At 36.5% G+C, this 144,179-nt stretch overlaps 1 protein-coding gene across 1 annotated transcript; it reads left to right on the forward strand.

Moving 5' to 3' along the window:
- Nucleotides 1-786: 786 nt before the first annotated feature.
- DTWD2 (DTW domain containing 2) lies at nt 787-94,656 on the forward strand. The gene is made up of 6 exons (XM_082621214.1): nt 787-1,015; nt 21,047-21,137; nt 25,150-25,244; nt 27,740-27,932; nt 87,495-87,623; nt 93,938-94,656. Exons 1-6 carry the CDS (start codon nt 798-800, stop codon nt 94,106-94,108), a joined length of 897 nt encoding a protein of 298 aa, XP_082477340.1. The 5' UTR covers nt 787-797; the 3' UTR covers nt 94,109-94,656.
- Nucleotides 94,657-144,179: the final 49,523 nt, after the last annotated feature.

The following is a 144,179-nucleotide window of genomic DNA, read 5'->3' on the forward strand; positions in this document are numbered from 1 at the left end:
GAAAACAAAAAACAAAAACAAAAACAAAAAACAACACCCCCCCCCGTATTTAAACAAATGTTTAGTGTCTAGCGTAAAATAGTATGCTTCATGACGAGTAGAAATACCAAGTACAAGACACAGGACACAGGTCCCTGCCCTTCTAGAGCAAGAAAGCCGCTGAAGTAGACCAGCCGTGAATTCAACTTTCAATCGGTACAACCTCTCCTTTATAGGCCTGAAACAAGTACACAAGCTGATCAAGTACATCAGATGCTGAGACTGTTGTGCGTGCGCAGCTAATTCTTTTTTAATTTTAAATTTTTTTATTTTAAAAATGTTTACATTAATTAATTAACTAATTAATTAATTTTTGGCTGCATTTGGTCTTTGTTGCTGCGTGCGGTCACCCAGCTAATTCTTAAACTGCCATCCTAAGGCAGAAAACGCAGAATTCCATTATATTTTCACTTTTAAAGGGGTGAAAACAAGGGAAGTACATTCAAGTTTGCCACCTGAGGTGTTTTCAGAGGAGATTCCTTTACTTCTCCCCGAGAAGCTTTCCTAACCTCACCTGCTGCCCAGGACAATCCACACTTCCCTTCCGGGTTCTAGGTGAACTGGCCCACAGGGCACAGACCAATGGGTTCATTCCTTGTCCGCTGCGGGGCGGGCTCTCCAGCCTGGGCTTCGGAGACCCGCCCCCCGTACGTGGCGTGCGTGCGTGGCGCCGGGCGGCGGAGGCTGGTTTCTTCAGCTTGTGGCGCCGCCTGGCGGCAGCGGGGTTTCAATGTGACGGTCGGACCTGAGCGCCTGTCATGGAGCTGCAGAAAGAGGCGCGAACACCCAGGGACCCCGTCGCGCGGCTACCCCGGGCCTCTAGGTCTTGGAAGCCGGACGAGGAGGAGCGGCGGGAGGGCGGCTCAGCGCCGGCGGCGACTGCCTTGGACGCGGAGGCGGACGGGGCTAGTGCGGACGGGCTGTGGGAACTGCCAGTGGAGCCGGCTGAGCGGAGGCCCGAGTGCAGCCGCTGCAGGTGACCGCCGGGCGGGGGCGGGGACTGAGGCCGGCGGCCGACTTGGAGGGGGATGTGTGTCGCGGTGGCTGCCGCGCCCTCTGCCGGGCAGGCGGCTGCTGCGGCTCCAGTCCGGGGGGAGCGCTGGTTCTGGCATCTCCGCGCTTGGGGCGGCAGGGTCCACTGGTTGACCTTGGAATCACTGTGAAATACCTGTCACAGCTCTTTCGTAAGAAGCCATTTCTCCAGGTTCAGGATTATTTAGCCTTACTTCTTCCTGCAAGACACTGAGCGGGTCATGGGATGAGCAGACAGAAGTTCCGCTGTCAAGAAGCTTGAGCGTCTGGTAGGGGAAGTAAGGCGTAATGACAGTAATACTTGTAAAAACACGTTTATGCTTATGTGACATAGTCATCTCACAGTGAAAAAAAAAGGATCAGAGGAGAGAGACAATCAAGGTGGCTATTACAGTAGTTGACATTGTATTCAGAATTATGAATTCACTTAGAAATATTTATTGAGCACCTACTGTGTGGCAGGCACTGTTCTAGGTTCCTAGAAACCTAGGCATGGATAAAACATACGTTATCTCTGTGCTCACTGGGTCACTTAAAGTCTAATGGGGAGACAATTTATTAAACTAGCAACACCAACAATTAACATTATTTGACCGATTGAATTATGCTGGTGTACTTTCAGGGTCGTGAGGATTGCTTTCCCTGCTTATTTGAATCTCATGCTATACAGATATACTATTATATTTACCTCCTGGATGTTCAGGATCATTTCTCTTGGTTACTACCTCTCTGTTGTCCTTCACACTTTTAACAATTAGATAGTGTCTCTACTTCCTCACCTGGGAATCACTCTGTAATTTGTCCTCAGATCCTACGTGCTCTGAAGTGGTTCTCACTAAAGTCACCATTAACTTGAATGAGGTGAAATCTAATGGATCCTTTTCTGTTCACTTTTTACTGGACCTCTTGGCAGAATTCTGCATTTGAAATACTCACTCCTTGAAACATTCTCTCTTTGGTTTCGCTTTGATTTATCTGACTTCTGTATCCTAGTCTTCTTTGCCTGTTCTATTAAAACTCTAAATGTTGGGCTACCTCAAGGTCTTGGTTCTAGGTTCTCTTCTTACTCCATACACTTCTCACAGGTGATCTTACCAGTTTTCATGGCTAAGTTATCACCTCTACTCCAGTCTCTCTAGCTCAGACCTTTCTCCTGAGCACCAGATGTACGCATTCATTTAAACATTGAGTACTGAGTGCTTCGCTAATTACTGGTAATACCGTGGAGTCTTTGTCCACATAGAGTGTTCAGTTTGTTATTGGATACAGATGATAAACCAGTAAACAAGCAACTAAATATGTAATTACAGATGGGAAAAAAAAAAGAACAATGAAAGAAAGAAGTGGGATGCTGCCATAGAAAATAGCAGGATGGTGTCAGGAAAGATTTGTGAAGAGATAGCCTTTATATTGAGACTTGAAAGATAAGGATTCAACCAAGAGAGAAGTGTTCCAAGAAGGGGAACAGAAGGACAGGCTGGTTGATTGTCTTTAGCATTTGCATACTTGGAGTCTCTTACCAGGGCCATTTTGACCTTTTCCCAGAGCTGAATTGTAAGACCTCAGAGGAAGGATCTTGAGTGTAAGGATCTTTTTATATTTTCTGAATGTACTATATGCAGTAGATACTCAGTAGACCTTTGACGAGGGTGAATAATTTGTGTCTAAAAGAGACTGTGTATTGGAACAGAAGGTGTGTGTGAATACAATTAATTTAAATAAGTTGTCTAAAGTTGTTAGAAGATAGCACTTAAGAATACTTCGGGGCTTCCCTGGTGGCGCAGTGGTTGAGAATCTGCCTGCCAATGCAGGGGACACGGGTTCGAGCCCCGGTCCAGGAAGATCCCACATGCTGCGGAGCAACTAAGGCCATGCCCCACAACTACTGAGCCTGCGCTCTAGTGCCTGCGAGCCACATCTACTGAAGCCCACGCGCCTAGAGCCCATGCTCCGCAACAAGAGAAGCCACCGCAATGAGAAGCCTGTGCACTGCAACGAAGAGTAGCCCCCGCTCGCCACAACTAGAGAAAGCCTGCGCACAGCAACGAAGACTCAACACAGCCAAAAAAAAAAAAAAAAAAAATGCTTCGAAGGGGTCTCACTAGGAGGTGGAAAGAAAAGTGTTTCAAATACAAATCCAGAGCTAAATTATGCTAGCTTTATCATGTAGTTTTTAGTCTACTCAGAACTGCTAGTTATAATAGTTTAAAAATTAGTCTTCTATGGCTAGCAAAGATTTATACTTTTTCTGATCTCCTCCTCTCTGCCCCATTAATAGACTTTATTTTTTAGAGCACTTTTATTTTATTTATTAAAAAATTTTTATTTATTTTATTTATTTATTTTTGGCTGCATTGGGTCTTTGTTGCTATGCCCTACTTTCTCTAGTTGTGGTGTGCAGGCTTCTCATTGCGGTGGCTTCTCTTGTTGCGGAGCATGGGCTCTAGGCACACGGGTTTCAGTAGTTGTGGCTCGCGGGCTCTAGAGCGCAGGCTCAGTAGTTGTGGGGCACGGCCTTAGTTGCTCCGCGGCATGTGGGATCTTCCTGGACCGGGGCTCGAACCCGTGTCCCCTGCATTGGCAGGCAGATTCTGAACCACTGCGCCACTAGGGAATCCCTAGAGCACTTTTAGATTGACAGCAAAATTGAGAGGAAGGTACAGAGATTTCCCATATACTCTCTGCCCCTACACATACATAGCTTCCTGGTTATCAACATCCCCTACCAGAGTGGTACATTTGTTACAATTGATGGACTCCATTGATACATTATTATCACTTAAAGTCCATGGTTTACATTAGGGTTCACCCTTGGTGTTGTACATATTTTGAGTTTGGACAAATTTGTAATAACATATATCTACTATTATAGTATTGATAGCATACAGAGTGTTTTCACTGCCCTAAAAATCCTCTTGGCTCTGCCTTTTCATCCCTCTCTACCCTCTAACCTGATCTACTGTTTAAAAAATAAAAATGGGGCTTCCCTGGTGGCGCAGTGGTTGAGAGTCCGCCTGCCGATGCAGGGGACACGGGTTCGTGCCCCAGTCCAGGAAGATCCCACATGCCCTGGAGCGGCTAGGCCCGTGAGCCATGGCCACTGAGCCTGTGCCTCCGGAGCCTGTGCTCCGCAACAGGAGAGGCCACAACAGTGAGAGGCCCGCGTACAGCAAAAAAAAAAAAAAAAAAAAAAAAACAAACAAAAAAAAAATAAAAATGACTTGGTGGGTTTTAGCTTGTTTTCAGTTTCATTTAGTTAATCCTTTAGAATTATAATTCATTCTGACATTTCTGCACTTTGTTTTTTCTAGTGAAATTTTCTACCTTTTAAAGACTCTTTCCCTTGGCATGCTATGCATTTTGTTTGTTTTAATTGGTTAGAGTACAGTTCTAGAATTATGGAGAATATTTAGGTGTTATCAATATAATATTTATAGCTCTTTATATTTTATTTTATTAGGCGGTTAGGGTTTTAACTAGTTCCCTGAGTGAACTTCTTTACATTTATGCTTATAATAGTTTTTAAAATTAAAATGCATTCTTAGATTTGAGTGATCAGTAAGCCACAATTATTTGGCCATTTATTTAAAACGCTATTCATTTCTCTAAACACATTACTATAATTGTCACAGCCTAAGGAGTTCTAGAGATTGGTTTTGTTCAGGAAGTGCAAGCTCAATTTAACTTCTCAGCAGAATCTTGCTCGTTAGAAATACAACATATCTTAAACATTAATTAAATATTCTTTACAAGATCCCAAACTAATTTGTTATTGCACGATACAGAATTTATAAAAAGTGTGTCCCTGTTAGAAGGAACAGCATGTACAGGAGTACATTGTATAGAGTACAGTGTATTTGGAGAGCGTGGCAGAAAGGAAGGAGAGACGAGGCTGCAGAGATTAATGGTGATTGCACTGGGAAGGGCCAAATAAACTGTTAGGGATTTTGAGCCTAAAGCACTAGAACCCAACAAAACAGCCACTGAAATTTTTTTTTTTTTTTTTTCTTTTTGCGGTATGCGGGCCTCTCACTATTGTGGCCTCTCCCGTTGCGGAGCACAGGCTCCGGATGCGCAGGCTCCGGATGCGCAGGCCCAGCGGCCATGGCTCACGGGCCCAGCCGCTCCGCGGCATATGGGATCCTCCCAGACCGGGGCACGAACCCGTATCCCCTGCATCGGCAGGCGGACTCTCAACCACTGCGCCACCAGGGAGGCCCTGAAATTTTTTTTTTTTTTTGCGGTACGCGGGCCTCTCACTGTTGTGGCCTCTCCCGTTGTGGAGCACAGGCTCTGGATGCGCAGGCTCAGCGGCCATGGCTCTCGGGCCCAGCCACTCCACGGCATGTGGGATCCTCCCGGACCGGGGTATGAACCCATGTCCCCTGCATCGGCAGGCGGACTCTCAGCCACTGCGCCACCAGGGAAGCCCTTAATTATTTTTTTATATCTTCTGTTTATATTCCTGCCTGAGGACAAGAGTTAGAAACCAGAAACCACTTGAAATTCATTGATCATAAGAATAATGGAATAATGTCTAAATACAGAGTATTTTTAAATTTGTCTGAGGGAGGAAGTCAGCAGGGAGAACATGTACGCAAACTGACACAGATAGGCCCTGAGACAGAAATTTTTCTCTCTCCAGTGCTTTCTTCTTACAAAAGTACAAAGTTGTAAGGATTATAATAAGCCACATCAATATATTTAGCACCCGTTTATTAAGCACTGGTCATCTGCAGGTTATTCACCAAGCCTAGGTGCTTTATGTATAATATTTTATTTATTTCTCATAACAGCATTCTAGAAATGATGATATCATTAGCTTTTAAATGATAAGAAGGTAGAGGTAACAATCAAGTAGCAGAGTTGGTTCTCCAGCTCCAGTCCACTTGGCTTCCAAGCTCTTGCAAATGCTTGGCTTTGCTCTGTGCTCCACGCTTGCTGAAGAAGCCTTATGATTTTGTTTGCTGAGTGGATGTAGTCACTAGTTGAAGTGCAGCCACTAAGGCTGCAGGAGTAGCTCTGATTTTCATACTTTCTAAGCTGAAGTATGTTTACTTCAAGCTTAGTAACAAGATTCCTGAGCTTTGGTATTCTTTAGCTCCTTTTTTTAAAAAATAAAAATTAAGATATATTTGTTGTATAATTTTATATAAGTTTAAGGTGTACATCCTATTGATTTGATACATCTATATATTGCAGTATGGTTATCACTGGTAGTGGTTAGCTGTTGTCACCTAATTATCATTTCTTTTTTTGTGCTGAGAAGATTTAAGATGTAGCCTCTTAGCAACTTTGAAGTATATTAGACAGTATTGTTGACTATATCACAATGCTGTGCATTAGATCTCCAGCATTTGTTCCCCTTGTAGTTCCAACTTTGTACCCTTTAACAACGTCTAGCTTCTTTATTCCATATCTTAACCTTTTCCGTATTCTTTAGGCTTGGTTATTCTGGAGAAGAAGGTGATGGGGATAAAATAATGAGAAAGCGAAGCAGGGAAGGTTGCAGGTGTTTAAGAAGAATACAGGAGCCACAAACTGGCAGCCCCACAGATGTTTTGTTTAAAACTATATTTTTACCAGTTTTAAATTACCAGTTGCTAATAGTTAAAAATGAAGATGTTTTGTATCAAAATCCAGATTTCTGTTTTCTGTGAGAATGGGAAGATCTAGCAGCTTGGGGGCCAACTTCCTGAGCAAAATAGTTGGCTGAGTGGAGTACTGGTTGTGCCTTTAGATCAGGTGTGATCTGTCCAGGTCGTCATTGCTCCCAGTCATTCCTGCTTAATTCAACTATGATTAACTGCCTGCCTCTCATAGGCCTTTGCTTTTTGATCTGGGTCTCATGTACGTCATTTTGGGCTGGTCAGCCTGAGCAGGAGGGTAAATCAGTCTGCAGGTTTTGTAGGTAGAAGTGAAAAATGGTAATTCCCAAAGCAATTAGTTTACAATAATTAAGATTGTTGAATTGGTATCAACACTTAGGATTAGAAAACCAACTATTTTGGTAAATTTAAAATAAACTGGATTATTGACGGTAATTTTTAGGGTAAAAATTTTGATAGTCTGCAAATTTAATTCTTTGTGCATTAACTAAGTTAATTTGTTCTTTCTTGTTAATATAGAAAATATGTTCATTCTTTGAACTAGTTCGTTCCTAAGATATGTGGGAAGCTAACTGAGTTACAAATTACTGTGCAAGCTAATCATATGTTCAAAGTTGAGCAAAGATGATATATCTCAAGAGGGAATTTTTTTCTTAATTAAGTCTCCAAAGAGGAGTGACCAATTTTAAGAAACCACTTTAGAGCTTTCTAAATGTTTGATTTATTTTCCCCAAGAAAAATAAGAACATTATTATTACCCTCTGATAGATAGAAGTTTTCTTCAAAGAATATCAAATCACATTAATTTTTAAGTATGTTTACATTTGCCCCAAATTAATAATTCATAGCTCTGTTAGTGCTTATGTAGTGAGAGAATATATTCCTTAATAGTCTAGTCTAAAATTTGTCTTTTTCATTTATTTTTAAAAATATGTAATGTATTTTATTTTTTTCTTCCAGTTTTATTGAGATATAATTGACATACAGCACTGTATAAGATGTACAATATAATGATGTGACTTACATGCACCATGAAATGATTAAGTTTGTTGAACATCTATCATCTTATGTAGATAAAAAATAAAAGAAAAAGAAAAAAATTTTTCCTTGTGATGAGAACTCTTAGGATTTACTTTATTTATTTATTTATTTAGGCCACTCTGCGTGGCTTGTGGGATCTCAGTTCCCCGACCGGGGATTGAACCTGGGCCGCGGCAGTGAAAGTGCTGGATCCTAACCACTAGACTACCAGGGAAGTCCCAAGATTTACTTGATTAACAACTTTCATTTATAATGTATAGCAGTGTTAATTATATTATGTTGTACATTATATCCCTGATACTTATTTATCTTACAACTAGAAGTTTGTACCTTTTGACCACCTTCATCCAGTTCTCCCGCTCTCACCACTCCTCGCCTCTGGTAACTACAAATCATCTTTTTCTTGAAGTTTGTTTGTTTCTTGAAGTATAATTGCGCTTCAGCACTATGTTAGTTCTTGGTGTACAACATAATGATTCGATACTTCTCTACATTAGAAAATGATCACCACGGTAAGTCTAGTTACCATTGTCATTATACAAAGGTATTATATAATTATCGACTGTATTCCTCACACTGTACATTTCATACAGGTAACATTTATTTTGTATCTGGCAGTATGTACATCTTGTATTTCCCTCACCTTTTTCACTTATCCTCTCACCCACCTCCCCTCTGGCAACAACCTGTTTGTTCTCTGTATCTAAATAAATTTGGCATTATTTTAAAAGATTTCACAGGTTACAAAGTGCTTTCTTACATGTGTGTTTTTATTTACTATATAAGACAACTTTAAATAGTTATTCTCTTTTATGTATTCTTAGGGTCAGGTGAGTAGTAGAGGCAGAGCTGCTTTACCTTTCATATTTTCATTACTGCATCACGTAATAATGAATTATACTGAAATAAACAGTATGACTTTCTTTGTTTTCCTATTGCATATAATACATACTTCCAGTGAGGTGTTCCTTTGCCTTCTTCTAATCCATAGATTCTTTTATTTTTCCTTTGTCCATGGCTATTTTTAATTATTTTGGGATGGGCAATTTTAATTATTGTCTTTTTTAAGGTCCACCTTTTACCTCCTGAATCCTTTACCTGCCTATGGTCAGCTTCTCATTTCTCTTGGTGGCTCTTCACATTTCAGTTAGAAAGGCAAATTTGAAGGTATTATTGATTTTTAAGATTTTTTTTTTTTCTCTGCTGAGTTTTTAGTTTGCTTGTTTCTTGTTTTTTGTCTACTGGAAGCCTAGTGGAAAAGTTGTGGGGAAAAAGGGAGCAGTGAAGTGAAGTAAGTAGAAGTGTTCCAGGATTAATCAAGGAAAAAAATGGAAAAGTATGGAATGATTCTCCTGACCTTGCAAAGAGTTAGAGAGATTGACCTGATAGAAATGTGTCTGATCTCACAGGTGTGACCCCTAGGAATAAATAAAAATAAGAATTAAAAAAAGAAAAAAAAACTGAACAGACATACCAGTGACTGCACACTACAAGAGGAGGGAGTCTGCAGGTTAAGTCCAGGCAAGTTTCCAAAGAACAGCATCCAGAAAAATTAAATAGAATCCAGAGTTTCTACACTATATTGTCTAAAACGTCTAATTTTTGACCAAAGTTTACTAGACACAACATCTAGTTTTTGACCAAAGCTTACTAGACATGCAAAGAAACAGGAAAGTGTGACTCACATACAGGGAAAACAACAGCAAATAGGAACTGTGTTTGAGTGGATCCAGATTTTGGATATAGTAGAAAAATACTTCAAAGCAACTCTTATAATAGGTTCAGAGAATTAAAGGAAAAAAATTTAATGACCGTGACTCAACAGAGACTCAATAGAGAGTTAAAAATTATTTTTAAAAGTCTATGCAGACTGTCAGTGTAGGTTCATCATTTGTAACAAATGTACCACTCTGATGGGAGATATTGATAATGGGGGGGCTATGCATGTGTTTGGGCAGGGGGTATATAGAAAATCTCTGTAGCTTCCCGTCAATTTTGCTGTGAATCTAAAACAGCTGTAAAAAAAAAAGTCTTAAAAAAAAAGAGATGTGTATGATCTACTTGTTTATGTAAATCTGTTACTTGGCAGGTCAATTAAAAAAAATCAGGTTAATATGTATATAACATTTATCATTTGAACCATTTATAAGTGTACAATTCAGTGACATTAAATACATTCATAATGTTGTGTAACTATCACTACTATCTATACCCAGAAAATTTTCATCATCCCCAGTATAAACTCTGTACCCATTAAATAATATCTTCTCATCCCCTCCTCCCCCCAACCCCTGGTAATCTCTATTCTCCTTTCTGTTTCTATGAATTTACCTATTCTAGATACTTTGTATAATCATACAATATTTGTTCTCTGTCTGACATTTCACTAAGAATAATGCTTTCAAGGTCCATCCATGTTATAGCATATATCAAAATTTCATTTTTATGGCTGAATTGTATGTATATGCCATCTTAATTTATCTGTTATCCATTCTTTTGTTGATGGACACTTGGTTTGTTTCCACTTTTTGGGTATTGTGAATAGTGTTGCCATGAACATTGGTATACAAATATTTATTCTAGTTCCTGCTTTTAATTCTTTTGGATATATACCTAGGAGTGGAATTGCTGGGTCATATGGTAGTTCTGTGTTTAACTTTTTGAGGAATTGCCAAACAGTTTTCCATAGCAGCTGCAACCATTTTACATTCCCATCAGCAATGCACAGGAGTTCCAATTTCCACAAAATTGAAGGTACACAGTTATCTGAGTAGTTAACAGAGCATATATATCACCCTTAATGTACTTGAAATTGAATCTTTAATGCAAACCCTCAAAGAAAGAAATCACTGAAAAAATGTAGCAATTACCATTGCTCCAGCAAAACATGGATTCTTTTTTATATTTTTATTGAGGTATACTACCTTTTATTGAGGTAGTTTTTCTAGATTCAGAGATTAAGGGCAAGTAAATAACTTTGCATGTGTTAATGTTGCAGGTCACCATAATTAAATTGCCTCATGATGGAGATTTTATAATTCTAGGGCTTTTAAAATACTCACTTTCCAGCTACAAATAAATATTCCATTGATGAAAAATACTTTTTTTAGGGACACCAAAATCGGTGGCTTATTCATAGCATTCTTGTGTTCTCTTATGTAGTAAAGTAACCCTATCTTAAACCTTATATACTTTGCTCCCTTATATCAAAGAAAATTCTCAATTCTCTTTTGCTCTTTTGAAGAAATGGACCTTTATATAAATTTAGGAGGAATATTTCCTTAATAAATCAGGTATTCCAAATCTGCATTTTAAAATATAGACAGCTTTTAGGCAAGGGAAAGGAGAAGAAAGAATAAAGAAAATGAAAATGTTTTCTAGTAACATGGTCCCTTCATTCTATGCTATTCTTTGTAAAATATCTCTACTGAGGTATAGCTGGTCCTTGGGACAATTTAACCTCTGACTCCTTGCTTTTCAGGATGGCCATTCATGCTGTTCCCTTAGTTGGCCAATGGCTAAGGAGCATAGAGTTCTGCTGCACATCGACCTGGAGGCTTAATTTGATGAATCATATGGATAGTCTTTGTTCATTCAATCATTATTAATTCATTATCCAGTAAAGGCACAGCTTGGGTCATAGAAAAATAATTAAGAAATTGTTTCCTCTAGAATTCATAGTGAATTGAATGTGAGGGAAAATATGTCTGTGTAATAAATATTTAAGACAAATTATGAAAGTATAAAATAAGAGTTTATAGAGCAAAGAGTGATTTACTTAACTTGCTATTAAGAAAGATGTTTATTTTTTATATTTGTTTTATTTCTATATAAGAAGACAAAGTAAATAATAGGATAACTGACTATAGATGATTACTTTATGACAAGATTCTCAGTTGATCTGTCACTTTGTCATTGCAGCTCTAGTAGGGGCTTTATATAGATGCTGTATATAGTCATCTCTCTGGACACAAGGCTTTTGTTTTCCAAGCATCTGGCTCCTCTGAAGGCTTCTTTAATATAATAACACTTATTAAAATTTTTCTTAGTTAAAGATCTTGTAGTAGGAACAAGCTTATCTCTAGGCCAGTGATCTCTAAATTATTTTGAATACATACCACAGTTGGTTAAAATATTTAGGATGTAATTCTAATAGGTATACATATTTATCTATGATAATATACATTCATCATATACTAATGTATGACTTGCCTCTTAAACCATAAAAAAATAGAAGGGAAGAGATAATGGTGAAATAAACTATTTAAAAATGTTTTGCTAATTGTGATGGAGTCCTAGTCTTATTATTTAGTATTTTTGAGTCATAATATATACTTACGGTAAGGTTTATGATAGTAACTTACTGATAGTAAGATGTGATTTCACAGTTCAAATAATCTTTATAATTTCTACTTTTTAAAGTTATTGTCATCTGATTAGATTTATTAACTCTAATGAAGAGTTTGAAGTAGCAGTAAGAAAGGAACAGCTCTGCCATATACTTGTTGTTTATTTGTGATTATGTAATTAGAATTTCTTCAGTATGGACTCTTTGTGGGTATATATAGTTTCTTTGTGGGTGCTGTTGTTAACACTTCATGTTATGAAACTCCTCAGCGAGAGAGAGGCATGGACATATATACACTACCAAACGTAAGGTAGATAGATAGTGGGAAGCAGCCGCAGAGCACAGGGAGATCAGCTCGGTGCTTTGTGACCGCCTGGAGGGGTGGGATGGGGAGGGTGGGAGGGAGGGAGATGCATGAGGGAAGGGATGTGGGAACAGATGTATATGTATGACTGATTCACTTTGTTATAAAGCAGAAACCAATAAAAAAAAAAAAAGGAAAAAAAAATTGAAGTTATAAGGAAAAAGCTATGTGTTTTATATGCTAACATAACCTACAGTAGTTTTTAAGTCTTTTATAAGAAATGAAATAGATTAAGTATGTATTTAATAAGTGCTTAATAAATGGTGGCTTCTATTAAAAAAAAAAAAAAGAAACTCCTCCTTTTCTATTAGGATACTGCATATCCTGACACATTACCATGTGATATACCATCCCACAGAGGGACTGTTATTCTGTGTACTAAATATTAGTTGTTTAATTATAAATAGAAGTGATAATATTGATACTATCTTTTTGCACCCCACTGGGATATTTTACTTAACTCACTTTGGACACCACTCTTCTAAGCATGCCTAGGTCAATACGTCTCATCTAAAGATATTTATTGTCTTTAGAGAGTTACTTCCTCTCCTATAACAGTGATTTTTTTTTCTAAGTCTATTGTTCCTCTACTCCTGAAGGCATTTATAAAATAAAATAATGTAGTGATTAAAAACAGATTTAAGGGTTTATGAGAATATCATTTCTTTTACACTTGAAGCAATCAGACATGGTTGAGATTGCTTCTCTTTATGAGATGAAATTTTATTATTATATTAATAACGAAAAGCTGTTTCTTCTTTCATTGATTATATTGGATATAGTTTCAAAAATGTAAAACCTAGAGTTTATTTTACAGATTATTTAAGTTTCTTTAAAGTGACAGTAGAGGGCACTGTGGCATTTCGTTTTTCAAAGTCTTAAAATTAGAAAGTTGTTGCCATTTTTATGTGTAATGCAGTGTATCTATTCAACTGATCTATTGAAAAGTAATGAAACTCTTTGTTCTTTGCTTTTTCACTCTATGGGACTAAAAATTTTTTGTTGAGTGTTGGAAAACTTGAGGTGCGTTATCTTTCTGGGTTCTACATTTGCTTTTGTTTAGTGGGTAAAAGAAATTCTTTTTAAGATAGTGCTTCTTGTAAATCTATTCACTGATCTTTTTTTTTTTTAAGATTTAATTTTATTTATTTTTGGCTATGTTGGGTCTTCATTGCTGCGCGCAGGCTTTCTCTAGTTGTGGCAAGCGGGGGCTACTCTTTGTTGCATTGTGTGGGCTCATCTTTGCAGTGGCTTCTTTTATTGTGGAGCACGGGCTCTAGACGCGTGGGCTTCAGCAGTTGCAGCACGTGGGCTCAGTAGTTGTGGCATGTGGGCTCTAGAGCACAGACTCAGTAGTTGTGGCGCATGGGCTTAGTTGCTCCACGGCATGTGGGATCTTCCCCGACCAGGGATCAAACCCATGTCTCCTGCATTGGCAGGCGGATTCTTATCTACTGCGCCACCAGGGAAGTCCCGTATTCACTAATCTTTAAAGTATGCCTTATTAATACTATGAAAAAAATAGCTTTCAGTGAATATTATGTTAGAAATAAATTAAACTTTCAAATATTAATTAAACTTTTGGAAGATGTTTTTGTAGGTTTTAGCATCTCTAGTCATATGTCAGATATAATTTTATTTCCCTGCAGGCTGTCAAAGATAGCATACCCAGAGTGACAGATTACCCCTGTTCTACAGCATTCACTTCAGAAGACAGTCAGTCCTAGTCTGACAGGAAGCCTACGTATTTATTTCTACAACCTTATTGAGAAAAGAAGAAAAAGCTTATTTCATAAAATTTGTTCAGGGAAATTATTTGAAAATTCCATTTATATGTTAAGAATATAATTAACATTAATTGGTTGTATAGATTTTAAAGGAGATAAACCCCAGTGATAGAAAACAGTATTTATAATACATTTTCAATGTGTTGTTAAGTGTAGAAGAGGGAAAAATCTCAGCTCTTACTTTGGTCATTCTGTTATAAGTTAGTTGAAAAATGGTCATAAATGATTACATTTTTATTACATTTGCCTGTGATTCAGTAGTTATTCACCAGAACTTTCTTGATATCTTATTACTAGTTCTATGAAGAAGGAAATTGAAAACCTCTGACACAGTCAGGATCATATAGCAAGACAATGATATTGTCAGTGACATATCTTAATAGTTATTCCCTAAACCTATACCCAATTTACCTGTTGATATTTATTCAGATATTAATTTTTCTTCCTTAGATCTATATAAATTCTAGAAGTAGTTTGATTTTTAAGATGAATGTTCATTATTTATAAATAATGATAAATAATAAATAATAAGGTACGCTGTGTAGTTATCTGATCTGTTTTTTTCCTATCACCCATAATAGTTCATAGGGAGCAAGGAACTTTAAAAAAATTTTTTCTGGCACAGTGAAAACATACACATTCAATGAGGGCAGTAATCTTTCTCTCTTTTATTGTCCCAAGTGCCTAATGTCTGGTACATAGTTAGATGTACAGTAAATATTTGAATAAAATTTTGTTGAATTTACAAATTATTTAATCCATTATTGACTTGAAATATTTAAACCTTCAAGGATTAAGTTTGAATGTAGGGAGATTTTTTGTTCTTTGGAAAAAGATTTTATTTTTATTTAAAAATTTTACTTACTTTTTTGTTCAATTTTTTTAAACTAAAAAATACAAAAACAGTTCATCCATTTCTCCCCCTTCCATCTCCTGCCTCTGGCAGCCACCAATCTTTTCTCTGTATCTATGAGCTTAGGTTTTTTTGTTTTGTTATGTTTTTTTAAAGATTCCATATATAAGAGAGATCATATGGTATTAATCTTTCCCTGTCTGACTTATTTCACTTAGCATAATGCCCTGGAGGTCCATGTATGTTGTCACAAATGGCAAGATTTCATTCTTTTTTTATGGCTGAATAATAGTCCATTGCATATATATCACAATTTCTTTATCCATTCACCTACTGATGGACACTTTGTCTGTTTCCATATCTTGGCTATTATAAATAATTCTGCACTGAACATGGTAATGCAGATATCTTTTTGATTTAGTGTTTTCATTTTCTTTAGATAAATATCCAGAAGGGGAATTGCTGGATCATATAGTGGTTCTATTTTTAATTTTTTAAGGAATCTCCATACTGTTTTCCATAGTGGCTGCACCAATTTATATTTGCACCAACAGTGTAGGAGGGTTCCCTTATCTCCACACCTTCTCCAGCATTTATTGCTATTCTCCTTGACAGTAGCCATTCTAACAGATGTGAGGTGATATCTCATTGTGGTTTTGGTTTGCATTTCCTTGATGATTAATGATGTAGAGCATCTTTTCATGTACCTGTTGGCCATCTGTATATCTTCTTTAGAAAAATGTCTGTTCAGATTTTATGCCCATTTTTCAATTGGATTGTTTGTTTTTTTTTACTCTTGAGTTGTATGAGTTCTTTATATCCCCTTATGAGATATATGATTTTCAAATATTTTCTCTCAGTCTGTTGGTTGTCATTTCATTTTGTTGATAGTTTCTGTTTCTGTGCAGAAGCTTTTTAGTTTGATGTAGTCCCACTTGTTTATTTCTGCTTTTGCTTTTGCTTTTGGTATTAGATTTAAAAAATCATTACCAAGACCTAAGTCAAGGAGCTTACTGCCTATATTTTCTTCTAGGAGTTTTATCGTTTCCAGCCTTACACTCAAGTCTTTAAACCATTTTGAATTGATTTTTTGTGTATGGTATAAGGTAGTCGTCCATTTTCATTCATCTGTATGTCCAAGTTTCCTAACACCATTTAGAAGAGACTGTCCTTTCCCCATTGTATATTCTTGGCTCCTTCGTTGTTAATTAATTGACCATACATGCATGGGTATATTTCTAGGCTCTGTGTTCTGTCCTGTTGATCTATGTTTGTTTTTATGTCAGTATAATACTGTTTAAATACGAGGGCTTTGTTAGTATAGTTTGAAATCAAGGTTCACGATGCCTCTAGCTTTATTTGTCTTTCTCAAGATTGCTTTGGCTGTTTGGTTTAATGGTTCTGTACAAATTTAAGGAATTTTTGTCGTATTCCTGTGAAAAATGTCATTGGAATTTTGATAGGGTTTGCATTGAATCTGTAGATTGCTTGGGGTAGTATGGACATTTAAAAAATGTTAATTTTTCCAATCCACGAGTACAGAATATCTTTCCATTTATTTGTGTGTTCTGCATTTCCTTTCATTAATGTCTTGTAGTTTTCAATATACAGATCTTTCACCTCCTTAGTTAAGTTTATTCCTAGGTATTTTATTCTTTTGGAAAAAGATTTTAAATTGAGGAGAGCAATTTCTCTGCACTTATTCACTAGTTTGGTAAGAGACGGTTTAACATTTGGATAGCTAGTCACCAGCATAGTACATGCAGACAATTGTGGAGTAGGAAAGTATGAGAAAAATTACTGTTAATAACAAATAAGCAGAATTCTTAATTAATTAATAAGGGGGTTAATAAAGGGGACATGCTTTAAAATACATGGGTAATGATATTTTATGAGCATGTTAAAGCATAAACCAAAACAATTAGGTTTAGCTTAAATGACAGTTAACAGTGTTTGTACGTAAGGTGCTTAGCTGTTTTTTTTTTTAAGTAAATATTTTCTTCAGTAAATATTTTCCCCCTATATGGTATTGCTTACCAGAAAGATCACAAATGATAACAAAGGAAGATCTGAGGGAATTCCCTAGTGGTCCAGTGGTTAGGACTTGGAGCTTTCACTGCCAGGGCCCAGGTTTGATCCCTGGTTGGGGGACTAAGATCCTGCAAGCTGGACGTTGGGGCCAAAAGGAAACAAAACAACAAAAATGTCAAAGGAAGATCTGAGACTCTGAATTTCATTTATACTTTTTTTTTTTTTTTTTTTTTCTTTTTGCGGTATGCGGGCCTCTCACTGTTGTGGCCTCTCCCGTTGCGGAGCACAGGCTCCGGACGCGCAGGCCCAGCGGCCATGGCTCACGGGCCCAGCCGCTCCGCGGCATATGGGATCCTCCCAGACCGGGGCACGAACCCGTATCCCCTGCATCGGCAGGCGGACTCTCAACCACTGCGCCACCAGGGAGGCCCTGAATTTCATTTATAATACAAAGTAATTGCTTCAGTACTAGAGAGGAAGTGAAGGAGAGATCAGTATTTGATATGTAAGAAAATGAAAGGATAGGATAAGAAATTGTGTAGGAGGAGAAAGGAATTTCAAGGTCGAGGTAAGAGGGAATGCAAAGGTATTCCCTCATGTATTCAACAGTATTTATTGATAGCTTGCTATGCAAGGTGCTGGGATATAAAAGTGAAAAAAGTAGGTCAAGTCCTTGCTCTTAGGTAGCTTACATTGTAGAGAAGGAAACCCACCTTAACATAACATGATGTCAAATAGTGGTAAAACGCCTCTTTCTTACTAATTAGGTTGAACATTCTTTTTTCATTGCATTTTTATATTTTTAAAAAACCAGCTTTATTAAGATACGATTCACAGACCATGGCATTTATCCTACTAAAGTGTATAATTTAGAGGTTTTCTGTTATATTAGCAAAGTTGTGCAAACACCACCAGTATTACAATGATTTTAGCAGATTATCTTTGGGTATCTCTTTACAACATCTTTCTTTTAAGCTGCCTTCTTCTTTTGGTATTGCATCCTGTCCATTAGGCTCCACTAATTATCAGTTGATCATTTTATCATTTCGATACAGTGCCCTGGAGAATAAATTGCTCAGCAGTCTGATCCAGTTAAATTTGGAGAGGGGTAGTTTTTGAGGCCACTCTGAGTTTTTTTCTGACTGCATATGTGTTCTTCCTAGCTGCCTCTTTCCATGGTTCTTTCTGATGAACTAGCTGGCCTATGATTTAGCTGTTGCTCTTAATTAAGAAGAGTTATTGTTTCTGAGAGCACCCTTAGGCTTGAACTTCTCACACTCCATTTCAAATAAAGTCAGTTACTTTGGGGAGAGCTTCAGAGCTCTCTTTTCTTATAGTCTGCCTCTCCTCCAAGGTGGATTCTCTGAGTCACTGTTCTGGGCACAGGGCTAGTCAGTAGCCTCTGACTTGCTGCTTCTGGTGTAGAACTGTCCTACAAGTGAACTGGGGTGAGAACACTTGGGGTCCCAGCATTTTCAGCCTACTGCACTGTGGTAAAGCTTCTGTTTTTAAAGTGGAGGCTGGGTGGAGGAAGGGAGACTGCTCTGTTGGCCACACTCACCGGGAATTTATTTTCTTCAATTTGGAGTTGGAAGGATGAGAAATGTTGATGGTCTACCTTTCTCTGTGACATATGGTAAGTCTTGATTGAAAGCTGAGAGGAAGCTCTGTTCTCTTGGCCACACTTACCTGGAGTGGAGTTTCTGTCAACCTAAACTGGGGCAAGGTAGTAAATGGGTTGTGGCTCAAATGCCACAAACTATCCCAATACCAAGTTTTCATAGATTTTCTTGAATAATGTTTCTTCATTCGAATATGCCCTTAGGACAATTTCCAGAGACTTTATTTTTTAAGTTTAAAAAAAAAGATTTATTTATTATTTATTTGTTTATTTTATTTAGTTTTGGCTGTGCTGGGTCTTAGTTGCAGCATGTGGGAACTTCGTTGAGGCACGTGGAATCTTTTGTTTGTGGCGTGCGGGCTCTTTGTTGTGGCGTGCAGGTTTCTCTCGTTGTGGTGCATGGGCTTCTCTTGTTGTGGCGTGTGGGTTTTCTCTTCTCTAGTTGTGGCACGTGGGTTCCAGAGTGCTTGGACTCTGTGGTTTTTGGCACACAGGCCCTCTAGTTGAGGCGCACAAGCTCAGTAGTTGTGGCGTGCGGGCTTAGTTGCCCCGTGGCATGTGGGATCTTAGTTCCCTGACCAGGTATTGAACCCACGTCCCCTGCATTGGAAGGCGGCTTCTTTACCACTTGTCCACCAGGGAAGTCCCTCCAGAGACTTTAAATTGTTGTTTTATAAAACAGTATTTGTCAGTTTTGCTTGTTTCACTGGAGAGTGGGTCTCTGAAGCAACTTTCCCTGTTATCCTGGAAGCAGGACTCTCCAAACTATTTAATTCTAAATCTTCCTAAAAATCAAACATGTCCTTCCAGTAAAGAAATTACTATCCCAGGTAACTTTTTTTCCCCCATGAACAGAGGTTTTGGTCAGACATGAAACCCAGAGCTATCAATAGCTAAAGCAGTTCTTTGCACTATCCTAACTGTCATACTAAGGACTTTTATAATTACTATATATGTCATGAGCTAACCACTGAAAGACTCTCCATTCCTATAAATCTGCTCACATTCCTGAGAAGGAACCCATTGTAGGACTGAGTAGTCACACGGAATCATTTCAGACATCACTGGAAAGCAAGTATATTGATTTTCCTTTGGTTAATCATCCATTCTGGATTCAGTGGTGGAGAGGGCAAGTGGGGTCATGTTGTACAATACATTTCTACCTCTCCGTAAGATATTATCTAGAGGATTTCTTCAGCAGGAGCAAAGGTTTGACAGTTTCTTGCAGAATGAGGTGGTAGATATAATTGAACCAATTTACTCACACTGTGTTTTATTAATATAAATATTTCTTACCTTAGGCTATAACTCAACATAAGTAAAATTGAGGAAACAGTTGATAGCGATCAGTTTTCTGGTAGTAAGTATGCTGTTGGGAATTGCCTTTAATATAACATTCACTTGCATACTATTGTAATGGCATGTAACATCTGCCTATAATAGTGATCCATTGTGAAAATTTACTACCATCATATACTGTATCTGGCCATTTGTTGAATTTCATATTATAAACATACATGTTAAATATAGGATATAATGGTAAACTATCCATGTATATTCCTTCAGTACCTTTGGAAGGACACAAGAAACTAATCACTGGTTGTCCTTAGGGAAGAGAATGCACCAGGCTGGAGGACTGAGATGGGAAGTATACCCTTTTATTCCATCTGAATTTTATAATAAGTATTTTTGAAACAATAGTAAAGCACTAAAAAGTAAGTAAAACAAAAACAACAAAGTAAACAGTAACAAAACGGAAAACAAATGGATAGACTGGCATTCTGTGGATATAATTCTAGCTAAAAATACTTTGGTGGCCCGTTTGGGTTTCTTCTCACAATTGGTAAGCTCTCCATGTTGACTGATGGCTAAGTTTGATTAGAACTCTCTTCTAGGTGGTAATTATATTCTAATATTTTATCATCATTTTGTTCCCTCCAACTTCAGATGATTTAGATCAATTGCCAGGTTTCTCTTTGACATGAGATCTGTTCTTGATTTGGAATGCAAATTATTAGAAGTGTTTCTTCATGAATAAAAAGACCATGGTGGTGACTTATGAGTATTCTTCCATTGAAGGTAATTAAGGCAAGATTTTTTGAGGTACTTTGATCTATATGGATGGTAAAAAATTTACTTGAGTCTTTTTTCAAATTCTCATATTGAAAATATGATAGATTAAATTCATTCTTGGTATCATTTTAAAAGAATGCAGCTTTAGCAAATCTATATAATGAAGTGAGATTATGTTTGAATTTTAGGTTATTGGTATATAATTTTATTTTAAACATACAGGTTTTCATTTTTTTTCTGCCCTTTAGCCGACCTCAGAAAGTGTGTTTGTGTCCGTTTCTACCAGTGCATCCTCTACACATCTCTACCCACTTGTATATAATTCAGCATCCAGCAGAGGTAAGATGTTATAAAATACACAATTTCAGATAGAATATTAGGATACAAGAGGAAGCATACAGATGAACATACTCATCCCTTTCAGCTCTTCAGCATTTTTGAAAATAAATTGATGATAAATGCTATCTCTTTGGGAAAAAATAGTTTCTTTTATATATTATATGATAGTATAGTATCATATGCTTTATAGACAGACAAAAATGTGTTATTTCCTAAAATGGTGTTATTTCATAATAAGTACATTACTGAATTGTATAATGAATATTGAATACATAGAAATTTAAAACTCCAACAATTTTGTATAGAGGAAAAAAATAAATTTTGTGAGTAGAGAGCTAAGAAATTATTGCTTTTTAAATTTTGGTCATAGCTTGTATCCTTTGATGTCTTTTCTTGTTAGGGCAGAGGTAATGCTCAGCATTTTAGTGTTATAAAATCAATGCGTAAAATAAATTTTTTACTTCTTTAAGTGAATAGAACAAATATGTATATTTTACATGTATATATAAAAATAAATATATAAAAATATGTGTACGTGTTGTATAGAAAGACTTTTTAGTTAATAATTTCATATGTTGGTGAGAATTATGCATGTGCTAGTGTGTATGTATGTTAGTAACTCTTGATTAACTGCAGTAGTGAAGAGAGGAGGGAAGGAGATCATAGAAAACCAGAAATTATCAATACCAAACTAGTTGATGCATGGTACAAAAATGGTTTTAGTGTAAACTGAAGTTAAAACTCTTCCAGGCTTTTGAAGGAGGAATGATTTTTTCTTAAATTTCTGAGGTGTATACCACTTGAAGACTTTAACAGACATTAAAGGATATTAATCTGTCACTTTCCTTTTCTAAATGATGAAACAATTATTCTTTTATTGCAAATTATTAAATATTTCATTTGTTGGGCAACCTTTTTTTTTTTCAGTGTTAACAACATGCTTTTGTCAGGATTGTGACACTTTAATCACTAGCATTATTTTACTGCATTTAAACTTACAACACGGTGCAGCTCAAATTTACATAAAATGATAGCTTACTGGCCCTAACAGTTGTGGCTAAAACTTGACTTTTGATGATGAGTGCTGTTTTCATTTTGCCATATACATGGTGTGGGGCCTTTTCATTGTTGTATGGTTCCAGACATAAGATGGCTTTTAAAATGTAGGTGTTTTCATAGATTTGTGGCAGTTTTAACGTTTTCATATCTCTTATTTGTTCATTTTTTTCTTCATTCCTCTCTTGTCCTCCACACCCCCTCCCCCACTTTCTCCTCCTTCTCTCCCTCCTTCCCTTCCTTCCTTCCTTCATAGTTAATTCACAGTTTAGATGATTCATCCATAATTGTGTGCGCTATAAATGTATTTTATGTACGTAAAGTACATCCATATTGTTTTTCCTTAAAGTTCCAAGGAACTTTACAATCTTAATCTAAGTCAGTCATACTTGGCTGCCTTGTGCTTAATCTTAGCATACTGTTTTCAATAAAAGAATAGGCCAATTTGATGACTTCCCCTAAAAAATGATTGAAAACCATTTGGATAGGCTCTAGGAGAGGGCTTTGAGAAAAGAAGACTTGACAGAGTGGATGAAATGGAGGTGATATGATGGAGCATTTCAAAGAGTAGGTATATGCATATAGAAAATTACTTAAGGATAAAAACAAAACAGTTATCTCAAGAATAACAAAAAACTTTACAAGAAAGAAACGTTGTGTTAAATTGCTTGGCCTTTTGTGAACAACGTATATGTAGGCATTAATGATGTAAATACTGTTTATTGATTTAACTAAAAATATTAGAAGATGTAAGGGTGAGGAGTGTTGTAAGAAAGCTAAATTTTCATTTATTACGAGAGGCTGTAGTTATAGAATGCTGTAGTTAAGAGTAAGGCTCAGGAGTTTAAATCCTTAACAGCTCTGTAAACTCTGTAACCCTGGGCAAGATAATTAACCTCTCTGTGCTGCAGTTTTGTCATTAGTGAAATGGACATAATAAAAAATATACTTCATTACTTGTTTGTGGTGCATAGTAAATGAATAATATATAAAATGCACTTAGAATTATATACGTTAAAGTTAGCTATTATGATAATAAATCGTAGTTTGTAGATAATATCTGAAATTGATGAGAAATAGCAAGACATATATAGAAATATGGACATAACTACTGGAAGAAATAGCTAGAAGAGCTAAAGTGATTGCCTCTAGGAAGTAGTATTGGGGAGTGTATTTGGGAACATTACAAATCTTTAGGCAGCATTTAATTTGACTATTATACATGTGTTACATTGACAAAAGTTTGGAAAGTGATTAAATTATGTGTCGAAGTCTCAATAGTGATGGTAAGGAGGGAAGAAAACAGTATGAGACACTGGAAAATGTCCTGAAACTTCCCTCTCACCTATCTCCTGCTAGTTCCATGCATATAGGAGCTGCTCCAAATTGTTGTTTTCAGGCTTCCTCAGAGTGCCAGCCTGCTACATGTTCTTTTTAGTTAAAATCCCAGCAAATTCTGACTCTTCTGTTTCCTTTTTGAACTTTTTATTAGGTAGATCAGTTTAACTACTCTCAGCATCTGTAAATTTACCTTTTACATGCTATTTTAATCAATACTTCCAAGACCCAGGGGTGACAGAGGTGAACACAAAAATGTCCCTGAGGGTATATCTATGTGTGTGTTTGTGGTTGTTGAATACTGTTACTACAATACTTTTGGATTCTATTTAAACGTAAATAATGTAATTATAAATTTATTTTAAATTACTTTTATAAATTCATATATAACTTTATTATTTTGTATATTAATTTACTAAATAACTCTGATATTCCTAAAGGAAAGTAAGTAATATTTGATATTCCTTTAGTACATTGTGTTTTTTACAGACACAAGTTATTCACTGTGAGGATATGTATATGCAGGATTATATAAACTGGTAAAGATAACATTGGGCTCTATGTAAGTAAACTGATTAGAGAGGGCCTCTGTCACTTATTTGATCAAGCATGACATTCCCAGATGGGCCAGTGGAGAAGAGCCAGGCAGTGACTGAGCGCTATAGACCAAAATAACCAAGAAAAGTATGAGGCTAAAGCAGAATAGCTAAGCACCTGACTTTACTAAGGATTAAGAATGGAATTCTTGTGGCAACCAGAAAGGTGGTTTTTAGTGTTGGAAGTTAGGACGTTGAAAAAAACCCACTGATTTATGGTGAACGTTAACTATGATGATAGTTAATGCAATTTACAGAAATGGTCACCAGCTTTTTTCACACTAAAGTTATAATTTTTTTCTCTTTCCATACTTTATTCCTTAGAAGGAAGGCCATAAATCCAGCCCACACTCAAGTAGGAGGGAGAGATTAAACTCCACCTCCTGGAGAGGGGAGAGTTTATGTTTATTACTTGGAATTCTTCTATGAGGAAGATTTGTCACTTCTCTCCCATTTATTTATTCAATCATTTATTTATATCAGTCTAGACTCTGTATTTATTTTATACTTTGGGTTATAATCCAAATACTGTTATTTTATTGCTCAAGTTGTTCCATTGGGTGCTCTTTAAGATTGGCTTCTGTGTCCCTTTGATATGCTGTATTGTTTTGTTTTTTTTTGAGCACTTCCTTGCTTTTGGGGCATAAATATCTAGGCAGTTATCTTCAAGTTGACATACTAAAAAATGTAATTACTGGTGAAATAAAAAGTTTGTCAGAATAAATGAATTCAATTTAGTTAAACACAAATTTACATTTTCATAATCTTTATTATTTAAATTAATCTTATCCTTTTTGATCAGTAAACATGTAAACACACCCAAATAGAATAAAAATATACACTTGTATTATATTTAATACTGATAAGTCAGAGAAACTGTAGCTCTTTTTATTAAACTGTGGTCTGTAGTAAAAGACTTGTGAAAATTATACATAATGCTGTGAATCAGATGTTCATCAAAAAGTTTTAAAAGCGTGTTTATCTAATTAGAATCTACATTTTAATTAATTTTTTAATTACAGGAAAACAAGGTGTTGCGGACAGTTCCTCTGCTAGCAGCATGTCTCCCCCAAGATAAGTGTAAAGTCAAGGTTGGTCGTCGCTTCAATGAGGAAAGGTAAATTAACTTTTAGGGCAATTTAAATGAATTTTTTTTTACTTTAAAAATGGTTTCCTTCAAGTTATCTATTAGACCTAGAACATGGTACATTGGAAATGGTTAAAAATTTTAATTTCTGCCTTCTCTCTCAAAATAATACAAGATAAGCAAAACATAAACAAAACAGACCAAAATGGAATGAACAAATTATAGCATTATCTAAATTCCATGGTATATACGTTGAGCCTAAAAGGCATGTATATTTCCTGTTTATTTCATTTTTGTTAAGATATTTTATTTCAGGATGTTAGGGTACTTGTATTAGATTTAGTTAATGTTTTTCTTTCTTTTTCTTTTACAATTATATATGATATACACTTATATAAACATATATTCATTTCTAGCCCATGAAGGCTTTCCTAAGGTACAATGACTAGAACTATATTTAGTGTTCCAGTTATAGGCACATCCATATTTTAAAAAAATGATAGAATGCCTTCTCTTGTCATGTTTAAAATATTTTTTTTTTGATGAGGCCCAGTATATGCAGCAGTTTGTTAGTTGATATCTTCACAGACAGTTCTGTAATATTCTTGGATCTTATTTTACACTGTATTACAGAACCCATTATTATAAATATATATAATATACTGTATGTATATTGAAATTTTTCTACAAGTTGTTTCTTACCTTTGAAGCATATTTGTTGCTTTTCTACCTATTCAGAGCCTTCACAAATTACTTTGATCCTATCTACACAGTTAAATATATTTTTAGATTTCTTTTTCAGTTCACTTATGAAAATGCTAAGTAACACTAGTGGCAGCACCAAGCCCAAGGGATTGACCAAACTTTTTCCTTCCTTTATTATTTTAGCTTTATATTATGAAAACATCATGTTAGAACTTTATAAAATTTTTTTCCTTTCTCTGAAACTATTGGTTAGGCATTCTTTTCTCATATAGATTTTTCTTTTGCTCAGTTTGCATTGCCTTGTCCCCCAGAGGTGAGCTTTGCTCTGGGCTTGGTGCTGCTGTTGCAGATTCTGCCGTTTTGTTGGGAGTGGAAGCACCATCCAGAGCTCTTCACATGGGGAGCAACCACATAATTTACACTGACACTTCTTTCACACAGAGGCTCTTTATAATGATAGTTTCTCTATAATTCTTGGATAGATGTGGATATATATTCTGCCAGCTTGGATCTCGGTTATTTTATTGCAAAAATGGTGAGCATCTATGGTGGTAGAAGTGGAAACTATCTGGGTCATCCCTGACATTTGGCTATCTAACCCTTCCACAGATGTGCGTGGGGATGAGAAACTTGATATTTTTCTAAATAGCCTATCCCATTTTGAGCCTATGATATTAAGTTCAGTATTTTTGGTGGTACCAAATATAGTGCTTACTCAGTAAATTATTATTCACGTATGGATTTTAAACTAAAGCTGATTAAGATTATTGATTTAATATTAATCTGGTAATTGAATGATTTATTTATTTATTTTTATAAATTTATTTATTTATTTTTGGCTGCATTGGGTCTTTGTTGCTGTGTGCAGGCTTTCTCTAGTTGTGGCGAGTGGGGGCTACTCTTTGTTGAGGTGCGCAGGCTTCTCACTGCAGCGGCTTCTCTTGTTGTGGAGCATAGGCTCTAGGCGTGAGGGCTTCAGTAGTTGTGGCACGTGGGCTCAGTAGTTGTGGCTCACGGGCTCTAGAGCACAGGCTCAGTAGTTGTGGCGCACGGGCTTAGTTCTCCACAGCATGTGGGATCTTCCCTGACCAGGGCTCAAACCCATGTCCCCTGCAGTGGCAGGCGGATTCTTAACCACTGCACCACCAGGGAAGTCTTGAATGATTGATTTAGTTTTTTGTTAGAGTATGTGATGTAACCATGGGGGAATGATTAAGAGACATTACTTTTAGTATCCTTTGTAAATGGAATTTAAAAATACTTATTTTCAGTTTTTTGCCACTAGTATATAAGAAAACAGTTGGGCTTTGTATACTAACCCTGTATACTATGACTTTCTAAATGTATTTGTTAGTTGTAGAAATTGTTTTGTAGATTCCCTAGAACTTTCTATGTAAGTAGGATTATCTGCAGATAGGGTCATTTATATTTCTTCCTTTCTGATGTTTATGCCTTTTATTTCTTTTTCTTGCCTTATTGTAGTAACTGAGACCTTCAGTACAATGTGTATTATGAGTGGCAAAAGCCCCTATCTTTACCTTGATACCAATCTAAAAGGATGTTGTTAGAGCTGGTATTGGCTGTATATTTTTGTAGATGCTACTTATTATTATAGTTTGAAGATTATACCATTTATTGTCTTTAATTTTATTTTAACTTGTCTCCTTCCCCCTCAAGTTTGTTTTGTTGCTTGCAGACATTCTTTATTATATCTCTAGTGCCAAAATGCTTTGACATGTATTTTTGAATGAAGTTCAATAAGAATAATAAAACTCCACCCCCCTGCCAGGCTAATAAAGACTTTTATTTTAAACTTTTAGAGATCCTGAACTTTCAACTGTTTGTCGGAAGTCTGATACATTAATATTATATCCAGGGGCTGAAGCTGCTAATTTGGAAGAATTTATATTAGATTCTCCTATATATCCTTCCACAATCATCATCATCGATGGTACATGGAGCCAGGCTAAGGACATTTTCTACAAGAATTCCTTGTTCCGACTGCCTAAACAGGTAAACTAGTATTTTAACATAGAGTAAATCCAAATGTATAGTTATACCTGTATATATTTTCTGTGAGAGGACACACATATGCGTTTATATATGAATTTGATGGTGTTTAGATATGCGAATGTATGTACAGAGGTATGTATATGCTTGTGTGTATGTTTTATATGTAAGTAGAAAATTTCAAATTTGTCCTTCTTTGTCAATTCCTACCATCAAATTTCACCATAGTTTAGGCATTTAGCTGTATTAAAAGCTTCTCAGACATTTAATCAGAGCAGTGTAAGGATTATTTATTTCTCTGCATATTAATGTTTTTGTTAAGAAGTGTTATATTTAAATATTTTTAGGATACTAAATTACTTTGTTCTTATTAGGCATGACTGAGTTTTTATGAAATACTTTTTTTGTCATTCATGATTATAATCATGTGGTTTATCCTTCAATTTGTTTATGTAATTGATGATGATACATTTCCTAATGTGGGACTGTTCTTGTGTTATTAGAATGAACTCTACTGGGTCATATTATACTACCCTTTTGATATATTACAGAAGCTTATATTTTATTTAATGGCTTTAAATTATAATTTATATATTTTATGTACTTTTATTATAATATTTGGGTACTAAGATAATGGTAACTTCACCAAATAAATAGGAGAGATTTTAATATTTTTCTGTGGCTTGGAATAGTTTAAATAATAGTTAACCTAACTTCATTTAGGTGAACTGGAGATGCTGCCATTTTGTTGTATATGCACGGGATGGTGGGCTGGGAAGCCTTTGTCATGAACCTATAGTACCTATTTCAACTTCCCCCTAAATGACTCCGTCCCTGAATTTGTTTTCCTTCGGGGAGGGGGGATGGATTGTACCATGAATAAGAAGTATTAATTTTTTTGAAGACAAATTGACTTTGAAGATATAAAAAGTTCACTGCAAGAAATAAAAATTGTGAATGAAGAAAAAAAAATAATAGTTTTTCTCCTTAAAAATTACATGGAGCTCTATGGTGAAGCCACCTGATACTGGTCTCTTTAAAACAGTCACTTTAAAACCCTTCTTTCAAACTCTTTTATGAAAATTATTCAAGCTTTCTACTTCTATTTGCTTCAGTTTTTAATAGTTTATCTTTTCTAGGGAATTATTCCTTTCCCTTGGGTTAACAAATTGTTTGCCATATACCTATATATTCTTAAGTACTTATTTTAATTTCTTCTGGATGTTTTCCTTTTTTTTTTCTAATCACACACACACACACACACACACACACACTTTTCTCCCCCATGAACAGACTCAAGAGGGGTTTCCCTGTTTATTGAGCTTTTAGAAGTATTAGCCTTTAGATTGTTTTAATGGCTATTAAACTTTATTCTTACTTCATCAATTTGAACTTTTACCTTGATCAATTTATTTTACCTTTTTCAGCTAAATTATTTTTTCTGATTTTGTAAGATTTGTGCTATAAGTACTATATTTATTAAGATTATTGAGTTTCTTCTTTAATAATAAAGGGAAAGAAGACTGTAATGTTTCTTAGTATAATTGTCATTGTATCCTATAGTTTTGGATTGATGTGTTTTAGTATCTATAGCATTGATATAATTTGTAATTTGTTTTGATTCCTTTCTACCCATGGATTATCAGAGTTCTTAATTCTCAAGTGTTATAATATTTTTGTAGCTATTTTTATTTATTTTGTTGGATCATGATAAAATAACATTGCCAACAATATTGTGAATAATTTTATGATTTTTATCAGGGTAAGTACATGGCAAATTTTTGTGCATGTTCTATGAATATAAAAAATTTACCTTCTCTATTTAGCAATGAAAGTGTTTACATTTTTTTAGAGTTTGTTATTTGTGATTTTACTTTATGCTTTTATTTTTAGCATGCCCGAGCTATTTTATATTGAAAAAGTATATGGAAAGCTTCTATTTGTGTGTTTTTAATGAAGTTATTCCTACATTTTCTTCTTTTTAAATTTATTTTATTTATTTACGTTTGGCTGTGTTGGGTCTTCGTTGCTGCACGCGGGCTTTCTCTAGTTGCGGTGAGCGGGGGGTACTCTTTGTTGCAGTGTGCAGGCTTCTCATTGCAGTGGCTTCTCTTGTTGCAGAGTGCAGGCTCTAGGCATAAGGGCTTCAGTAGTTATGGCACGCAGGCTCAGTAGTTATGGCTTGTGGGCTGTAGAACACAGACTCAGTAGTTGTGGTCCCCGGACTTAGTTGCTCCATGGCGTGTGGGATCTTCCCGGACCAGGGCTCGAACCCATGTCCCCTGCATTGGCAAGTGGATTCTTAACTACTGCACCAACAGGGAAGCCCTTTTTTTTTTGTCCTACATTTTCAATAGTTTTTGTGTTTTGTATTTTTTTTTTAACATTTTATTGGAGTATAATTGCTTTACAATGCTGTAATAGTTTCTGCTTTATAGCAAAGTGAACCAGCTATACATATACATATTTTCCCATATCTCCTACCTCTTATGTCTCCCTCCCACCCTCCCTATCCCACCCTTCTAGGTGGTCACAAAGCACCGAGCTGATCTCCCTGTACTATGCGGCTGCTTCCCACTAGCTATCTATTTTACATTTGGTAGTGTATATATGTCCATGCCACACTCTCACTTTGTTCCAGCTTACCCTTCCCACTCCCTGTGTTCTCAAGTCTATTCGCTACATCTGCATCCTTATTCCTGTCCTGCCTCTACGTTCTTCAGAACCTTTTTTTTTTTTTTTTTTAGATTCCATATATATGTGTTAGCATATGGTATTTATTTCTCTTTCTGACTTACTTCACTCTGTATGACAGTCTCTAGGTCCATCCACCTCACTACAAATAAGTCAATTTCATTTCTTTTTATGGTGGAGTAATATTCTATTGTATATATATGCCACATCTTCTTTATCGATTCATCTGTCGATGGACACTTAGGCTGATTCCATGTCCTGGCTATTGAAAATAGAGTTGCAATGAACATTGTGGTACATGACTCTTTTTGAATTATGGTTTTCTCAGAGTATATGCCCAGTAGTGGGATTGCTGGGTCATATGGTAGTTCTATTTTTAGTTTTTTAAGGAACCTCCATACTGTTCTCTATAGTGGCTGTATTGCTTTACATTCCCACCAACAGTGCAAGAGGGTTCCCTTTTCTCCACACCCTCTCCAGTATTTATTGTTTGTAGAATTTTTGATGATGGCCATTCTGGCTGGTGTGAGGTAATACCTCATTGTAGTTTTGATTTGCATTTCTCTAATGATTAGTGATGTTGGGCATCCTTTCATGTGTTTGTTGGCAATCTGTATATCTTCTTTGGAGAAATGTCTGTTTAGGTCTTCTGCCCATGTTTGGATTGGGTTGTTTGTTTTTTTGATGTTGAGCTGCATGAACTGCTTGTAAATTTTTGAGATTAATCCTTTGTCAGTTGCTTCATTTGAAAATGTTTTCTCCCATTCTGAGGGTTGTCTTTTCATCTTGTTTATGTTTTCCTTTGCTGTGCAAAAGGTTTTAAGTTTCATTAGGTCCCATTTGTTTGTTTTTGTTTTTATTTCCATTTTTCTAGGAAGTGTTTGAAAAAGGATCTTGCTGTGATAAATGTCATAGAGTGTTCTGCCTGTGTTTTCCTCTAAGAGTTTTATAGTGTCTGGCCTTACATTTAGGTCTTTAATCCATTTGGAGTTGAGTTTTGTGTATGGTGTTAGGGAGTGTTCTAATTTCATTCTTTTACATGTAGCTGTCCAGTTTTGCCAGCACCATTTATGAAGAGGCTGTATATTCTCCATTGTATATTCTTGCCTCCTTTATCAAGGATAAGGTAACCATATGTATGTGGGTTTATCTCTGGGCTTTCTATCCTGTTCCATTGATCTGTGTTTCTGTTTTTGTGCCAGTACCATACTGTCTTGATTACTGTAGCTTTGTAGTATAGTCTGAAGTCAGGGAGCCTCATTCCTCCAGCTCCTTTTTTCTTTCTCAAGATTGCTTTGGCTATTCGGAGTCTTTTGTGTTTCCATACAAATTGTGAAATTTTTTGTTCTAGTTCTGTAAAAAATACCATTGGTAGTTTGTTAGGCATTGCATTGAATCTGTATATTGCTTTGGGTAGTAGAGTCATTTTCATAATGTTGGTTCTTCCAATCCAAGAACATGGTATATCTCTCCATCTGTTTGTATCATCTTTAATTTCTTTCATCACTGTCTTATAGTTTTCTGCATACAGGTCTTTTGTCTCCTTAATATAGGTTTATTCCTAGGTATTTTATTCTTTTTGTTGCTGTGGTAAATGGGAGTGTTTCCTTAATTTTTCTTTCAGATTTTTCATCATTAGTGTATAGGAATGCAAGAGATTTCTGTGCATTAATTTTGTATCCTGAAACTTTACCAAATTCATTGATTAGCTCTAGTAGTTTTCTGGTGGCATCTTTACGATTCTCTATGTATAGTATCATGCCATCTGCAAACAGTGACAGTTTTACTTCTTCTTTTCCGATTTGTATTCCTTTTATTTCTTTTTCTTCTCTGATTGCCGTGGCTAAAACTTCCAAAACTATGTTGAATGCTAGTGGTGAGAGTGGACATCCTTGTCTTGTTCCTGATCCTAGAGGAAATGCTTTCAGTTTTTCACCATTGAGAATGATGTTGGCTGTGGGTTTGTCATATATGGCCTTTATTATTTTGAGGTAGGTTCCCTCTATGCCCACTTTCTGGTGAGTTTTTATCATAAGTGGGTGTTGAATTTTGTCAAAAGATTTTTCTGCATCTGTTGAGATGATCATATGGTTTTCCTCCTTAAATTTGTTAATATGGTATATCACATTGATTTGCATATATTGAAGAATCCTTGCATCCCTGAGATAAATCACACTTTATCTTGGTGTATCATCCTTTTACTGTGCTGTTGGATTCTGTTTGCTAGTATTTTGTTGAGGATTTTTGCATCTATATTCATGAATGATATTGGTCTGTAATTTCCTTTTTTGGTGATATCTTTGTCTGGTTTTGGTATCAGGGTGATGGTGGCCTAATAGAATGAGTTTGGGAGTGTTCCTCCCTCTGCTATATTTTGGAGGAGTTTGAGAAGGATGGGTGTTAGCTTTTCTCTAAATGTTTCATAGGATTCACCTGTGAAGCCATCTGGTCCTGTGCTTTTGTTTGTTGGAAGATTTTTAATCACAGTTTCAATTTCATTTCTTGTGAATGGGCTGTTCATATTTTCTATTTCTTCCTGGTTCAGTCTTTGGGAGATTGTACCTTTCTAAGAATTTGTCCATTTCTTCCAGGTTGTCCATTTTATTGGCATAGAGTTGCTTGTAGTAGTCTCTTATGATGCTTTGTATTTCTGTGGTGTCCATTGTAACTTCTCCATTTTCATTTCTGATTTTATTGATTTGTGTCATCTCCCTCTTTCTTGATGAGTCTGGCTAAAGGTTTATCAATTTTGTTTATCTTCTGAAATAACCAGGTTTTAGTTTTACAGATCTTTTCTATTGATTTCTTTGTTTATATTTCATTTATTACTGCTCTGATCTTTATGATACTCTCTACTAATTTTGGGTTTTGTTTGTTCTTCTTTCTCTAGTTCCTTTGGGTGTAAGGTTAGATTGTTTATTTGAGATTTTTTTTGTTTCTGGAGGTAGGATTGTATTGCTATAAACTTCCCTCTTAGAACTGCTTTTGCTGCATCCCATAGGTTTTGGATCATTGTGTTTTCATTGTCATTTGTCTGTAGTTAGTTTTTGGTTTCATCTTTGATTTCTGCAGTGATCTCTTGGTTATTTAGTAACGTATTGTTTAACCTCTATGTGTTTGTGTTTTTTACATTTTTTTCCCTGTAATTGATTTCTAATCTTATAGCGCTGTGGTTGGAAAAGGTGCTTGATATGGTTTCAGTTTTCTTCAATTTACTGAGTCTTGATTTGTTACCCAAGATGTGATTTATCATGGAGAATGTTCCATGTGCACTTGAGAATAAAGTGTAGTCTGTCGTTTTTGGATGGAATGTCCTATAAATATCAATTAAATCTATCTGGTCTATTGTGTCATTTTTAAAGCTTGTGTTTCCTTATTAATTGTCTGTCTGGATGATCTGTCCATTGGTGTAAGTGAGGTGTTAAAGTCCCCCAATATTATTGTGTTAATGTTGATTTCCTCTTTTATAGCTGTTATCTATTTGCCTTATGTATTGAGGTTCTCCTGTGTTGGGTGCATTTATGTTTAGAATTGTTATATCTTCTTGGATTGATCCCTTGATCATTATGTAGTGTCCTTCCATGTCTCTAGTAACATTCTTTAAGGTCTTACTCCAGCTTTCTTTTGGTTTCCATTTGCATGTAATATCTTTTTCCATCCGTTCATTTTCAGTCTGTATGTGTCCCTAGGTCTGAAGTGGGTCTCTTGTAGACAGCATATATACGGGTCTTGTTTTTGTATCCATTTAGCGAGCCTGTGTCTTTTGGTTTCAGCATTTAATCCATTCACATTTAAGGTAATTTTCGATATGTATGTTCATATTACCATTTTCTAAATTGTTTTGTTTTTGTTTTTGTAGGTCCTTTTCTTCTCTTGTGTTTCCCACTTAGAGAAGTTCCTTTAGCATTTGTTGTAGAACTGGTTTGGTGGTGGTGAATTCTCTTAGCTTTTGCTTGTCTGTGAAGCTTTTGATTTATCTTTTGAATCTGAATGAGATCCTTGCCAGGTAGAGTAATCTTGTTGCAGTTTCTTTCCTTTCATCACTTTAAACATATCATGCCACTCCTTTTTGGCTTGTAGAGTTTCTGCTGAGAAATCGGCTGTTAACCTTATGTGAGTTCCCATGTATGTTGTCATTTTTCCCTTGTTGCTTTTAATAATTTTTCTTTGTGTTTAATTGTTTTCAGTTTGATTACTGTGTGTCTCAGCGTGTGTCTCCTTGGGTTTATCCTACCTGAGACTCTGCACTTCCTGGACTTGGGTGGCTATTTCCTTTCCATGTTAGTGAAATTTTCAGCTATTATCTCTTCAAATATTTTCTTGGGTCCTTTCTCTCTCTCTTCTCCTTCTGGGACCCCTATAATGTGAATGTTAGTGCATTTAATGTTGTTCCAGAGGTCTCTTAGGCTGTCTTCATTTCTTTTCATTCTTTTTTCTTTATTCTGTTCTGCAGCAGTGAATTCCACTCTTCCATCTTCCTGGACATTTATCCGTTTTTCTGCCTCAGTTATTGTGCTATTGATTCCTTCTAGTGTATTTTTCATTTCGGTTTTTGAATTGTTCATCTCTGTTTGTTTGTTCTTTACTTCTTCTAAGTGTTTGTTAAACATTTCTTGCATCTTCTCCATCTTTGCCTCCATTCTTTTTCTGAGGTACTGGATCATTTTCACTATCATTCTGAATTCTTTTTCTGGAACGTTTCCTATCTCCACTTTATTTAATTCTTTTTCTGGGGTTTTATCTCATTCCTTTGTCTGGTACATAGTCCTCTGCCTTTTCTTTTTGTCTAGCTTTCTGTGAATGTGGTTTTTGTTCCACAAGCTGCAGGATTGTAGGTCTTCTTGCTTCTGCTTTGTGCCCTCTCTTTCAAGATTTAAAATGTACATACCTTTCAACCCCAAATTCACTTTTAGGAATCTAAAAATCTTTACAAGTTCAATATAGGAATGACACCCTAAATATTCAGTACAAGGAATGGTTAAATGGATTATCATACTTATGTACTGTACTGATATAGAAAAGCATCCACAATATTACGTCAAGTACAAAAAAATGTAAGGTTCAGAGTATAAATGTGGCACCATTTTTTAGACACATTTGTGTAGGAATAAAACATTTTTGTTTGTTTTTTCATTGGCCTACATTAAGGTTTTTGTCTGTGTTTAGGAAAATTCCTTAGACGTAATGAGATATATAAAGAGACAGTGAATCAAAGACATACCTAAATCGCTTCTGAATTTGGAAGGCATGGCAAGTTGAGGGGCAAAAGAGAAGAAAACAGGGGAGAACAGAAGAAGTGGACTTGCAGCAAAAGTGAGAGAGAGAGAGAGGGAGGAAGGGAGGGAAGGGGTGGTTGTGGGGGAGAGAGTGAGAGCGAGAGCAAGAGCGAGAGCGAGAGCGAGAGAGAGAGAGAGAGAGAGAGGGAGAGAGGGAGGGAGGGAGGGAGAAAGAGAGAGAGAATATGGCAAAAGAGAAAACCTGGGAGTGTGTTGAGAAAGAGCAGGGTTTTCAAAATTCAATTTTAAATAGTTCACCTTGTTACAACCCTCCCCCTGCCCCACAACTTCATGTACCCAGACATTCTTTAGAGTCTCTTTTATACACAGAAGAATACTTTGTGTGAGTGAAGTGTGTATGTGAATGCTTTGTGTGTGTGAATGCTTTGTGTGAACTACCCCAGATAAATTTTAGGAGAGGGGTAACATTCCACGTCTGAATAGACAGGAAGCTGAGAAAAGAGAACCTCTATGGGAGATAAGAGTATAGCAGAATAGGGAGGTACAAACTTTCAGCTGCAGAATAAATGAGTCACAGGTATGAAATATACAGTGTGGGGAATACAGTTAATAACTGTGTAATATCTTTGCATGGTGACATATTGTAACTAGACTTATGGTGATCATTTTGAAATGTATAGAAAAAAATCACTATGTTGTGTAACAAGAACTAACATAGTGTTGTAGGTCAATTATACTTCAAAACCAAACAGACATGCAAACTCAGAAAAAGAGATCAGACTGTGGTTACCAGACGTGAAGGGGTGGGAGAAGGGGGAATTGGAGGAAGGTGGTCAAAAGGTACAAACTTTCAGTTATAAGATAAATAAGTACTAGGAAGATAATGTATAACATGATGAGTATAGCTAAGACTGCTGTATAATATACAGGAAAGTTAAGAGAGTACGTAAGTCCTAAGAGTTCTTATCACAAGGGGAAAATTCTTTTACTTTTTTCTTTTCTCCTTTCTTTTCTTTTTATTGTATTTATAAAAGAAGATGGATGCTAGCTGAACCTATTGTGGTAATTGTTTCACAATATATGTAGATCAGATCATCATATTGTGCATGTTAAACTTATACAGTGATGTATGTCAATTATTTCTCAATAAAGCTGAAAATTTATCTTCTGATTCTTTACTGATCAGGAATTCATTGTTTTTACCCAGTATTAACTGACCTTTACATTATTACTTTTCAAATGATGTAATGTGTATCCTTCAGAATAAATTTTTATCAAGATCAACTTTTAGGAGACTTCAAATGTACCAGTATAAAACACTAAGATTAAGAATCAGTTTTCAAATAGTAATTTTACTTTGAGTTTATTTGCCATAATGCATATTTTAAAAGAATATCATTTAGTGCATTTTGTTTTACACAGATTCCTTTTAACTACTTTTAATTTAGTGTTTTCACAGGAACAGGAGATACGCCATTTTAGGCCAGTGTGGCCAGTGGTTTGTACAGCCTAATATATTGTTTTTGACAGTAAAGTGTGGCTGTTGTTCCAGTTGTCTATTGTTACATGTGCAGAAAGCAATTAACACAGAAGGTTTGAGACTGCTATCTTTAGAAACATTCTTGCAAGAACGGCCTTTGGCATCTGAGAATGTGAATGGTAAACAGTTTCCTGCACAGATATAAACTTTCCCTAAAGGATGAGTGGCTCACTGTTGTACAAACAATGTGGTGTATAATGAATACTTGCTTTTCTGTAGGAGTCTGAAATTTTGGTGCGTGCCAGGCAGAGGGTGTCTATGTAACTAATCTCCAGTAAAGACCTTGGGCACTGTGTCTCTAATGAGCTTCTCTGGTAGGCAGCACTTAACACAGGTTGTCACAGTTTAATGCTGGAGGATTTAAGTGCATCCTCTTCGACTTCACTGGGAGAGGACTCTTGGAAACTTGAGCCTGATTTCATTTGGATGTGTGTCTTTTCCCTTTGGTAATTTTGCTTTGTGTTCTTTTGCTGTAATAAGTCTTAGTCATACGTTGACCTAGATGCTGAGTTCTGTGAGTCCTAGTGAATCACTAGACCTGTGAGTAGTCTTGGGAACCCGTGACAAACTGCATAACAAAATTCTGCAAAACTTAGTATCTTAAAACAGCCATATTATTGTATCTCACGATTTTGTTGGTCAAGAATTCAGTTTGACTTGTTGACAGAGGTCACTTGGTGATTTTCATCTAATAGTTGGTTTGGTCTGGTGGGTCCAAGAACTTTCTCCATGAATCTGGCACCTTGGCAGCAATGGATGGAAGGCTGTGCTCAGCTGGGACTGTTGACTGGAATACCTACATATGGCCTCTCCTGTATTACAGCCCTAAAGTGCCAATTAAGAATCAGACTATCCTGAATAGACAGATCATTTATTTATTTTATACTGCTGAAGTAGCTTATATTACTATTTTTAGCTGGAATAATTGCAGTTCTGAATTCCCTATATTATCACATATTTTGTAATGTGTGGTTATTAATTCCTTTTGTTTTCCCCAAACTACCTTCCCTTTGAGTGTTAAGGGATATCTTTTAGTTCTGCTGAATAATTCTGTGTTCATGTTATCTATACTCTATGTGATTTTATTAACATGTAGCATCTTCTTTTGGCTTTCATATTTCTAAGAAGAGAATGTTTTTATTATGTCCTCTTTAGAGAGTGACTATTCTAGTTATTTTTATCTTAACCATTTCCAGGTTCATTTTTTCATTTGAAAATGAAAAGTATGACCTGTATGCAATATGATAGGCTGAGATGCACCATATATATATTTTTTTCCTCCAGAAGAAGCATGGAGGCATGAATTCCCTTTGCAGAAAATATTATTACTTTTTATGGCTAGAAATTATTCTTACTTAAGTGGAAAATTTTCAAACCTGTGATTAGAAATATTTCTTTTTTACTCACTGGTTTGTAGTTCCTTGAGAGCCCTTGGAGCCTTTTTTAAAATGAATAACATTTTAAAAAATGTTGAAATCTTTCAGCGGCTTTTACAAATTTTAGCTCATAGTTTGATAGCTTCACATTTGAGTTCCTTCAGGACTCCTGAGTGAATGTTATTCAATCCTAATTTATTTGTATTCAACAATCATGTTTATTTTTTGGTATTAACAATAAATGACATCTCTGTTGGATAATATTGCATGTTAGAAAATAATTTTAGCATGCATTATATAATTTCATTCTTTAAGCAAATTGTTAGATGGTTTGAATAAATATTTTTTAAAAATTGAATCATAATGTTTTATAGTAGCAGTTAATTTGGCATTCTGTATATGCTATGGATTGTAATATTTCATATTTGTGAATATTATGTGGCTCTCATTTTAAGAAGTTGTCTCTTTTCATAGCTTACTCCAATTATTTACAATAATTTTTTTTTCTGTTTTTGAGATTCAAATAAAAATAATCTGCTCTAAATTAGAATGATAGACTTAGAAGGAAGCTCAAAACTCTGGGTACTAGGGACACAAGAGGTTTTTTCATTATCCTCCTTGTACTTATTTTGAAAATTTTCTACATTGACAGGAAATTTCAAAGAGGAAAATAAAAATTGCTTGAAATCCTACTATCCATAAATAATCATAGTTAGCATTTTGGTCATTTCCTTTCTTCTCCATCTTCCTGTGGATTTGAATAGTATTGTTAATTATCCCACCTCATAGATGAGAAACCTGAGGCTTAGAGTGATTTTTTAGTTTGAAAATAGAAGAACTAGAGTGAGAATGGAGATCTTATGACTCCAAATCCCACTGCTCATGGGCATCTGTTCAGTTTTAGGGGCACCACACTACCATCCTGAGTCCTGGTGTTTAGGTGGTTGTTGTTGTTGTTAATGTTGATCAAGGCAGGCAGGATATTATGCAGTCCACTTGCATCAGGAATGTTCTGAGATTGATATTTGGATACCTGAGGTGAACCCTGGACGGTCATGATCACAGTGAGTCTCCCCTCTGCTTTAGTGCACTTAGAGTGCTCAGTTAGGTGATTGAATTTCAGCCTTGATTTCTGACTTATCATTCCATTTCCCCCAGTGGAACTGAACTCTGCCTTAAATCCCCACCTCCCTAGTTCTTGCTCTTAGAAACTGGACCACAAAAGCCCCACCCACTGACTGGAATCTTGTTCCAAAGATAGGATCATAGTGGTACCATCCACCTGACTCTTCTGACCTTGTCTCACTCACTAGAGTGCTTTTGGCTATTTGACCACCATTTCAGTTTCACTAAAGATACGGATGTTTGCACTGTTGGTCACTGTCTTTGGGGGGGCAGCCCTACAGTATGGACTCACTCATATCCACTTTTTTCCTTTTTCTCACCAGCATATATATATTGAAGTTGAAATAGTAGGGACTTTCAAGTTTTTTCCATCAGGGTATACTACTTCCTTAGGATAATCCTAAACTATTAATTAGGTATTGAATCTCTGCACTTACCATGTTTTCATATATATATATATATATATATATATATATATATATATATGTCTTCTGAACTATTCCCAGTAAAATGAACTTGAGAATTTAGAATCCCTTTAAAGTAATAATTTTCAATCTAAAGTTTACAGGAGTGGTTAAAGCCTGAGGTATATACATTTGTGAGTCATTTCCACTTAGGTGGCAAGTGAAACCAGGTTATGGATGATATTATCTAGAATGAGAATATGGAGTTAAAAACAAGTATTTAAGATTGGACCTTGAGGAACTTGAGTATTTAATAACCAGGAGAGAAGGTTGAAACCACAAAGGAGACAAAGAATATGTAGCCAGATGGGTAGAAAGAAAACTAAAGGAGTGTGGTGTCTTGAGAATAAAGGAAGAAGAGTGTTAGCAAAGTTGAATGCTCCTGAGAGATCAGTTAAAATGAGCACTGAGAAGTATCCATTAGTTTTAGTGACATGATGGTCATTGTTTATTTTAGTCAGAGTGTTACAGTGGAGTGATAGGATGGAAACCAGGCAGTCAGGCTTAAGTGGCAAGTAGAGGTGAAGAAATGGATCCAGTTGGTATAGAAAACTATCTTAAGTAGTTTGGTAAGAAGAGAAGTGAGGTAGAAACAAGGGAATTGTGAAGTTGGTGGAAGGTGTTTTCATTTATTATTATATATTTCAAGTAGGGGAGACTTAAGTATAATTAAAAACCAGTGGGAAGGATTTAGTTGAGAGGGAGAGGTCAAGTGTATCACAGAAAGAAAGGATGTTTCATAGTATATTATGTTTCTGAGGAAGCAAAAAGGCTGCATAAAGCTGCTTTGAATGATCTTTTACAAGTCTTTTTGCATTGCATGCTTTCATTTCTCTTCAGTAAATACCTAGGAGTGGAATTCCTGTGTCTTTTGTTTAACTTTATAAGGAATGGCCAGTTATCCAAAGTGGTTATACCATTTTACTTCCTCATCAGCATTGTATGAGAGTTTCAATTGTTCCACATTCTTGCCAACACTTGTTAGTGTTTTCAATTTTAGCTAATCTAAGGGTAGAGTAGTGGTATCTCATTGTGGTTTTGATTTACATTTTCCTGGTGATTAATGATGTTGAGCATCTTTGCATGTTTTTAGTTGATCATCATATTTTTTATTTAGTGAAGTGTCCTTTCCTATTTTGGGGGGATTGATTGTTTTATTATTGAGTTACAGGAGTTTTAAATATATTCTGCAGAATAGTTCTTTCTCAGACATATGTATAGCAGATATTTTGTTCTGATCTATGTTTTGCCTTTGCATTTCTTAATGTTGATTTTGAAGAGCAGAAGCTTTTAATTTCAATAAAGTCCAGTTTATCAGTTTTTTTTTAAATGGTTTGTGTATTTTATGTCGTAAGAAATCTTTGTCTACCCACAGGTAACAAAGATTTTCTCCTACTTTTTCTCTTAGAAGTTGTATATTTTTATTTGAGTGATACATTTTGAGCTAATATTTTTGATTTAAGTTAATTTTTGTGTGTGGTGTGAAGAAAGTAAAATTTCATTAAAAAGATATGGCTATGTAGTTGTTCCAGTACCTTTTGTGGGTAAGTTTTGGCATTCCTCTAATGAATTACTGTGGTTCACTTGTTGAAAATACCTTGACCATCTATGGGTCTGTTTCTGTTCCACTTATGTATGTGTTTATCTTTAATGTCAATACCATTCTGCCTTGATTATTGTAGCTTTGTGTTAAGTCTTAAAATCACGTAGTGTAAGCCAACCAACTCTATTCTTTTCCTTTTTTTAAATTTTTTTTTGGGAAAATTGTTTTGGATTTCCTTTGCATTTCTGTATACCTTTTAGCATCTGTTTTTTATTTTCTAATATAAAATAAGTGGGAGTGGGATTGTATTGAATCCCAAGTGAGGATGGGTAGAAAAAGTGAAATGACCTTTTCCAATCAGATTTACATTTTAGAAAGCTCACTCTTCTGACAGAGTGCAGGAGTGCATTAAAAGAGAGTAGGATTGGAGACAGAACAACTTATAGTCCAGGTGATAGATGGTGAAGACTAGAAGAAAGACATTGGTGCAAGTAGATACTTTTGAAACCTCTATCAGTTTTCTATTGCTGTCCTAACAAATTACTATGAATTTAGTGTCTTACAACAACACAAATTTATTATTTTATAGTTCTGAAGGTCAGAAGCCTGGTACAGTTCCTGGACTAAAATCAAGGTGTTGATCTACTATGTTTTTTTCTCCTGTGTTGCTTTCTGGAGGACCTTGGGGAAAATCTGTTTCCTGCTCCTTTGGGTTGTTGGAAGGATTCCATTCCTGTGCTTTTATGTCTGAGATCCCTGATTTTTTGATGGCTGTTGGCCAAACGCTGTTCCTAGCTTCTGGAGGCTGTCCACCTTCCTTGGTTAGTGGTACTCATCATCCATTTTCAAAGGCAGCAATAGCAGGTTGAGATCCTCTCACGCATCCTTTTTTTTCTTCTTCTCCTTTTTTTCCCTTCAGTCCTATCTCTCTGACCAGCTGGGAAAGGTTCTCTGATTTTAGAGGCTCATGTGATTAGATTGGACCCACTCATATAATTCAGGATAGTCTTCCTATATCAAGATCTGTAACTTAGTTACATCTACAAAAATGAAAACTGTATAAAAACTATACTCAGAGAAGTCTCACTCTTTTTCATATCCCTTTTTCCTCATTTCCACATATTCTCCATGGGTAATAACTTTTACTAGCTTCTTGTTTATTCTTATACTATAGCATTTTTCAAGAAGCAAGCAGATACATACATATATTCATAGTCTCATTTCTATGTTTTTTACACAAAACTCTCTTACTATACATATTCTTTTGCATGTTTTTTAACTTAACACCATTATCGTTGAAATCACTCCATATCAGTTTATAGAGATCTTCCTTATTCTTTTGCTTATAGTACCTGTACTCCTTATATCCTTAAAATAGATGAACTATATTTTATTCAACCAGTTTCCCTAGAAAGGCATTTAGATTATTTCCAGTGTTTGCTCTGACAAATAATGCTGCATTAAATAATGTCGTATATATGTTGTTTCATGATTGTGTAGGTGCTTCTTTGGGGTAAATTCCTTGACATGGGATTGGTAGATCAGAGGGTAAATACTTATATAGTTTTATAAATATTATCAAATTCCTTTCCATCTATTTTCTCTCATTTTACATACCTATCAGTAATGTATGAGAGTGCCTGCTTCCGAACAGCCTTTTCAACAAATTTGTTGTCAGGCTTTTGAATTTTGTCAATTGGATAGGTGAGAAATGGTATCTCATTATAGTTTTAAAAAACTAACTTTACTGAGGTATAATTTATAGGAAGTAAAATGAATTTATTTAAAATATACAGTTGATGATTTTTGACAAATGCATAATCATGTAACCATCACAACAATCAAGATGTAGAATGTTTCCATCATCCCTTAGAGGTTCCTTGTCCTTTTTGTGCTCAATTTCTCCATCCTTCATCCCAGCCCCAGACAATTACTGATATGATTTCTGTCTCAATAGATTCCCTGCCCCCTGCCTTTTGGAATTTTAAATAAATGTAATCATATAGTATGTACTGTTTTATGTCTGATGTCTTTTGATTAGTAAAATGCTCTTGAGAGTCATCCATGTAAGCATGTGTATAATTTATTCATTTTTTTTACTCAATGGTATTTCATTGTATGGGTAATTGTTTATCTGTTTACCTATAGATAGATATTTGGGTCCTTTCCAGTCTTTACTATTATTAATAAAACTGCTGTGAAAATTCTTATACAGGTTTTTGTGTGGACATATATTTTCATTTCTCTTGGGTAGATACCTGGGAGTGAAATTGCTGGTAAGTGTACGTTTTACATTATAGGAAACTATCAAACTGTTTTCTAAATATCATTTTATATTCCCACCAATAGTGTTTGAGAGCCAATTGCTTCACATCCTCTATAACATTTGGTATAGCCTGTGTTTTTAGTTTTAGCCCCTCTAATGGATGACTAGTGGTATGTAACTATGGTTTTAGTTTGACTGTTGACCATTTATGTATCTTCTTCTTATTAAGTTATCTTTTTATGAATGAGTTGTAAATATTCTGGATATCAGTATATTGTCAGATATATGCAGTGGATTTTCTTCCACTTTGTGGTTTATGTCTTCATTTTCTAAATAATGCCTTGCACAGAGCAGAAGTTTATAATTTTGATGAAGTCCAACTTATAATTTTTTTCTTTTATGTTTCATGTTTTTCATATCCTAAGAAATTATCTCCCTCCAAATCACAACTATTTCTTTTATGCTTTCTTCTAGAACATTTGTAGCTTTAAAAAATTTTTTATTTATTTTATTTTTTATTTTATTTTTGGCTGCATTGGATCTTTGTTGCTGTGTGTGGGTTTTCTCTAGTTGCAGTGAGCGAGGGCTACACTTTGTTGTGGTGTGCGGGCTTCTTACTGCGGTGGCTTCTCTTGTTGCGGAGCACGGGCTCTAGGCACACGGGCTTCAGTAGTTGTGGCTCGTGAGCTCTAGAGCGCAGGCTCAGGAGTTGTGGCGCACGGTCTTTGTTGCTCTGCGGCATGTGGGATCTTCCCGGACCAGGGCTTGAACCTGTGTGCCCTGCATTGGCAGGCAGATTCTTAACCACTGAGCCACTAGGGAAGCCCCATTTGTAGTTTTGCTTTTATGGTGGTGGTCAATTTTGAGTTAATTTTGGGTAAGTGTGACATAAGGGTTGAGGTTTATTTTTTACCCAATGACTATCCACCATTTATTGAAAAAATTATCTTTTTTTCATTGAATTACTTTAACATCTTTAAAAAAATCAATTGAATATGTATGGGTAGATCAATTTCTGGATGCTATATTCGGTTCCATTGATCTGTGCCTTTCCTTATAGTGATAATACTCTGTCCTGAATACTATAGCTTTCTTTATAGACCACCTTGAAGTCTGGTATTGTAAAGTCATTCAATTTTGTTCTTTTTAAAAATTGATTTGGCTAATTCTCAGTCATTTGCATTTTCATGTAAATTTTAGAATCCTCTTGTCAGTTTCTGCCAAAATGCCTGCTGTAATTTTGATTTGGATTACCTTAATTTTTTAGATCAGTTTTGAGAAAATTGACATCTTAACACAATTGAGTCTGCCAGTCCATAAACGTGAACATGGTGTATCTTTCTATTAATTTTTCTTCCTTAATTTGTTTTAACAAATTTGTGGCTTTCAGCATTTAGGTCTAGCACATATTTTGTTAAATCTATCTCTAAGTGTTTCATGTTTTTTGATACTATTATATTGATGTTGTATTTTATTGATTTAATTTTCTAATTGTTTGTTGTAATATATTGGAATACAATTCAGTTTTGTATATTGACCTTGTTTTCCAGAGACCTTTTAAAATTTACTTATTATTTGCAGTAGGTTTTTAATAGATTTCTTAGGTTTTTAAAAACTTACGTGATCACATGTAAGTCATTTTTAGATGGTGAGGTGATAAAAAAGATGATTATGTTGTGGAAATTTTGTTAAAAACTTAGGAGAATACAAAAAATATAAGATTTTCACTTAAGTCACTGTACAGTAGCTCATAGGACGTAAGATGTTTCCCACAATATCAAAGATCAGTTGACTCAAAATTTGAAAACTTGCATGTACTTTTATTTAGTTTATATGAGTCATGTGATAAAAGAGACACAGTCCAATTGATACTTTGGGTAAAAAATAATTTGGTAAGCTCAAATGTAGGAAGAAGGTGGCTTTGGGTAAGCCACTGCCAGGGTCCCATGATCCAGGGACAACCTCCCCGGGAGAACACACGGCATGCCTCAGGCTGTTGCAACATCACACCGGTCTGGACTCACCCCGCAATCCAATTATAACTACCTGTACTCCTCCCTCCCCCTGGCATAGGTGAGCCAGAGCCGCCTAATCAGCTGCTGCTTTAACCCCATCCTGTCTGGGTGGGAATAGATGCCTGAGGGTGACCTACACCCAGCGGTGGGGCCAAAACCAAAGCTGAAGCCCAGGAGCTGTGCAAACAAAGAAGACAATGGGAAATTTCTCCATGCAGCCTCAGGAACAGTGGATTAAATTCCCACAATCAACTTGATGTAGCCTGCATCTGTGGAATACCTGAATAGACAACGGATCATCCCAAAATTGAGTCAGTGGACTTTCGGAGCAACTGTAGACTTGGGGTTTGTTGTCTGTGACTGATTTGTTTCTTATTTTGATGTTTATCTTATTATACTTTTTAGGGCCTGTTATCATTGGTGGATTTGTTTATTGGTTTGGTTGCTCTCCTCTTTTATTATTAATTTTTAAAATTTTTAATAATTATTTTATTTATTTATTATTATTTTTATTTTATTTTATTTATTTTGTTCCTTTTTTTCTCCCTTTTCATCTGAGCCATGTGGATGACAGGCTCTTGGTGCTCAGGCCTGGTGTCAGGCTTGAGCCTCTGAGATGGGAGAGGCGAGTTCAGGACACTGGACCACCAGCGACCTCCTGGCCCCATGTAATATCAATTGGCGAGAGCTCTCCCAGAGATCTCTGTCTCAACGCTAAGACCCAGATCCACCCAATGACCAGCAGACTCCAGTGCTGGATGCCCCTTGCCAAACAACTAGCAAGGCAGGAACACAACCCCCACCCATTAGCAGAGAGGCTGCCTAAAATCATAATAAGTCCACAGACACCCCAAAACACACCACCGGACACGGCCCTGCCCACCAAAAAGACAAGATTCAGCCCCAGCCACCAGAACACAGGCACCAGTCCCCGCCACCAGGAAGCCTACACAACCCACTGAACCAACCTTAGCCACTCGGGGCAGACACCAAAAACAATGGGAACTACGAACCTGCAACCTGCAAAAAGGAGACCCCAAACACAGTAAGTTAAGCAAAATGAGAAGACAGAGAAACACACAGCAGATGAAGGAGCAAGGCAAAAACCCACCAGACCTAACAAATGAAGAGGAAATAGGCAATCTACCTGAAAAATAATTCAGAATAATGATAGTAAAGATGATCCAAAATCTTGGAAATAGAATGGAGAAAATACAAGAAATGTTTAAAAGGACCTAGAAGAACTAAAGAGCAAACAAACTGATGAACAACACAATAAATGAAATGAAAAATTCTCTAGAAGGGATCAATAGCAGAATAACTGAGGCGGAAGAATGGATAAGTGAACGGGAAGATAAAATAGTGGAAATAACTACTACAGAGCAGAACAAAGAAAAAAGAATGGAAAGAACTGAGGACAGTCTCAAGACCTCTGGGACAATATTAAATGCACCAACATTCGAACTATAGGGGTCCCAGAAGAAGAGAAAAGGAAAGGGACTGAGAAAATATTTGAAGAGATTATAGTTGAAAACTTCCCTAATATGGGAAAAAATAATCAATTCTAGGAAGTGCAGAGAGTCCCATGTAGGATAAATCCAAGGAGAAACATGCCAAGACACATATTAATCAAACTATCAAAAATTAAATACAAAGAAAAAATATTAAAAGCAGCAAGGGAAAAGCAACAAATAACATACAAGGGAATCCCCATAAGGTTAACAGCTGATCTTTCAGCAGAAACTCTGCAAGCCAGAAGGGAGTGGCAGGACATATTTAAAGTTATGAAAGGGAAAAACCTACAACCAAGATTACTCTACCCAGCAAGGATCTCATTCAGATTTGACAAAGAAATTAAAACCTTTACAGACAAGCAAAAGCTAAGAGAATTCAGCACCAGCAAACCACCTTTGCAACAAATGCTAAAGGAACTTCTCTAGGCAAGAAACACAAAGGAAGGAGAGACCTACAATAACAAGCCCCAAACAATTAAGAAAATGGTAATAGGAACATACATATCAATGATTACCTTAAATGTAAATGGATTAAATGCTCCAACCAAAAAACACGGACTGGCTGATTGAATACAAAAACAAGATATGTATATATGCTGTCTACAAGAGACCCACTTCAGACCTAGGGACACATACAGACTGAAAGTGAGAGGATGGAAAAAGATATTCCATGCAAATGGAAATCAAAAGAAAGCTGGAGTAGCAGCCAACATTGTTCTCAGTGGTGAAATACTGAAACACTTCCACTAAGATCAGGAACAAGACAAGGTTGCCCTCTCTCACCACTATTATTCAAAATAATTTTGGAAGTTTTAGCCACAGCAATCCGAAATGAAAAAGAAATAAAAGGAATCCAAATCGAAAAAGAAGAAGTGAAGCTGTCACTGTTTGCAGGTGACATGATTATACATAGAGAATCCTAAAGATGCTACCAGAAAACTACCAAAGCTAATCAATGAATTTGGTAAAGTAGCAGGATACAAAATTAATGCACAGAAATCCCTTGCATTTGTAGATGCTAATGATGAAAAATCAGAAAGAGAAATTAAGGACACACTCCTATTTACCACTGTAACAATAAGAATAAAATACCTAGGAATAAACCTAAGGAGACAAAGACCCATATGCAGAAATCTATAAGACACTGATGAAAGAAATTAAAGATGATACAAACAGATGGAGAGAGATACCATGTTCTTGAATTGGAAGAATCAACATTGTGAAAATGACTGTACTACCCAAAGCAATCTACAGATTCAGTGCAATCCCTATCAAACTACCACTGGCATTTTTCACAGAACTAGAACAAAAAATTTCACAATTTTTATGGAAACCAAAAGACCCCGAATAGCCAAAACAATCTTGAGAAAGAAAAATGGAGCTGGAGGAATGAGGCTCCCTGACTTCAGACTATACTACAAAGCTACAGTAATCAAGACAGTATGGTACTGGCACAAAAATAGAAATATAGATCAGTGGAACAGGATAGAAAGCCCAGAGATAAACCCACACACATATGGTCACCTTATCTTTGATAAAGGAGGCAAGAATATACAATGGAGAAGAGACAGCCTCTTCAATAAGTGGTACTGGGAAAACTGGACAGCTACATATAAAAGAATGAAATTAGAACACTCCCTAACACCATACACAAAAATCAACTCCAAATGGATTAAAGACCTAAATGTAAGGCCAGACACTATAAAACCCTTAGAGGAAAACATAGGCACAACACTGTATGACGTACATCACAGCAAGATCCTTTTTGACCCACCTCCTAGAAAAATGGAAATAAAAACAAAAATAAACAAATGGGACCTAATGAAACTTAAAAGCTTTTGCACAGCAAGGGAAACCATAAACAAGATGAAAAGCAGCCCTCAGAATGGAAGAAAATATTTGCAAACGATGCAACTGACACAGGATTAATCTCCAAAATATACAAGCAGCTCATGCAGCTCAGTATTAAAAAAACAAACAACCCAATCCAAAAATGGGCAGAAGACCTAAATAGACACTTCTCCAAAAAAGACATACAGATGGCCAAGAAGCACATGAAAAGCTGCTCAACATCACTAATCATTAGAGAAATGCAATTCAAAACTACAGTGAGGTATTACCTCACACCAGTCAGAATGGCCATCATCAAAAATTCTACAAACAATAAATGCTCGAGAGGGTGTGGAGAAAAGGGAACCCTCTTGCACAGTTGGTGGGAATTTAAATTAATACAGCCACTATGGAGAACAATATGGAGGTTCCTTAAAAAAACTAAAATTAGAACTACCCTATGACCCAGGAATCTCACTACCGGCCATATACCCTGAGAAAACCATAATTCAAAAAGAGATATTTACCACAACGTTCATTGAAGCACTCTTTACAATAGCCAGGACATGGAAGCAACCTAAATGTCCATCGACAGATGAATGAATAAAGAAGATGCGGCACATATATACAATGGAATATTTCTCAGGCATACAAAGGAACAAAACTGAGTTATTTGTAAGGAGGTAGATGGACCCAGAGTCTGTCATACAGAGTGAAGTAAGTCAGAAAGAGAAACAGAAACAGAAATACATTAGAAACAGTATTCTAACGTACATATATGGAATCTAAAAAAGCAGTACTGATGAACCTAGTGGCAGGAGCAGAATAAAGACGTAGACATAGAAAACGGACTTGAGGACATGGCGGGGTGAAGTGGAAGCTGAGGCGAAGTGAGAGAGTAGCACTGACATACATACACACTACCAAATGTAAAATACATGGGTAGTGGGAAGCTGCTGCATAGCACAGGGAGATCAGCTAGGTGCTTTGTGGTGACCTAGAGGGGTGGGATAGGGAGGGTAGTAGGGAGGCTCAAGAGGGAGGGGATATGGGGATATATGTATACATATAGCTGATTCACTTTGTTGTACAGCAGAAACTAACACAACATTGTAACACAATTATACTCCAATAAAGATATAAAAAATTTTAAAAAGATGAACCAATTTTGTCAATGTGTATGAAAATATTGAAGGCATGTGTTTATGTGGTACATGAATGTGTTATTGGAAAACTTTGAAGTATATTTGGAAAAACTTAGACACATGAACTACTTTTTAAACTGATGAAATCTAAATACAGATTAAAAATTTATGTTTGATATTTAGCCCCTTAATTAAGATGTTATGTATATATAAAATATACAATGGATTTCAAGGACTTAGTTTTAAGAAATGAATATAAAATCTCTTAATAACTTTTATAGTGATTACATGTTAAAATATTTTATTTTTGATCTTTTTGGTTAAATAAAATATATTATTAGAATTAATTTAACCTTTTACCTTTCATTCTAAAAATGCAGCTATTAGAAAATTTAAAATTACATACGTATGTTGCAATATATTTTTATTAGACAACATTGAGCTAGATTATTTTATTGTCTTGCTTGCATAACAGTTTGTGAGTGTCTTCTGGATGCTTGAGGTTAAGAGAAGTTTAAGATAAGGACTGTTTGGTCTCAGTTCAATCAGTAGTAATTCCTTGGTTATCCTGGTCACTTCAATGACTGTTATAAGGTTTGTAATGCATTTTATTTATTAAATAGTAATGGTTTGATCCAATGGATCTTACTGGGTTGTGATATGTGAAAGCAGTAATGTGAAATGAATTTGTGTTTGTATATATTAATTACTGTAACTTCTTGTGAGCCATATTATGATACTGATGGCGTTTAAGCCTCTAATTGACTGCATTCTTTCAGAGGAGTACATTATTCAGAGATGTTTTGCACCCAGTTTAGGGTGGGATGTGAGTGGCAGTGGATGCACTGTAGACTTTCTTGCAACAGCTGTCACAGTTGGCAAAGGTAATGCTGGAGAAGCACTGCATTAAATTGGCCCAGTGTACACAATTATTTCAGAGAAGGAAGAGCTGTTTGCATAGCAGGCATGCTTGGACTAGTTGGGCAGCTGGTATGATTATGTGCCTCACTTACAGGGCATGGTCGATAAAACTGCCTCTGTTTATGAAGTGATGTGGATGGTGTAGTTGGAACAGATGGCTAAAAAATACTTGACCTTCTAATACTTTGATATACTAATAATGAAAATAATTTTTTAAAAAAGAATCAGGAGAATTCTTTATAGATTTGGGAAACAACCTGAATACAAATGGAAAAATGTAGCCAAATTTAGTCAGAAGAAAGAAGACATACTAAAATACCTCTTTTATTGCATCTAGAGATTACTAATGAAATCTCATTTTTGATAAAATTGTTATATAAATATGTAAGAATGTCACCCTGCAAAATTTCACACTTAGCCCTCAATGTATTTTTGTTCTGTTCTTTTACCTGATTAATAATAATGCACTATACATTTTAAAAAACACTTTCTGCCTGTGCCTTCATTGGACATCTGAATTAAAGAAGGTAATTCATGTAATTAAAGCACAAAACTTGTGAAACTAGGATTTTGCCTTTTGGTGACTTGCTGTAATTTATATCCTAAGGATTGCATTCTATCTAAAAAGTAAGGTCCACCAGTTTTCAAAGATACATATAGATCCTAGAGAAATGGAAATAAAAACAAAAATAAACAAATGGGACCTAATGAAACTTAAAAGCTTTTGCACAGCAAAGGAAACCTAAACAAGACCAAAAGACAACCCTCAAAATGGGAGAAAATATTTACAAATGAAGCAACTGACAAAGGATTAATCTCCAAAATTGACAAGCAGCTCATGCAGCTCAATATCAAAAAAACAAAAAACCCAATCAGAAAATGGGCAGAAGACCTAGAGATTTCTCCAGAGAAGATATACAGGTTGCCAACAAACACATGAAAGGATGCTCAACATCATTAATCATTAGAGAAATGCAAATCAAAACTACAATGAGATATCATCTCACATCGGTCAGAATGGCCATCATCAAAAAATCTAGAAACAATAAATGCTGGAGAGGGTGTGGAGAAAAGGGAACCCTCTTGCACTGTTGGTGGGAATGTAAATTGATACAGCCACTATGGAGAACAGTATGGAGGTTCCTTAAAAAACTACAAATAGAACTACCATACGACCCAGCGATCCCACTACTGGGCATATACCCTGAGAAAACCATAATTCAAACAGAGTCATGTACCACAATGTTCATTGCAGCTCTATTTACAATAGCCAGGACATGGAAGCAACCTAGGTGTCCATCGACAGTTGAATGGATAAAGAAGATGTGGCACATATATACAATGGAATATTACTCAGCCATAAAAAGAAATGAAATTGAGTTATTTGTAGTGAGGTGGATGGACCTAGAGTCTGTCATACAGAGTGAAGTAAGTCAGAAAGAGAAAAACAAATACCATATGCTAACACATATATATGGAGTCTAAGAAAAAAAAAAAAGAAAAGGTCATGAAGAACCTAGGAGTAAGATGGGAATAAAGACACAGACCTACTAGAGCATGGACTTGAGGATATGGGGAGGGCTAAGGGTAAGCTGGGACAAAGTGAGAGAGTGGCATGGACATATATACACTACCAAACGTAAAATACATAGCTAGTCGGAAGCAGCCGCATAGCACAGGGAGATCAGCTCGGTGCTTTGTGACCACTTAGAGGGGTGGGATAGGGAGGGTGGGAGGAAGGGAGACACGAGAGGGAAGAGATATGGGAACATATGTATATGTATAACTGATTCACTTTATTATGAAGCAGAAACTAACACACCATTGTAAAGCAATTATACTCCAGTAAAGATGTTTAAAAAAAGATACATAGAAAATTTTAATTAATTAATTAATTAATTAATTAATTTTTGGCTTCGGTGGGTCTTTGCTGTGCATGAGCTTTCTCTAGTTGAGGCGAGTGGGGGCTGCTCTTCGTTGTGTCGTGCAGGCTTCTCATTGCGGTGGCTTTTCTTGTTGTGGAGCCTGGGCTCTAGGCATGTGGGGTCAGCAGTTATGATGCACGGGCTTAGTTGCTCCGCAGCATCTTCCCGGACCAGGGCTCGAACCCGTGTCCCCTACATTGGCAGGCAGATTCTTAACCACTGCACCACCAGTGAAGTCCGATACATAGAAATTTAAATGAATTAATTCAAAATCTAAGAACTTCAGAGTTTATAAAATATGAGTTACTGAAAAGTATATACAAGATTATCTGCCTAGAACTTTATTGTACCTTATTTAATGGAATGTGTAGGACAGACCTCATGGCCTAATGAGTATCAGCCCAGGCCCTGATGTCAGACTGCCTCGCTTTATACCTGGCTCCACAACTTACTTGCTGTTTGACATGGCAAGTTACCTCTGCTCTTAGATTCTTCATTTGGAAAATAGAAATAATGATAGCATTTACTTAATAGATTATTGTGACATTCAAATGAGCTAATACAGGCAAAGTATTTAGCATAGCTCCTGGCTCATAGTGTGTACCTACTACGTGTTATTTACTTCTAATGTATATAATGTCGTTGGCTAACTGAGGCTGGCCTAATTCATTTACTTTTTTTCTTAGTTAATAAATTGTACTTTGCTTCATATTACCAAATAATAACAGAATGTAGTATATATTTCTGAAGCTAGAGGGTCTTGAGTTTCAATAGAAAACTGAGTAAAGTTCTTCATTCTTTCCTGAAAAACTGTATTTTTTAAGGGATACATTTTAGTCTCAGAAAGCAATGACTTAATCTTTTTCTTGCATCACAGTAATTAAATAATTGTTGAAAAGACCATAAGTATCATTCAGTTTTTTTGAATTTAATTTTTAATAAAAGTGAGATATTCACATGGCTGAAAATTTAAAAGATATGAAAGAGTATAGAGTGAAAAGTCTTCTTCCCGCCTCTATACCCCATGTACTCATTTCCCCTTCCCAGAGGTAACCAATATGTCAAGTTCTTATGTATTTTTCTAGATTATTGTATTTATATACAATTAAATCCCCCCTTTCCTAGACATGTGGTAGATACCTGCTCCTCTGTTCCTTGCCTTTTTCATTTAACAATTTATTTTAGGACCTGTCTGTATCTGTATGTAAAGAGGTTCCTTATTCATTTTTAGCTGCCTTGTATCTCATGTATGGATGTACTGTAATTTATTGCTTGATGTTAAATTATTCTTCCTTTGTCATTTGTTTTTCCTATTCATTTTTCTCCGTAATTTTCTGGTAATAGCTTTGTATGGATCCTGTGTTTGTTTCTTTTTTCTTTTTTTGCTTACTCATTTTTATTTGAGGCCTGTTAATGCAAGGAGTTACCTGTGAGAGAAGGACCAGAGCCCCGGGAGGAGTTTTCTTTGTTATCTTAGGTTTGTTCAAGATTTCACCCAAAGCACCATCTGTAAAAGAACAAATTGACTTGGACTTTCATCAGAATAAAAACTTCTGCTTTTCAAAAGTCACTGTTAAGAGAATGAAAGGAAAAGCCACAGACTGAGATAAATTATTTGCAAAGAATAGGTTGAAGAAAAGACTTGTATTCATAATATGTAAAGAACTTTCAATTTTCAGTAATAAGAAAACAAACATCTTGTTAAAAAAATGGATGGGCTAAAGTTTTGAACACTTTTACCAAAGCAGATAGATGAATGGCAAACATGTGCATGAACAGATGCTTAATATCACTAATCATTAGAGAAATACGAATAAAACCACAATGAGATACTATTACACACCTATTAAAATGGCTAAAATTTAAAAAGACTGTTCACACCATGTATTGGCAGAGCTGTAGAGTAACAAACTCTCATACACTCCTAGTGGCAATGTAAAATGATGCAGCCACTTTAGACAATAGTTTGTCAGTTTCTTAAAAAGTTAAACGTGCGTCTAACATATGGTCTAGTCATTCCACTCCTGGGTATTTATGCAAGAGAAATGAAAGTAAGTGTCCATGCAAAAACTTCTTCATGGATGTTCATAGAAGCTTTATTTGTAATAGACCCAAACTAGGAACAACCCAAATATCTATCAACAGGTGCATGGATAAACAAAGTGTGGCATATCCATACAATGGAAAACTACGGAGCAGTAAAAAGCAATGAGCTACTGATACACAGTATAACATAGATGCATCTGATAATAATTATGCTGAGTGAAAGAAGCTGGATAAATATGAGTACATACTGTGAGATTCCATTTATATAAAATTCTTGGAAATTGAAATTAATGTATCCTGTCATAAAGGAGATCATTGTTTGGCTGATTGGGTGGGGTGGGGAGAGAGGGAGGGATGAGAAGAGATTACAAAGGCTTAAGAGGGTGATGGTTATGTTTGTTATCTTGATTGCAAGATATATATGCAATCTGTGAATGGTTTCACGGATAAATACATATATGCACATGTCAAAGCTTATCAATTGTATACTTTATTTTTTTACAGCTTTATTGGAGTATAATTGCTTCACAATGGTGTGTTAGTTTCTGCTTTATAACAAAGTGAATCAGTTATACATATACATCTGTTCCCATATCCCTTCCCTCTTGCGTCTCCCTCCCTCCCACCCTCCCTATTCCACCCCTCCAGGCAGTCACAAAGCACCAATCTGATCTCCCTGTGCTATGTGGCTGCTTACCATTAGCTGCTTCCCACAATTGTATACTTTAAATACGTGCATTTTACTCTGTCAATTTTACCTCAGTAAAGTAGTAAAAAAAAAAAAAAAAAGCTAAATAAATCAGAAGTTCACATAGCTAGCATGAACAGCAGTACAGTCCCAGAGCTCAAAATTCTTGCCTGGGTGTACACCAGTTGCAGTTGATAATGTCAAGTGAGTGAGAATCTCATTAAAATGTTTAGAAGTTCAACCATTCCCCTTTGGACACAGTCTTTTATATACAAAAGGCTTGAGCAGTATATTAATCTGGATATGTTCAGGGAACTATCTCATGTGGCCGGTTGTACTCCATTTGTCTCATAGTTAAACAGTATGTACTGTGAAAGTACAGATCTGTAAACTTGAATGTGAACTCAGTCTTAGTTGATCACCGTTACCCTTCCCAGACAATCAAAACCTGGTCCAAACACATGACTGAACTTAGTGCCAGTTGTCCAGAACAAGAGTCAATTTAATTGGAAATTTTTGTGAATCATTCTAGTAAGTCATTGTATCAACTTTATACAATGTCCATCCCTGTATTTCCTGTTCTGAAACAAACTTTTAGGAAATCAGATGTTGTTATCACAAAATATAAGTCAAAAGACCACCTAGGAGGTTAAGTAAGTGGCAAATCTAGGATTTGAAACTGACTCTAAAACCTTCATTCTTTCCACTATACCATTCAGCCACTCAAACCTGTCAGAAGAAAGTTTTGCTAATAACAGTAATTTCCAACTGGTTTTCTCTAACTTCTTCCTTTAGGAAGAACATCCAAAATAGATAAACACTTATAAAAAATAGATAAACACGATATTTTTCCTATTGTTAATTTGGATTTTTTATTAATATTAATTTCTTACCTAAATTTCCTACCGTTGTGAAATTATTAGAATCAGAAAATCAAAGGATTATATTTTCTTACTGATACTATGCTAAAGAGTTTAATTCTAATTTTTTTTTTTTTTTTTTTTTTTTGGTGGTACGCGGACCTCTCACTGTTGTGGCCGCTCCCTGTTGTGGCCTCTCCCGTTGCGGAGCACAGGCTCCGGACGCGCAGGCTCAGCGGCCGTGGCTCACGGGTCCAGCCGCTCCGCGGCATGTGGGATCCTCCCAGACCGGGGCACGAACCCATGTCCTCTGCATCGGCAGGCGGACTCTCAACCACTGCGCCACCAGGGAAGCCCCTACTTTTAGTTTTTTCTTTTCTTTTTTTTTTTTTTTGTGATGCGTGGGCCTCTCACTGTGTGGCCTCTCCCGTTGCGGAGCACAGGCTCTGGACGCGCAGGCTCAGCGGCCATGGCCCACGGGCCCAGCCGCTCCGCGGCATGTGGGATCTTCCCGGACCGGGGCACGAACCCATGTTCCCTGCATCGGCAGGCGGACTCTCAACCACTGCGCCACCAGGGAAGCCCTCACCTAGCTTTTTAAAATTAAACACTATTTAAAAAATTGAAAGATAGTTGATTTGCAATATTAGTTTCCGGTATACAACATAGTGATTCATTATTTTTATAGATTATACTTAATTTAAAGTTATTATAAAACAATGGCTATATCTTTCTGTGCTGTAAATATAACCTTGTTGCTTATCTATTTTATCCATAGTAGTTTGTATCTTTTAATCCTATATCCTACCTTGCCCTTCCTTCCTTCTTCTCCCACTGGTAACCACTAGTTTGTTCGCTTTATCTGTGAGTCTTTCTGTTTTATCATATTCATTCACCTTTTTTAAATTTTTTATACACCATATATAAGTGATATCATACAGTATTTGTGTTTATACCACATCTTTATCCATTCATCTGTTGATGGACACTTAGGTTGCTTTCATATCTTGGCTATTATAAATAACGCTGCTATAAATAACGCTTGGCTATGCTATAAATAACGCTGCAGTGCATATATCTTTTTGAATTAGTGTTTTTATTTTCTTCTTATTTGTATACTCAGGAATGGAATTGCTAGATCATATGGTAGTTCTATTTTTAGTTTTTTGAGGAACCTCCATACTGTTTTCCGCAGTGACCGCACCAATTTACATTCTTACCAGCAGTGCACAAGGGTTCCTTTTTCTCCCCATCCTGGCCAACATGTATTGTTTGTAGACTTTTCAATGATAGCCATCCTGACAGGTGCAAGGTGATTTCTCATTGTGGTTTTCATTTGCATTTCTGTAATGGTTAGCATTGTTGAGCATCTTTTCATGTGCCTATTAGCTATCTGTATGTCTTCTTTGGAAAAATGTCTATTCAGAACTTCTGCCCACTTTTTAATTGGGTTGTTTGTTTTTTTTGATATTGAGTTGTATGAGCTATTTATGTATTTTGGATATTAACCCCTTATTGGTCATATCATTTGCAAATAATTCCTCCCATTCAGTATGTTGTCTTTTCATTTTGTCAGTGGTTTCCTTTGCTGTACAAAAGCTTTTAAGTTTAATTAGACCCCATTTGTTTATTTTTGCTTTTGTTTCCTTTGCCTTAGGAGACAGATTCAACAAAATATTGCTATGATTTATGTCAAAAGGTGTTCTGCCTATGTTTTATTCTAGGAGTTTTATCGTTTCTGGTCTTACATTTAGGTCTTTAATCCATTTTGAGTTTATTCTTGTATACAGTAGGAGGACGTGTTCTAATCTCATGATTTTACATGTGGCTGTCCAGTTTTCCCAGCACCACTTATTGAAGGCACTGTCTTTTCTCCATTGTATATTCTTGTCTCCTTTTGTCCTAGATTTATTGACCATAGGTGCATGGGTTAAATCAAACCTTTTATTTTGTAATAATTGTAGATTCACATGCAGTTGTAAGAAATACTTCAGAGAAATATTTAGCTTTTTAAACCTTATAATTTTAATAAAAACTTAATATAGCTGAAATAGTATTGGATAGAGAACTTGTAGTATACAGCATCATCTCTCTCCACTAGCCCTCTAAACTCTATGTTCACTAATAATAGATTCTTTGTGGTTCCCTGACTTCTTCATGAATTCTCCCACCTCTTGGTTTTACATGACATTCCCTGTGTCTAGAAGCCCCATCCCACATACATTTCTCTAATTAACTTTGTCTTATAGGTCGAGCTTTCAACTTCCTTTCCTCTAATTGTCTTCCTTGACACGACTCTGCAAGATTAGGCTTTTCTTCTAGGTATTTTCATAGTACCCACAACTTATTCCTGTCACAGGGACTTACTCCATGCTATAATAATTGCCTGTTTATTTGCTTGTGTTTTTCTAGATTGCATGATAATTGAGAAAGGGATTGTCTCTTATTCATCCTTGTATTCATCATTGTATTCCCAATGACTGTTAACTCTTTGAAGGCAAAGTATTCTACTTATTTTCTCTAGTGTCCAGAACAATGCTTGTTACATACAGGAACTCAGTAAATGTTGGAGGATGGATGAGAAATTATGGAGCAGAGATGAATAGACAATTATATTTTAATTGAATAGTAGTTCCACTGAATAATCACAGTGTATAAGAAAATATAACAGAAACCAGACTAGAGTGTATAGTGGTTGCTGTATGGATCTGGCTTATTAGGAAAGCCTTAGTTTTAAAAAGGTTATTTTAACTGCCCAGAGACATGGTATAGGAAGCCTTAGAGGATATTTGAAGAAATACTTTTTGTGAAAAGAAGAAACTATAGCTGAAATAATATTGGATATAGAACTTGTAGTACACAGCATCATCTCTCTCCACTAGCCCTCTGAACTCTGTGTTCACTAATAATATATTCTTTGTGGTTCCCTGACTTCTGCATGAATTCTCTAGAAAGAAAAAACTATGCATATGATTTTTAAAAAGTTTAATTGGCTAGAGTAGAGATTAGTGGTGAAATATTTTCAGAAAACAAGTTCTTTTGGGTTGAGTAAAGTAATAGAGTGCCTATACTAAAACAGATTTAAATATGTATTTGGTGAACATTTTATGTAAGTATGCTAATACTTTAGTTCAACTTTAGTTACACCAAGTTCATGTAAAAAGGAACTGTTCTCTCCTGTCATTAATTTCTGAAGAAAGGTAGGAGATTAATAATATGGTGCATAATTAACATCTCTAGACCTCATATTAAGTAAAATAGCATAATATTTTATTTCTTGAAATAGCTAAAAAGAATGAAGGATTTAATATTCTTCACCTTCTGTGGGTAACTTTTTGAAATGCATACAAAAGGAGCTTCATGTAGTCCATGAATATAAATACATAAATTTGTTAATGAAGTGAGAAATGTACATTTCTCTTAAATTTTAGTGCTTCTGGAAAATTTTTATTAGCAATATTCTATATATGGTTCAACAGAGATGGGAAATGTTCATCATAGTTTCCATGTTTCTCTTTGCCTGTTCCTTTCTCATTTGATAACTGCAAAGTTGTATCTACAGAAGAAGAACCCTTGTAAATGTACAAAAATCTGATGTCTAATCTTGAACTATACTATTCTGTCTCTTCTACTCATTAGGTACAAAAATATAATTATTTGTCGAACTCATAGCACCACCATTTCCAAGTGTCATTTTTGCCAGCTGTTTATTTTTTGAAGTAATTTTACCCTCTAAGATCAGTAGTGTTTGATTTTCCTCTATTTTTTGAGAGAATTGTTGATATTCTAGAAAAATGAGTTTCAAATAATGTTGGTAGTCATTAGAAGGAAATGATATTTTCAATTGATAATACTCTTATAAACCATGTTATTTCTTAGGTGTATGAACTTTTGAAATCTCAAATCTCATTTTTTCAAGTAAGCAATGGAGGTTTAAAAAAAATCTTAGATCATGGTATTTACAGTCATAGGAATCTGGTAAAAAAGAAAGCAAAGATAGCATTTGGATCATGTTCTTGTAAGATTCATGTCACTTAATAGATATGTTAAAAATTGGTATTTAGACCTTCACTGTTTGCTTTTTCTGTGTGAATTTGAACATATGATAAATACAAGGTAGTGTTCTTGTTATATGTTTTGTTGGAGAAATAAAATGTATATTCCAAAATAGATGTATATTAGAATGCATTCAAAATCTGATATAAAACATTAAAACTGTGAGATTAATTCTGTTGTACAAAGTTACTAATCAGTTAGGATGATCAAATCATTTACATGTAATGTTTTGCTGATAGCATCAGAATTTTAAGGTGATTGAAATGATTTTCAGTGTGCTTCAGTAAGCCATATGAAAATACCAAAAAGCATACTTACCTTAGTTGTTAAGGAAAATCCCAAAGCAAAATACTTACTTAAATTAGAGAGTTTAGGTCTTGGTTCATATATAAGTTTGAATGTATTTTAGTATTTGATATTTGCCAGTAGTGTGAGTTTATAGAGGTCTCAAAGCCTAACAAATATATGAGAATTGAAATAATATGGGAATGGAAAAAAAACTGAGATGTATTTTTAAAAAAGAAACAAGGAAAATTAATAACAAGTTAGTTGTGTCTGGAACCTAATGAAAAAACCCATTCCAGTTGAAAATTAGGCAGTGTGTTTCTAAGAGATTTTAAAAAAGTCAAAAGAGAATCCCAACTGTTACCACTTGATTATGATGAGTGTTTTTGAGTTCATTAACTTTTAAAAGTTTGTTTCTGAAGTTTAGGAATCTAAAATTCTATTATAAGACATGTTCTAATTTTAGAGATGTTGAAATGTGGAGAGAAAATGCGTGTCTAAGAATCAGTAAAATACAAGGTTATTGTTTACAAGCAGAACAAGGTAGAAGAACTTGTCTAAAGTTATAAAAAGTGGTTAATAGTCTAGATGTGAATCGAGTTCTAGTCTGGCTTTAGAATTCTTTCTTTCAGCCACTAAAATACAGTGCCTCACCTATAGACATCTTTGTCAGTACCTAAGATATACAAAAAAAAAAAAAACCCAAACCAAAAACTGTACTTCATGGCATTACATTGAATAGATGTGCTGTAGTTTATTTAACCATTTCCCTACTGCTGTATATTTAGTTTGTGTCCAGCTCTTTGCTGTTATATAAGCATTGCTACAGTAAACATCCTAATACATGTGTATACACATGTGTGTTTATCTGGTGGATAACAGGAAGTAAAATGGCTGTGTCAAAGAGTATTCATGTTTCAAATTTTGATAGAAACTATAAAGCTGCCATATCGGCTTTGGCCATTGGGAGTTCTTTCAGATTGGTTCCTGTGTCCTTCTGACATGCTTCAGCCTTTTTTTCCCTCTCTCTCAAGTACTTCCTTACCTTCTGTCACTATAATGTACTCCAGGCTCATCTTCTATTTTTCCTGCCCCAGTCCTAAAATTTCTCCAGCTCAGCCATTTCTCCAATGATCCCTGGTTCCTTCCATTGACAAATTATATTTAGAAACTAAGCTGTGGGCTGTAGGTATGCTTGCTGCTACTGGGGTGTCACTTTGATAGGGCCTCTCAGTTGACAGCCCTAGAAAATATATGTGTACATACATCTCTAATTATTTCCGCATCTAGCTATTCTGTATCTGCATACATATTAAAGCAAATGAGTTTGTACTGATGTCTCCAAGTGTAATCCAGCACCACAGGGTTCATTCCAGCCTTTCTCCCTTGCTTATTTGTAAATTCGTTCTCTGACCTTGAGGAACCTCATTTCCATTACTACAGTTTGTCTGTTTGTTCAACCTGAACTCAGTGCATGTAAACTAGTTTCAGAGTTATTAACTTCCGTCCCCATAAGAAAACACACTTACCAACAAGACTACTATATTTATGTACAGTTCTTTTTATCTTCAGCTCAATAGTATCAAGTTAAAATACCATTTTCCAAAGTTACTTAGGTCAGTTTTATTTTTTCTCATCTTCAGGGATATAATTTTATATCACTTTTAATCATTTTTTTAATTTATTTTTTTAAACATCTTTATTGAGGTATAATTGCTTTACATTGTTGTGTTAGTTGCTCTTGTATAACAAAGTGAATCAGCTATACATATACATATATCCCCATATCTCCTCCCTCTTCCGTCTCTCTCCCACCCTCCCTATCCCACCCATCTAGGTGGTCACAGAGCACTGAGCTGATCTTCCTGTGCTATGCGGCTGCTTCCCACTAGCTATCTGTTTTACATTTGGTAGTGTATATATGTGTATGCCACTCTCTCACTTCATCCCAGCTTACCCTTCCCCCTTCCCGTGTCCTCAAGTCCATTCTCTACATCTGCGTCTTTATTCCTGTCCTGCCTCTAGGTTCTTCAGAACCTTTTTTTTTTTTTTTTTTTAGATTCCATATATATGTGTTAGCATATGGTATTTGTTTTTCTCTTTCTGACTTACTTCACTCTGTATGACAGTCTCTAGGTCCATCCACCTCACTACAAATAACTCAATTTCATTTCATTTTATGGCGGAGTAATATTCCATTGTATATATGTGCAACATCTTCTTTATCGATTCATCTGTTGATGGACACTTAGATTGCTTCCATGTCCTGGCTATTGTAAATAGAGCTGCAGTGAACACTGTGGTACGTGACTCTTATTGAATTATGGTTTTCTCAGGGTATATGCCCAGTAGTGGGATTGCTGGGTCATATAGTAGTTCTATTTTTAGTTTTTTTTTTTTTTTTTTTTTTTTTTTTTTTTTTTTTTGGTGGTACGTGGGCCTCTCACTGTTGTGGCCTCTCCCGTTGCGGAGCACAGGCTCCGGACGTGCAGGCTCAGCGGCCATGGCTCACGGGCCCAGCCGCTCCGCGGCATGTGGGATCTTCCCGGACCGGGACACGAACCCGTGTCCCCTGCATCGGCAGGCGAACTCTCAACCACTGCGCCACCAGGGAAGCCCATACTTGTTTAGTACTTTTACTTAAAAAAATTCTATTACTGTCATGCTAAATCATTTTTAAGCAAATCACCTTCCTGAAGTTGCATTTTAATATTTACTGAACTGTTGTTAGGGGACCAGATTCCTTATCCTTTACTTACTTTTAAGAGTAGCTCCCGTAATAGAGACAGGAAACATATTTGGAGCTGTGCAGTATTTTGTGATTCAGAGTACTTACAGAGAGCTGTGCTATTGTATAAAATTGTTTTTTTCATAACTATCACTAAGTGTCTGAGTACAGAAACTGCTTTTCTATTTGCTGTCTTCTTCATAAATCTTAGGTACTTTTCTGTCAGTTAATGAGATCCTACTCCAGGGTACTTTCCTTAGTGGTGAGGAAAAAGGGATAGAAGGAATTAGAAGGTAAAGCTCCTCCTTTCTGCCCTGGGAGGGGAGTGTGACTGGTTGGCCTGTCTGCTTATTTACTTGCATATGTATTTATAAAGCAAAATTATATTCAGCACCTCTTATGTGCCAGGCCCTTTCTTAGGTACCATAAACACAAGTATGAGGAAAAAGCAAGGTTTCTTTTCTCTAGTTGCACAGTTGAATTGGAGGAGACAAATACATAGATATAATTATAGTAAAGTGTGTCAAAAACTTGATAGTAGGTATTTTGGAAGAAGAGAAATATCATGTATCCTGGCAGGGGAAGTTATGGAATGTTTCCTGTAGAAGAGGTGTTACCCATCTAAGGAATGTGTTGAGTCACCCAGAGAGAGCAGGAAAGAGAAGGAAGGACGCTTCTGTAAAGGGAAAGTGGGAGCACAGTCTCAAGAGAAAAAGCATCATGTATGTAAGGATGATCAGGGTCCTTAGAAAATAAGGTGCAAGTAGTAAAAGGGCAAGAAAGTGAGTAAGATAGGGCCTAGATTGGGGATGAGTATTTAATGCCATCCTTGGTATTAATGCCTGGCATTATATAATGGAAGGATCCTTTCCATTTTTTACTGTGTTAAAATACATATGACATAATATTTACCATTATAACCATTTTAAGTGTACATTTTCAGGTGTTCAACTATCTTATTATTTTAGATGGCAGAAGAAGATCTCATTTTGAAGTATACAAAGCTCTGTGATTCCCTTAAGACCAAAGTGAAAGTTTACACAGTGTATCAGTTACAGGTTGCCAAAATAATTCTGTGTAACAACCAACCAGAAGCATTTTAGTAGCAAATAATCTTAGTAGTATATAATAAGTTTATTGCTTACAGAGTCAGGTGGGTGTTGGCTAGGCAGCTCTGCTGGTCTTGGCTGGGCTCACTCTTATAACTGGTGTAGACTGGCTCTTGGATGGTCACCAACATGATTAAGCTCTTCCACTTCTCATTCTTCTGTAGGTTATCCCAGTCATACTCTCATGATGATGGCAGATGTGTTAGAGGAAGCAGGCGAGTATAATTGTATGAGCACTTTTCAAGTGCTCAGTCTAGGGCTGCGTATTCCCCACTATAGAGGAAAGACCTTTCTGTGTACTCTGCTCAATAACCTACGAATCATGAGATTTTCTAGTCTAGCTGGTGGGAACAGGCCCATACCCAACCCTGTGTGTCTGCAGGTACCATTGTCACTTTTCTTTTTAGATGACTTTGGTGTCTAATATTCCTTAAACATAGTATGAAAAGCAATAACCATAAAGTAAAAGGTTGATAAATTATACTTCATTGATTTTAAGAACGTCTAGTCATTAAAAGACATTAGTAGAGTTAAAATGTACTTTACAGTTAGAAGATATTTATAATACATAATATAAAAAATAGTACAAATCACTAAGAAAGAGGCAGAAAACCCAATATTATAAAAATTGGAGCCAACACATACACATAGGTTTTACTTAAGTGAAAAAAAAAAAGCTTAAAGCTCACACACACACACCAATTGGAAAAGTCACTCATCTAGTTAGGGTCAGAGTAGAGACTACTATTGAGGTCGCTTAAATTTTTAAAAACTTTTGTTTTACTTGTAGCTTAGTCAACTTTCTGGCTTTTGAAATTACCAATTGCACAGCATAGATGTGCAAGTTTGAACATTATCAGCATTAAAAATGTTATTAACTCTCTATTTGTAAAGGATTTTACAGTTTACAGAGTGATTTACCATACTCATGTTCATTTGATCTTTCTCATATCTCTACCAAGGCACAACAGATATTATACAAAACTAAGACTCACAGAAGTTATGTGGCTTGGCCAGAGTCATAAAGATGTATTTGGTGACCCTAGCGTTAGAATTCTTATCTTCTCATGCCCAATCTAATGCCTTTTCCACTTCACATGGATATCTTTCCAAAAACATTCATAAACCTCTTATGTTCAAGATAATGTCAGATTCTTAGGATGTCGAGATACAAGTCAGCCCACCTTCAATGGTGTGACAGGTGAGTAGTAGAAATTACTAAACCAAGATTCCTCCAGAATCCTAGGCTCGTGTCGAAATTGAGGTCATTCATAGTAACAATCACCTTTGTTTCACTGGTTCCTGCTCCTGCCTCATAGGGTCTGACCATGGTCACCAGTAAATCTTCCACCATTGGCGATTGCTGAAAATACTCAAATGGTGTTCTAAGTAAGCTCTGGAAGCAGTGTAATCAGCTACCCAGATTTAATTCTTCCTTACAACTCTGAAGTCCTGTTTCTGGACCAAGCTTTTGTCTATTTTCTTTCCTTTTGGGTAGTTTATTGTTTTTTCTTCAGAGGTCTCTAAGCTTCTTATATACACGTATTTCTGTTGGGTCTTTTAAAGATGTCTCATTTAAGATATGCATCCACATTTCTTTTATAAGTAGATGAAAGGAAAAATATCCACAATGAGAAACGCTTTATTCCCATCAGATTAACAAACATTTTAAAATGTCTGATGATATCAAATGTTGGAGATGAAATGGAACAAGTGGAACTCTTATTCGCTGCTAAAGGGTGTATAAAATATTACTACTTTGGGACACAATTTGCCATTATTTCATGAGGAAAGCATAACCCAATACTTTGATATCAGTTTTACTCCTAGATACATACTCTGGTGAACTTCCTGCACTTCTGTACTAGGACACACAAATTTTTATTAGTTTGCTTATAATAGCAAACAACTCTAAACAGCTCAAATGTTTCAGTGAATATGTAAATTGTGGCAAATTCACATACAGGGATACTGTAAGACAGAAATGAAAATGAATGAACTGCAGCTATAGGAATAAATATGGATGGATGAATCCTTGTTAAAAAGACAAGTCACAGAAGAATATAAACCTTTTTTATAAAGTTCAAAAAGGCAAAATTGAACAATGTGTTATTTAGGATACCCAAAACTAAGAGAATAATAAAAACTTAAGACTAGTGGTTATCTTGGAGGAGGTCAAGTTTATTAGGAGAGCTTTTGCTGTTTTACTAAGGATATTTTTGTTTCTTTTTTAAAACTGAGGTATAGTTGATTTACAGTATTATGTAATTTCAGGTATATATCATCGTCACTTACAATTTTAAAAGGTTATACTCCATATATAGTTATTATAAAATATTGGCTATATTCTCTTTGTTGTACAATATATCCTTGTAGCTTATTTATTTTATACATAGTAGTTTGTATCTTTTACCATACCCCTATCTTGTCCCTCTCTCCTTCCTGCTTCTCACTGGTAACCACTAGTTTGTTCTCTTTATCTGTGAGTCTGTTTCTTTTTTGTTGTATTCACTAGTTTGTTTTATTTTTTACATTCCACATATAAGTAATATCCCACAGTATTTGTCTCTCTCTGTTTGACTTAACTTCACTAAGCATAATACCCTCCAAGTCCATCCATGTTATTGCAAATGGCAAAATTTCCTTCTTTTTTATGGCTGAGTAGTATTCCGTGTGTGTGTGTGTGTGTGTGTGTGTGTGTGTGTGTGTATATGTATGTGTATACCATATATATATATATATATATAATCTCACATCTTCTTTATCCATTCACCTCTTGATGGGCACTTAAGTTGCGTTCATATCTAGACTATTGTAAATAGTGCTGCTATGAACATCGGAGTGCATGTATCTTTTTGAACTAATGTTTTTGTTTTCTTCGACTGTATACCCAGGAGTAGAATTGCCGGATCATACAGTAATTCTATTTTTAGTTTTTTGAGGAACCTCCATACCATTTTCCATAGTGGCTGCACTAAGGACATTCTTAAATGAAATTAGATGTATTAGATGGATCTATCTGTCTATCTATCTGTCTGTCTATTTCTCTATGTTTCTGTGAGTGTGTGGAACATACTGGGAGGGGTATCCTGAGAGTGTCAATTATTTTGGTTATTTCTATTGTATTTCTCAAATAGTTACTAAAAGATTCAGGGATGCCAGTTTTAGTCATTCTTCATGACTCAAATATTGCATATTTTCTTTTGTAGATATTAAAAATTTTATAATTATGTATTAAAAATTAAGGTGTTAGAAGAAATAATACTGTATGATAGTCATTTTTTCTTGGTGGTGACACTACAGGGTACTCTCACTTTTTATATTTGCATTTCTAAATCTTATAGGTCTTTTATAATTGACATGAAATTTTAATATCTAGAAAAGACATAAATGATTATTGAAAGCAAAAGCACAAATTCAAAGTTTTTTCTAATATTTTGCTAATGAGATGTTAACCTTGGTTATATGCTAGTCTACAAAGCTGTCATGTTGGACTTAATACTAAGGATATTTGTTTTTGAAAATCACCAAGCCCAGCATTTACTCTCACTTGAGACTTTCAGATAAGCATATTTATCTTTCACCAGAATTTTAATAAGTCCAAATTTGGGTCAGTGTTTTCTGCCCTGATATAAAGTATATCTAAATTTAAAACTAAAGCTGACCATTTGAGTGGTCAAAAGACCACTAATATATGTTACATTATTACAGATACAGTACTTAATTAAGTATCCACTTGTATGTAATATTATTAAACAATTCCAAAACCATTCACTATAAATAAAAGCTTATTTTATAAGTTTTTCAACAAATATCCTCTGCATGGCACTTCATCTTTTATAATTTCTTTTAGCACCTGTAACTAAATGTAAATATGTTATTATTATAAGTCGGGGCAAAAGATTATAAACATTTTTATTTTAAGGGAAGAAAATAGAAATGATGTGGTTCCTAAAAATGAGTCTCTGTGATTATTTGAAAATCTTTTTAAAAATTCCAACTTTATACAGAATGTTAAATGTCTTAGAAACATATGAATGATATAATGTAATTGACCATGAAACACTGGCTTCCCATGGTATCAAGTTTATACATATTCTTGAGTTGACAATTTAGAAGCTTTTGATATCTCCATTTTTATAGTAGAATAATTATGCATGTGTTTATGTACATATATATGTGATTAGACAAATACAATAATTATAGAAAAGGTTTTTATGACTTACTTTCCTTATATGATTTTATAATTTAAAAAATTGCATGACATTTATTCCCTTTAGAATTTTTTCTCCAAATAGGTGCTCTAAAAATGTCACTTTGAATTAAAGCAGAGTGTTTGGAAAAAATAACTTATTTATGTTCTTGATGTAGATTTCAATAACATGCTGAGTTTTGCTCTGGTTGAATTTTTCCAGGATCTCAAAAGAAATTGCTGAAAATATTTAGATGTAAGGTTTTCAGATTTTGCATTATAGAAAACAATGTTAGAATTGCATAGAATAGAAGAAGGTAATCCCTTTAAAATTCCTAGAAGAGGATTTGATATGCACCTTATATATATACATATATACATATTTTTTCATTAAACAGTTCATATTTGCTTCACAAAGTCCAATTTTTTTTTTTTTTTACAAATTTCTCAGCTTAAAAGGAATTGCATTTCTTTTCCTGTAATATGAACAACTGGCTAAATTTCTACTTCTTAAAGGATTTGTGTGACGTCAGTGGGCTCTCCCTGCTTAATAAACTTACTAGGCCTCTCACCTTCTGAGATGGCCTGAACTCTGTCTATGGAGGGTGTTTCTCCCTTGGCCGCTCTCACTTTCCGAGATGACCCCATGCCCTGGGGCCACTCTTGCCTTTTGAGACAGTCTGCATTCTGTCTATGGAATGTGTATTTCTAAGTAAATCCACGTCTTACCTAAAAAACAAAAAACAAAAAAATAAAACACAACTTACTGAAGTCCCTCAAAAGAGATAAATTATGACTAATAATATTTGTTTCCCATTTCCAACTTTTCTCTATGAAATTTAATAATTGACTAAAGCAGTTGCTTATCAACTTTGTAAGTTTATTTTACTTATTTATTTTTTTGGCCTATGCTACGCAGCTTGCGAGTTTTTAGTTCCTCGACCAGGGGTCAAACGCAGGCCCTGGCAGTGAAAGCACCAAATCCTAACCACTGGACCGCCCAGGGAATTTCCTCAACTTCATAAGTTTAAATTCAGACAGAGAACCCTAATGTCTTTATACAAATCCTTTCTCCCCCTCTCATTTCCATGTCTCCTTGCCCAGTAAAGTTACCAAAAAACCATAAATTTAAGTATTTAACTGCTGGGTTTGAATTCATAGCTATAGTTTTTTTCTTTTCTAATGATTATCATCAGCGTTCATTCATTCAACCAGTATTTATTGAATACCAGCCACTATGGGGCACTGTTATTGACACTAGAATACAGTAAGTTGTAAGTAAAATAATCCATGCCTTAATGGAGCTTACTTTCTGTGGAAAAAGTCACTTAGGTCAGTATATAATTACAAATTAAATTCTGTGAATGGCATATAGGGGGTGCTTTAAAATGGCAATTTGATTGAAGTTGGGAATTCATGAAGACCTCTTTAACATTTGAGAACTGAAGGATAGTAATAGTTAGCCAGGCAAAAGGTAAGTACTTTTTTATACTTAGCCTGGCTATGTAGTGAGGGAGGTGGAGAAAGAGTGTTCTTCATGAAATGGATAGTTTATAGACCATGGTAAGTATTTTGCCTAGTGGCAAGCTAAGGATTTTAATTTGAGTAATAATGTGATCAGTTTGTTTTTTAGAAGTTCACTTGGCTGATACATATAGAAGGATTTATAAGAAGATTGAAGTGGAAGCAAGATGTCCAGATAGGCATTTGCAGAGATTCAGTCTAGTAAAGATATTGACTTGGAATTGAGTACTGTTGTTGGAAAGAATGTTATTAAAAAATAAAAGTCATGCTAATGGTTACAAAACTTATGTGTTTGTGTCTCTGGCTTAGACTGATAACCTTGTCTAGTAGAAAAAGAACTAATTAATACAGATAGATGGAGTTAGGCTCTGGATATTGCCAATAAATTAAATATATGCAAATAGCTTTTATATGGATTAAGGAATTTATGGGAATCTTAATAAAATAATAATAAGTTAAAGTACAGAACCTTTCATTAAACAGATGGTGAAAAGCAACGTAACAGTAAACCACAATTTGTTAAATATTGTATATCATCATAGTGATACTTTTATTGTAATTAATGCTTTCCATAAAGAAGTGTGGAATTAACATGCCAATGCTTTATCTGTTTATTTATTTATTTATGATGATGATTTGTCTTTTATTTATTTATTTTTTAAACTTTTAAAAATGTACAGAGGTATTGAATTTTTTTTTAAACATCTTTATTGGAGTATAATTGCTTTACAATGGTGTGTTAGTTTCTGCTGTATAACAAGGGAATCAGCTATACATATACATATATCCCCATTTCTCCTCCCTCTTGCGTTTCGCTCCCACCTTCCCTATCGCACCCCTCTAGGTGGACACAAAGCACTGAGCTGTACTCCCTATGCCATGTGGCTGCTTCCTGCTAGATATTTGTTTTACATTTGGTAGTGTATATATGTCCATGCCACTCTCTCACTTCATCCCAATTACCCTTTCCCCTCCCCGTGTCCTCAAGTCCATTCACTACATCTGCCTCTTTATTCCTGTCCTGCCTCTAGGTTCTTCAGAACCTTTTTCTTTTTTTTTTAGATTCCATATATATGTGTTAGCATATGGTATTTGTTTTTCTCTTTCTGACTTACTTCACTCTGTATGACAGTCTCTGGGTCCATCCACCTCACTACAAATAACTCAATTTCATTTCATTTTATGGCTGAGTAATATTCTATTGTATATATGTGCAACATCTTCTTTATCGATTCATCTGTTGATGGACACTTAGATTGCTTCCATGTCCTGGCTATTGTAAATAGAGCTGCAGTGAACACTGTGGTACGTGACTCTTATTGAATTATGGTTTTCTCAGGGTATATGCCCAGTAGTGGGATTGCTGGGTCATATAGTAGTTCTATTTTTAGTTTTTTTTTTTTTTTTTTTTTTTTTTTTGTGGTACGCGGGCCTCTCACTGTTGTGGCCTCTCCGTTGCGGAGCACAGGCTCCGGACGTGCAGGCTCAGCGGTATGGCTCACAGGCCCACCCGCTCCGTGGCATGTGGGATCCTCCCGGACCGGGGCATGAAACCGTGTCCCCTGCATCGGCAGGCGGACTCTCAACCACTGTGCCACCAGGGAAGCCCCTACTTTTAGTTTTTTAAGGAACCTCCATACTGTTCTCCATAGTGGCTGTATCAATTTACATTCCCACCAACAGTGCAAGAGGGTTCCCTTTTCTCCACACCCTCTACAGCATTTATTGTTTGTAGATTTTTTGATGATGGCCATTCTGACCGATGTGAAGTGATACCTCACTGTAGTATTGATGTGAATTTCTCTAAGGATTAGTGATGTTGAGCATTCTTTCATGTGTTTGTTGGCAATCTGTATATCTTCTTTGGAGAAATGTCTATTTAGGTCTTCTGCCCATTTTTGGATTGGGTTTTTTGTTTTTTTTGATATGAGCTGCATGAGCTGCTTGTATATTTTGGAGATTAATCCTGTGTCAGTTGCTTCATCTGCAAATATTTTCTCCCATTCTGAGGATTGTCTTTTCGTCTTGTTTATGGTTTCCTTTGCTGTGCAAAAGGTTTTAAGTTTCATTAGGTCCCATTTGTTTACTTCTGGTTTTATTTCCATATCTCTAGAAGGTGGTTCAAAAAGGATCTTGCTGTGATTTATGTCATAGAGCGTTCTGCCTATGTCTTCCTCTAAGAGTTTGATAGTGTCTGGCCTTACATTTAGGTCTTTAATCCATTTTGAGTTTATTTTTCTGTATGGTGTTACGGAGTGTTCTAATTTCATTCTTTACATGTAGCTGTCTAGTTTCCCCAGCACCACTTATTGAAGGGGCTGTCTCTTCTCCGTTGTATATGCTGCCTCCTTTGTCAAAGATAAGGTGACCATATGTGCGTAGATTTACCTCCGGGCTTTCTATCCTGTTCCATTGATCTATATTTCTGTTTTTGTGCTAGTACCATACTGTCTTGATTACTTTGTAGTATAGTCTGAAGTCAGGGATCCTGATTCCTCCAGTTCCATTTTTCTTTCTCAAGATTGCTTTGGTGCTTTGGGGTCTTTTGTGTTTCCATACAAATTGTGAAATTTTTTGTTCTAGTTCTGTGAAAAATGCTATTGGTAGTTTGATAGGGATTGCATTGAATCTGTAGAATGGTTTGTGTAGTATAGTCATTTTCACAGTGTTGATTCTTCCAATCCAAGAACATGGTATATCTCTCCATCTATTTGTATCATTTTTAATTTCTTTCATCAGTGTCTTATAATTTCCTGCATACAGGTCTTTTGTCTCCTTAGGTAGATTTATTCCTAGATATTTTATTCTTTTTGTTGCAGTGGTAAATGGGAGTGTTTTCTTAATTTCACTTTCAGATTTTTCATCACTAGTGTATAAGAATGCCAGAGATTTCTGTGCATTAATTTTGCATCCTCCTACTTTAGCAAATTCATTGATTAGCTCTAGTAGTTTTCTGGTAGCATCTTTAGGATTCTCTCTATATAGTAGCATGTCATCTGCAAACAGTGACAGCTTTACTTCTTTTCCGATTTGGATTCCTTTTATTTCTTCTTTGTCTCTGACTGCTGTGGCTAACACTTCCAAAACTATGTTGAATACTAGTGGTGGCAACCTTGTCTTGTTCCTGATCTTAGTGAAAATGGTTTCAGTTTTTCACCATTGAGGACGATGTTGACTGTGGGTTTTCCATATATGGCCTTTATTATATTGAAGTAAGTTCCCTCTGTGCCTACTTTCGGGAGGGTTTTTTTTATCATAAATGGGTGTTGAATTTTCTCAAAAGCTTTTTCTGCATTTATTGAGATTATCATATGGTTTTTATCCTTCAGTTTGTTAATAGGGTGTATCACATTGATTGATTTGCATATAATGAGGAGTCCTTGCATTCCTGGGATAAACCCCACTTTATCATGGTGTATGATCCTTTTCATGTGCTGTTGGATTCTGTTTGCTAGTATTTTGTGGAGGATTTTTGCATCTATGTTCATCAGTGATATTGGCCTGTAGTTTTCTTTCTTGTGGCATCTTTGGTTTTGGTATCAGGGTGACGGTGGGCTCATAGAATGAGTTTGGGAGTGTTCCTCCCTCTGCTATGCTTTGGAAGAGTTTGAGAAGGATGGGTGTTACCTCTTCTCTGAATGTTTGATAGAATTCTCCTATGAAGCCATGTGTTCCTGGGCTTTTGTTTGTTGGAAGATTTTTAATCACAGTTTCAATTTCTCTGCTTGTGATTGGTCTGTTTATATTTTCTATTCTTGGTTCAGTCTTGGAAGGTTGTGCTTTTCTAAGACTTTGTCCATTTCTTTTAGGTTGTCCATTTTATTGGCGTATAGTTGCTTCTAATAATCTCTCATGATCCTTTCTATTTCTGCAGTGTCAGTTGTTACTTCTCCTTTTTCATTTCTAATTCTATTGATTTGAGTCTTCTCCCTGTTTTTCTTGATGAGTCCTGCTAATGATTTATCAATTTTGTTTATCTTCTCAAAGAATCAGCTTTTAGTTTTATTGATCTTTGCTTCAATAAGCAATCATTTCCTTTATTTCTTTTTCATTTATTTCTAATCTGATCTTTATGATTTCTTTCCTTCTGCTAACTTTGGTTTTTTTTTTTTTTGTTCTTTCTCTAATTGCTTTAGGTGTAAGCGTTGTTTATTTGACAGGTTTCTTGTTTCTTGAGGTAGGATTGTATTTCTATAAACTTCCCTCTTAGATCTGCTTTTGCTGCATCCCATAGGTTTTGAGTCATCATGTTTTCCTTGTCATTTGTTTCTAGGTACTTTCTTATTTCCTCTTTGATTTCTTCAGTGTTCTCTTGACTATTTAGAAGTGTATTATTTAGCCTCCATGTGCTTGTATTGTTTATCCATTTTTTCCTGTAATTGATATCTAGTCTCATAGTATGTGGTTGGAAAAGAAATGATACAGTTTCAATTTTCTTAAATTTACCAAGGCTTGATTTGTGACCCATGATATGATCTGTCCTGGAGAATGTTCCATGAGCACTTGAGAAGAAAGTGTATTTTGTTGTTTTTGGATGGCATGTCCTATAAATATCAATTAAGTCCATCTTGTTTAATGTATCTTTTAAAGCTTGTGTTTCCTTATTTATTTTCAGTTTTGATGATCTGCCCATTGGATGAAAGTGGGGTGTTAAAGTCCCGTACTATGATTGTGTTACTGTTGATTTCCCCTTTTATGGCTGTTAGCATTTCCCTTATGTATTGAGGTGCTCCTGTGTTGGGTGAATAAATATTTACAATTGTTATATCTTCCTCTTAGATTGATCCCTTGATCATTATATAGTGTCCTTCTTTGTCTCTTGTAATAGTCTTTATTTTAAAGTCTGTTTTGTTTGATATGAGAATTGCTACTCCAGCTTTCTTCTGATTTCCATTTGCATGGAATATCTTTTTCCATCCCCTCACTTTCAGTCTGTATGTGTCCCTAGGTCTGAAGTGGGTCTCTTGTGGACAGCATATATACGGGTCTTGTTTTTGTATCCATTCAGCCAGTCTGTGTCTTTTGGTTGTAGTGTTTAATCCATTTACATTTAAGGTAGTTATCAATATATATGTTCCTGTTACCATTTTCTTAATTGTTTTGGGTTTATTGTTGTAGGTCTTTTCCTTCTCTTGTGTTTCCTGCCTAGAGAAGTTCCTTTAGCATTTGTTGTAAAGGTGGTTTGGTGGTGCTGAAATCTCTTAGCTTTTGCATGTCTGTAAAGGTTTTAATTTCTTTGTCGAATCTGAATGAGATCCTTGCTGGGTAGAGTAATCTTGGTTGTAGGTTTTCCCTTTCATAACTGTAAATATGTCCTGCCACTCCCTTCTGGCTTGCAGAGTTTCTGCTAAAGTTCAGTGTTAACCTTATGGAGATTCCCTTGTATGTTATTTGTTGTTTTTCCCATGCTGCTTTTAATATTTTTTCTATGCATTTAATTTTTGATAGTTTGATTATTATGTGTTTTGGCGTGTTTCTCCTTGGATTTATCCTATATGGGACTCTCTGTGCTTCTTGGACTTGATTGACTATTTCTCTTCCCATATTAGGGAAGTTTTCAACTATAATCTCCTCACATATTTTCTCAGTCCCTTTTTCTTTCTCTTCTTCTTCTGGGACCTTTATAGTTCGAATATTGGTGCATTTAATGTTGTCCCAGAGGTCTCTGAGACTGTCCTCAATTCTTTTCATCCTTTTTTCTTTATTCTGCTCTGCAGTAGTTATTTCCACTATTTTATCTTCCAGGTCACTTATCCATTCTTCTGCCTTAGTTATTCTGCTATTGATTCCTTCTAGAGAATTTTAAATTTCACTTATTGTGTTGTTCATCATTGTTTTTTTTCTCTTTAGTTCTTCTAGATCCTTGTTAAGCGTTTCTCCATTGTATTTCGAAGATTTTGGATCATGTTTACTGTCATTACTCTGAATTATTTTTCAGGTAGACTGCCTTTTTCCTCTTCATTTGTTTGGTCTGGTGCATTTTTACCTTGCTCTTTCATCTGCTGTGTGTTTCCCTGTCTTCTCACTCTGCTTAACTTACTATGTTTGGGTCTCCTTTACGCAGACTGCAGGTTTGTAGTTCCCGTTGTTTTTGGTGTCTGCCTCCAATGTGTAAGGTTGGTTCAGTGGGTTGTTTGGGCTTCCTGGTGGAGAGGAGTGGTGCCTGTGTTCTGGTGGATGAGGCTGGATCTTGTCTTTCTGGTGGGCAGGTCCACGTCTGGTGGTGTGTTTTGGGGTGTCTGTGGCCTTATTGTGATTTTAGGCAGCCTCTCTGCTAATGGGTGGGGTTGTGTTCCTCTCTTGCTAGTTGTTTGCATAGGGTGTCCAGCACTGTAGCTTGCTGGTTGTTGAGTGGAGCTGGTCTTAGCATTGAGATGGAGATATCTGGGAGAGCTTTTGCCATTTGATGTTATGTCGGCCCCAGAGGGCTCTGGTTGACCAATGTCCCGAACTCAGCTCTCCCACCTCAGAGGCTCAGGCCTGACACGTGTGCAGAGCACCAAGACCCTGTCAGCCACTCGGCTGCTAGTGTTTGAAGGTCTCTTGTGGAGGTGGGGGGTGGCTGTGGCTCACCGTGAGGACTAGGACACTGGCAGCAGAAGTTCTGCGAAGTACTCCTTGGCATGAGCCCTCCCAGAGTCCACCATTAGCCCCACCGAAGAGCCCATGCCAGTGTTTTGATTAACCATCTAATAGAATTTGCATTTAAATCACTTGAAAAGTGAATGATAAGCTTTGGGGAAATTAAGTTTTAATTTCAAATCAGAATCTTTTCCTACTGAATAGAAAAAAATTCCTGTAATTTTTAAAGAATTCTTTACCTTGTATTCTTTTCCCATATTATTTTTACTCTTCATTGCAGTTATCAGTCTTTCATCCCTTTTTTTGGGTGGTAATTTTTCAGCCTTATTTGTGTCACTAAAAACTAATTCACTTGTCAAATTCAGTATCTGACATTTATGCACATATTGTTCATACTACAAAGTTGACAGAATTATGTTATATTTCTGAGGGGAATATATTATATCATTAATGGCTATTATGCAGGGTACTTTATGTTGTCCAAACTGTGTTTGAATGGATTTATTTAAGAAACGCCAATTCACTTTTTGGATTTCACTAGCTCTATTAAATAGTCTAAGAAAATAATTAACAGACGTGGAGGCATCATGCACTCTGAATACAAACTGTACTAAAAAGCTGTAGTAATCAAAATAGTATCGTGCTGGCACAAAAACAGACACATAGATTAAAGAAACAGAATAGACAAACCAGAAATAAACCCACACTTATATGGTCAATTAATCTATGACAGAGGGAGCAAAAATATACAATGGGGGTAAAGACAAACTCTTCAGTAAGTGATGTTGGTAAAACTGGACAGCTATGTGCAAAAGAACGAAACTTAAGCCACTGTCTTACACCATACATAAAAAATAAAGTCAAGTGGATTAAAGTCTAAATGTAGGATCTGAAACCATAAAACTCCTAAATGAAAGCATAGGCAGTATGCTCTTTGACATAGGTCTCAACAATATTTTTTTGGATCTGTCTCCTTAAGCAAGAGCAACAAAAGCAAAAGTAAACAAGTGGGACTACATCAAACTGAAAATCTTTTACATAGTGAAGGTAACTATCAACTGAATGAAAAGGCCCCTTACTGAATGGGAGAAGACATTTTCAAATGACAAGTTCAATAAGGGGTTAATACACAAAATATGTTAAAAAAAAACTCATACATCTCAATATCAAAAAACCCAAACAATTTAATTTAAAAATGAGTAGAGGACATGAATAGATATTTTTTCAAAGAAGACATACAAATAGCTAACAGGCACATGAAAAGATGTTCAACTTCTCTAGTCATCAGGGAAATGCAATCCAAACCAAAATGAAATAATTACCTCACACCTTTCAGAGTGGTTATTGTCAAGAAGACAAGTAATAAAAAGTGTTGGCAAGCATGTGGAGAAAAGGGAACCCTGGTACAATGTTGATAGGAATGTACATTGGTATGGATGCTGTGGAAAACAAAAAATTAAAAAATGGAACTGCCATATGGTTCAGCAATTTCACTTCTGGGTATTTAACTGAAAACAACAAAAGCACTAATTTAAAAAGATATATGCATACCAGTGTTCATTGTAACATTATTTACAATAGCCAAGATATGGAAACAACCTAATTGTCTGTGAAAAGATGAATGGATAAAGAATATGTGGTATATATACACAATGGAATATTACTTAACCATAAAAAGAACAAAATCTTGCCATTTGTGACAAAATGGATGGACCTAGAGGGTATTATGCTAAGTGAAATAAGACAGAGAAAGACCAATACTGTATGATATCACTTAATAATTTTTATTTTTGGTCACTCTGTGTGGCTTGCGGGATCTCAGTTCCCCAAGCAGGGATTGAACCCGGGCCATAGCAGTGAAAGTGCTGAGTCCTAACCACTGGACCGCCAGGGAATTCCCCTGTGTGAATCTAAAAAACAAAACAAACATAATAAAATAGAAACAGACTCATAGATACAGAGAACTAACTGGTGATTGCCAGAGGGGAGGTGGGTAAAGGGATTGGCAAAATAAGTGAAGAAGATTAAGAGGTACAAACTTCCAGCTATGAAATAACAAAGTTATGGAGATATAATGTACAACATAGGAAATATTGTCAATAATATTGTAATAACTTTATATGGTGACAGATGTTAACTATCTTTATCCTGGTGATCATTTTGGTGTAAAATGATCAAAGGTAAAAAAAGGTATAAAAATATCAAATCACTATGTTGTACACCTGAAACTATTTAACATTGTAAGTTAATTATACTTCAATAAAAAAAATTGTGATATTCTGCAACTCATAATTTCTTATCATTTAAGTATTCTGTACTCTTTATTCTTCAAAGGAACATAGCAACCTATTGTTAGCCAATTCTTTTTTATGTCCGTCTGCCAGTTTTACTGTCATAAAATCAATTAAACATTACAGATAAGTTACACATGTGCAGAGGTAGAAGAAGATGAGAAAATATATTGAAAATATTAGGCAGATAAAAGAGTCATGCAAGGTCATTCAAGAAATGAAAAAATTTCATTTTAAAAGTATTTTCAAAAATCATAAATTCTTGGTCTGTCTCTTCTGTTACATAGTGTTGTTTGGGAATGTTTTAAAGAAATATCAAAGATTTATATATAAGATTCAGTACTTTGGGGATTATTGCACATTTTAATGATGCTTAGATCATGTACTTAAAAGGGCAAAAGAGTACAATATGAATATTTTCCTTGTATATAAATTATATCTTTAATGAAAATATTTCTGCCTTTTTTAGGATTCTTACTGTTAGGAATATTTTATTTATCTGGCAATGTAACTTGTTCTCTGTTATTCAGTGAAACTCTTTTCTGGTTCTTTCTCCTGCTTCTAAGACTGCTTTTTCTCTACCTGTTCAATAGCTTTTCTTCTTCCATCCTGTAAAATTTGACATTCTTCTGGCTCTAAGTTTTATCTTATCCCACACTCTTGGTCAGGCTACTCATCTGGCTTTATTGGGGTAAAGCTGAGTTGCTTCACACTTATTCATTAGATTGTGAAGAAAGCATTGTAAATCATCACTAGCACTATCCTGGTTAACATCAGTAGCATCAGTACCACCCTCATCAACATCTTTGCCTGTATTGCCTGCTTACTGTATGGCAGGCATTGCTGAGCACTTCACATATATTAGCATCTTAAAGCACAGTCATTCTTTAAGGTTGTTAATGTTTTAGGCTCTGAGAGTTTAAATCTTGTTTGAGGTCATACTACTATTATGTAGAGTTAAATTTAAATAAGTCTAATTTCCTTTCTTATGCTTTTAGTTGCTGTGCTTTTCTGTCTCCCAATTCATGCACATTATTTTAATTCAAGGTTATAGAAAAGTGTTGTTAATAGTGTACAATTTAACTCAGTAAATTTTAAAATAAAAGTTTTATGTGACAAAATGAACTTATGAAGTAATTGTATAATGTGTGCTTTATTTCACACCTAGGCTAATTTATGATTTATTTTCCAATAGCTGTTTATGAAGCCATGACAGCTTTTGAAATGAGTAGAAATGATCATTGTTAAATGAAATTTATCTTTGGTGAGAAACTGTTTCACTAGCAAGACATTATAAAATTGGTTATTACTTAGGTAAGACTAGTAAATCAATTTCTAATATCCTAAATCAGTTTCTGTTCTAAGTTTCCTAATAAAGGATATAAATTGATGTAAGCCCAGTATGAATAAATGCGTACATGTAGACATACTTAGTTTGGACAATTTCAATTTCAGGAGATATCACAAAAGTTAGTTTCTATAGCATTATTCAACAGAGACTCATCTCCATTAAGTATTGCTGAGAAAAATAGCAGCAGAAAGTAATGCCAAGACGTGTAATCTATAGTCACACTCTTCTTTCTGGCTTGTTTACTGGTGTAATGTTTTGTTAATTTACTGAAATCACCCTGAAGTTATTGTAGCCAATAATGTTTTTTTTTTTAATTTTTTTTGGCTGTGTTGGGTCTTCGTTGCTGCGTGCGGTCTTTCTCTAGTTGCAGCGAGTGGGGGCTACTCTTTGTTGCGGTGTGCAGGCTTCTCATTGCAGTGACTTCTCTTGTTGTGCAGCGTGGGCTCTAGGTGCGCGGGCTTCAGTAGTTGTGGCACGTGGACTCAGTAGTTGTGGTTCGCGGGCTCCAGGGCACAGGCTCAGTAGTTGTGACACACGGACTTAGTTGCTCTGCGGCATGTGGGATCTTCCCGGACCAGGGCTCGAACCCGTGTCCTCTGCATTGGCAGGCAGATTCTTTTTTTTTTCTTCTTCTTTTTTTTTTTATTGGAGTATAATTGCTTTACAGTGGTGTGTTAGTTTCTCCTTTATAACAAAGTGAATCAGTTATACATATACATATGTTCCCATATCTCTTCCCTCTTGTGTCTCCCTCCCTCCTACCCTCCCTATCCCACCCCTCTAGGTGGTCACAAAGCACCGAGCTGATCTCCCAGCAGGCAGATTCTTAACCACTGCCACCAGGGATGGTAGCCAATAATCTTAAGGAATTTTTGTTTTCATGCCTCTATTCTTTTTTTTTTTTTTAAGAGGAAGCTTAAAAACTCATAAAACTTTTTTTTATTTGAGAAATTATTATATTTCAATATTACTTTAAACTTTAGTTCTGTCATTCTAAACTTTTTAAAAGAATAATTATGCCTGAGAACATGGAGATTAATATTTGACTTATAAAGATAACTTCCAATTCTGTGATCTCATGAATCTGTGTTTTTACTTTCCTTCTCTAGATATTTCCATACCCATAGTTCTCAGTGACTTCAGATATGCACTACTTGTAGTTATGTGAAAAACAGTGGTAGATTAAATATTTTTATTAGTAGGAAAAAACACTAGTCAAGATATTTGATTAAATATGTCACTCAACAGAATTTCAATTTTGTATCATTATTTAGACTTGCTTAAATTTGAAATTTGTAAGTGCTTAATTTTTAGGCTTCTGAATTGTATGTTTGCATTTTTAACATCAAAGTTTTTGTGTGTTGGAAAAGCAATGTGTAACTTTAATTATCATTTTAATGTGTAAGAAAGTACTAAATTTTTTTTTTTTTTTTTTTTTTCTTTTTGCGGTATGCGGGCCTCTCACTGTTGTGGCCTCTCTCGTTGCGGAGCACAGGCTCCGGACGCGCAGGCCCAGCGGCCATGGCTCACGGGCCCAGCCGCTCCGCGGCATATGGGATCCTCCCAGACCGGGGCACGAACCCGCATCCCCTGCATCGGCAGGCGGACTCTCAACCAGTGCGCCACCAGGGAGGCCCGAAAGTACTAAATTTTAAACCCAATGTGTTCCACAAGTTCTTTGGTAATTTTGGAATTGTGCTTTACCATAGAAACTGTTATGAAATGAAGTTTCTCAGGTCAACTCAGAAAAAAAAATTTAAACAATAATGTGTTTTGGAAGTAGCACGATATTATCATTTTATCTATAACTAATGCCCCCTTTAACCTTATTTTTATCAAATTTTCTGGGTTTCAACATTAATCCTGGAATCTTAACTTTCTGTAAAAACTTTACAGGCTTCATAGTATGGGAAGATGGGAGCAAGACATACATATTGATATTTGTGAGAAACTTTCATTCTTGAGAAGACTCCTCTCCCTATATCATTTTTTTTTTACACTGTGTTCATGAGAACCCTAAAATTATTCAGGAGTCCCTCAGCCTTGCTTTCCAGCAGAATAGCTTTGTTTTATTTGTTTTGTATGTTGGGATTTGCCTAAGAATTCATCCATTTAATTATTAGCCTAGTTATGAAGAGCTCAAGCTCTCAAAGAAGACTATAAATTTATTTATCTGCTTTACCATGATTGATTTTGGAACCTTGGATTAGTTACTTCACCTCTCTGTACTTTGGTTTCCTCATCTGTAAAATGGAGATAATAGTACTTACTTCATAGGGTCTTTGCAAGAATTAAATGAGACAATATATGTATATTTTCTAGAATAGCACTTAGTGTCCAAGTGCATGATGCTTTGCATATAAGTGGTTAAGTCTCTGTTCAAACTGGCAACTGTCTGATGCCAAAGCTGGACTCTTATCGCTATTAGATAATAGTGTTGAACTAAACCGAGGAAATGAAAGGAATGAAGTGGATTGAGGGATTGGGGCTAGAAGAAAAGATTTAGTACCTCTCCTTCAAAGGGCAGCTCATAAGCTCAGATACTGATTCTTGTTTGTGAAAGAGCATAGGAAAAAGGGTGCTTCAGAAAGGAGGGTTTTTATGTGTGTCTTCCACTGGTAAGGAATTCAGAATGTTAGTAAAAAGAGGTTTATTTTAGCTTGTTCTAGACTAGGGTTGTTTCAGAAAGCCTGCAAAATAGATTGATTTTCCTAGAAACCTTTAAGGAAGCTGATCAACTGATTAGAATGTCTTGTGACTCTTAATAATTAAGTGAGGAGCACAACAGTTTTATGTAATAATGAAACTTGTCTTAAAAGAGCCTGAGAACAGATAACACGTAATCACCATCAAATTATAAAAATACAGCATTTGTTGGGGGGATGTGTGAAGGTGATTAAAATTTTAATTTTGAGGTCTTTTTTAGTTTATTTTTCTTGACAAAAGAATTGACTATATTATAGTAAGTTATTTTGAAGACATATGTTATGCAAACATAAGCCATGGCATGTTAATCCTTTGGATATTTTTTTGAGTCCTAAAGGTCATTACTAAACCACTGAACATGCTATGACTTCCACACTTCTAATGACACAAATCACAAAAATAGCTAAAGGTCTATCTAGGAAGGAGACATTTGAAAAAACCCTTTTAAAAGGCATTTGAATGGTGATCATAGCTGTCAAACTGTTATCTGGTATTCTTATATATTAAATATATATTTAATATTTAATGGAAGAAAAGAAAAGAAGGCATTAACCACAAAAGAATTTTAAGGAATTCAAATTTTAGCCAATCCAGAAAATCAGTGGAAAAGATCTGAAGCTCAGTCTAGAAGTAAAATTTGGATGAGTTGGCTGTTTCTAAAATAGGAGTTATATTATAGGCTTACAACCTATACCAGTAGAATTCTAAACCAACCAATGATACTCCTGTTCCTAAAGAAGTCACATTAAGAGCACTCAGACAACTTCTACCCATGGAGAACCAACTTCCAAGAAGATCAAAATTATTGAAGCATTCTTTGCATCAGCATGGCTTCCAAAAATTGGAAATGAAGGTTGTATATAATAATTATACATAATATATTAATAATGATATATAATTAATGTAGCATTAAAATTACATATACATTATATGATCTTGGGATTGATCACTAAAAAATAGGTTTTAATACCATCAGGTCCAGCTATCTGATTTTTATCCAGTGAGCAGGAACTGAGAAACTAAATGACTGAAATTAAGTGATTAATTATTGTCAACTGATATAATAATATTGGTCTTTCAATAGTTCCTCTTTCTACATACCATACTTTCATCATATGTTAATTTTTTTCATTTCTTATAATAGTTAATTTTGCCTTGGATTTTCTTGAACATTTATTCATGAAGATGAGGCAGTTTCTGAAAAATTATTATGATGCTTGTGACTTCTCAAGAAGATGGATCAACAGGGTTTCTTTTTAGTCTTGCTCATTTACTCACTGAATTAAGTGTGTGATATAGCCCATAAGCATAAAAGGAGGTGCCGTGAGATCACATTAGCATGCTTTAATAACATGTATCCTAATAATATGACAGATCTTAGTTATATATACTCTTTTAATATATCCAGTTACTAGATAACTCCCAGAGAGATGATTTGTGAAGGATATTCTGAAGTCTTTTAACAAAGGATATATTTCAAATTCTGTTTTCATACAGCCATGTGAGCCACAGTAAGAAATAATACACCCTCCCAAAATAACAAATTTCTTTTAAAAATCAAATTAATTCCAATAAACAAAATCCACTGTGAATTTTGCATGTTTTCCAAAGGTTTGTTTTAATCAGATGCTTGTTATAAATTCCTCCAGTGATGACTTGGAATTAAGTATTGAAAGTAGTATTTGTCTGTACTCTGTTCTACTAGTTGACCTGATGAAATATCAAAGCTTTTAGTAATTACAATTAATCAACATCATGAATTATTCTTACAGTTATTTAAACATAGGCTTTCTTTTATCATTATACATGTTTCTCAACCATTTTCTTCCATCTCTTTCTCTCCCTGCATCTATTTTTCATCTTGTCCATTGGTAGAAATGCAGAGTAATTTTAATATGATATCTAAAATATAATTGTCAAATATGCTTTAAAGAATATATTCCAAAATCATATATAGGGCAATACATTCTATAGTGAATCTTTTATGGTGTCCACTTTGCTTCCCTCTCTCTCTCCCTCCCCCTTTCCCCCTCATCTCTTTTTGAGGAAGGAAAGGAAACAAGTTGTAGAGGATAATTTTTTGAACAAAAAGCGATCAGAGTGGAAAAACCATATTTCCCATCACATATCCTTAAATGTGATTTTGATCAGAGTGTGGGCTTTATGAGTGTAAGATTACTTGAGTTTCATTTAATTAAAGTAGCAATCAAAGGGCCAAAATGCTGACATTCCGTTTTCTATTGCCTTTCTCATGTCTGACTCTATCTCAGCTAAAATATTATCTCGATGGAGAAAAGTATCTGTAGTATGCTACTTTTATCTAAAAAGAGGATATATATATGTGTGTGTGTGTGTGTGTGTATGTGTGTGTATCTCTGTGTGTTTATATAGATTTACACCCACACAGACATATGCTTATCAGTTTAAGAAATAATGGAAGAATAAACCAGAAAATAAAAAATCCCAATTGTCAGTTCTCCGAAGTGATTAAACCATTTTCACTCCCACTTCAATGTATGAGAGTTTCATTTGCTCTATCCTCATTTGGTGGTGTTAGTCTTTTCGATTTTAACTGTTCTAATGAGTGTGAAATGTTATCTCCTTGTGATTTTATTTTATTTTATTTTTTTTTATTTATTTTTGGCTGTATTGGGTCTTCATTGCTGCACATGGGCTTTCTCTAGTTGCGGTGAGCGGGGGCTACTCTTCATTGCGGTGCGAGGGCTTCTCATTGCGGTGGCTTCTCTTGTTGCAGAGCATGGGCTCTAGGTGCACGGGCTTCAGTAGCTGTGGCTCATGGGCTCTAGAGCGCAGGCTCAGTAGTTGTGGCGCACGGGCTTAGTTGCTCCGCGGCTGTGGGATCTTCCCGGACCAGGGCTCAAACCCATGTTCCCTGCATTGGCAGGTAGGTTCTCAACCACTGCGCCACCAGGGAAGCCCCTCATTGTGATTTTAATTTACATTAAATCATGTTGAGCCCTTTTACAGGTACCTATTTGCTACTTGTATATCTCCTTTTGTGAGGTGTCTATTCACTCTTTTGCCCACTGGGGGGAGGTTATTAGTCTTTTTATTTTTGATTTGTAGGAATTTGTACATATTTTGAATACGTTTTCTTTGTCAGATGTGTAACTATCCTCTTGCTTCTATTTAACAAAACAATAATAAAAGGATATTATGTATAGAAGATATTGATACATTTAATATTTATAAACTGGCAATTTTGGAAGGAAATTAGAGCAATTAGTATTTAAAATACAGACCTTAGGGACTTCCCTGGTGGCGCAGTGGTTGAGAGTCCACCTGCCGATGCAGGGGACCACGGGTTCATGCCCTGGTCCGGGAGGATCCCACATGCCGCGGAGCGGCTGGGCCCGTGAGCCATGGCCGCTGATCCTGTGCATCCAGAGCCTGTGCTCCGCAGTGGGAGAGGCCACATCAGTGAGAGGCCCGCGCACCGCAAAAAATAAATAAATAAAATAAAATAAAATACAGACCTTATAGCTTTAAACTTAAAAGAAAAATTACATTCTATTCTGTTTTTGATTTCAGGTGCAATTAAAAACCAGCATTTCTAGTCAGTATGTAATTCGGGCGCAACCAACTAATAGGTGCCTTTCTACACTGGAGTGTGCAGCTGTTGCTCTTTCTATCTTGGAGAAAAATAATTACATACAAGAGGTATGTCTTTGGAAAGTTATATAGTTTTTGAAAGTAGGAGTTTGGTTAGATTTTTGTCTAGAAAATTTAAAAATGCATAACTTGTTAAATTTGTAACTTAAGTGACAAGTAGACTATATCTGTGATAGAAATTTGTGCACTTTTATAACCTTCCTTTCCCCTCTGGTGTTTTTCTGTTAGTTTAACGTTCCAGATTGCATTATTTAAATATTCATTCTAAGCTGTGCAAACAGCATTTGTAATATGCTAAATCGTTTTTAAGTAGCATAATATTAAATATAGTTTTTTTGGTTAGATATGTCTTTCAGTAGTCTGTATTTCTGTTTTAGTATTTTGTGTTCTCTTGTACTAGACTTTTTTCTTTTTGTTTAAAAGAACATTTTACAGCAAGATTTTTTCCATTGGTGCTTTTATTCGAGGAGATATACCAACTTCCTGTTTATCTTATTAACCTTGCTTAGGGTATAAAAAGATATAATTATTTTTGAGAAAAAAGCCTACAGAATATGAAAACTTATAACCTGCAATCAACATTTTATTTAATTTCTATGAAAGCCTGATAATTTCATATATAATTCATAATCATTAGTAAATAATAATGTTTCAGTGAGCTCACCAACATCTCAACCTTTTAGAACATGTAAAAAAACTTTATACCTACAACAAAAGAAAAAAATAGCAAACTAAATGGAGTTTTATAACTCCCTCCTCTAACACACACACACACACGCGCACACACACACACAGGCACACGCACAAAGTATTCTCTTTCCTCCCTTCTTTCTGTCTCTCTCATTATACATCATGGTTTCTATTATAAAAGTGTGCCTGAGCCATGAGGGAAATTCCAATAATAGATAAAAGCTTAGGTCAGAGTAACTGGATAAGTGGATTAGTTACCAAGAAAAAGAACAAAAGACCTCCAGAGCAAGGGGAGTTAAAGAATGCCAGAAGAAGCATTGAATTGCCCTTTTCCTCTCCCCTACCCTAAGCCATGGTATGTGTCAGAGTTGGAGACTTTCTTCTTTTGAAAGAAGTAGGCTTTCATGAGTAGGCTATTTTTGTGTGTATCTGTGTGACTAGACTTAGTTTGGGGTCTAGGCAATTTCTCTTTCTCTCTTTTGAGGGAAAAAATGTGTGAGGGATCCTAAATCCTTCCTCCAAATGACCAGGGAGTGTTCTCAGACTTTTTTTTCTCCCCTCTGACTTTATCACCTACTCCCATGTACCTTCCATCAATGTAACACTTAATATACCCCTATACTTGTGTCTCTGTTTTGTTTATTAACCATCATCTGTGTATGTTCTTCAGCAGAAAACAACATTATTTTTAGGCGTCTTAAAGGAAAGGTGGAACCCAGGGCTGTTGTTTAAGCTTGCTTTCTGTACAGTCTCTGTATTTTCCTTTTTGTTGATGTAAAATCCTAGGATCAGCCAACATCAGACGTAGGCCTCATTAAAAGTTTAAATCTTGAGGGAAAAATATAATGGTCTTTGGCTATAAATTTAAAATTTCTTTCCTCTTCTTCTTGTGGTTTATAAAAATAATCTTCTATGGATTTATATTTATTATTCCCAGAATTGGAATTGGATCTTTACTGCTTTCCTAAACAGAAGCTTTAATGTTGGTAACGGTGGTGTTTTAGTAGTAGTAGTTACAGTATAATAGGGCTAGGGTTTGGCATAGGGTTTGTACTACTCCTACTACTACAAATGCTGCTACTGCTCCCCCCTTTCCAGTTTTATAAGATATATTATTCTGGTATTAATTAATGTACTGTCACAGCAGGAAACCTATCTTATGTCTTTTTTTTTTTTTTTTTTTTTTTTTTATGGTCCCTGTGGCTCCCACTCTCCATGCCTGGTCTGCTGGGCATCTAACTCACCCTCTCTCTGAGCCCAGACTACCTGGGTTCAGATGCTGGCACCATCTACTGCCTGGTTGTGTGACCTTAGACTAGTTACCTGACCTCAGTTTCCTCCTCTGTAAAATGGTGATTATATTCATACTTCCCTCATAGTGGTGTTGGTGAGGATAAAGTGCAGTAATAATGCTATGTCTACGCTTAGCACAATGCCTGGCCTATAGTAGGTGCTCAATAAATGCTTGCTTTTATCACCACCATCACCGTGATGCTGAATTCCATTCCTAGGAGGAGGGAACAGTGGGTGGCAATTGATTTCTTTTTTTTTTTTTTTCTTTGTTGGAGAGGAAAGATTGCTTTATTCTGGAGGCCAGCAACCTGGGGAGAAGATGGACTCGTATCCAAGAACCAACTCCCAAGATTCTGCTTGACCATGAAAGTTTTTAAAGGGAAAAAGGGGAAGTTAATCGCAGTTAATCATTTGGGGAGGGGGTCAGAGTCTTTTATCTTCCACTGTGTGCAGTTTCTTCTGATTGGTGGTGGTGAGGTAACAGGGTGTTGCTCCAGGCATCATACTCAGCCTAAAGGGCTGGGACTCAAACCCAGCCAAAACCCACTGTCTTCCAACTGAGATCACACGCCTGGTTTCAGGACTTAATGAAGCTCAGGTTCTTGATGTCTCATCACAGAAAGAATTCAGTGAGAGACAAAGTGATAGGTAAGAAGTGGATCTATTTAGAGAGAAACACACTCCACAGAGTGTGGGCCATCTCAGAAGGTGAGAAAGGCCTCTTATGTCTTTAGTATAATATCTAACAACAGGCAAAGTTTAAGAGACAGAAGGGTATCAGGATCTATCATCTCTTCAGCTTTTGGAGCTTTTATTTTTTTCTATGGATCAAGTTGGACATAAAATCCCAAAGCAAAAGTGGGGTCCTAGAGTTCTCATTCTTTTTGCTTTGGTCACCAGGAGTGGTTATACTACAGTGACCAGGAGTAGAAGAAGGATGTTTGATAACCAGACATGTGATTTGGGAGGTGCTGATAAGATGGTCGCAGGAACATGAGCAGAAAAAAAGCATATGAAACATCCCAAGTTGCTTATTACATCTGGCAAACAATTAGCTTTCTTACTGGGGGAAGACCAAGTCCAGCTTGTTTAAATCTAGCTACAATAAAAAAATTTGTACATTCTTCTGAACATCTGCTCTGAAATAGATGTTTTCTTTCCTTCCTGGGGAGGAAAGCTATAACATGCCTTTTCCCCCCAATAACCTTTTATTAGGGGCATCCTAATAAAACCTTAAGATGATGGGGAGAATAGTAATTTTTCAGCTGGCTTCATTCTGTAGAGGTAGGGCTCCTCAAAATAAAGAACTTGGCATAGAATGGCCTTCTTAGTCTGTTGATTCATTCTCTTCCTTTATTCTTGAGCAGTTTTCAGTCACTTGGAAATAGCATGATATGAGTTTTGAAGCAAGTTTGAGTTAAAACTTTATCACTTATCATCAGCAGTTTTTGCCAGAAGACAATTCATGTAATCTCTTTGTGTTTGTTTTCTTATCTGCAATATACAAAAAATAGTTACCTCATAATATTGTTGTGAGAATCGAATGGGATAATGCATGTTAATTGCCTGACACCGGGCTCTCAAGAAGAGTTCATCTTTTTGCCTTTCCTCGCCTCTGATTCTTGTCTATAGATTGACAGAAAAATTGAACTGAAAGTTGGTGATTTTCATTTTGCCATTATAATATGTACCAGGGTTACTCATACCTTGGAAGCCTTATGAACTTTTATAACTAGACGTGGCAAAGCTTTGTGCTGTAACCTAAATGTCTTAGCTCTACTCATCACCAGTAGTTGTTAATAACAGTCTTTTGAAACTGTCACGTTGCATCTATAGACAGAGGATTTACAGAACACTGATTTTCCCCCAAATAAACTTTTAGAAACTAATTTTGTAAGTAGAGGATTTTCCTTGTTCTTCTGAACCAGTAAACTTCTCATATAGCTTCACATTGCCCCAGATATAATGTTATGAATGTAGAGAGAAACATTATCATTTATTATCAATCAAGTTATATGCTAAGCACTTTAAATGTATCATGTAAGTGCACCATAATAATAACCTTATAAGGTGGACATAATATTCCTCACTTTACAGATGAAGAAAGCGAGGCAAAGAGAGGTTATTTAACTTATCTGGGAACACATAGCTAGTTAGTGATTGCATCAGTCACTTAAAACCCCAAAATCAGAATGGCATAACACACTGTCTGTACAGTGGGATTGCCAGGGGAACCGCTGCTAATTATAGTCACTTAGGGATCCAGGCTGATGGATGCACCATCTAGACCCATCACTCTACTTTTATGAAGGAAGGAATAAAGAGAGGTGGGGAATCATACACCACTTTTAAAGCATCTGCCCAGAGGTGACACACATTTGTGCTCACATTTCATTCACCAAGTCAAGTCATATGGCCATGCCTAACTTCAGAGGGGGCTAGAAAATGCAGTCTGATCATGTATCATGAAAGAGGACTGATGTATTTGTGAACAGCCCTAGTGACTACCCCAGATCTGTCTATCTCCAAAATTCATTGTCTTAATTACTCAGAAAATTGATAGAATCTTATCTTCAGGAAGTAAAAGTTGGAGGCCCTTAATCATAGGAGTATTAATACTCTTCTGTCTATGAAGAATCTAATAAATGTCATAAAATAGCAATTGTCTCAGTCTGTATATGGTCCAAGGTATGTTTCCTAGGTATGATGTTTCAGGATTCAATCACTTCCTTACGTTGACTCTGTAAAGTAATATATAGTCATTTCTATATTTCTTCTCTTGTTTGAAGAATTGAAGATACGAAAAGAAATTATGAGAACGTACCTAAGAGACTCTCTACAATAATTAATGTCAGGCAGAGCTTTTCCAAGATGTTTGTCTTTTTCTTACTGGTGTGTCTCAGTTAGGAGTTACATTTAGTTGCATGTAACAGAGCCCTTACTGCAGTGGTTGAGCCATATATGAGTTTATTTTTCTTCTGTAATAAGAAATGCTGAAGTTAGTGGTCTAGGGCTGGGGATGCAGCTGAAGAGGACATTAGAGACCCAGATTTCTTCTATCTTTCTGTCCATCACTGTATGTATTTGGCTTTAATCTTCATGTTTATTGTCCTGTAGTCACATAGTGGTCATCCCACATGTAGCAATCATGTTCCAGGCAAGAAGAAAAGGCAAAAGCCTATGCCTGCTAGGTCTGTCCCAACCCAAGGCCTTCCACTTACATCTTGTTGGATAAACTGTCATTAGTCAATGTAATATTACTAGCTGGACACATTGCCACCTTGAATAAAATTTTAGATTTTTTTTTAATAAGGAAGAAAAGAATGGATATGGAGAAGCAACTACCAGTGACTGCCACATATTTGTAAGAGTTCATTGTAAATTAAAGCTGTTAAGCCTTTTGCTGCCACTTTTGTTGTATCTGTGGGGGAATACATTTTCACATAGACACTGTGAAATTTTTGTAGTTAAATCTATCTTTGTTTCTTTTATTTTCTTTTTAAACAATCTGCACCATCAAGTTTGTTATTTAAAAGTGTTAGATCAGGGATCTCAGGCCCAGGGAAAGACTCTGATTCAAATATGTTTAAAACACTGGCTTAATGTTTTTTTTGTTTTTTTTTCCTGATTTTTGAATTTGAATAACTTTAAGAAGGACATATGCGCAGTTGTTTGACAACCTCCACCATTCTCTGTTACCTTATAGTTCCACCTAGGTCACATGTTTATGTTATATGTCTGGCCCTATAGGTATTTGCGTTTAGACAGGTATGTATACAGTTACGGTTATTTCAAATGCACCCACACCTGGTTATCTAACTTGTATGTCTGGCCCTGTAGGTATTTGCGTTTAGACAGGTATGTATACAGTTACAGTTATTTCAAATGCACCCACACCTGGTTATCTAACTTGTATGTGGGCCATGGAGTAGTGTGAGAGAATTAGTAAACTTACCCATTGCTGCCATCATCCATTTGTTAGCAAGTAGCGGGAAGCTTGTGTTAGTCTGTGATTGAAAATGAATTAACTAATTTGTACCTAAATGTCTCTTTTATTCTGCTGTTACAGATGAGTTATTATAATGGCAACAATTTTTGTAGTGTTTGAATATATTAAAGTATAAAACTAAATTTGGACTTTATCACCTGTATGGAAAATTAGTATTTGTGTCTTACTGGAATTCCTTAGTGGTATGTAAGGTATGAATTTAAATAAATTATTTATTTAGAAGTTATCCTATATTTGAGTGCCTATTGCTTCTCATAGTTAAAAGCTAATAATAAAATAATAATCCCTGTTTCTAAAGAAAAAATTTAGATAGAATATCATGATTTGTCACACTTTTTTTTAGTATCTTTTTTTTTTTTTATCTTAACAGACTTTGCTTCGCCCTCTTCAAGCTTTATGCTCTTTCCAGCTTCAGCATGGTGCTCAAATTCGCCTCAGCAAGGAACACCTTCTGAAAAATGGATTATATCCTAAGCCAATGCCAAAGAACAAACGCAAACTCAGGAAAATGGAACTATTAATGAACAGCATTAAAATTTAGTACAGTTGTTCTCATGGTGCTAGTTTTGGTGTCTTCAGCTGACAATAACGAGTTAACTTTTTATACATTTTAAGTCTGTGGGTTTTTGTCTAAAGAATGAGAGTTACATACTAAACTTACCCAGAAGAAGAAAGTAATCCAAATAGCCAAAAAACAAACAAACAAAATTCATTGATTCAGTGAAAAGCAAGATTTCGTACAGTATTTGTTTTTAAAATGTGCCTCTAATACATTTTTTCAAGTCAGTAATTTGAAATGTGATTAGTTGTTGAGCTGGGTTAGAAATACTTATTAATAAAAGGGAATGGAAGGAAATTGATGTGCCTGACTGGTTCAGTATTGTTTCTATTAGTGTTTGTAGATAATTAGGTGTAGACCTATAATAGAGGATACGTACCTCAAGTTGCCATCTTGCACATGAACTTATAGTTTGAAATAAGTAACAAAAGAAAATAATAATCAAGTAATTTAGGTTGAATTTATTTCATAAATAAGTATTCTTTAGGGACTAAACTTGAATTCAGCCAATGTGATTTAAGTGTGTGATTAATTGCCCATATTTTTAAAGTTAAAGTTTAATTAGAAAAAGTATATTCACTGTCTAACATTATTTTCAGGTGTACAACATAATGATTTGGTATTTGTATACATTGCAAAATGATCACTACAATAAGTCTAGTTAAAATCTGTCATCTTACATAATTAGAACAAATTTTTTTCTTGTGATGAGAAGTTTTAAGATTTACTCCCTTAGCAACTTTAAAATATACAATACAGTATTACCAACTATAGTCACCATGCTGTATATTACATTCCCATGACTTACTTGTTTAAAAACGGCCCTTTTGACCCTCTTCACCCATTTCACTCCCACCCTCACCTCCACCCCTGCCTCTGGTAAACACCAGTCTGTTTTCTTTATCTTAGAGCTTGTCTGTCTATAAGCTTTTTTTTTTTTTTTTCCGGATTCCACATTTAAGTGATACCATTTCTTTGTCCGACCTACTTCACTTAGCATAATGCCCTAAAGGTCCATCCATTTTGTTGCAAATGGCAAGATTTCATTATTTTTTATGGATGAATAATACTCCTTTATATATATATATATATATATATATATATGCACGTGTGCGTTCATGTGTGTATCACATTTTCTTTATCCATTCATCCATTGATGGGATGCTTAGGTTGTTTCCATATCTTGGCTGTTGTAAATAATGCTGTAATGAACATGGTGGTGCAGATATCTTTTCGAGTTAGTGTTTTCTTTGGATAAATACCCAGAAGTGGAGTCACTGGATCATATGGTAATTCTGTTTTCAATTTTTGAGGCACCTCCATGCTGCCTTCCATAGTGGCTGCATCAATTTATATTCCCACCAGCAGTGCACAAGGGTTCCCTTTTCTCCACATCCTTGCCAGCATTTGTTATTTATTGTCTTTTTGATGACAGCCATTCTGACAGGTGTGAGGTGGTGACTCATTTTGGTTTTGATTTGCATTTCCCTGATGATTAGTGATGCTGAGCATCTTCTCATGTACCTGTTGGCCATCTATATGTATTCTTTGGAAAAATGTCTGTTCAGATCCTCTGCCCATTTTTAAATTGGATTGTTTGTTTTTTTGAAATTTAATTGTAATAGTTCTTTATATATTTTGGATAGTAACCTCTTATTAGATATATGATTTGCAAATATTTTCTCTCATTAAGTAGGATGCTTTTTCATTTTGTTGATGGTTTCCTTTGCTGTGCAGAAGTTCTTCAGTTTGATGTACTCCCACTTGTTTATTTTTGCTTTTATTGCCTGCCTTTGCTTCTGGTGTCAGATTCAAAAAAGCATTGCCAAGGCCTATGTCATAGAGCTTACTGCTTATGTTTTCTTCTGGGAGTTTTACGGTTTCAGGTCTTACATTTTAGTTCTTAAATCCATTTTGAGTTGATCTTTGTGGATGGTGTAAGATAGTGGTCCAGTTTCCTTCTTTTGCATGTGGCTACATGTGGCTGTTCAGTTTTCCCAACATCATTTATTGAAGAGACTGTCCTTTCTCCATTGTATATTCTTGCCTCCTTTGAGGTAGATTAGTTGACCATAGAAGTGTGGGTTTGTTTCTTGGCTCTCTGTTTGTTTCATTGATCTATGTGTCTGTTTTTGTGCTAGTACCATACTGTTTGATTACTGTAGCTTTGTAATATAGTTTGAAATCAGGAAGTATGATACCTCCAGCTTTGTTCTTCTTTCTCAAGATTGCTTTGGCTATTCATGGTCTTTTTTGGTTTCATACACATTTTAGGATTATTTGTTCTATTTCTGTGAAAATTGCTATTGGAATTTTGATAGATATAGCATTGAATCTGTAGATTGCCTTTGATAGAGCCCTAATTTTTAAAGAGGTGCATGTAATTTTGAAATAGCACACATTTTCATTTGTATGCAATCTGGATAAGTTTAGATTTCTCAGTATTCATTGAACAAGTTTATTGACTGTGATAAACTACTTATATTGAAGTTTTCACATGGAAATAACTGTAGAATATAAGACAGCTATAATTTTGAGAACAAATATAAATATTTTTAGTGGACAAAAACTTTCAATTTGAGAGAATAAATTTTTCCTACTCCCTTGGGAAAATATTTAAGGAAATTTCTATATAGAATAAGAGATATACATGTAGTATATATTTATATCTAACTTACATCTACTGCAGTTATGTACACATTTCAGCAAGAAGAGGGGACTTTGTTTTTTTCTTTATTTATGACTTCTAGAGTTTCCTGTATGTAGTTTTAAATTGTAAGGAAAAACTAAACATGAGATTTAAAAGTACGCTTTATACACACACACACACACACACACATACACACACATTTATTTTTTCTAGTATACAGAGCTTTTTTAGTCACTTACTCTCTTTAAGCAGTTTTAAATACATTTTAAAAACTATTAATATTTTTAGTTACTAAAATTTTTCAAAATGTGTAGTATTATGTGAGGATTTAACTTAATCTGGTTTTTAAAAGTTGTTACTTTTTTTATTATATTAGTTGACTTTTAACTTCATGTGCTTTGTATCTGGTTGAGTTGCCTGGATTAATTCTAGGTTTTGTGGATTTGTAGCTGTAGAGTATACATATAGGCTTTACATGTATACTCTACACTTCAATGTGGGGTAGATTGTTTTGTGAATTGTTATTTAAACCATGTAACTCAGAGAGTATTCCTTTATATATAAGGTGACCATGTGTTTAGTCAGCCTTTTTGTGGTGTCTTAAAAAATCACTGTGTAATGAGTGATGTTATTTTGAGAATTTTATGCATATGTGAGTATAAAGGGTTGAGAACTACAGTATACGAAACAAGTCACAGTGCTTGGAAACTTTCTATAGCTTGGATTATAAGATTTTTCATGTAGAACATGAGAGTTAGGTTAAGAAAAATTATTTTCCTCCACTTTAAGACTCCAAACCAACTTTTCTTAGCTGTGACCATTACATTGTTAGGGTCTTCTCCCTAAGATTTTGGAAGGAGCAAGTTCCTCACCACCACCACTGTTAGTGAATTATGTAGAAGAGCACTTCTGTATAGCTTTCTTCATCACATCTCCCCATTTATTGCCCTAAATTGCCTATTTAAAATTGTGGTCATGCTAATAGAGAATCCTTTCTGTTGAATGATACTGAATTTCAGGAAGGTAAGTTGTTGATCATGGATACAACTTCATTGGTGTAGAAGTAAATGTTATTGATGCTCTAAGTAAAAAATTAGCTTTGACTTAGTGAACTCAAAAGTTTTATATAACTGGATTTTTGCTATGTAGATTTATTCCTTAAAAATAGGTATGATTGGATATTTTTATAGATAGGTAAACTGTGTTTTAGATGTAATGAAACTTTGCATCTAATTCTGTCCCATAGCATAGAATAAAACACTGCCCCTTAATTTTTCCAATCTAAATTTTTATTTACTGGCTTTGCTTAGCATATTCTCCCTCCTTTCTCTTTTTTTTTCAGCTTTATGGAGGTATCATTGACAAATAAAATTTTAAGATATTTGAAGTGTACAACATGATGATTTGATATACATTGTGAAAGGTTTCTTCCCTATGAAGTAATTAACACATCCATCACCTCACATATTTACTTTTTTTTTTTTTTTTTTTTGGTGATAACATTTAAGTTCTCTTAGCAAATTTCAGTTACACAATTCAGTGTTAATCAACAATAGTCACCATATCCTCCCTCCTTTCTTTTCACACTTGCTTCTTCTTTCCTAGGCTCTTCCTCTCCCTCTCTCGTTCCCCTCATTGTCCTCTATCCTTTTCTACTATCCTTAGCCTTTGTGCTAGTTTGTAGAAAAATTGTTTACAAATTATTCATGTATTCTTACATAAGTATTTTTCTTTACAAAAGATCCTGTAGTGGTCTTAATAGATTATAATTTTATATTTAAGATTTGTGCAGGAAATCAGCGCTCCATGACTTACTCTGTGCGGATGACTTGGCTCCTTTAGTCTATTTTAAAAAAATGTTAGACAGGGCCTCCCTGGTGGCGCAGTGGTTGAGAGTCCGCCTGCCGATGCAGGGGATACGGGTTCGTGCCCCGGTCTGGGAGGATCCCATATGCCGTGGAGCGGCTGGGCCCGTGAGCCATGGCCACTGAGCCTGTGCGTCCGGAGCCTGTGCTCCGCAACGGGAGAGGCCACAACAGTGAGAGGCCCGCGTACAGCAAAAAAAAAAAAAAAAAAAATGTTAGACAAACAAGTAATTGTTTATTAGCCTTTAATAATTGTTCACTTGAACTAACAACATAAGAATTATTTTTTAAGAAATTTTTTAGTGTAAGGAATTAAAAAAACTGAAATAGATGGCCTTTGAATAATAAATTATAATTTACTGTTACTGTTATTTAAAAGTATATTAAGGAATTAAGGCATTAAAACATTTTAGAAAGTACAACTGCCTCAAGATTATTTTCACAGATGTATTCTTCATTGATTTTGTATGCTCAAAGCATTTATCCATTTCTGTCTCTAAATATGTTATTTACAAGGTAAAAAATCTCATTATATTTTTGGTATATATTTAATTTTATGGGAAACAATTGATATGAAAAAGGCAATAATTTACAATGTGAAAAAATCATCAGATTTTTTAAATCTGAGTATTTTTTTGGCTTTATTAAATAACTTTATTTCTAAAGTTGCTTCTTTCTTAATAGAATCAATGAAGAAACAGTTTAAAATGTATATGAAAAACCTTGATTTTGGATCTAAAATGTAAGCTTGCCTTTTCACGTCTCTGGATTATCTACAATTATAGAAACGAAGCCAGTGTTTTAACATCACATTTAATAGTTATCGTTTACTAACTCTCAGAACTCTTGCAAATTCAAATTCTATGGGGCAGACAATGACAGACAGATACTTTTACCCATGGCATATAGTTTTCTATAAAAGAAAAATATCCATTTAGTGAATAAGGGAAAAGTAAAGGTTAGTAGAAATAATGAGTATCTTTCAGGCAAAATACATTAACAAATTGGCTCTTCCTTTAATTCATAAAGTGTTCATTCAGTAGGTTAAAGTAGGGAAAACGGATTATGATGTCACTTTTTCTTTTTTTATTTTAATTTAATTGGAGTATAGTTGATTTACAATGTATTAGTTTCAGATGTACAACAAAGTGATTCAGTTACACATATACATCTATTTATTCTCTTTTGGATTCTTTTCTCATATAGGTTATCACACAATATTGAGTAGAGTTCCCTGTGCTATACAGTAGATCCTTTTTGGTTATCTATCTTGTATATAGTAGTGTGTGACATGTTCATCCCAAGCTCCTGATTTATCCCTCTCCACCCACTGCATTTCCCCTTTGGTAACTGTAAGTTTGTTTTTGATATCTGTAAGTCTGTTTCTGTTTTGTAAATAAGTTCATTTGTATCAGTTTTTAATTTAGATTCCACATACGAGTGATATCATATGATATTTGTCTTTCTCTGACTTACTTCACTTAGTATGATAATCTCTAGGTCCATCCATGTTGCTGCAAACAACATTATTTCATTCTTTTTTATGGCTGGGTAATATTCCATTGTATATATGTACAACATCTTTATCCATTCCTCTATTGATGGACATTTAGGTAGCTTCCATGTCTTTGCTATTGTAAATAGTGCTGCAGTGAACATTGGGGTGCATGTATCTTTTCAAATTATGGTTTTTTGCAGATATATGCCCAGGAGTGGGATTGCTGAATCATATGGTAGCTCTATTTTTAGTTTTTTAAGGAACATCCATACTGTTCTTCATAGTGGTTGTACCATTTTACATTCCTTCCAACAGTGTAGGATGGTTCCCTTTTCTCCACACCTTCTCCAGCATTTATTGTTTGTAGACTTTTTGATCGTGGCTATTCTGACCAGTATGAGGTGATACCTCATTTTGGTTTTGATTTGTATTTCTCTAATAATTAGTGATGTTGAGCATCTTTTCATGTGCCTTTTGGCCATCTGTATGTCTTCTTTGGAGAAATTGGACTTCTTTCTCATCTTTGCAAGATCTTACTGTGATTATGTCCAGGAAACAAAACTGTGTCCTTTCCTTTCTTCTAATATCTATGAGCAGATTCAACATATAAAGCAAGGCTTCTGATTTCTTGATCTGAAAGGTACCTTTTTGATAAAGGACTCCTGCATTCTGGCAATTAGATAGTTAACTTATTCATCTTTGGATGGTTTTATTTGCTCATAAAGGTCCTGGAAATTCTGTATGGAAAAGAATTTGGTAAATTCAATAATGTCAGTATACCAATGTAAATGATCTTTATTTTCAGATCATTGGTGATGAGAAGTATAGATTAAATGGGGATTGTAGGCCTGGGATTAGGCCATTGAATTTTTTTTTTTTTTTTTTGGGCCACACCGTGTGGCTTGTGGGATCTTAGTTCCTTGACCAGGGATTGAACCTGGGCCCTTGGCAGTGAGAGCACGGAGTCCTAACCACTGGACCGCCAGGGAATTTATGATGTCACTTTTTGATTTTTCATTTATGCAAATTGATTTCATTATTTTTAAGAGTACTGGTTTTCTTTTTAGCTTAAAATTTATTAATGTCTCTGTTTACAGAGTATAGTAATAGTTTTTACTTAGAACTAAACATTTGTGATTTGTAATATCTAATATTCAGTAAATTATTAATACAATATTAAACTTAATTTCCATTTTAAAAGAAATAGTTAAATTACTAATGACTTAATAGTTACTTTGTATAATGCTTTTACTAATTTTTGTTGGTAAGTTATTTGAATTATTTTAAAAAATAGAACTATTATGTTTTTGTGGTGATTCTCAATAACATTATTATTAAAATATCATAAATATTTAATTTTAAATATATGAATCATTCCTAGTATTTAGCATCAAAGAACAAATTCTGTTAGGTAATATATCTCTCCATGCATCTACCATTATTTTGGATAATTGGACATGATGATGTTACTAGTGAAATAGGCTTGGGTATCCATAAAATACCAGGTTTCAGTATATAGTAAAAGTGTCTGTGAGGTCCGTCTTTTATGTCTATTAGTAGATAGATCTTGGTCTACTTAGTGTTTCTCAGTAATCAGTCCAATAAACCATTTATTTGGTAGATATTTTTATTTAGCTCTTAGTATGTGTCAGGTACTATTTTAAGTACTAGAGAGTACAGTGATGTTGAAGACAGAATCCCTGTGTCCAAGAACTTGAAATTTGGTGGTTGGAGACAGATGTAATAAAATAATTTCAGGTATTGATAACTGTTATGGGAAAGGGTCCTGTAGCAGAGTATGAAAGTCCAGTCATAGTAGTTGGGAAAGGCCTTGTTGGAAGAGGTGACTTTTCAGTTTTGTGCTAAATGATGAGAAGGATGCAGCATGTAATATATTTTTAAGGAATTTTTCAGAGAAATAGTAGTTCAGAGGGATCAAGGGACAGGAATTTTTTTTTTCAAGATACGTGATATTAAGGATAGCTGTCTGGGTAGATTGGTAGACTTGCTGAAGAAAAAATTTGACATTTTTTTTTTTTTTTTTTTTTTTTTTTGCGGTACGCGGGCCTCTCACTGTTGTGGCCTCTCCCGTTGCGGAGCACAGGCTCCGGACGCACAGGCTCAGTGGCCATGGCTCACGGGCCCAGCCGCTCCGCAGCATGTGGGATCTTCCCGGACCGGGGCACGAACCTGCGTCCCCTGCATTGGCAGGTGGACTCTCAACCTCTGCGCCACCAGGGAAGCCCTGACATGTTTTTTATCTGTATTTTTTCAGTGAAGAAAGTGGTAAAGTTATCAACTACATATGAAGGGGGATATTGAGATATGTTTATGGAGAGAGAGAACATGAAGTATTTATCTGGAGAATGGGTTTACTGGGGCAAGGACTAGGATTGTTTGGCATTGTTGTGTGCCCCTTTCAGATATATGAGTATAAATTTGAAGCAGGTCTGTTTAGCATGCTTATGTGAGTTGTGTATGTGGGCATGCTCCACATTCTGTTGTGGTGCCTAGTCCTAGAGTAAGCAGATAATTGGATTGGGGTGCTGTTCAATGAGCACAAGAGAAGGAGAGAGGGTAAGGGATTGGGGGTACTGTGTAATAATACTAGACCGTAGAATCTAGACTGATAAGGAGAGAAGGGCATCTGGTCCATGGATAGTGAAAAATTGGTATGGTCATTGGTTGAGAATCTTAATGAGGTCATAGAATTATTGGAATGGGTATTCTAGATAAATAAGCTGGAAGGTGAGGGTCAGAGAATAGGAAGTTTGAAATTGAGATTTCAAAGGTGGTACAGTTATTACTGATAACAGTTTCCAATGTGTGACGTTAGAAATGATGCTAAAGTTTGGTAGAGGACTAGATGTTTAGAGCTAGGTAAAGAATCAAGAGGCTGTGGAATTGGATGGCCAAGTTTTGGGGTGTGGAAGTCCCCAAGAATAATAAGAGTAATGATGGAAAGTAGGTGCTGAATTCATCAGCAAATGAGGGGAAGTGACCGGGAGTTAATAGATAATGCCAGCAAGGAGGGTAAGGGGTAATAGAGTCTGGTAATGCATTTCAGAGGTGCTAGAGGTTTTTAATGAAGAAGGAGGGAAGACCAAGTGAGTTTGATGGAAAGTGACAGTGGCCATCAAAGAGAGGTACACTGTCTCCAGACTCTGAGGTATGAGGGATGTGAGAGGAAAAGCAGCCTCCACTTGGGAGAGCCACAGGGGAAGCAATGTCCTAAGGGAACAGCAAATTGCAGTTATGGTGAGGGGAGCATTCAGAGGATAGGAGAGCTTACTGATAATTAGGTTGAGCATCTAATTTATTATATAAATGAGGACACATTGATCTATTGGATGCGATACTGGGCAAACAGTAAAGTGATATAGTAATGTGCAAACGGTAATACATAATCACCCTATTGATAACTGACCATGAATTTTAAAAGTTGCAGTTGAAAGATTTGTTAATTGTGTGTGTTTTTTCCATACCACCAAGCAGTTAACTTAGTTCTCTGAGGACACTGACCTAGTGTCCCACAAATTTAACTCAATTCTGATACTACCTGGAGATAGCGGCAGATCCCACAGATTAAGGGCTCAGTCCTACAAGACACTCCCCCGACCTCAGATGCCAGTGTCAAGTCCATGTTGTCACCTGTGCCTTCTGATCAACTGGCTGTAGATTGAAAGGTCCAACAGCCCCCTCCTTGGGTTTGATTAATTTGCTAGAGTGGTTCACAAAACTTGGAGAAACATTTTACTTACTAGATTACCAGTTTATTATTAAAGGCTGGAACTCAAGAATAGCCAGATGGAAGAGATTGCATAGGGCAAGGTATGTGGGAAGAGTCTTGGAGCTTCCATGTCCTCTCTAGGCTTGTCACTGTCCCTGAATCTCCATGTTTTCGCCAACCTGGAAGCTCTCTGAACCCTGTCCTTTTGGATTTTTACGGAAGCTTCATTATATAGGTATGATTGATTAAATCAGTGACCATTGGCTATTGATTCAGCCTCCAGCCCTCTGCTCTCCATGGTCTTTCTAATTATGGCTTATTTCGCTTAGAGTTATGACCTCCAGAATCATCCATGTTGTTGCAAATGGCAGAATTTCCTTTTTTAAAATCACTGAATAATATTCCATTTTATGTACACCACATTTTCTTTATCCATTCATCCATTGAAGGACATTTAGGTTATTACCATATTTTGGCTATTGTGAATAATCCTACAGTAACATGGGGGGACTGAAATTTCCAACCCTCCAGTCATGTGATTGGTTCTTCTGGCAACAAGCCCCCATCCTCAGGTGCTTTCCAAAGGTCACCTTGTTAACATAAACTCAGGTGTGTTTGAAAGGGGGTTGTTATGAACGTCAAGACACCTTTATTGCTCTTATCACTTAGGAAATTCCAAGGGGTTTAGGAGCTCTATGCCAGAAATGGGGAAGAAGAAATATATATTTCTTGTTATAAATCACAGTATCACAGTTTGTAAGGATAGGAAGAGTAGAAAATGGGATTATTAGAGATGCCTAGTGGTGAGTCTATAGGATGATAGATAATCTGGGAAGTTTGTATTTCTTTTTTTAAAATTAAAAAAAATTTTTAATTTTTTATTCAAACGGGAAGTTTGTATTTCTATTTGAAATGACTGGACATGTAAAGTATGATGGGATTCATCCTGAGTCAGAACATGCAGTAAATCTTTAAATCCTAAAAATGATTTTTTATCATTATAGAGGAATAATTGACAAATATAATTTATATATTTAAAGTGTACGATACAATGTGATGATTTGATATACATTGTAAAATGATCACCAAGATCGAGATAATTAACATATCCATCACTTCACATAGTTTACATTGGTAACTCTTTTGTGTGTGTATGTGGTGAGAATGCTTAGGATCTAATGTACAACATAGTGACTTGATATTTGCGTATACTGCAAAATTATCACCACAGTAAGTCTAGTTAATAGCCGTAACCATACATAGTTACAATTTTTTTGCTTGTTATGAGAACTTTTAAGATTTACTTTCTTAGTGACTTTCAAATATACAAATATTATTAACCATAGTCACCATGCTATATATATATATTAGACTCTCAGAACTTATTCTTATAACTGAAAATTTGTGCCCATTGCCCTATATCACCTTCTTTCCCCCTACCCCTAGCCCCTGGCAACCACCATTCTATGTTCCAATGAAGTCAGCTTTTTTTTTTTTTTTTAAGATTCCACACGTAAGTGATACTATTTAGTATTTGTCTTTCTCTTTCTGGCTTATTTTACTTAGCATAGTGCCCTCCAGATACATCCATGTTGTTGCAAATGGAAGGATTTACTTTTTTATGGCTGAATAATACTCCATTGTGATGTGTGTGTATAACATTTTCTTTTATCTGTTGATCCATTGAAGTACTTTTAGGTGGTTTTCATATCTTGGCTATTGTGAAAGATGCTGCAACAACATGGGGGTGCAGATTTCTCTTAAAGAATCTGATCTCACTTCCTTCAGATAAATACCCAGAAGTGGGATTGCTGGATCATATTTTTTATTTTTTGAGGAAACTCCATAATGTTTTCCATAGTGGCTGTACCATTTTACATTCCTACCTGCAGTGTACAAGTGTTCCCTTTTCTCAGCATTCTTGACAACATTTGTTACCTCTCGTGTTCTTGATGATAGCTATTCTAACAGGTATGAGGTACTATCTCATTGTGGTTTTTAAAATTTTTTATTGAAGTATAATTGATTTACCATGTTGTGTTAATTTCAGGTGTACAGCACAGTGATTCAATTATATATATGTATGCGTGTATATATATGTATATTCTTTTTCAGATTCTCTTCCATTATAGGTTATTACAAAATACTGAGTATAGCTCACCATGCTACACGGTAGGTCTTTATTGGTGATCTGTTTTATATATAGTAATGTGTATATGTTAATCCCAACCTCCTAATTTATCCCTCCTCCCACTTTCCCCTTTGGTAACCATAAGTTTGTTTTCTATGTCTGTGAGTCTGTTTCTGTTTCATAAAAAGTTCATTTGTATTTTTTTTTTTTTTTAGATTCTACATATAAGCAATATCATATGATACTTGTCTTTCTCTGTCTGGCTTACTTCACTCAGTATGACAATCTCTAGGTCCATCCATGTTGCTGCAAATGACATTATTTCATTCATTTTTATTTCTGAGTAATATTCCATTTTATATATACACTACATCTTCTATATCCATTTATCTATTGATGGACATTTAGGTTTCTTCCATGTCTTGGCTTTTGTAAATAGTGCTGCAGTAAACATTGGGGAGCATGTATCTTTTCAAATTATAGTTTTCTCTGGATATATGCCCAGGAGTGGGATTGCAGGATCATATGTTAATTCCATTTTTAGTTTTTTAAGGAACCTCCATACTGTTCTCCATAGTGACTGCATAATTATGGGTTTGACTTTCATTTCTCTGATGATTAGTGATGATTAGTGGAGTAAGACCCAACTGTAAACATTTTATAAGATGCACCAGACACTTTAAATGTAAAGATACAGTTAAAGGCAAAAGAATGGAAAGAGATATACCATGCAGACCTTGACTTTTTTCATTTTCTAATCCATTTTATTTATCATTCATTCAACATGTATATGTTTATCATCTAGTAGGTGTCAGGCACTGTCTTTAGTACAATGTTGTATGTAAAAAAATCTAGCTGTTTGGATTTTCATTTTGAAGTTTATATAGGAAAATTTGAAAGTGGTAGGGCACTTTGATATAAATGTTTGTTCCTAAAAACGTCTTATTCTTAAAAGAAAAAAGCCAACTCGCTCAACCCGACTGTCCAGTTAATTCTTTTTGCAGTTACAAATGTCTACCAGAAAAAAAAAAACTTTTAACCACAGTGGTAGGCATCAGTAGTCTTTAGTAAATCCTTTAATCCTGTCTGGATCTTTATAAGGAAGGATATAACAACAGTAATATTTTATATATACTTGTTTGATTCAAATAGTTGTTTCAATCCTTGTAATCTCGTCATTAATTCTTTAATTTATTACTTTAGAAACGATGTTGCATCTACTTCCTTTTTGAATGGGGAATGGAATCTGATTTTTCCTCTTGAGCCCGGGATGTTATTCTCAACATGTGGTGAATCCCTGTCAGAAATGAATAAAAATTTCATTAGATGTTTCTTATAAAGAAAATTAATTTTCTTTTCTTAACCTACTTCACTTTATTATCATCAGAATATAATGCAGAAAAACTATTGTAATATACGTTGACAGGGCCTTCCTGCAGAGAGGATGTTCTAGTTGACTTGCTGATTTCTACAGGAAAATGCCTTGCCTAGTGCATAATTCAGGTAAGATAGTAGCAAGGGATTGGACTGACCAACGTTTTCAGTGAGGAAATCATGTTGAAAGCAAAATATTCCATGTAAAATGTATGATATTCTTAATGCTCATATTTAATATTTAATGAATCCAGCCCTGAAGGATAGTCTTTGAAACACAAGTTCAGCTACCTGACTGGTATTTCTGTATGCCACAATTAGAGCTGTCAAAACAATCTTTTTAAAAATAGAACCAGAAAGAGCTTGAGTGCTTGTTGTCTGGAGTTGTACTAGCATTACTTGATGTGAATACAGAGTTTCCACAAAAGATGAGGCTAAAAAAATACTTTCTGATTATAAGTACGGAACTACCCATAACATGCACCAAAGGAAGCAACGTATTTTTCAAGGATATGGTGAGATTTTTTTTTTTTTTTTTTTTCTGTACGCGGGCCTCTCACTGCTGTGGCCTCTCCCGTTGCGGAGCACAGGCTCCGGACACACAGGCTCCGCGGCCATGGCTCGCGGGCCCAGCCGCTCCGCGGCATGTGGGATCCTCCGGGATCGGGGCACGAACCCGTGTCCCCTGCATCAGCAGGCGGACTCCCAACCACTGCGCCACCAGGGAAGCCCGGTGAGATATTTTTATTTAATTATTTAGATATATATGAATAAGCAGGCATAACCAAAAAAAATCTATGAAGAAACATGTAGGTAAACATTTCTGAAATTAACTTATGGAACAAAGAGTCCTCAAATATGTTGTTATAATATGGAATAGAAAAGAGGGCAATGTATGAAGAATCCTAAAATAATTGTTCATTAAAGGACATCATACATCTGATAGAACTGCTTTTAATTTATTATCTTAGGACTGCATAGAGTAAATGAAGTAAGGTAATAAGTGGCTCATCAATCCCTGATCTTTACTTTTGCAAAACATTTTTTTTAAATGATCAAAATCTGAAATCTGTTTCCTAATTCACAAATAAAATTCTCATTGCGCATTGCTAGGAATCCACCAATCAGCCATACAGAATTGCATTATTTTACAAGATACAGTTCTTGCATCAACTTTTTGCTCCTCCTTCAACTTATTTGCCCATATATTAAAAAAAAATCTAGAAAAGTTCTCTCTCTTTGTATTCTTAGAGTGACTTAGCCTGATATTATTATAAGCCAGGTTCCTGATTGTCAGATTTAAAAATGCTGATAGAAATTCTGTTACAGACTCTGCAGCAGCATCTCAAATATAATGTCAGTGGTGGATCTTCCCACTCATTTTAAGTAGGAAATGCATGATAAAATCTATACCATAGTATCAGGTATTCTGCTCTCAAACTGCCTGACTTGCTCAAAAGTTAGGAAGAGCAAAGAGAAACATTGATCCCTGCAGCATGTGAAATTTAAAAATGTGTATGCTGCCTTTTGAAGGAAAGGCTAAATTTGTTGTTTAAGGGTTTTATGCTTAAAGCCTTACTGTTCACTCCCCAGTTAAGTCCCCCTAGACTTTGTATTGTGGTTGTCTCTCCAGCTGAGTGCTCAAGGTGGGCCAGCTATGGTTGGTCATTGCATTAGAGTGCAGGGAGTCAACTGTACTGAGCAGAACTGTTAGAGTGAAACTCTCAGGACTGGCAGAAGAGCCCTTAAGGGCACTTGGCAGTTCCATTAGCAGTTAAACCGCACAGGGGAAACTTTGTAGAGCCTTAGGCAAGCTGACTCATGCTGATCCTCCCTGGGCAGAAAGCGTGCTCTAGATCGTGGAGATGCTGCCCAGGATCCTTAACATCCTGTGATCATCTATCAGGGTTACCTTCCTAGATGTGGGGTTTTCCTTACTGTATCTCTGGAGCTCCTGATTAGAAACAGATATATTCTCTTAAAATTGCCAGACACACGTGACCAAGAGATAAAAAATAAATGTTCACTAGTCTACAAAGACCCTCATAAACTAGAGGTAGCAGGAAGAGAAGAGGGAGACAAGGTTAGTTCAGAGGAGGGGGAGTTCATCTCCCAAAATGCTATAGCTGTAGCCATCAGTCTTTTTTCTTTTTCTTTTTTTAATTGAATTATCTGAACGCAAAAATAGAGATTTAAAAAAATTTTTTTTAATTTTATTTTTTTATACAGCAGGTTCTTATTAGTCATTCATTTTATACACATCAGTGTATACACGTCAATCCAATCTCCCAATTCATCACACAACCACCACCCTCACACACCGCTACTTTCCCCCTTGGTGCCCATACGTTTGTTCTCTACATCTGTGTCTCAATTTCTGCCCTGCAAACCGGTACATCTGTACCATTTTTCTAGGTTCCACATATATGCGTTAATATACGATATTTGTTTTTCTCTTTCTGACTTATTTCACTCTGTATGACAGTCTCTAGATTCATCCACATCTCTACAAATGACCCAATTTCGTTCCTTTTTATGGCTGAATAATATTCCATTGTATACATGTACCACATCTCCTTTATCCATTCATCTGTTGATGGGCATTTAGGTTGCTTCCATGACCTAGCTATTGTAAATAGTGCTGCAGTTAACATTGGGGGTGACTGTGTCTTTTTTTTAACATCTTTATTGGAGTATAATTGCTTTACAATGGTGTGTTAGTTTCTGCTTTATAACAAAGTGAATCAGTTATACATATACATATATCCCCATATCTCTTCCCTATTGCACCTCCTTCCCTCCCACCCTCCGTATCCCACCCCTCTAGGTGGTCAAAAAACCCAAAGCTGACCTCCGTGTGCTATGCGGCTGCTTCCCACTAGCTATCTATTTTATATTTGGTACTGTATATATGTCCATGCCACTCTCTCACTTTGTTCCAGCTTACCCTTCCCCCTCCCCTTATCCTCAAGTCCATTCTTTAGTAGGTCTGCGTTTTTATTCCCGTCCTGCTCCTAGGCTCTTCATGACCATTTTTTGTTTGTTTTTCGCTTCCATATATATGTGTTAGCATACGGTATTTGTTTTTCTCTTTCTGAACTTACTTCACTCTGTATGACACACTCCAGGTCCATCCATCACACTACAAATAACTCAATTTCATTTCTTTTTATGGCTGAGTAATATTCCATTGTATATATGTGCCACATCTTCTTATCCATTCATCTGTTGATGGACACATAGGTTGCTTCCATGTCCTGGCTATTGTAAATAGAGCTACAATGAAAATTCTGGTACATGACTTTTGTTTGTTTGTTTGTTTTTGCGGTATGCGGGCCTCTTACTGTTGTGGCCTCTCCCGTTGCGGAGCACAGGCTCCGGACGCGCAGGCTCAGCAGCCATGGCTCACGGGCCCAGCCGCTCCGAAGCATGTGGGATCTTCCCGGACTGGGGCACGAACCCATGTCCCCTGCATCGGCAGGCGGACTCTCAACCACTGCGCCACCAGGGAAGCCCCATGACTCTTTTTGAATTGTGGTTTTCTCAGGGTATATGCCCAGTAGTGGGATTGCTGGGTCGTATCGTAGTTCTATTTTTAGTTTTTGAAGGAACCTCAATACTGTTCTCCATAGTGGCTGTATCACTTTACATTCCCACCAACAGTGCAAGAGGGTTCCCTTTTCTCCCACCCTGTCAAGCATTTATTGTTTCTAGATTTTTTGATGATGGCCATTCTGACCGGTGTGAGATGATATCTCATTGTAGTTTTGATTTGCATTTCTCTAATGATTTATGATGTTAAGCATTCTTTCATGTGTTTGTTGGCAATCTGTATATCTTCTTTGCAGAAATTTCTATTTAGTTCTTCTGCCCATTTTTGGATTGGGATGTTTGTTTTTTTTTGATACTGAGCTGCATGAGCTACTTATAATTTTTGGAGATTAATCCTTTGTCAGTTGCTTCATGTGCAAATATTTTCTCCCATTCTGAAGGTTGTCTTTTCATCTTGTTTATGGTTTCCTTTGCTGTGCAAAAGCTTTTAAGTTTCATTAGGTCCCATTTGTTATTTTTGTTTTTATTTCCATTTCTCTAGGAAGTGGGTCAAAAAGGATCTTGCTGTGATTTATGTCATAGAGTGTTCTGCCTATGTTTTCCTCTAAGAGTTTTTTGTTTTTTTGTTTTTTTTTCTTTTTGTGGTATGCGGGCCTCTCACTGCTGTGGCCTCTCCCGTTGCGGAGCACAGGCTCCGGACGCGCAGGCCCAGCGGCCATGGCTCACGGGCCCAGCCGCTCCGCGGCATATGGGATCCTCCCAGACCGGGGCACGAACCCGCATCCCCTGCATCGGCAGGCGGACTCCCAACCACTGCGCCACCAGGGAGGCCCTCCTCTAAGAGTTTTATAGTGTCTGGCCTTACCTTTAGGTCTTTAATCCATTTGGAGTTTATTTTTGTGTATGGTGTTAGGGAGTGTTCTAATTTCATTCTTTTACATGTAGCTGTCCAGTTTTCCCAGCACCGCTTATTGAAGAGGCTGTCTTTTCTCCATTGTGTATTCTTGCCTCCTTTATCAAACATAAGGTAACCATATGGGTGTGGGTTTATCTCTGGGCTTTCTATCCTGTTCCATTGATCTATCTTTCTGTTTTTGTGCCAGTACCATACTGTCTTGATTACTGTAGCTTTGTAGTATAGTCTGAAGACTGGGAGCCTGATTCCTCCAGCTCCGTTTTTCTTTCTCAAGATTGCTCTGGCACTTCAGGGTCTTTTGTGTTTCCATACAAATTGTGAAATTTTTTGTTCTAGTTTTGTGAAAAATGCCATTGGTAGTTTGATAGGGATTGCATTAAATTTGTAGATTGCTTTGGGTAGTATAGTCATTTTCACAATGTTGATTCTTCCGATCCAAGAACATGGTATATCTCTCCATCTATTTGTATCACCTTGAATTTCTTTAATCAGTGTCTTATAGATTTCTGCATACAGGTCTTTTGTCTCCTTAGGTAGGTTTATTCCTAGGTATTTTTTCTTTGTGTTGCAATGGTAAATGGGCGTGTTATCTTAATTTCACTTTCAGATTTTTCATCATTCGTGTATAGGAATGCAAGAGATTTCTGTGCATTAATTTTGTATCCTGCTACTTTAGCAAATTCATTGATTAGCTCTAGTAGTTTTCTGGTAGCATCTTTAGGATTCTCTATGTATAGTATCATGTCATCTGCAAACAGTGACAGCTTTACTTCTTCTTTTCTGATTTGTATTCCTTTTTCTTTTCTGTCTCTGACTGCTATGGCTAAAACTTCCAAAACTATGTTAAATAATAGTGGTGAGAGTGGGCAACCTTGTCTTGTCCTGATCTTAGTGGAAATGGTTTCAGTTTTTCACCATTGAGGACGATGTTGGCTGTGGGTTTGTCGTATATGGCCTTCATTATGTTGAGGTAAGTTCCCTCTGTGCCTACTTTCTGAAGCGTTCTTCTCATAAATGGGTGTTGTATTTTGTCAGAAGCTTTCTCTGCATCTATTGAGATGATCATATGGTTTTTATCTTTCAGTTTGTTAATATGGTATATCACATTGATTGATTTGCATATATTTAAAAATCCTTGCATTCCTGGGGTAAACCCCACTTGATCATGGTGTATGATCCTTTTAATGTGCTGTTGGATTCTGTTTGCTAGTATTTTATTGAGGATTTTTGCATCTATATTCATCAGTGATATTGGCCTGTAGTTTCCTTTCTTTGTGACATCTTTGGTTTTGGTATCAGAGTGATGGTGGCCTTGTTGAATGAGTTTGGGAGTGTTCCTCCCTCTGCTATATTTTGGAAGTGTTTGAGAAGCCTAGGTGTTAGCTCCTATCTAAATGTTTGATGGAATTCACCTGTGAAGCCATCTGTTCCTGGGCTTTTGTTTGTTGGAAATTTTTAATCACAATTTCAGTTTCATTACTTGTGATTGATCTGTTCATATTTTGTATTTCTTCATGGTTCATTCTTAGAAGGTTGTACCTTTCTGAGAATTTGTCCATTTCTTCCAGGTTGTCCATTTTATTGGCGTAGAGTTGCTTGTAGTAGTCTCTTAGTATCCCTTGTATTTCTGTGGTGTCTGTTGTAACTTCTCCTTTTTCATTTCTAACTTTATTGTTTTGAGTCCTCTCCCTCTTTTTCTTGATGAGTCTGGCTAATGGTTTATCAATTTTGTTTATCTTCTCAAAAAACCACGTTTTAATTTCATTGATGTTTGCTATTGTTTTCTTTGTTTCTATTTCATTTATTTCTGCTCTGGTGTTAATGATTTCTTTCCTTCTGCTAACTTTGGGTTTTGTTGGTTCTTCTTTCTCTAGTTCCTTTAGGTGTAAGGTTAGATTGTTTATTTGAGATTTTTCTTGTTTCTTGAGGTAGGCTTGTATAGTTATAAACTTCCCTCTTAGAACTGCTTTTGCTGCATTTCATAGGTTTTGGATCGTCGTGTTTTCATTATCATTCTTCTCTAGATGTTTTTTGATTTCCTCTTTGATTTCTTCAGTGATCTCTTGGTTATTTAGTAACGTATTGTTTAGCCTCCATGTATTTGTGTTTTTTACATTTTTCTCCCTGTTACTTGATTTCTAATCTCATAGTGTTGTGGTCAGAAAAGATACTTGATATGATTTTAATTTCTTAAATTTATTGAAGCTTGATTTGTGACCCAAGATGTGATCTATCCTGGAGAATGTTCCGTACACACTTGAGAAGAAAGTGTAATCTGCTGTTTTGGGATGGAATGTCCTGTAAATATGAAGTAAATATATCTGGTCTGTTGTGTCATTTAAAGCTTGTGTTTCCTTATTAATTTTCTGTTTGGATGATCTGTCCATTAGCGTAAGTAAGGTGTTAAAATCCCCCACTATTATTGTGTTACTGTCAATTTCCTCTTTTACAGCTGTTAGCAGTTGCCTTATGTATTGAGGTGCTCCTATGTTGGGTGCACATATATTTATAATTGTTATATCTTCTTCTTGGGTTGATCCCTTGATCATTATGTAGTGTCCTTCCTTGTCTCTTGTAAAATTCTTTATTTTAAAATCTGTTTTATCTGATATGAATAATGCTACTGCAGGTTTCTTTGATTTACATTTGCATGGAATATCTTTTTCCATTCCCTTTCAGTCTGTATGTGTCCCTAGGTCTCAAGTGGGTCTCTTGTAGGCGGCATATATATGGGTCTTGTTTTTGTATCCATTCAGCAAGCCTGTGTCTTTTGGTTTGGGCATTTAATACATTCACATTTAAGGTAATTATCGATATGTATGTTCCTATGACCATTTTGTTAATTGTTTTAGGTTTGTTCTTTTTAGGTCCTTTTCTTCTCTTGTGTTTCCCACTTAGAGAAGTTCCTTTAGCATTTGTTGTAGATCTGGTTTGGTGGTGCTGAATTCTGTTAGCTTTTGCTTGTCTGTAAAGCTTTTGATTTCTTCATCGAATCTGAATGAGATCCTTGCCGGGTAGAGTAATCTTGGTTGTAGGTTCTTCCCTTTCATCACTTTAAGTATATCTTGCCACTCCCTTCTGACTTGTAGAGTTTCTGCTGAGATATCAGCTGTTAACCTTATGGGAGTTCCCTTGTATGTTATTTGTCATTTTTTCCTTGCTGCTTTCAATAATTTTTCTTTGTCTTTAATTTTTGCCAATTTGATTACTGTGTGTCTTGGCGTGTTTCTCCTTGAGTTTATCCTGTATGGGACTCTGCATTTCCTGGACTTGGGTGGCTATTTCCTTTCCCATGTTAGGGAAATTTTCGACTATAATCTCTTCAAATATTTTCTTGGGTCCTTTCTCTCTCTCTCTTCATTCTGGCACCTCTATAATGCAAATGTTGTTGTGTTTAATGTTGTCCCAGAAGGCTGTCTTCATTTCTTTTCATTCTTTTTCTTTATTCTGTTCTGCAGCAGTGAATTCCACCATTCTGTCTTCCAGGTCACTTATCCATTCTTCTGCCTCAGTTATTTTGCTATTGATTCCTTCTAGTGTATTTCTCATTTCAGTTATTGTGTTCTTCATCTGTTTGTTATTTAATTCTTCTAGATGTTTGTTAAACATTTCTTGCATGTTCTCCATCATTGCCTCCATTCTTTTTCCGAGGTCCTGGATCATCTTCACTATCATTATTGTGAATTCTTTTTCTGGAAGGCTGCCTATTTCCACTTCATTTAGTTGTTTTTCTGGGATTTTATCTTGTTCCTTCATTGGGTACATAGCCCTCTGCCTTTTCATCTTGTCTCTCTTTCTGTGAATGTGGTTTTTGTTCCACAGCCTGCAGAATTGTAGTTCTTCTTTCTTCTGCTGTCTGCCCTCTGGTGGATGAGGCTATCTAAGAGGGTTTTGTAGCCATCAGTCTTGAGAACAGTAAGTCCCTCCCCTGGTCACAAAGACTTTTTTATGAAATACAGTAGAAATTTTTAATAAAATTATTAAAGTTATTTCTTTAAAAATATACCTGCATATATATATCCCAAGGAGCACTGTCCCCATCAGAATAATTGGGTCAGGATGTTATACATATATTCCACAATATTTTAGGAATCTTTCTGGAATTGCATCCAGAACATGGATCAATTTTTTTCATATTCTTAAAGGTAAGAAAATCATCTCTTGATTGTTTATTTATTATTCAAATACTTCAGTGCAGAATATGAAAGTGGAAATCGACCTAGTTTTACTGTGAAAATATGGTGAAGAAATTGTAGTTTGTTCCTTTTGAGTTAAAAAGAAAACCCAAACACTTCACCATTTTTGTACATCAAGCCTAATTGCTCTTGTAGTATAAATCCTTCATGAAGGTGTCCATTGATTTGAAAGAAAGTCAACATTTATATTACTTTTGCATTGGACACTTGGACATTGTAAGCCTTCAGAATATTGGGGATTTCTTCTGATTTGTTTAATTACTGAATAATATTTTCTGTAATATTCAATTTTTTGGCCCCCCAAAAATCATCTTAATTTTTTACTTAAAGTCTATGACAAAATAATTGCTAACATTTTTTCATGTTAATTTTATTTTACAATCATCTTTCCTTTCATCTAAATTTGATTTCCAATAATCCAATCTACCTCAATGAACTAATTCTTACCTTTTCAACATTTTCATGTTGAAATTTTCGTGGATGTTACAGGTAATTAGGTAACATTACTTCATATAGAATTGTGGATATCTTTTCTTTTACTTTAAAACTTTTGGGGAGCCCAAACCTCTCTATCTTAACATAACTTCATCTGTATAAGCTTTTAACAGGTCAAAATATCTTTCAACAAAAACTTATTTTTTGATCAGTATTATAACCAGTCACTTTTATGCTGACCTGAAACAGCAGGAATGTACAAGAGCAATAGCAAGACTTTACTAGCTGATCTTGGCTGATATCGAAGATGTAGCTGCAAGTTGTAATGTTACAATTTTCTGCTTTAATCAGTCTTCTTTTCTATAACAACAATAATTAACTTCCCATTGTTGGTTGTGAATCCCAGCTTGCTTGCTTTCACTGGACCCTGTTCTGTTACTGATTACTGAGAGCTCTGATGAAGGGGAATTGTTATTAATTGCATTTGTGGCAAGATTTCTGTCCTGCCTAAACCCCCATTTTACTTTCAACCCCAGGGATTTGGGCTTGATCATATTAAAACTTCAAAGATTTTCTTTTCATCTTTCTCACCTAAAGTCTAGACCTTGCTTTCTCCCTAAAACCTCATCTAGGTCCATTTAAAGGCTCGAAAGAGTGGGTGACTGGACAGTACACTCTGGCCTGTAACAGCATCTATTGAAGAAAACCTGGAGTGGGGATGAGCAATAGGAGAATTCAGTTCCTCATTGACCTTCACCTTCTGGAGCACAGCACAAAAATGTGACAGTGCTGAATGAAGGCTCTGGACAAGGGCCCCAGCCCTTGGAATGTAGGATTTTGAAGATGAATTATTGGAGGATGTATCAGCCCTTCCCCTGGCATCGTCAGGAGCTGGGATCCAAGCCTTAGGGTTACAGCTGTGTAACACAGTAGAATCTGGACTTGTTCTGTCCCTTCGGTATTTGCTAAATCATCTCTCTACAGAAGGCTAGCCACCGTTCTGTGGAGCTTCCCTGCATTCTCAACCTAGTTCACCTTTATCTCTCACACACTAAAGTGGCCATTGATAGAAGAGAGCAAACATTGCCTTAGTCCACTTCTAATCATGACCCTGTGTTCCTCTTACCAAAGCATCCAGTCACTAGTCCTAAGGAAGATGGTGAGTGGGACATCATTCTGTGGTACTTCTTGCCTCATGTTTGTCACAGACTCATTCAAGAGAGTTGCTCCCTGATGGTAGAGTTGGAGATGCTGTGATGAACAACTTGTTTTAGATATATAGATATGATAGACTGCTTGCCTGTGAAATAAAATGTTTTTACAACCTTCACATTGTTTAATTAAAAAAAAAAGTTGCTGGCATTTCATATTGGAAATCTCACTTAAGAATTCAGATTTCTGTTTTCTTTCAAAAAATTAAAAGATTTTGCCTCCTTGAGCTTATATTCCTCCATGGCAACAGTCAGATGGGGGTTAGTGTTGCCTGACCTCCATACCTTTGGACAGGTATTCTTCAGTTTCCACTTTTCCCTGGTCCAGCACAGTCACATGTGTTACTTGCATGGCTCCTGTGGTCATTTGAGCGTCTACCTTTTGTTTTCGAATCCCACTGTAGGTATAGCTGCTGATATATTGCTCCCATCATGTCTGTCTAATCTAAAGGTACAAAAATGGAACAGATTAACAGTGATAAGAATATTGTTTCTAAGATTTTTCAGTTTTTACTGTGTACATGGAAATTTGCCAGAAGCATTAGTATAAGCTTTTGGTGGAAAACAATCATATTTTTATATGAACTGAGTTGCTTGTTCAAAATCTTTGTTCCTTGGGGTGGAGGCAGGGTTAGTGAGGACATATTCTGCTGCTCTGTCTGCACTTGAAACATTTTATACAATTTTGATTCCTGTTTCTGTCTGCACTTGAAACATTTTACACAATTTTGATTCCTGCTTCTGTCTGCACTTGAAACATTTTACACAATTTTGATTCCAACTAGAGTACTTGAGTAAAAATTTCATTGTATAGGAATAATGAGCAAATTGCTTTGAAGGAATAGTGTCTGTCTTGAACATAAGTGACAAGCACGAGACAGTGGGTTAGTGGAGCCCTACAAAGCACTGGATCTAGCTGATCACAGATTCAGAGGCTGCTCACCTTCCACTGTTCTCTACACCTTCCTAGAATGTTTATATCTGGGGGTGGGGGGAGTAGGGCATATTGAAGATGCATACCAGAGACTAAAGCAAAAATGGTTATGTTTCTGTTGCTTTCCTGTAAATCTAAAGAGTTTTAATGTAAGATCTTGATGCTCCGCTTTATTTTAATTTTTACTCCTAAGTTGAGACAAGGTGTTAAAAGCATATGTTATAGAATGTGCACCTGAGGAAGTATTTTAATTTTGGTAGGCGAATGTAAAACTGTTGATGTGGCTAGCTTTTCTGGAGAGCATCAAGAGTAGGGTGGGTGTGGAGCAGTAAATGAAGGAGAGAGAAATGGGGGGGGGGAGGGAAAGAGAAAGAAGGGGAGAGAATGCCCATGTGTGTATGTAATATGTAGGATTGTAGGATTTCAGGGAAGAATTTACACTGAATTGGAAATAATTCTGGGCACCTCTGAGATGCAACTGAATACAGAGTTGAAATGCCAATGCCTTCTCTTGCTTTTCTACACATTTGCTCTGCTGGCTGGTACTGGCATTAGCATTTTTTTTGCGTCTTAAGGAATTTTAAGGTGGAGTAATTGATCAAATCAGTAAGAATTACTCAAAAGATGGGGCAAATCACAGTTTCACTGACTTTTAGAAAACTCTTGATCTGAATGTGAAGTGGCATCTAAGAGGCAAATGGGGCAGAGCTGCTAGCAGATTGTAGACAGTTCATTTCCAAGGCCATGCAATTATTTCAGTATTGACCAAGGCCTGCAAACACTGCACAGAAGTATCCGTTTCCTTTTTATTTTCAACTTATAATAAACCGAACAAAAATTGCACTACGTTTTGGAATCATCAGTTGCCTCTCATGATGAAATCAAACATGTAATTTGAGATCTTAATATGCAAATTTTATGAAAAATTTAAATGATTATATTCCTGCAAAACACTCTGATTTATATCTTGAGGATATAAACATAGACTAATAAGCTTATTTAGTCAGTCAAAAAACAATCTAAAATAACAATACATTAATGATAAACAGTGTAATGCTATATATATCAGCATGGTCTGTGTATTTTTATACTAAACATTAAGGGCGGGAACCTTAAATCAGATGTTTCCAAGCTAGTCTTTAATTGAAATTGTTAATTTCAATGTGGGTGCTTGAAAGGAAAAAAATGTGAGACAGAGAAAGCCTCACAGGTGCCAGATCATCTTAGTGGAAGCCTGAAACCTGAGAGAAGAATCATTTAATGTTCTGGTCAAAAAAATGCTTCTGAAACCCTATAAACTGATGTAGAATTTATCACGGTTATAAACCCATAATGAATTTTAGGGGCCAATTTCTGTAAGCTACCTCCTAGTTTAATGATATAATCTTATTAACTTGTGCATCCTATATTGTCACACAATAAATATTAAGTTAATGACAAGATGAATGATTTATTTAGATGCTAAGATTCTTGTTCAGTGTTATGGTAGCTGGTTATTCAGAGAACTTTAAAATTTTAGCATATTATTGGATGCCCAAAACTCTGATTTGCTTAGATAACCTAAAAATTCATATGGTTAAACTAAGAAGACAGTGTAAAATCCCTCTGAAAGCCTGATTCTTGAAGGGAGTCCTAATCGTAGAAGAAAAAAGGACTTTGAGGAAATCACTGTGTGTGCTCACCTTTCCCACCTAGTATTTTTTATTTGGGTGAAATCAGATTAATATAATCATCAAAGAAAACTTCTGGAAGAATGGGGTAAGACTACAGGGAGTGGGAGGAAGTCATAAATTATTCTCCCTAATAGGATACATGTGGAGGGGAGGAAGCACCAATTTTGCTGTTTGCTTTGTTTGTATTAGAGGTTTTATGGTTGATTTATGTCAAATAACAGATCTTTTCTGACTGGTTTCTGGAGCTTGCTTCCTCACATGGACTCCTCTTGGTGTTACTGCTCATTTAGTGGTTGTGGAGTGCCCTGAAGCTGGGGTCAGGGAACTACTGTTTGAGGGCCAAATCAGGTCTTCCACTTGTTTTTGTAAGGCCCTAGAATTGAGAATGGCTTTTACATTTTTAAATGGTTGAGAAAAAGCAGAGGAAGAATATTTAGTAACAGGTCAAAATTGTATAAAATCCAAATTTTGGTGTCCACAACTACATTTTTATTGGCACATAGCCACATTCACTTGTTTACATATCGTCTATGGCTGCTGTCACACTACAACAGTGGAGATGAGTACTTGCAGTAGAACTGTATGGTTGGTTAAGCCCAAAATATGAACTCTCTGGTCCCTTACAGAAGTTTGCCAATCCCTACCCTTAAAACACGGAATTTAGGAAGGACACCTTGATGTTCTTTCTTAAGATCTGGGCATCAGTGACATAAAATCACCTGTGGCAATGGTAAAAATTCAGATTCCTGGGTCCCAGTGCTATACTTTCTACTAAATAAAAACCCACGGAGCCATGTAGACTGTGGAGTTTGCATTTTAAACTAGTGCTCCTCCAGGTGGTTTTTCCAATCAATATGGAACCAGAATCATTGCTTTGTACAGGGAAAGGGAACTGGGCTTCTGGATGTCTAGAACTGACTTAGTCTAGATAGGCTACCTGGTTTTACATGAAATGTTGTTTATAGATTATTTGAGATAGGCTAGAGCATTCTCTCTGAATTTTATATTTTTCTGTGATCTCTTGTCATTTGCAGAGCTCCTAGGAAGACTTGCTGTATTGAAATAAGGTCTTATTTGTTTTATTGTATGAAATGATGGTCTCCAAAGTGGAATGTGCATACTCAGAGTCTGTAATCCTCTCACTTCCAGGAAGAATATATTAGAATTATTAATTTTCCTTTGTAACTTACTTTTTGTGAATGAAATACATGTACAAAGCTTAAACATTAAAAAGTTTGTAACAGAAAAATAGTGTTTCCCAGTTACACCCATTGCTACCCTCATTCCTTTTCCCCAGAGGCTCTTTCCTTTGCCACTTACCTTTATGTTTCTAAATAGTATGCCCATACTACTATTTCTTGATTTTTCTATTGTAGACATTACCTGTTGACTTTTTTTTTTTTTTTTTTTATAAATTTATTTATTTTATTTATTTTCGGCTGCGTTGGGCCTTCGTTCCTGCGCGTGGGCTTTCTCTAGTTGTGGTGAGCGGGGGCTACTCTTCGTTGTGGTGCGCGGGCTTCTCATTGCGGTGGCTTCTCTCTTTGTGGAGCACGGACTCTAGGTGTGTGGGCTTCAGTAGTTGCGGCACACAGGCTCAATAGTTGTGGCGCACGGGCTTAGTTGCTCCATGGCATGTGGGATCTTCCCGGACCAGGGATTGAACCTGTGTCCCCTGCATTGGCAGGCAGATTCTCAACCACTGCGCCACCTGGGAAGCCCTACCTGTTGACTTCTGTTGTGAAAGATGAGGATTTTGTTCTCCTGTATTCTGCTTACTCATACTCTTGCCTTACTGCCATTGTCTCAGTATGATTATGTAAAATTTTTCTTTAACATTCAGTATTTACATTATTATTACAATGGATTGATTGCTTTCTAGATCTACTACATAGCTATCATTCTTTGACTTTTCTTCACTATCTTGGAATTCCTTTGCCTCTTTTCTTTGTTGATTTCTTAGTTTGTTTTGTCTCATGTTTTCCTTTTTGTTGCTTTTCTCCCTGATTTTGGTGGATCCCATTCTCCAGTGACTTCCTGGTAAAAGGCATGTGGGAGATAAACTTTTCAAGAATTTGCATGTCTGAAATGCCTTGATTGATAGTTTTGATGAAGATAGTGTTGTAGTTTAAAAATATTTTTTTTCTTCATAAGGCATTATTTCCTCTACTTCCAAGTTCCAAAGTTGCTATCAAGAAATTCAATGTCATGTTCATTTCTTTTTTTTTTGCGGTATGCGGGCCTCTCGCTGTTGTGGCCTCTCCCGTTGCGGAGCACAGGCTCAGCGGCCATGGCTCACGGGCCCAGCCGCTCTGCGGCATGTGGGATCTTCCCAGACCGGGCACGAACCCGTGTCCCCTGCATCCGCAGGCAGACTCTCAATCACTGCGCCACCAGGGAAGCCCTGTCATGTTCATTTCTGATGCTTTGTTTTTCGCTGGGAACTTTTATAAAAGTTCCTTTCTCATCCAGTGATCTGAAATTTCACAATTATATGTCTTATTGTAGATATTTCTTCATTTATTGTGCAGTGTACTTGGTTCCTTTCAATCTAGACACTCATATCCTTTAGTTCTGAAAACTTTTTCTTGTATTTTTTTTGTTTTAGTTACTTCTTTTTTCTCTTTTTAGAACTCCTATTAATTAGATATGGGAACTTCTATATTGATTTTAATTTTCTTATTTCTTTCCTGTTTTCCATCTGTTTTTTGGTCTTACTTTCTGGTATATTTTGTCATTCTTATCTCCCAATCCTTATATTGAACTATTTTTTGGCTAACATTTTTATTTCCAAGAGGTCTTTCTTTTTCTATGTTTATGCTTTGACTATAACACATTATTCTTGTTTCATGGTTACAATAGCTTCTCTAAGAGCTCTGACTATAGTTTGTTGTTTTAACCTGTGCTCTATTTCTTCTGAGTGCCTATTTTTCTCTATTAGTTTTGATCTCTATTTTTCATGCTAGAGACCTTTCTCAAATTTCTGGTGATCTTTGGCTCTTTGTTCATATTAATGAATGAGACACTAAAAAGCTTAATGAAATTTCTGTATGTACAATTGAAGCTTATCTATTGGGGAGCTTCGTAATAGGGTAGAAGGGCAATGAGCAGGTATTTTCGCTTTGGAATGGCCAAATAATGTAGCCGTTCGTTTACCAGTTCCATTTCCTCAGAGGAATCTCTAGTTTCATGCATGGATAGAATAAACTTGACTTCTAGCATTCTGGTAGCTGAATAAAGGAAGGGGACTGGAGGTCTCATCTTTCTGTATGTAGAATTTAACTTAATCATTCTCAGTACAGTGCCTCACTCAACCATGCAAAGCTTTCTAGAAAGTAAACTTACTCTCTTTTGCTGGAATGTGTAGGTTGGGGTGAGGTGTGAGGGGAGTCATTTAGCTATGTAGAGTGGAGATGGGATCTTCCAACCAGTCCTCGTGTTCCAACCAAAACTTCTACACAGTGCCTCTAGTTTCTAAGCCCTTCTAGAAGAAATCTGTATTGTGAATTGAACTTTCTAGTCACTTTACTTCTCTCAGGCCCCCACCCCTGCCCCCATTACTTGCAAGATTTCAGGTTTCTGTCATCTCTAAATCTTTTACTGTCACTTTTGTGGGATTGGGACAAAGTAGTGATAAATGTGCATGTATAATCTACTATGTTTAATGGGTCATACAGATCTCTTTATTTTTCTAAATGATTTAATTAAAAATTCATATTGATGTATGTATTTTACTGATTTAATAGTAAAGAAACACATGTATGTAATTTATACATATATTTGAAAATGTGCTCAAAATATTAACTGCTGGAGATATTGGATAAGAACCACATTTAGAAACTACTTATTTTAAAGATATATAGTTAAATTTTTGAAAAATATTTGAATATAAAGATAGAAGTTGATCTGAGGATTTGTTAAATCAGAAATACTAAAAATTTTGCAAGAGAATAACATAATAAAGTTCAGTTGTATAGCTTTCCAGAGATATTGTACATGAGGTTTTGCTTTTTGGTGATTTATTAGGCTAGAAAAGTTCTAAAGTTCCTCCTAAGTCTAATATTCTATGATTTATAAAAATCAGATTTAAAGTTGTAAAATACTATATTAGGGTCAGTTTTGAATAAGCAAAACAGAATGCAGAGTAATAGTTACGTGTATAATGTGTTTTGTAGTTATAACTTCATCTTCACTATTTATAGCTAAAGATTTATCTGATTGGCATGACTTACAGAAGATGTTCCTCAATAGGGCTTATGCACAGCTCCTTGACACTTTGAAAGAAAGGTCTTGTCTTGGTGGGAAAGACATCCATCCATTTCACTGGGCTATCTTTCATGTGGAATGAAAGTAATTAGATGTCTGGCTTTAGTAGTATAGTATTAAGTCTTATCTTGAGGACACCTAAGGTTTATGTAATACCCAGGCATCAGTCAATTAGACCGAGAAAAAAACAAGTCAATTTTATGAGTCTGCATGAGTCAGGCATTTGATTATCCTGAGAAAACAGGGGTCTGGCTCCTTTCAGTGAAGCTTTCCTTCTGCAATCAATTAACTGCTGACTCTTGTTCTGTTGACCCTCACTAATTTTGTTGCCTGGTCTGTCATTCCTTATCTGGAGTGGGAGGGAGGCTCCTCTGTAAATATCAACAACTGATGAGGTTAGGGAGACACTATCCTGGGATGGATCTTCATAGTGTGTGTCTGTGTGGAGGGCCGTTCTTGAGCTTGTACCTAACACATTTTCTTAGACCAGGTTGTGAGTTATAGCTCTCTCTTTTACACATAAAGCAGTTATTGGACAACCAACACCAGTATAGACATTTACAAATTAGAATTTGACTTTGTCTTTACATTATTCTTTTATTTTTTATGTTATATTCTTACTAATGTAAAATCATGCCTTTACGTGGAAATGGAGTTTAGAGACTCAATAAATTCTTCCCAGCTAAGTATTAGCTCATGCTATTTCAGTTAACTCTCAGCTTCTTTGTACCAAAAATTTCAGTGGCTTGTTTAAAACAACAAACTTGACCTAATTCTTTGTTGGATATCATTTGGGTCTCTATATCCATTCCCTAAATTGTCTAAAATTTATTTGTTGGGTGAAGTCATATCAGATTTCTATAATTTTAAGACAAAATTTCTAAAATCAAGCTGAATTATATGTTAGATATTAGACATAGAATGAGGAATTCACTGGAATAACCTTATTGCTGAATGAGCTATCCAGAGTGGGATATGATCCATCACTGTGGAATACTTCTCCCCAACTTGATACCTTATCACCTAAGCTCAAACTGAAATGCGACATTTATAAAGAGTGATGCGTTTAGATCCAAACAAGCTGGATATTCTAGAAAGGCAGGTTAGTGTAGGCTTAAGAGTACAAACTTACTCCTATTTTGACTGTCCCACATAATATTTGTAAAATGGAGCTACTAAGAATTTATTTAGTTCTCATCTGAGCCTGAAGACCTTCATCTTTTTCTCTCCAACACGTACCTGTACTCTTACTGGATGAAGTAATGTGCAGGTTCCTGAACATCCTGTTTTATTTTTCATCTCTACACCGTCATTTCCCCTACCCATGATTATCTTTTTCTTCTGAGTCTGCATGGTCATTTTTCAAGACGACATATTTTTCTTTTTTCCTGTGAAACTTCTGACTAACCAAAGTAGGGTAGAGAACTCCTTCCTTTATTATCCTTTGTAATACCTATCAAGTATTACAGCCGTTGTCACACTGTGTAGTTATTTTATTAATATGCAAGTCTCTCTTTTAGGACTGTGCACTCCAAGTGCTCAATACATGTTGAATGAATGCTATTTATTATGCCTAGAATGTGTTGGATCAGTTGTCAATTGCTGCATAAATCCCTAGATTTATGGATGAAAGCAACTCTGATTTGTCTGCACAATTTTTCTTTGGTCTCACTTTAGCTCACTTATGTGGCTGCAGTTGGCTGGCAGCTTGACTGGGGATAAGAGGATCTCATATGGCCTTACTCATGTGTCTGGTGCCTCAGTTGGAATACTTGGGATGACTGATCCTCTCTCTCTTTGTGATCTTTCATCTGGGCTTCTTCACATGATGGTGGGCTAGTCCTAATGAATGGGTGCTTATAAAGCCTCCATGGTGTCATATTTGCTGATATTCCCTTGACCAAAGCAGGTCATGTGGCTGAGTTCAGAGTCAGTGTGGGAAAGGACTATACAAGGACCTGGATGCCAGGACACATGGTTCATTGGGGGCCACTAATGTAACAATTCAGGATGCGCACTTACCTCCATGGTCTAGCTGTTAAAGAGCTTTTGTTCAAAACTCACTTTGATCATTTTTCTCCTCTAAAAAACCTTCAATGACCCCCCTAAAGCTTTTCTTACATGTTTCTATTGCTCATAGTCCTCAATTATCTTGCCTGGGAGCAGCAGTGAGGTGCTCAACCAGAACTTAGATAATGTTATTCATTTATACTTCACCTTGTTCCAGAAAAATTTAAGCCAGCAACTTGGAAATAGAGGACGTAGGGTCACCTTGGAGACTTTAACTGTATAATATGTAAGGTTTAATACATATTGATTACAAGTTCAAGTCAGTCTTTACTGAAGGTATCAATATATCTAAAAGAAATATATTGTTTTCCAAATTTCAGTTTTGAAAAGATAAAAGCAAAAAACCCCAGTACTCTGTGCTGATAAGGGTTCAGGGAGAAGGGCACTCTTATGTACTGTGGGATTGGAATTGCAATTGTTCTGTAAAGCCATTTGGCAGTCTGTATTGAGACCTTAAGAAGTTCATATTGAGTCAAGTCCAGTGATTCCACTTCTAGAAAATCATTCTAAGGGAATAATCAGAGACAGTTTTGTGCACAGATGTTTAGTGAGGCATTATTTATACAGAGAAAAGGGAAAAAAATCAAAATTGGGAAATGATGACATTATGGAACAGTTATGTAATGGAATATTATGCAACTGATAAGAAGTCTATAGGAAGAAATAGTTATGACTTTGGAAATTGCTCACAGTGTAAAATGTAAGTGATTCAAAGGTATATAGAGAATTCGATTCTGTAAAACCCTGTGTGTGTGAGTGTGTATGGGTGTGTGTGTGTTTTGTCAGTGATCACAAATGTATTAACACACTCTGGCAATAGGGCTTATCTGGAAAGAAGAAAGACATGTTCACTTCCCTTACTCTGCTTACAGATTAGTGGAGAAAATAGATGCTGAATGGCGTTGATGCTGATGGGGTAATAGCCATATTTACACTAGAAATGGAAAGACCAAGAAGAAAAAGGAGTAAGCAAGAAAGCTTGTTGGTTTGAAAAGACTGAGTGAATTTTGAAGGGGTTAAATATATTTTTGGGGTGGGAGAGAATTGAGAGAGAATAAATCAAATGAGGCAAAAGGGTTTTTAAGAATTTCTGTTAGATATTTTCCTGCTTTTTCTTTTATTTCGTGAGGGACTTTTGCAAATACTTAAGTTACTCTTCAATTATTTTAGATGCTGAACTGAAATATCTTTGGGTATGACACCATGCTGACATGAAACATTGCAGAGCCCCCAGCTTACTATGGGATACATATACATATATATGTATATATATGTGCATATATACATACATTCATCATCTATCTGTCTATCTATGCAAGTATAATAAAGATTGAGGGGAAATGCATTCCAATATCTAGGAGGTGATTACAGGTAATTTAAATTTTGTTCTCAATTTTTCTGTAGTCCTAAAAATATGTACATACATTAAAATTAAGTATATATATATATATATATATATATATATATATATATATATATATTTTTTTTTTTTTTTTTGGGGTATGCGGGCCTCTCACTGTTGTGGCCTCTCCCGTTGCGGAGCACAGGCTCCGGATGCGCAGGCCCAGCGGCCATGGCTCACGGGCCCAGCCGCTCCGCGGCATATGGGATCCTCCCAGACCGGGGCACGAACCCGTATCCCCTGCATCGGCAGGCGGACTCTCAACCACTGCGCCACCAGGGAGGCCCTAAGTATATTTTTTGAATGAGTTAATGAGGAAGTAGGTTGGTCAGCAGGGAAAGCATGCTGTTGCCTTGGCCAGGGGTAGGGTGACTGTCATCTTGACTGTTCAGGTATTCTCAGCAGGTCTCACTAGTGTGGAGATGGATTCTTCATGGTGTCATAGCCTGAAGTCATCAAACGTGTGTTGCATTCAAGTAATTTCCCTAGTTTTGACTCTGTAATTATCTAAATATTTTTCTGAGTATAAGGTTGAGAATGTGTAGGTAGATCTGTCTTCAGAAGCAGAATGAACATGCTGTGTCATCACAAGCCCTCTGTCCCTAATCCTCGTGACAATGCAAGTTTCATTATAAACTAGTTAGTTAGAATTCTGGGTTATGCATTAGTATTGTTAAGCTCAGTTAATATAAGTTAATGTTATAGAGACAGATTCATGCTCGGTGTGCTGACAAAATCAGATTTCTGAGCTTTCCAGGGAGGAGGCCAGGCCACGTACATGCAAATTTACCAAGGTAAGTCCATCCTGAGAAGCTTCTTGGCAGCTTGCCATGTGGCCTGTTCTGTTAACACTTGCACCTGAATGTGTGTTCATTTTCCTTAATACTCTACATTATTTACTTAAACTTTATAGAATCTTGTCCATTTTCTTGTTTTTCTTACCAGAGGGAGGAGCCTTTGAAAGCAGATATTTCTTTTTCATTTTTTAGCACTTAGCACAGTACCTGGCATAAAGTATGTATTTAATTAACATTTACTGAAAGAAAACAAATATATTAATTGAGGTTAATTACCAGACATATTTAACCATATATACAAGGGCAAATATAGACAGATTTTGGAACATCCACTCTTTTGGATTATTTATACCTTACTTTACATACGTTAACCTAATAATCAAATAACTGTACTTATAAACTATTATTCTGTCTTCTTCTCACCCCCTGTACAATTCTCCTTGTGAGCATTGTTGCAGTGTTACTAGAGGTGGATGATGTTTAAGGGTGTGTTAGGCCATAAATGCAATCACTATTCTGTTCTGACATAGCATCACTTGTAAGAAATGACAGGACTGGTGGATGTAATCCAGTGTAGCTAAGGTAAGAAATAAGTCTATCTGTAGATAAAGCTTAAGTTTGTTCCAATGACATTTTCCTGTTTTAAAAGTCTACTCTTCCATAAAAAATCTGCAAAATGAATGCACTGAGGGCTCAAGAATGAGGAGAGTATTGGCATTTTCGCTCCTTCTCTGTAAAACTGATTGAAACAGATGGGGAAGAAAGGTAAATACCTGTGACCTCCTTTCAGTGGGCCTCTGCTGAAGTCGTTTGGCATGAAATGAGGGCTGCTGTGAAGAGTCCTTTGGGGGGCCCCTCAGGTTTCCCCTCATCCAGTGGGATTTCTTTTTTACTCTCAGTAACACTTTTGTGCTCCCGGGAGGAAAACAGCTAACAAGCTTAGATATGAACAATGGGCTCCACATGTATCGTGCAAGTTTCTCAAATTTCATTTGCACAAAACTGCTGAATGACATTTCCTCAGCTCTAACTACTGTCCATACCTCTGGGGAATGTGAGCAGCATGGCGAGGTCAGCCCCACAATGAGGTGGCTTTCTGGGCTTCAATAGGCACTTTATGCCTGTTCAAAAAGAAACACTTTGAAGGCTCGCTCTCTCCATCGCAGGGCATGTAGAACACTGCTGTGCAGAGAGAGAGCCAGCTCAGGCTGAGCCAAGAGGAATTAGGCTAGCCTTGCTGAGGGATCCCAGAACTGGCTCTGAGGTTGATGAGGGGGTGACTTGGGTTTGAAGCTGACAACCTAATATGTGGTCGGTTTAGATTAACCCTTTGTGCTGGACTCATGTCTGAAATACATTTGACTCTTTTACTCATAGGCAGGGTTTTTTTGTTTTTGTTTTTTGCTTGTTTTAGATTGGGGCCCTACTTCCCTTTTAAACTATTTCTATATATTTTACATACAACTTAATGTTATATAGGCCAAATGTAATAATTATCTTTGAGAATAATCCATAAGAGGAATTTTTGAATTATATACCATTTCAAATCCATTGTTCTCTGTCATTGCAGTTTTCAGGGAAAATTTTTATTCTAGAGGAAATGTTTTTTAGTAGATTTCAGTGAAAATAAGTTAAGAAAAGTTTAAGAAAAAATTAAGAAAACTTTAGTGAGAAAAAAATTAAGGAAAATTCGGTGAAAATAAATAATTCTGATTTTGGGGTTATAAGAAAGCAAGAAGAAATATTCCATTGTGTGTTAGATTATAGCTGCAAAAGCTGAGAGGGCTATGATCTGGAAGAACTTGTAATTCCTGAGGTTTAGCATAAGAGGAAAACAGAATCTAGAGAAAGAGAGAAAAGTATTAACTGAAGCACAGTCATATTGGCTCTATAAATACACATTTCCATAGGGTAGCATCTCATTTATATGAAATCATTACAGCCAGTGATTTTAGTGGTTATTAACAGAAAACCAACACAAATGGGCTTAAGCAAAAGGGGAATTTAATGGCTGTCATAAGTGAAAGGTATTAAGTAAGGGATGTTTGATGAAGGGGCTCAGATTACATCACCAGGACTCCATTTCTCTCCATCTCTCCATTTCTGCTTCCTCCAGATTGTCTTCCCTGCATGGGCAGCAGCATTGCTGCACCTGTTCCAGCCTCAGAGCTTCACTACCCTCTGCCTCTTTTCCAGGTGATCCTGGAAAACCTCTGGGATTCACTCTGATTGAACTGATTTAGATCACATGCCCACCCCGTCCTCAACCATGAATATAATGTAGGGAAATACTATGCACTGGTTGCCTTAGGCCTGGGTCTCTGACTTCCACTGGGGCCTGAGGAGCCCTGAACAGTCCAGTGGATTGAAAGAGAGCAAGGGGTAAATTCTGAAAATTAAGGGCATAAGAAGGTGTAATGGAAGCTGGAAAAGCAACGGTAAGTGTCTATCACATCTAACAAAATGTATCTTATTTAAAAACATAATTTTCTTGTCTAGTTAAATAGTTTATTTTAAAAAATAGTATTTTGTGAAAGTGCTACCTGGTGAATAAAATTTACTGTTTTTAGTAATTGATAGATTTTTGAATTTCTATGCTGACTTGTGTGAGGCTAATCATATTTAATATCTTCCTCATATAGGCTTTCCTAAAAATGTTTATTAAGAAGGTGTGGACTAAATAGGAATTTATATCCTTTATATCCTATGTCCTACCCATCTCAGTCCTAGAAATACCAGTGAATCTCTCACAAATTGCACTCCATGAGCTACTGTGTCTTTTTGATGCAAACCCCCTGGGTGGGGTGGAGTGAACTCTTTTCAGATAGACTATAGATTATTCTCTATAGGAGTAATACCTGTGGGAATGTAACTAAGTCAGGGTCAGATCTAGGCAGGTGAGTTGGAATGAGAAGACCCTATCCAGTGGCCCCTGCGACCTGATTTATTCAGGAGCCTCCAGGCTCTCACTCTCCACCTCTTGGTGTTAGAAGTGAGGGGCCATCTCAGATAGGTTGGCTTGGTGAATCTCTAATCTGTTCTCTCTGGAGTCTTTTTGTTTTTTTTTTTTTTTTTTTTTTTTTTTTTTTTTTTTTTTTTTTTTTTTTTTAATTTCTTTTATTTTTTTGCTTTATAACAAATTTAATCAGTTATACATATACATATGTTTCCAAATCCCCTCCCTTTTGCGTCTCCCTCCCACCCTCCCTATCCCACCCCTCCAGGCGGTCACAAAGTACCGAGCTGATCTCCCTGTGCTATGCGGCTGCTTCCCACTAGCTATCTACCTCACGTTTGGTAGTGTATATATGTCCATGCCGCTCTTTCACTTTGTCACAGCTTACCCTTCCCCCTCCCCATATCCTCAAGTCCATTCTCTAGTAGGTCTGTGTCTTTATTCCTGTCTTACCCCTATGTTCTTCATGACATTTTTTTTTTCTTAAATTCCATATATATGTGTTAGCATACAGTATTTGTCTTTCTCTTTCTGACTTACTTCACTCTGTATGACAGACTCTAGGTCTATCCACCTCATTACAAATAGCTCAATTTCATTTCTTTTTATGGCTGAGTAATATTCCATTGTATATATGTGCCACATCTTCTTTATCCATTCATCCGATGATGGACACTTAGGTTGTTTCCATCTCCGGGCTATTGTAAATAGGGCTGCTATGAACATTTTGGTACATGTCTCTTTTTGAATTATGGTTTTCTCAGGGTATATGCCCAGTAGTGGGATTGCTGGGTCATATGGTAGTTCTATTTGTAGTTTTTTAAGGAACCTCCATACCGTTCTCCATAGCGGCTGTACCAATTCACATTCCCACCAGCAGTGCAAGAGTGTTCCCTTTTTTCCACACCCTCTCCAGCATTTATTGTTTCTAGATTTTTTGATGATGGCCATTCTGACTGGTGTGAGATGATATCTCATTGTAGTTTTGATTTGCATTTCTCTAATGAGTAAAGATGTTGAGCATCCTTTCATGTGTTTGTTGGCAGTCTGTATATCTTCTGTGGAGAAATGTCTATTTAGGTCTTCTGCCCATTTTTGGATTGGGTTGTTTGTTTTTTTGTTATTGAGCTGCATGAGCTGCTTATAAATTTTGGAGATTAATCCTTTGTCAGTTGCTTCATTTGCAAATATTTTCTCCCATTCTGAGGGTTGTCTTTTGGTCTTGTTTATGGTTTCCTTTGCTGTGCAAAAGCTTTTAAGTTTCATTAGGTCCCATGTGTTTATTTTTGTCTTTATTTCCATTTCTCTAGGAGGTGGGTCCAAAAGGATCTTGCTGTGATTTATGTCATAGAGTGTTCTGCCTATGTTTTCCTCTAAGAGTTTGATAGTGTCTGGCCTTACATTTAGGTCTTTAATCCATTTTGAGCTTATTTTTGTGTATGGTGTTAGGGAGTGATCTAATCTCATACTTTTACATGTCCCTATCCAGTTTTCCCAGCACCACTTATTGAAGAGACTGTCCTTTCTCCACTGTACATTCCTGCCTCCTTTATCAAAGATAAGGTGACCATATGTCCGTGCGTTTAACTCTGGGCTTTCTATCCTGTTCCATTGATCTATCTTTCTGTTTTTGTGCCAGTACCATACTGTCTTGATTACTGTAGCTTTGTAGTATAGTCTGAAGTCAGGGAGCCTGATTCCTCCAGCTCCATTTTTCGTTCTCAAGATTGCTTTGGCTATTCGGGGTCTTTTGTGTTTCCATACAAATTGTGAAATTTTTTGTTCTAGTTCTGTGAAAAATGCCAGTGGTAGTTTGATAGGGATTGCATTGAACCTGTAGATTGCTTTGGGTAGTAGAGTCATTTTCACGATGTTGATTCTTCCAATCCAAGAACATGGTACATCTCTCCATCTATTTGTATCATCTTTAATTTCTTTCATCAGTGTCTTATAATTTTCTGCATACAGGTCTTTTGTCTCCTTAGGTAGGTTTATTCCTAGATATTTTATTCTTTTTGTTGCAATGGTAAATGGGAGTGTTTCCTTGATTTCACTTTCAGATTTTTCATCATCAGTATATAGGAATGCCAGAGATTTCTGTGCATTAATTTTGTATCCTGCAACTTTACCAAATTCATTGATTAACTCTAGTAGTTTTCTGGTAGCATCTTTAGGATTCTCTATGTATAGTATCATGTCATCTGCAAACAGTGACAGCTTTACTTCTTCTTTTCCAATTTGGATTCCTTTTATTTCCTTTTCTTCTCTGATTGCTGTGGCTAAAACTTCCAAAACTAGGTTGAATAAGAGTGGTGAAAGTGGGCAACCTTGTCTAGTTCCTGATCTTAGTGGAAATGGTTTCAGTTTTTCACCATTGAGGACGATGCTGGCTGTGGGTTTGTCATATATGGCCTTTATTATGTTGAGGAAAGTTCCCTCTATGCCTACTTTCTGCAGGGTTTTTATCATAAATGGGTGTTGAATTTTGTCGAAAGCTTTCTCTGCATCTATTGAGATGATCATATGGTTTTTCTCCTTCAGTTTGTTAATATGGTGTATCACGTTGATTGATTTGCGTATATTGAAGAATCCTTGCGTTCCTGGAATAAACCCCACTTGATCATGGTGTATGATCCTTTTAATGTGCTGTTGGATTCTGTTTGCTAGTATTTTGTTGAGGATTTTTGCATCTATGTTCATCAGTGATATTGGCCTGTAGTTTTCTTTCTTTGTGACATCCTTGCCTGGTTTTGGTATCAAGGTGATGGTGGCCTCGTAGAATGAGTTTGGGAGTGTTCCTCCCTCTGCTATATTTTGGAAGAGTTTCAGAAGGATAGGTGTTAGCTCTTCTCTAAATGCTTGATAGAATTCGCCTGTGAAGCCATCTGGTCCTGGGCTTTTGTTTGTTGGAAGATTTTTTATCACAGTTTCAATTTCAGTGCTTGTGATTGGTCTGTTCATATTTTCTATTTCTTCCTGATTCAGTCTTGGCAGGTTGTGCATTTCTAAGAATTTGTCCATTTCTTCCAGGTTGTCCATTTTATTGGCATAGAGTTGCTTATAGTAATCTCTCATGATCTTTTGTATTTCTGTAGTGTCAGTTGTTACTTCTCCTTTTTCATTTCTAATTCTATTGATTTGAGTCTTCTCCCTTTTTTTCTTGATGAGTCTGGCTAATGGTTTATCAATTTTGTTTATCTTCTCAAAGAACCAGCTTTTAGTTTTATTGATCTTTGCTATCATTTCCTTCATTTCTTTTTCATTTATTTCTGATCTGATTTTTATGATTTCTTTCCTTCTGCTAACTTTGGGATGTTTTTGTTCTTCTTTCTCTAATTGCTTTAGGTGCAAGGTTAGGTTGTTTATTCGAGATGTTTCCTGTTTCTTAATGTGGGATTGTATTGCTATAAACTTCCCTCTTAGAACTGCTTTTGCTGCATCCCATAGGTTTTGGGTCGTCGTGTCTCCATTGTCATTTGTTTCTAGGTATTTTTTGATTTCCTCTTTGATTTCTTCAGTGATCACTTCGTTATTAAGTAGTGTATTGTTTAGCCTCCATGTGTTTGTATTTTTTACAGCTCTTTTCCTGTAATTGATATCTAGTCTCATAGCATTGTGGTCAGAAAAGATACTTGATACAATTTCAATTTTCTTAAATTTACCAAGGCTTGATTTGTGACCCAAGATATGATCTATCCTGGAGAATGTTCCATGAGCACTTGAGAAAAATGTGTATTCTGTTGTTTTTGGATGGAATGTCCTATAAATATCAATTAAGTCCATCTTGTTTAATGTATCATTTAAAGCTTGTGTTTCCTTATTTATTTTCATTTTGGATGATCTGTCCATTGGTGAAAGTGGGGTGTTAAAGTCCCCTACTATGATTGTGTTACTGTCGATTTCTCCTTTTATGGCTGTTAGTATTTGCCTTATGTATTGAGGTGCTCCTATGTTGGGTGCATAAATATTTACAATTGTTATATCTTCTTCTTGGATCGATCCCTTGATCATTATGTAGTGTCCTTCTTTGTCTCTTCTAGTAGTCCTTATTTTAAAGTCTATTTTGTCTGATATGAGAATTGCTACTCCAGCTTTCTTTTGGTTTCCATTTGCATGGAATATCTTTTTCCATCCCCTTACTTTCAGTCTGTATGTGTCTCTAGGTCTGAAGTGGGTCTCTTGTAGACAGCATATAGATGGGTCTTGTTTTTGTATCCATTCAGCCACTCTGTGTCTTTTGGTGGGAGCATTTAGTCCATTTACATTTAAGGTAATTATCGATATGTATGTTCCTATTCCCATTTTCTTAATTGTTTTGGGTTCATTATTGTAGGTCTTTTCCTTCTGTTGTGTTTCTTGCCTAGAGAAGTTCCTTTAGCATTTGTTGTAAAGCTGGTTTGGTGGTGCTGAACTCTCTCAGCTTTTGCTTGTCTGTAAACGTTTTAATTTCTCCATCAAATCTGAATGAGATCCTTGCTGGGTAGAGTAATCTTGGTTGCAGGTTTTTCTCCTTCATCACTTTAAGTATGTCCTGCCACTCCCTTCTGGCTTGTAGAGTTTCTGCTGAGAGATCAGCTGTTATCCTGATGGGGATTCCCTTGTGTGTTATTTGTTGTTTTTGCCTTGCTGCTTTTAATAGGATTTCTTTGTGTTTAATTTTTGACAGTTTGATTAATATGTGTCTTGGCGTATTTCTCCTTGGATTTATTCTGTATGGGACTCTCTGTGCCTCCTGGACTTGATTAACTATTTCCTTTCCCATATTAGGGAAGTTTTCAACTATAATCTCTTCAAATATTTTCTCAGTCCCTTTCTTTTTCTCTTCTTCTTCTGGAACCCCTATAATTCGAATGTTGGTGCGTTTAATGTTGTCCCAGAGGTCTCTGAGACTGTCCTCTGTTCTTTTCATTCTTTTTTCTTTATTTTGCTCTGCAGCAGTTATTTCCACTATTTTATCTTCCACCTCACTTATCCGTTCTTCTGCCTCAGTTATTCTGCTATTGATCCCATCTAGAGTATTTTTTATTTCATGTATTGTGTTTTTAATCGATGTTTGATTCATCTTTAGTTCTTCTAGGTCCTTGTTAACTGTTTCTTGCATTTTGTCTATTCTATTTCCAAGATTTTGGATCTGGGAAATAGAATCTTGGATCATCTTTACCATCATTATTCTGAATTCTTTTTCAGGTAGACTGCCTATTACCTCTTCATTTGTTAGGTCTGGTGGGTTTTTATCTTGCTCCTTCTCCTGCTGTGTGTTTTTCTGTCTTCTCATTTTGCTTATGTTACTGTGTTTGGGGTCTCCTTTTTGCAGGCTGCAGGTTCGTAGTTCCTGTTGTTTTTGGTGTCTGTCCCCAGTGGCTAAGGTTGGTTTAGTGGGTTGTGTAGGCTTCCTGGTGGAGGGGACTAGTGCCTGTGTTCTGGTGGATGAGGCTGGATCTTGTCTTTCTGGTGGGCAGGTCCACGTCTGGTGGTGTGTTTTGGGGTGTCTGTGGACTTTTTATGATTTTAGGCCACCTCTCTGCTAATGGGTGGCGTTGTGTTCCTGTCTTGCTAGTTGTTTGGCTCAGGGTGTCCAGCACTGTAGCCTGCTGGTCGTTGAGTGAAGCTGGGTGCTGGTGTTGAGATGGAGATCTCTGGAAGATTTTCGCCGTTTGATATTATGTGGAGCTGGGAGGTCTCTTGTGGACCAGTGTCCTGAAGTTGGCTCTCCCACCTCAGAGGCACAGCACTGACTCCGGGCTCCTCAATTTGGGATGTTGTGTTGTCTATTCATGTATTCCGCAGATGCAGGGTACATCAAGTTGATTGTGGAGCTTTAATCCGCTGCTTCTGAGACTGCTGGGAGAGGTTTCCCTTTCTCTTCTTTGTTCTCACAGCTCCTGGGTCTCAGCTTTGGATTTGGCCCCGCCTCTGCGTGTAGGTCGCCGGAGGGCGTCTGTTCTTCGCTTAGATAGGACAGGGTTAAAGGAGAAGCCTCTTCGGGGACTCTGGCTCACTCAGGCCGGGCGGGAGGGAGGGGCACGGAGTGCGGGGCAAGCCTGCAGCGGCAGAGGTCGGCGTGACGTTGCACCAGCCCGAGGCGCGCCGTGCGTTCTCCCAGGGAAGCCGCCCCTGGATCCCGGGACCCCGGCAGTGGCGGGCTGCACAGGCTCCCGGAAGGGCGGTGTGGGCAGTGACCTGCGCTCGCACACAGGCTTCTTGGCGGCGGCAGCAGCAGCCCCAGCGTCCCACGCCTGTCACTGGGCTCCGCGCTTTCAGTCGCGACTCGCGCCCGTCCGTGGAGCCCCTTTAAGCAGCGCTCTTAATCTCCTCTCCTCGCGCACCAGGAAACCAAGAGGGAAGAAAAAGTCTCTTGCCTCTTCAGCTGCTCCAGAGTTTTCCCGGACTCCCTCCCGGCTAGCTGTGGCACATTAGCCCCCTTCAGGCTGAGTTCTCGCCGCCAGCCCCAGTCCTCTCCCTGCGCTCTGACCGAAGCCCGAGCCTCAGCTTCCAGCGCTGCGCGCCCCGGCGGGCGAGCAGACAAGCCTTTCGGGCTGGTGAGTGCCGCTCGGCACCGATCCTCTGTGTGCGGATCTCTCCGCTTTGCCCTACCCAGGTATGTGGGGAGTTTCTTGCCTTTTGGGAGGTCTGGGGTCTTCTGCCAGCGTTCAGTAGGTGTTCTGTAGGAGTTGTTCCACGTGTAGCTGTATTTCTGGTGTATCCGTGGGGAGGAAGGTGATCTCCGCGTCTTACTCTTCCGCCATCTTACCCGGAAGTCCTCGACTTTCTGACGAGCTCCTCAGACGCCACAGCAATCAAAATGTCCGCCACGAAGACGGCCTGGAGTCTTTTTGTATCATGTTATTTCTACAACAAGTCTCTGTCTTTCTTTGTGTTTGTTGCAAGATACTAGAGTCCCATTCACGTCTGATGTTATGTAACACATTAACCCTTTCCACATTTTTTTTCCCGACCACAACACCATATCAGTGATTACTTGCCTCTCATCAGTCCAAGACTTGAGAATTCAGTGGCTGTTTAATCTTTATTAACTCTTCTATGCCTAGGAATGCATTTAGGATATTAAATAATTTCAATTATTAGAAGGACACCAATATAGAATGCAGATAATAAAGGTTGTGAAGCTTAACTGAAGGCAAGTATTCCTAAAATAATTTAATCCTATTCTATCTTTTCTTAATAACCTTGCTTTACTCGTAAACTTTAATATTCCAATGTCCTCATGGATTTTGAGACAACTAGGGTTCTTTCTGGGCAAATGACTCCGGGTTGTTCTTAGTTCTTAGTTCTCTGAGCGTTCTTAGTTTTGGTGTTTCTCTGTTTCTGATAGCTGTCTCTTCAGAGAACTATCAATATAGCTGATTTTAGGAGACCACTGGGCTTCCCTCTTATTTTCTAAGATAAGGAGAACTGAAATGGCTTGCATGCAGCATGTAATTAAAATGCATGCTTTTAATGCACTTATTTTGGAGCATTTAGTTTGGCTTCCTGGGTGTCTCCCTTCTCTCTCTTCTAGTATTTTCTGGGTTCTGGGAGTGAAAAAAAAAAAGGTAAGGAGAAGCTGGGTCTTTGCATTTTGCAAAAGGCAAATGTCTAATTTTTGCTTTGAAGGACATCAATAAAACCGTCTAATCTTAGTGACTTCATGCTTTATAAATGAACAAATAGTTTTATTTCAGTTATTCTATTAATAATATTTTCAAATAATGGAAGAAACTCACTGAGTGAGTGCATGTTCATTTTGCTGTTGGCAAAGAGATGTGAAATAAAGCAGCAATAGGTAGGCATGGCCCTTAGCTGGACCATGATGTGGATGAGGTTTGACTCAGGAACCCTCACTAATCCCCTCTGTTGTCCTTCTCCTGTTTCCTGGGCCTCATTCTCCAGCTGTCCTTGCTTCTAGATATGCAGGGCTCTCAGGCTGCTCTGCCTGCCAAGACCCTCCAACTCCAGGTAACGCATCATGCCCTTGTTTGGTCTTCCAACCAGTTATCTAAACTAGACAAAGCAGATTCCTAATCTTGCCGTCTGGATCCCAGTTTGCTGCCACTACTGGAGATGAGTGTCACTACTGGAACTAAGCCTCATTAAGGTCTTATTGCACTGTAATGCTTAATATATTATTTCTCCCAAGGTTACTGGCATTTTGATAAGAAACTCTTAAGGCACATTTACATTTAAGGCAAGGGAATGATCATCCTAAAGAGGAATTTCAGGCAAGTCTATGGTCTGGTTGGTCCAGAAAGGGGGCAGCTTTCTCTATCTCCTCTGGGACAGACAAATCCCCTTCTTCCTGGACTTTCTTCACATCTCTCTCCTTCAGGAGAGTTTTTGAGAAATCCTCCCTTATAGCCAGACTGACAAGGGATTGCTTTCCAGCTGTTTTCCCACCAGGTGTACATCCAGGTTTGGCCCATTTGTAATTATTCCCACCAGTTCTTAGAAGGATCTCCCTTGGATACAGCCCTATTCCAGATTTGGTCCTCCTACCATTTCCACCCCACTTGACCATTCTGAAGCCATATTCCCTTTGCTTTGTGATAGAACCCTGTTGCCTTCCATCTGGAATTGTTCCCGAAATGCCATATCTATAATATGAACTTACTTTGTGAATATTAATATCTCCTTGGGGCTGTGGATTCTTCTCCCAGGTTTTCTCATTTTTTTACCCCCTTCTCTATAGCTCTGGCTCTCTGTCTCCCACTGTCCTGCATTGCCCACTGTGCCCTGCAGACATTGTTGCAAACGGTGGAGTTACAATACAGAGCATGGTAAGTGCATGGGGATGACACAAAGCATTTTGTAGCAAAGGAAGATTCATGATTTGAACCTCGGTTGCCTTGCAGACTATACTCATTCCACTCCATCACAGATGCATACCCCTTTCTGCTTCCCCCAGAGTCTTCATTTTTCAAAGATAAAACATTTCATCCCTCCTAGGATAGGATTACCAGATTTTTCATCATTCTGACCATTTTCTTACAGGAAAATCCACTCTGTCAATGTCTCACTGAAAATTTGGTGTCCAAAAAGGAACAAACATAGGCAGCATGAGAGTTCACATAAGCATTTTATCATCCAGCCCACATTTCTCCATCTTGTTCACAAAGATATCATAGGAGACTTTATAAAAATGACTTACTGAAATCTTTGCATGGATTTACCATGTCAAAAAGGAAATTGGATTATTTGATATAAAACACAACACAAACACACAAGCATGTGTGGGACAACATTTACACGTTACAACTTAAATGTGCAAAAAAAGTAGTATTCTTTATTTTCCATAAGTGATCTCACCTTGTCCTCAATCCCATATTCCATTTGGGAGCAGGAAAAATAAATCTAAAACTTACTTGGTAATTGAGTTTCTTCTGTTTTTAAATAGTCTCTGTTAGGTGAGCTCAGTGTCTTTTGGATAAATATTTATTCAAATTCAGGATTCAAACTTCTTCCAGAAAAGGATATCCCCCTCCTTTCAAAGATTTGCCCCTCTGCTTCCTGCTCCCTAGGGTGCTATATGGGTATCAGTGAGGGGGGCCTCAAGGAAATCATTGTAGAGTAGTTAGTCCATTTCAGGGTCTTTGTGCTGTCTTTGGGATCTTCTCCGGTCATTGTGGAGATGTTCCTTATCTCTCGATCATTGAATGTCCTGCTGGCGTCTGCTGCTGGAGTCTTTGGCAAAGCTCAGTGTAAAATGTCTACCTGCTGTAAGTTGTAGCCCATTTTCTCGCCCTGAAGAGTCCAGGTAAAAAGTGCAGGAGACAGAAAAGATGACAGTGAGATGATGACTGTGTGGGGTTAAGAATGGGCCATGCATTTCCGGCTTTTTTCTTTTTTTTTAAATACTTTTCTGATATATTTTTTTGCTGTTGTTTTAAATTTATTTATTTATTTTTGGCTGCGTTGATTCTTCGTTGCTGCGTGCGGGCTTTCTCTAGTTGCGGTGAGCAGGGACTACTCTTTGTTGCAGTGTGTGGGCTTCTCATTGCGGTGTCTTCTCTTGTTGCGGAGCATGGGCTCTAGGCGCGCAGGCCTCAGTAGTTGTGGTGCACAGGCTCAGTAGCTGTGGCGCAAAGGTTTAGTTGTTCCACGGTATGTGGGATCTTCCCGGACCAGGGCTCCAACCCGTGTCCCCTGCATTGGCAGGCGGATTCTTAACCACTGTGCCACCAGGGAAGCCCAGCATTTCAGGCTGTTGACTTGGCAAGAGTTGGCATAACTACCATGGCTCAGGCTGCAGGTCGAGCTGTTGCTCAAGTCAGCCTCGGGCCCCCTGGTCCATCTCAGTTGGGAGTTTGGGGGTGGGGAGAGAGCTGTAGAGGAGTGCTTCTGCAGGTCTGTGATCTCAACGTGGAAATCTGTGTTTCAGGTATTCAGTTTCAGAAATGTGAGGATTTCAATACAAGTGCTCGTGTGCAGGCTTTATTTGCGAGAGCAAACCAACCTCTATCATCATGGAAGCAGGGGGCAGAGTGCACAGAGCATAGGCTTGGAGACAGAGCTGGGTTTATTCCTACTGACTCCCTATTGACTCTGGAAAAGTTACTGAACTTTTCTGAACCTCAGTTTCATCATCTGTACAACAGGGGTAATAGACGCCTGTATGATTAAAGAAAAACAATGTTCATCAATAAATGACAGCTATACATGTAAATCATAAAAATATCTTCTCAGCACAAGCACTGTTTTTCTAACATTCGGAGGAGGTTACAGCTTGCTTCTTTTACCATTGGTTGGCTTCATTAAGTATGACATTTCCCCCCTAATGCAACCATTTTTCTTTGAGACAAATGCCTTTTTTTCCTCAGAGGGATACATTTCTCCCTCTTCCTGACAGAGCCCAGGATACCTATGAACATGCTTCCGCTCCCTCCCCTTGGGGATCCTGGGCCACACTGGCCCTGCATCACTGCTATCATTACTCTGCCCAGGGAGGACTGGTAGAAGCTCCCTTTGTGGCTTGTTGATGTCAATTCTGAGGACGTACAAGATGGATTAAGAAAAGTCCTCTAATCGTTTTTACTTTTCAGGAAGCCAAATGTTTTTCAAATCAGAAGCAAAAGATTTAGCACAGGTAGGCCAGGCCCACGTCTTTGTCAAGAAAGAGCCAATGAAACTCTCATTTTCCCCATAGGCCCTGATATATTTCCCACTGGGCCTCATCTCCCTGTCGTGCCTTAAGCCTTCCCTTCCTGATCTTCTTTCTTGAGACCTCTTGGCCAAGCCCTACTCTGTTCTGTATCCAGAGTGTGATTGAGGGTGAAGGCAGGAAAGGCAGAGAGATCCTGTGTGTGAAGAGCAAGACCAGTTCTATTCTTGTGGTTGTGTAGATGGGCTTTTTCCAGCAGGTGCTGGGCACTCCCTCTATTTACTTAATCTAATTTCTGCAGTAAGAGTTACAAAACACAAGGACAACTACTTTTCCAACCAGTATTTGACCCTTAATGCCATGGGGAGCATGGCAGTCTTGTCCCAAACCTAAGAGTTCCTTTCCTCTTTAACAGGGGAAAGTGGTTCCAAATAGTAATGTACGTCTTGTGTTCTCTAATGACTGCCCTTTGCCTGACTGTCTTTGGGGTGGGGGGAGAATTGCAAGTGAGTGGGATATTAGTAGTACCGTCATATCTCTCTCTTGCTGACAGAAAAGTCTCAAGCTTTTGAAGCCAAGAAGTGGAGTTAGATGCAATCCTGGTCTTTCCAGTGTGGCTAATCTGGTCTCAAAGAAGCATCTGTAGTATTAAAAGTTAGCTCAAAGGCAACTTGGTCTGGGATCTCTGTAACCTGTGAAGAGCTCTAGAGAGCTTTTCAGGTCTTTTTCTAGGAGTCCAGGAGTCCATGATTCTATTGTACAATACACATTATTCACTGGCTTGGGGAAAATGAGGCCAACGTGTGACTAGGGGCATGCAGTAGTACCAGATGACCATAAGGTGGCACTAGTAGTACTTATAAGGTTGCCACTGGAGAAACATTAGGTAACTGATGGAGCACTTGCTTCCTTCCAGCTGGCTAAAAGTGACACCACTGTGTTTTGTTAACACCATGTTACACAGAGCTTTTTTGGTGGGTTTCTGCTTTTACCCAAACCGTTGCAGCCTACTTTCCTGCTGTGTTAGGAGTGTTACTTACAATGAATTCAAAGACCGGAAGGTTTTGTTTGTGGAAATTTGCTCTATGTATTTATGATGCTTTCTATTCTTTGAAGCTTTGACAAAAACAGCCCCCAGTTCTCTGGGAAATGAGAGAACCCATTTGTTTAGCAACTGATCATCCACTTTGGAAATGTTCCAGAGGTCTAGATGCAAGGTTGTTATTGTCTGTCCTGTCAAGCTTTTTGCTGTCAAGGCTTTTAATATTCTTTGTGTGAGTTTAATGTAAAGAGGCACCAAGT

The sequence above is a fragment of the Mesoplodon mirus genome (genome assembly GCF_964341445.2).
Source record: "Mesoplodon mirus genome assembly, chromosome: 5".
Classification (NCBI taxonomy): domain Eukaryota; kingdom Metazoa; phylum Chordata; class Mammalia; order Artiodactyla; family Ziphiidae; genus Mesoplodon; species Mesoplodon mirus.

Bases quoted from the DNA above. Each gene is read 5' to 3' on its own strand.
- DTWD2 (XM_082621214.1), top strand. From the start codon at position 798: ATGGAGCTGCAGAAAGAGGCGCGAACACCCAGGGACCCCGTCGCGCGG. The intron at 1,016-21,046 runs GTGACCGCCGGG...TCTGCCCTTTAG, and splicing joins CCCGAGTGCAGCCGCTGCAG to CCGACCTCAGAAAGTGTGTT. The intron at 21,138-25,149 runs GTAAGATGTTAT...TTTTAATTACAG, and splicing joins TAATTCAGCATCCAGCAGAG to GAAAACAAGGTGTTGCGGAC.